The sequence below is a fragment of the Pogoniulus pusillus genome, chromosome 12, assembly GCF_015220805.1.
Source record: "Pogoniulus pusillus isolate bPogPus1 chromosome 12, bPogPus1.pri, whole genome shotgun sequence".
In the NCBI taxonomy this organism is placed as follows: Eukaryota; Metazoa; Chordata; class Aves; order Piciformes; family Lybiidae; genus Pogoniulus; species Pogoniulus pusillus.
This window is the reverse complement of record NC_087275.1, coordinates 10358135-10502313: the sequence shown is the minus strand read 5'-3', so window position 1 is coordinate 10502313 and position 144179 is coordinate 10358135. Positions and strand designations below refer to the sequence as shown.

The following is a 144179-nucleotide window of genomic DNA, read 5'->3' as shown; positions in this document are numbered from 1 at the left end:
AAGTTTATTATCTAATAGTCTTTGTATCTAATGTCTGTATCTGAAGAAGTGCTAGAATCCTGGAAATTCTTTGCCAGTGGCCTAATCAGTTGAGCTGTAAACAACTCTGGCACAACAGCACTGAGACACCCAGGTTAAAATTCAATGAGAATTTCCACCATTGCATCCTTGAAGAAAATATCCAAACAACCAATACCATATTAATTTGTCTACCTTTTAAAGTTCGTATCTTCTGGGAAATTTTGCTGGGCTACATACCCTAAAAATACAGAGCCTATACATTAAAATAAACGTGCATTACTTGGGGTTAAAATCTTATAGTACATCATCAACATTACCTCATTTACATGTATTGTTTCATAAACTCTGAGGGTTTTTTTCCCACATTTTCCCTTATTTTTAATTGTTTATTTACAACCCCAAACAGCACTATAGGCTGGGGACTGAGTGGCTGGAGAGCAGCCAGGAGGAAAGGGACCTGGGGGTACTGATAGATAGTTGGCTAAAGATGAGCCAGCAGTGTGCCCAGGTGGCCAAGAGAGCCAATGGCATCCTGGCCTGCATCAGGAACAGTGTGGCCAGTAGGATAAGGGAGGTTATTCTTCTCCTGCACTCAACACTGGTCAGGCCACACCTTGAGTACTGTGTCCAGTTTTGGGCCCCTCAATTCAAGAAAGATGTTGAGGTGCTGGAGCATGTCCAGAGAAGGGCAACAAAGCTGGTGAAGGGCCTGGAACACAAACCCTACAAGGAGAGGCTGAGGGAGCTGGGGTTGTTTAGCCTGGAGGAGGCTCAGGGGTGATCTTATTACTGTCTACAACTACCTGAAGGGGCATTGTAGCCAGGTGGGGGGTGGCCTCTTCTCCCAGGCAACCAGCAATACAAGGGGACACAGTCTCAAGTTGTGCCGGGGTAGGTATAGGCTGGATGTTAGGAGGAAGTTCTTCCCAGAGAGAGTGATTTGCCATTGGAATGGGCTGCCCAGGGAGGTGGTGGAGGCACCGTCCCTGGAGGTGTTTAAGAAAAGTCTGAATGAGGCACTTAGTGCCATGGTCTAGTCGACTGCATAGGGCTGGGTGATAGGCTGGACTAGATGATCTTGGAGGTCTCCTCCACCCTGGTTGATTCTATGATTCTATAATGGAAGTACAATTGATTGGCCCTTTTAAATGTCACTGAGAAGTCACATTTGGGCATTTTCTTTAATTAATCTATTTTAAGAATATATAAAAAATATTTGCCTGAAGTCTTTGCCACTTAGAAGCATGTGCAGTTTCAGTAAAAACAACTCATCTCCGTTTACCCCTTAAAGAAACTTATCTTAGGGTTATTTTAACTCTCATTTCCTTCTCAGCTGCATCATCCTATTCAGAATTCATCCTTTCCTCAGGCTCTACTTAGTCCTCCTAAAGAGGAAAAATTGAATGATACGCTTTTGGTAGTAATTTAATTAAGCTGATTATACAGGCATGTAAACATGATTAAGTCTCCATTTCTCCACAGTAGCTATAGTGCTGTAAGCATTTTAACCTTGGAGTACCCCACCTACTATAAACCTAATTTCAGTTACCTGTGTCTCATTTATTTGAGATAAGGATACTCTGAGCAAGGTTACATGGTCCATTAACATGTGAGTATTTGACCTGTTGTATGTTCTCCGTCTAACATAAGCTGTTGCCATATCTGAGTTAACTGAACTAAACTGAAGACTACACATAGATTTTCTTCTTTTTTCTGTACATGCCTTAAGTAAACCTCAATAAATGGTCATTTCCAGTAGCAAACACTCTGTGTTTTATTACAAGTACCAAAGCAACCTCATATGAAATAACAGAACTAATTCCAAATACTTTATTTCACAAGATAGAATAAGTCTATCTGAAAGCTGGTAAATGTTACAGTGCTGCTGAATGTTTGAATTACCAGGACCCAGAGACAAAGTAATATTTGGCTTTCTTAGTCACCCTATTCATGATGAGGTACCATTGCTGTGAAGACGAGTGAACACCTTCACTTACATAATGGAGGACTTCTGTTGTATTAAAAATATGCACATAGGACACACTTGGGTTTCTTCATCTACACTGAACACAGGAGTCTACTCTTAATGGAGCTAATTTGGAGTTATATTTCAGCACAACATGCTGCCAGCAGTCAAGCAGAAAGCCTTAGCTAGCCAGCTGTAACTCCACTTATCTGTCAACTGTTTGTAACCTCAGGTTAACTCTCCTCAAATACAGAAAACAATCAGTGTCTTTGAAAGAAAGTGCAAAGTTAGAAAGTCCTCTAAGCACAAGATGTCTAAATACTAAGTACAAGATGTCAAAAGCAAGATGACAGTCCCCTCAGTCTACATGTGAAATCTCTCAGGGAGGTCATGTCAATCTGGGCTACTGGGTGTTACTGACAAAAGCAGCAAGGCACTGAGGGATGAATACTGTTAGGGTACTTCTGACATTCCACCATTTCCCCTAAAACACAGAAAATCTCCATCTATTAGCAAATAATAAGTGCATTCCACCTTAAAAGCTAGCAGTAAGGGCAAGATTGTGTTTAAACAACATAGTGCTGCCTGGCCTTCCAGAAAGAAAGACCATGAGTCTTATGGGGTGACTGTCCAACATATGAAAATGCTTTGGATACTTATGCACTGTCTAGTTTTGAAACACTGAATCCCACACTCAAAGTTTACTTTCACCTTTCAAACAAAACTAACCCTGAAGCAGTTCAATTTCTTCCCCTCTCTCTCTGAAAGCCACAGGCTACAAAACCCTTCCAGCAGCAAACCATCCCTCTGGGCATGTCTATTCCATTAAACAGTGCCCCAGAAAGATACACATACTTGGGCCTCGTTTGCAGTAGAATATCATTATGACACTATTTTATATTGTGGTGGGCTGATATTAGGTGGCAGCCAGATGCCCAGCCAAGCACTCGCTCACCTCCCCACTCATGGGTCAAGATAAATACAGGGAGATCACTCCATCACTGAGAAAACAGAATCAACTTGGAAAAAAGTAATTTAACTCATTGCTATCTCTTAGTGGCACTAAAGGGATAAGGTACAGGGGTTGCAATCCATAACAGCTTCTCTCTGCCACTCCCTCCTCACACTCTTCTCCTGCCCCAGCAGCATAGCTCTTTCACATAGACTTAAGTCCTTCAGGATAAACCTTAAGTTCCTTCAAGGAATATCCACCTCCTCCAGTGTGGGGTCCTCCAGTGTGGGGTCCTCCAGAGGCTGCATGCTTCACAATGGTCCTCTCTGGCCTCCTCCAGGGGGCTGCATCTGCATCACCTCCTCCCCTTCTCAGCTCGGGGCTTATAGGGCTGTTTCTAACATGTTTCACCTCACACCTCACTGCTGGGAAGCATTTTGCCCTTTATCGCACAGGCTGTCCCCCAAGCACCACTACAGTAGCTGTGAGGCTCAGCAATGTTCTGTTACGGGTTGGCTGGAGCTGACTAGAATCAGCTGTGTTTTCAGGGTGGGGTAGCCCCAGCCTCCCTTCGCAGAGGCCACCCTACAGTCCCCAGGCACCTGCACAGTGTGCACACTGCTGCCACCTTCTTGACTGAAAAAAGTCAACACCATCCAAACACACCATACGATTTGCAGAAGGCAAGGACAGGGGCTGGAAAAGTGAAGATCTGCCCACTCTAAGACAAGACCAGGTTTAAGACCACCTAATGAACTTGAAGGCACAGGTCCATAGGACCCAACACGATTCATCCAGAGGTCCTGAGGGAACTAGCAGATAAAGTTACAAAGCCACTATTCATCATATTTGAGAAGTCATGGCAGGATGAAGTTCCCACTGCCTGGAAAACAGGAAATATAGCTCCCATTTTCAGAAAGGGAGATAAGGAAGACTAAAGCCTCAGAACAGTCACTGAATTAGAAAATGCAGCACAAATATTCCTGAAAGCGTTATTCTACTCCTGCTTTAACAAATAAGCCCTGATAGCCATTTGAAAGGACCTTAAATTGAAGGAACCAATCAGGAAAAAATAAGAAAAAAAAAGTTCTTTGCATCAGTAATATGTCTTGACATATTTGTTGAGTATTATATCAGTATTGATGCAGTTACCTTTAAAATGAAGGTATGGCTGTTACCTTTGTGATTTTACAGATGCAATTTAATCTCAGAGATAAGAAGCTAAAAAAAGGTAGCAACTAGAAATGTAGCATTCATCTTTTAAATTCTCCTCCCCGCAAATAGATTGAGTAAAAAGAGAAATCAGCTGGGTCTGTGCTATATAAGAATACAGTGCTAGCCCAACATAAAACACTTGATAGTTAATTAGCTTTCATTATACTTGTACACAACACACAGAATTTATTTTACGTATAAGAAAAGCAGATGTTAACTCGCTTGCAGCTACTGCAAGGACAAGGGAGAAAGCAAAGGATGAAAACGTGAGTTGGTAAGTTACCTAAACCTCCAGGTTTGTAAGCACGCATACAACTCCCACAGCAAACTCACACAACTATACGCTGCAACACAGTTTTTCATTGTACAAACTTTTTACTTAAACATCAAAATTCATTGAATGCAGTTGCTGAAACTACACAGTCTATAAAATTCCTTTTGCTTTTCTCTGAACAATATTTGCCCCCTGGATTTGAGTGATGATGCAGACTGCTTCTCTCACATGGACTATAAGGAGAAACTGCTTCAGACACCATTAGCTTTCTTTGCTATAGCTCCTTAAGATAGACCTTCCCACAACAATACAAGATGGTACCAATCACAAGGACTTTCATAATTGCACAGGCAGGTGATTCAGACCACCGTGTCTGTATTAACTGCCTCCTTGTTTGTTTGCTTCAAAAATGAAGCAAAGTTTGATCTTGGCCCTCCACTTGAAAACAGAGGTTGGAGATAGGGAGTGGAAAAGTCTTAATAAATATCTACATACACCCAAGGGTATTTGGACAGTGAAGGAAACCAATTTCCATTACTTACCTGCAGTCCTGGCTAACTGGGGTGGTCACAGCTGACTGGATATTGGCAAACACGATGCTTTGCTGGGTTAGAAACTGCCTGGATGGCTGGGCTCAGAGTGGTGGTGAATTGGAGTTAATCCAGGTGGTGGCCAGTCAGTAGTGGTGCTCCCCAGGGCTCAGTATTTGGGCCAGCTGTGGTTAGTATCTTTATCATTGATCTAGATGAGGGGACTGAGTCCTGCCTCAGTAAGTTTGAGTGCCGATCTGCTCAAAGGCAGGAAAGCTCTGCAAAGATGAGTGAGGGTAGATCTTTTTGCTCTCTACAACTACTTGAAAGGAGTTTGTCATGAGGTGGGAGTTGGTCTCTTCTCCCTAGTACCAAGTGATAGAATGAGAAGACTAGCCTGAAATTGTTAAAAGAGTAGGGAAAATTTCTTTTCTGGAAGAGTAGTCGGGCATTAGAACAGGCTGCTCAGGAAAGAGGTGAAGTCCCCAGCCCTGGAAGTCTTCAAAAGGCAGGTGGACACGGCGCTCGGGGACATGGCGGCGAGGAACCGCGCAACAACCAGACAGAACCCGGCGCGCCTCTGAGGAGAGGAGGCAGCGGCGGCCAGCTCAGCTCCGGGCGCCTGGTTTTGTTTTTTCTTACCCTTCATCTCAGACGACAAGGCACTAACCGCTCCGGAGGTCCCGAAGAGAGGAGCAGGAGCTGCAGGCTCGGGTTGCTTACGTTCCCGAGCGCAGCGACACGGGAGGGGGAGGTCTGCCTCAGAAACGGCGCCACACCCAAACGCGAGGCGGCGCGTGGCCGCGAGCAGAGGCGGCGGCGGCGGCTCGCTGACGGGGCCGGGGGGGCAAGGGGAGGACAGCGCCGCAAAGAGGCGGGGAGGACAGGGCGGTTACCGAAAAACGTGGTTTCTGCTCGGGCAAAGCCTCGTAGAAACACAGTGGGCACCCAAACAGAAGCCACACGCATGCAGATGTTCGGGCAACTAGTTGCAGTGAGTGCTGGAGCCTGGCACTCGATATGGAGTGAGACAACAGTTGTGTCCCGTGTGAACGGATCAGGGCTCTGATGAACATAGTGCCTGAACTAAAAGAAGATGTGGAAAGACTACGAACTGTAAGAGACTGTGAAAGGGAAATTGACTATTTCCATAATCCAATTCCCCCCAAAAAAAACTGAACTAGGGTTAACTCTCAGTGGAGCAGAGGGTCCAATACCCTGCCATCAGCAAGTCTCTCAGCCTCCAGGTAGTAACCCACATGAGCAGGGTCAATGGCAAAGGTCTCCGCCCGACGGAACAAAGGCTAACAGAGCAAACGTTGCTACTTGAAGAAGGACACTGCCCACAGTGCACTTGCAGAATAGGCATGAGGCTCTCTCTGCAGGAGGAACAGGTTGTCAGCAAGGACGAGGACTCAAAAAGCCCAGAAACTGCACCAAAGATAGGCTGCCTCGGGCCAGCCAGCAAAACCAACCCTGAAAAGAAACCCTGAAGGGTCACTGTTACAGGAGTCTCCCTACTGTAGGGAGCAGAGGGCCCAATATGCAGACCGAACCCACTTCCTAGAGAGGTCTGCTGCCTCCCTGGTGCCCAGGTAACAGACACTGCAGGTAAAATTCCCAGCCTCCTGAGTCCTTCAGACTACTACCCACTTCTGGTCTTTCAAGTGGGTAGTGACAATGCAACAATGAGAGGCTCACAATCAATTAAAAGAGACTTCAGGACCTTAGGGAAGCTGCTACAGGGATCAGGAGCTCAAGTTGTATTTAGCATTAATAATTCTGGAGGTAGCTAGAAAAGGAAAAAAAATATTAGACAGCAAGAACAGTGGCTGGCAGAACACTGGAACAGGCTGCCCAGGGATGTGACTGAGGCCCCATCCCTGGAGATACTCAAAGTAATGCTAGCCAGGGCTCTGGGCAACCTGATCTAGCTGAGGATGGCCCTGCTGACTGCAGAGGGAGTCAGATTCGATGATGTTCAGAGGTCCCTTCCAACCCAGACCATTCTATGAATTCAGTTACCATCACACTTTGCACAGGAAGACAAAAATAACTCAAAATATTAATTATTAGCAGAAATTCCATGGTCGCGAGATCTTTGTTGAGAAACAAAATGGTTTCTCTAGGCACAATGGCCTCCTAACCTGCCTCACAGCATTGGAGCAACATCAAATTTCTTTATAGCTCACAAGATATGAGAAGTGCTGTCTAGAGGAAGTACTATGGTAAAAGAAGCACAACCAAGACACCACTTGGTCTGGTACCAAATCCTGACGCATTGCAAATCTGTATCTTCTGTCATAACTACTTCACCTAAAGTACTGATGTGCCTGAAGTACCACCTCAACTACAAAACAGGCCTTCAGACATGAGCACCACATAGACAACATGATCCCTTAAAGAGCTCCTGAATAAGCACCAAACGAACACAATGCAACCTGACCTAGCTGAGGGTGACCCTGATCACTGTAGAGGGGCTGGACTAAATGCATCTAGTTCTGGGCTCCTCAATTCAAGAGAGATACTGGAACATGTCCAGAGAAGGATGACGAAGCTGGTGAGAGGCCTGGAGCACAGCCCTGTGAGGAAAGGTTGAGGGAGCTGGGGTTGTTTAGCCTGGAGAAGAGCAGGCTCAGGGGGGACCTTATTGCTGTCTACAGCTACCTGAAGGGAGGTTGTAATCAGGTGGGGGTTGGTCTCTTCTCGCAGGCAACCAGCAACAGAACAAGGGGACACAGTCTCAAGTTGTACCAGAAGAGATATAGGCTGAATGTTAGGAGGAAGTTCTTCCCAGCAAGAGTGACAGGCATCGGACTGGGCTGCCCAGGGAGGTGGTGGAGTCACTGTCCCTGCAGATGTCCCTGGAAAAGCCTGGCTGAGGCACTTAGTGCCATGGTCTAGTTGACTGGACAGGGCTGGATAGGTTGGACTGGATGATCTTGGAGGCCTCATACAACCTGGTTGATTCTATGATTCTATGAAATGACCTTTAGAAGTCTCTTCCAACCCAGGTGACTCTACAATTCAATGTGAGAAGTGCAATCATCAATAATGCTACAGGTGGACACTGGAACAGTAAAGAATAAGATCTGCTAGAGGAGCAAACGTATACAATATAATGTTTTGGCATGATTGTTCCCATATGCACTTTTCCAAATGCAAGGAAGACTTTTTTTTTCTCTCCCTTTAAATTTTGAAACTTGAAGTAACAACTATTGCTTTTTCAGAACACATTCCAGCTCTTTTTTTTCCTTCTCCTGACCTCTTATACACTCAAGTCAATGTACCAGAAATTGTTTATGTTCCACAAATAGTACTGCAGAAGGTGCACAAATGAGAAAGACAGCGTTACACACACCTTTTAATATTTAGCACCAGCCACCACATTATGCTTCAAAGTGTGGCTGAATGATACCAGTCCTTTTTCAGTTTGGTTTTTGGTTGGGTTTTTTTCCCATTTGCAGAAAAACAGAGTAACTAACCATGACAACTGCAAATAAAGCGATGGACAGTGGTCAAATCTTGCAAAACCTTGGCAGAAAAAAAAGTGAACATGTTCCCATAATTATTTTCAGATAACATGAATGACATATATGTCATCTCTTGTCTTATGTGTGTCTCAAAAAGAAATGCTATGCAGCCTTTTGGTGTGGAAATTTACATAGCCCAGCTTGAAAATGCAGCGCATCTCACATAGCCACAAACCCTGGCCTCACAAGTGTCATGTCCCATTGCCCCAGACACTCTTTAGAAAGCTACACTCTGCTGATTGTGAACATTCTACAAGGGATTACTTCATCTTTGTTTTCTTGTGCTGAAAAGTCAAGGCTGACTTCAAAACTGAAACAGTCAGTCTCTTGTCACTGAAAATTTGATCAGGTGTTCCTCCATTTCAGCAGTTCAGATTACATTGCTAACAAATACCAAAAGCAGAAAACGGTTTTAGCTACTAAGTCTCTTATATAAATGTTGAAAATAACTCAAACCAGCTGAAGCAAAGTGCAAGGCACATGGATAGTGTCACTATTCTTGTTTCATTTTTACTGTGCTGTTGGTAACTGATGATACCCACTGAAATATGATTCTTTATTATTTTTTGGACTCTGAATAGCATTACAGTTTCAAGCACTATATTAAATTCTGAGAGGTTTCATTATAACACTCTAGCAAACCAGGAAACAAGATGAAAAGGTGCAAAGCTCAACTTTTCCTGACATGGACAGTCTAGTAGGAAGCCAGAAATGCTTTCACTTAAAATGAAAATGAGAGGAAAAAGCTCTAACCTAGAGTGCATCTTGTGCTGTGGTAATAATTGCCTTTACCCACCATGCTACTTATATCAGCCATGAATGTTCCAGTAAAGTATTGAATGAACCATATTGTCTGGAAATGGTTCTATCTGCCAGTCATGGTACTAGGAGAATAATGAAGATGTATATCCAACTGTTTAGTAGGATTACTGCAATGAAAGGAACTTTTTTTTCCTCAGTAACAATCCTTCCTCCCTTTTCCCTGTCTCCCACTACTACTCAAGAAGTACACTTCACTTAAAAACGTGCAGAGGTTACTGGTACATGGTCATAAATGCAACTAGATGAGTGAAAATCAGTGCTCCCATCTGGTAACCAAATCCTCTGGAAGGAGCTGAAAATGAGAAAAAGGTGGTTTGATAGAAAAGCAGGCACCCAGCCAGGAAAGCAAGTCTCAGCAAGCAAGGGAAGGCAATACAGCTCTCCAGCTGTGCTAACGGAGCTCATGGGCAAGAGGTTCCATAGGGTCTACTGAGAGAGAGAGTGCAGGAGTAAATAAGGGGAAAAGTTTCACTGTGAGGGTGACAGAACACGGGAACAGGCTGCCCAAGGTGTGGAGTCTCCCTCTTCAGAGATATTCAAAACCCACCTGGATGCGTTCCTATGTGATCTGGTATAGGTGATCCTGCTCTGGCAGGGGGGCTGAAGTAGATGATCTTTCAAGGTCCCTTCCAACCCCTGACGTTCTGTGATTCTGTAAAGAGAGTACCAAGGAAAATTGAATGGAATTCAGTCTCCAGGGAATGGGAGGAAAACTATTGAAATTGCCAGGCAAAGGAGATGCACAGCTTCTTTTTCCCTTGTGGATCTGTTCTCCTCATCCATCTCATAACAGAATCTGCTCCAAAAAGTTTAGTATATGTTTGTACAGGACCTTGCAGGCAACTGGACCTTTGACTCTGAATATTGCAGAAGCATTAAAAAAACCAAAAAAATCAGTCACAGGAAGTGGAGTCAAATCCCTGAAAATGGAAACAAATGGAGAAGGTTAAACTACAAACAACATAAGCTGGGCTCACTTTCAGTTAAGTGCATCATAATTGATGTTTATACCACTGCCGCTAGATTAGTTTAAAGACTAACACAATTCTGAGTTCAGGCCAAAAGTACTCTCAAATACTCCTGTAAGTGCATTATAAAGGGAAGGAACACCATCTAGGTTTATGCAAAGAAAGAATATAAATCTATGAGTAATACTGCAGAAAGAACTAAAGGGCAAATTATGTTTTTCTCAAGGTGGAGAGTCACATATGCCTCAGAATTATTATTTTAATTATCATTTAAATAATATGCCACCACCATTTTCCAACTAGCTTGTCATTCTAGCAGGTCTAGAAGGTTCTGAATACCTAGAATGATAACAACCTACTGTTTGAGAGTCGTATCTGTGCATTTATTAAGACTGTACTCAAAACTTGGACCCCTGAACTCTCATCTGTTCCTACAGTTCCCCCTCCTTATCTCCATCACTCACTTGGTGTTCAAATATCTTAAAAGAAACATTCTGGTTTATATCCAAAGTAGATTCCAAATGGATCAGTTAATTTCAGCAAATCCTATGTATTTTGGGGAAAAGAAAAAAAAAAATCACAACAGCAGCAACAAAAAACAGAGAAACAACTCCCCAACAGCTACAAAAGAGAAACAGAAAATCAGAAAAGCAAGTACAAATAATGTGGACATGGATAACCTGACCAAAGCTGATATTTACATTCCTGTCATACTCTTGAAATATTGTTCATTTTTACTTTATAATACATCACTTTTTCTTTCTTTCTTAAAATACATTCCCAGGAAAATTGTTTCAGAAGAGTTTCAGTGAGGAATCTGCCAGAATAAGAATCAGCCTGCTTGCAAAAGCTCTAAAATGGAAAAAAAAAAGGAAGAAATGCTTTCCTTTCCTGACACAGAACCGGTAACTTGTTGAGAACAAAATACCGTGCTTGTTGCTCTGATAGGACTGGGTGAAGGTCAACATCAAAGAACAGCAAAGAAAAATACTGCACCAAAAATCCTGAGCTTCAAAGATCCTGTTAGAATATTTATAAAACAAAAACAGCCCCCTTAGAATATTTATAAAACAAAAAACAGCTAACAAAACACAATTATACAATAGACCTGGGAAAAAAAAGCTGTCACTTTGCCAAGTGACACACGAGATGCTTTTGGTAACAGGATAAATTGGTGACACATATAGTTTAATAGTTCAAGAACAGCTACCTATCTCTTTTTAAAGGTACAAAGCAGTGAAATTATATTAAGCCAGGAAATAGCTATTTTCTCCTTCTAAAATGAAATCACATCTTAATTGTTCCCAAATAAATGAATATCCACACTTGTACCAAACTTTCCTCCTTAAAAAAAAAGAAAAATAAATTAAAATTAGGGAGAACCAAATTGTGTCTGTGCTTGTTACCAAGCCCATGTTTTATAAAACTGAGATGAATACATACAGAAAGAAACACTTTATGAAACAGAAAGAAACACTTTTCCTCAACAAATAGGTTATCAGGAATACAGTTTTGTCTCTTATCATAGAATCATAGAATCAACCAGGTTGGAAGAGACCTCCAAGATCATCTAGTCCAACCTAGCACCCAGCCCTGTCCAGTCAACTAGACCATGGCACTAAGTGCCTCAGCCAGGCTTTTCTTGAATGCCTCCTGGGATGGTGACTCCACCTCCCTGAGCAGCCCATTCCAATGGCAAATCACTCTCTCTGTCAAGAACTTCCTCCTAACATCCAGCCTATACTTCCCTCAGCACAACTTGAGACTGTCCCCTTGTTCTGCTGCTGGTTGCCTGGCAGAAGAGACCAACCCCCACCCGGCTACAGCCTCCCTTCAGGTAGTTGTAGAAATCAATGAGGTCACCCCTGAGCCTCCTCTTCATCAGGCTAAACAACCTCAGTTCCCTCAGCCTCTCCTCATAAGGAAAGTTTTGGGTTTTCTTTGGTTGACTTTCTTTAGTAACTGATGATATGTGGGGGGTTGGTGGTGTTTGCTTGTTTGGAGTTTTTGTTCGGTTTTAAGGATATTTAGGGATCACAAATGGAAGAGTGGTTCTTGGCATATGGCTGCAATTCTAGCTGGAGATAGTCCAGATGAAACAAACATGCCAGAAGAAGGAACAGAGGTGCATCACCTTAAAATGCACCTGTGCTTACCTAGGATGAGTACTCTGCTGCTGGCACTTGTGATCACTGGCACTGCTATTGATAGCATCCAAGGAAATCAAATTCTGGATTCTGTGTAGTGGATCCCATTCTTGACCTAGATATATATTTTTTTTCTTTATTTTGTTGTTGTTCTTTTGCTCATTTTTGGTTTTGTGGTTTTGTTTGTTTTCTTGGTTAGTTTGTTTAGGCTTTGTTCTGGTGCTTTGTTTTGCTTTGTTTCCTGGGAAATAATAGTAACTTCAGTGAGGAAAACAATCATGACAAATAGGATTTTTCATTTTAAATGGGAGATTGCATAGCTCTATTGCACTCATCACATATAGACCTAGAAAAAGGAAGAGATTACATTTTTTACTCAAAAGCACTTAACAGAAAACAAAACTGAGTTTTCCACCAGATTGAGGATATCGAGCACAAGGACAGGGCAGACCACAGGATATTATATGCTCTGATAAAACTTGCTTCCCTAGCCCATGGTGGCTACAACAGAGCCACTAGCTGAAAATGTACATTGTTTCTAAATGAACTGAAAGGCCTTTCGGTCTCTAAAAACATGACTAATACACATTTCCTCTGGAAGTATCAGTGTCATTGAAAATACAGAGTAAGCCTCTATGAGAAGGCTTTTTGCTTGTTTTGTGCTGAGGAGGGGAAGGCTGGGGGAGTGGGGGGCTTAGTTGGTAGTTTGTTATTTTCAATTCTTGGTCCTATGGTCAGTTTAACAAATTATACCAGAGCCAACCATTAGAGCCTCTTACAAGATGTGCCTGTCTAGTCTGTACTAAAATATTTAAACTGCCAAGACTAATGATGCCATGCATCTGGCAAATTTCAGTCAGGCCATGAACACCAGTATAAAGCTCTATACAGCCAGTATGTAGTGCACAGATAAATGAAACAAATGACTCAGTAACAGCCTTTGATATGCACACTTGCAGGCTTTTAATGCCCAACATGTAGGCTGAAATGGAAAGAATATATTATAATGGCCTTACTCTGATTTCCTGAATTCATGGACAAATCATTCTAAACTTCTCTGAACACAAAGTATTTAGAGGAAGTCGCTGTTGGAAGGGGAAGGTATTTGGCTTGTAGGATTTTGTTGGCATTTTTTTCCATTCAAATCCTGTCCACAAAATAATTTTTGCTTCAAATTTTACAAAAGAATTTGCAATCCAAATACAGACCTGGTAAACTACAACAAACCAAACCACCATCCAAAGAACAGCCCTGTAAAATACCTTCAAGCAAGTAATGTAAGTTAAACTATTCCATTTTAATAAGCCACACAAATTACTAGCAAAAAAAAAAAAAAAGAGAAAAATTAAAAAGTCCATTTGATAATTTAAGAGATGTCAATGTTATGGTTTCTCTGCTTGGATAGTGCCTTTGTAAGCTGTTCACGTAAAACCTCTGGTTAAAAGGCAGCCAGTGATGGATGAAACAGGTCTAATTACATATCTCTTTGTAGGTTCATCAAATGCATAAATATTACACAAAGAAAATGGCTGCGTAATAAATTACAGTAAATTACTGTAATAAAAAAGTTTACTCTTGTTTTAGATAATCAACAAATTAATTGTGTTTGTTGCCAATTTAAAATGTATAATTAGTACTACATCTGTGTCATTTAAATCAGCTAAGCAGTTCTCATTGTATCATTACTGGAGGAATCTGAAGTGTACTTAACGTATTAATGATTCACAATGGGGAAGAATTCTCATTAGTGGAAACTTTTGCATAGTCAATAACCAAGAAAATTAGTAAATAAATAAATGAGTTCTCCACCAACCTAAGAATTCCATGTAAGCAAATACATACTTGGTGCAAGGGTAAACTTCTCAGTGAAATAAATATACATCAAGGGTGGCTGTTTGCAAAAGCCACACGACACTAACCTTTCTGAACATCTAATAGAAAAACTAAATAGACAACACTAACAGCTTAACAATTATTTACTAGGCAGAATCCAATAGATTTACCCATCTGCCCCTGCTACCAAATCACTCATGCATTCCACACACGGTTGAAAACTATACAAATTACCAGCACTTCAAGGCATTCAAGCTGTCCACAATATTCTGCTTTTGAAAGAGAGGAAAGAGTAAGTAGTAAAGCACATAAACACAATATTCCAGCGTGCTGAGACTGCCTTACCAGCAAATCTTGACAGACATAGGGCTGGAACAAGACTGCTCACTACAGGATGCAAGTGATGACTGTAGAATACCTTCTTTTTGCTCAGTACCACTTTCTTGCCCCTATGCAAAACAGGTAAATTCATGCACGTGGTAATGAGTATCTTTGCATCTGGTGTTCAAGGACAGGCCAGAAGACAGACCATGCTGGCAGCTGAACACCTGAAATGGGTCAAAGCTCATTAGAGTATGGGCCTCAAGGTTTTCACTACATGCATAATGTGTGCCCTATAAGAAATTGTAACATTGAAGAAATTAGTCAAATCTCCCAGCTATTTTTAACTGCTACACTGTTAACTTGGTTCCCAGTACTTTCCTGCATTAGCTATGCAAAGCATAGGCGGTTGAAGTGCAAGAGTAAATGAGTGAAATGAGCAACCAAACAGAGGTATAAGTTTCTGTTATCTCTATTACAAAATTTTTCTTCAAGTCACTCAGGCATTAGAGTTTACACTATTTGAATGCAGAGCAGCTGTTAGACTTAAGATCTATTTGGAAGAACTTTATCAATCTGCTCTCCATTTGGCATGCTTTTTATTTCTGGAAATCAATATTATATATGTAACTTATTTCATAGAATTTCTGACTGAGCAATCATGCCCTAATATTTAAATATCTCTATCTTTAGCCAAAAAATAGGAATTTGGCTTCTATACAGTGGAAAAATGAGTTATGTTTAAGCTTACCAGAAATAAACCTAGAATCATAGAATCAAGTGGGTTGGAAGAGACCTCCAAGATCATCCAGTCCAACCTAGCACCCAGCCCTATCCAGTCATTTAGACCATGGCACTAAGTGCCTCAGCCAGGCTTTGCTTGAAGACCTCCAGGGATGGTGACTCCACCACCTCCCTGGGCAGCCCATTCCAATGCCAATCACTCTCTCTGTCAAGAACTTCCTCCTAACATCCAGCCTAGACTTCCCCTGGCACAACTTGAGACTGTGTCCCTTTGTTCTGCTGCTGGTTGCCTGGGACAAGAGACCAACCCCCACCTGGCTACAACTTCCCTTCACGCAGTTGTAGACAGCAATGAGGTTCCCCCGAGCCTCCTCTTCTGCAGGCTAAACAACCCCAGCTCCCTCAGCCTCTCCTCATAAGGTTTGTGTTCCAGAAAGGAAAAGGATTTTTTAGATTTCTTTTTCCAAAATTTCTTCATCTAGTTAGAAACTAACAGCTGGAAACAAAAACTATGAAACAAAACAACACTGTTTTAGTAAGAGTGAGAAGTGTGACAGCACTCGGTATAAGCTTTTTTCTCTCAAACTGTTCTTGGATAACATGAAAGACTGACGTTACCTTCACAGTTAAATACTGATTCACTCAGAGTGCTGAAATGAATATGAAAAATTGGATTGTTGTACACATATGAAAAGACAACTTACTCTACTGTGTGACTAAAAATGCTATGTATTATACCCTTAATTCTCTAATTCACTGCATGAGAAAAGGCCGAGATTAAAGCAGAAGTCTGTGGAATGATTGCACGCTACTGTCTATAAATATGTTGCAAAAATAAAAATAGAATCAGTCTATTCTTCCAGGCTAGAAAGAGAACTGAAATAGTTTCACTTCCCTCAGAAATGCAGGGAGTAAATTTCCAGAGGAAACTGGAGCATTTTTTTCACCTTATGCCCATTTCAATGCCCAGGCACTGAGTTAGCAGGGATGTTCTGACTAAGGTAAGGGATGTGAGGTCAAACTCTTGTGTCACTGCAGAAAGATGAAGGTTTCCATGTGAAGCAGAACAAAAAGAATCAGTCTCCCCATCTGGAAGAAGCCAGGACCATCTTTGAAGTAATAAGAGGCCTGGATGGTTGTTTTGACACACTGCTTATCATAGAGACGATTCTATAATAAGCAGGAACATCCCTGACAACTTGGTGCCTGGGGACTGAAATGGGCATGAGGTGAAAAAAAAAACCCTCGTGCTCGGGTGTGCTTGCATGTACTTTAAGTCGATGTCAATGTTAATTACAAGGAAAGAAACTGGAAACAAATTTGAAGCCTTTATCAGCTCTGCTATATATATATATGTGTGTGTGTGTGTGTTTGTCTATCTTTCAAGCTACTACTTGGACATGCAATTGTTAAAAAAATAAAAGCATGCAAACAGTGCAAAGCCCACGTTTTGAAAGAGCTCACACTTGCCCCCTGAAGTAGTATGCAATTTCTATAAGGAATCAAGTGTAATGGTTTTCTCAAGGGCCTTTTGAGTGGATTATTTATTGCTGTTTCCTGTTCAAGTTTTTATGGGCAGATCAAGTGCCAGAGTGTTGTTCTGCTCTGCCTGCCAAGAATGATAAAAGCTGGACTGCAGTTTGACAACAGAACCATATCTAATTATTAGAGCAAGCAGCACATGGATTGCAAAAGGTTCTCCCTACCAACCAAGTCACCCTTGATTTTCCTAATTTAAGGGATATTGTCATCATGGGACAGTGCACAGTGGGACCAACAGTAATGTTGAATAATAATAATATCCCTGTTTATAGTAAGTTCATTTAAAATTTAATTTTAAGTTTTGGAGGTTTATTTTTTTTTAATAAATAAAAGAACATATTCTCACTTCCTCCAATTTAAGCATACAGCAGCAATGGCAACTAAGGATCTTTTTCACAGCCATGAGTTAGTTGCAGTCATGCTGCTATAGTTGAATCCCCCCCATGCTGTGCTGTCAGTGACCTCAGTGGTGACCTGAAGTAGTGGTTATATTTCTTTTTTTCCCCCCCTTAGGTGTAACAAGTAATTCAGCTTCTGTATTCTAGGCATTAGTTCTGCACCTCTTTTACTGCACAGAGACCAATCACTACACTAAGTGGGCATTTGCTTTATCTTCTTACACAGATTTTCAACACAAGTTCATTTGTACATGTACACAACGTATGTACAGCATATGATTTACTTCCAGTGTTAATTGCAGCAGAAGTACATTTCTTTTCCTTGAGGGCTGCAATGAAATGGATTACTTGCTTCTCATTGTAATTGGTCCCCCAGTTTGGAGACTTTTGAAGAGGTTATCTCACTCAATATGAGCATTTTTTCCACAACACAGTTAGTGTAGTCCCAAACTGAATAACGAAAACCTTCATGCACATTAACATCTGCAGTGAATACAAAGAAAAAAGAAATTAACACAAACCAGAGCAAAATTTAACATGAATGTTCAGTCCCAAAGTTGTTCATATTGGAGTTTTTTTTTCCCACTTCTGTGTTTTTTATCTCTCTGTGCTTCTTTTGGAAGTTCACCAGAAACTAAGTTAGAAAAGTATATGGTGTACAATATCTAATGCTCTAAGTGAGATGAAAGCCAGGAGAGTTTCTGCAGATGTGCACGCTAATGAAGACTTAATTGGAAGGCAGGTGCATATAAATAAGGAGCATGTGTTTACTACTGCCTCATTCCACAACAGGATAAAGCTTAACACAGATTTAAACATGGCAAAATGTAATGTTTTTAATACTCATAAGACTTCTACAAAAATTTACTGAAACATTCAAAATTTAGGAGTGACAGCATCTTTTTTTTTGTCCAAACTGTGATGTGTGGATAGTCATCGACTATATTCTTCTTATTAAAGCAGCGAGACTTACTTGTAACTTACTGGTTGTTAAGTATTTCATATATTAAATGAATTGAACTTGAAAGTAGGCTGCACATAAGAAGAGACTACTGTTTCATGTATTCACTATGTTATTTCAGAAACAGAGAAAAAAATGGTTTTGGAAATAGTATGTAGGGAGTGCTGTTTGGATATTAGAAGTCAAAGGGGTGAGTACTTCATGGATCTAAAATATAAAAGGTCATGTTCCAAATTGCAGATAAGCTATCTGGGCAAAAAGGAAAACAGGGTAAGAACTAGAGTCTGTTCCCTTGATGGTCTCTGCCATTTTCAATCTAAATTCCAAACAACAAACCGCACCTACAAAGAACATGCAAGTTTCTTACCTCTCTGCAAAGGAATCAGAAAAAGTGAAGTAAGCCTAGGGGGAAAAAGTTACATGTGCAATAAAAATCAGGTATAAAGCAGATTCTTGCATCTGAAATGGAAGCCAAACTGTGCTGAGTTCCAGCTCAGCAGTAACTATAGTTACTAGGCCTTTTCCTCGGGACACCACATTCCTAAAACACTGTCCTGGAAAACAGGAGTTTATGTATTGTGAAAATGAAGTGCTTTCAGGGCTGCTTTTTTGGTTGCTTGTTTGTTTTCTAGAATGACCTAGTAGACTTCAAAAAATATTTTCTTTTGTATCTTCTCTGTTAATAGCATTAACTTTATGCTGCTTGTGTGCTTGGACTTTATCTGGTTTTGCTCATTCCAAGCAATGACCTAGACAGAACTGCTGTCCACCTACCAGTATAAAACTACAGCACTGGCATCTACCAAAAACCAACCACAAGCAGCAGCCACAAAAAAAGCCCTACCAAGACTTTCCAGTATCCTTGACAAAGCAGATATATGTATTAAGTCTCAAGAAAAGTTTGCAAGCAACATTACAAGTTGGTAAAATTGAAATGGGTATCTTTCCTCCTCACTGGTCTGCCAAGTGCTGCAAATACATGCACAATATTAGTGACGATGGAAAAGTATTTTCCTGGAGTATTATGAGAGCAAGACCTGCTGGTAAATCTTGGGTGATAGCTTTCTAGTTAGACAAAAGGCTGTGTAACTCTGGCATAGCAGAAGGCAGCTAGGACAGGAAAACAAATGCGAGGACTGAAGTATAGGTACGCAATTTAATAAAGCACTGGTAACCACCACTGGTGCCTTGCTCAGAGCCAATTTGGTCACAGGTAAATCAGGATGAGTGCCATTGCACATGACCATCTGGAAGTCTGACATTTATGGGGAAAATGAGTTAAGTTGAGCTGGCTACAGAAAACAGCTACCAAGGAAATCAGGGGAGTTGTGTGACCCTCTTTTAGGAGATGTCTGCAAGAAGGCAGGTAGCTTAAGCCCAACAGAATAAAAGATGACAAAAATCTGAGACCATTTTGTATTCCTGTGCTGGGTGTGAATGTCAGGCAGAGCCAGACAAGAGCTAAAAAGGGGCTTGGCTGAAAACACCAAAGATGTCTCAGGTTGATTTTTTTGTTATGCTCAAATGATCTTAGTGCCACTGCAGTGCCTACCAATAACACCTCTTCTTTTAAAAATGCACTCAAGGAAAATTAATAAATGAAGTCTGCCATGTGCCTCTGCTACAAAATTACTTTTGTTATGGTTGATCAGTGAGGAGAAAACAGAATTTCAAGGACCCAGACAGTTCTCAGCTCAGAACAGGGAGCTCAATCTTAATGTGCTTAACATGAGAAACCTTGAGTTTATGAGAAACACCACCTTTCTTAAAACTCTTGGGTTATCTCACAACCAATGTACCCAGAGACTTCTCTCAGGTTTTCTGCTAAAATAAGTATCTATTTAGTGCCTAATGAGTCTTCTTAAACTATAAATATCACTACAAGGAAAGAGACTCCCATTTTGATAAGAAAATCTAATTGCCTGAAATGCAAGATGGCCTTCACGTTTGTATGTTATCCCTGCCTATGGAACACACCACGTGAGAAAGTAATTGCTTTATTTCATTTGCAGTCACCTCTGCCTAGAAGTGCTTGGTTTCATAATATGCTTGCTTCCAATAAAAAGATGAAACATCTACGTGGACATAAAGTAATTCCTAAAATAGCAGAGATGAAGCATGATATTTAATTTTATTTTGCCACAATAAATACATCCAAAAAGGCCAACTGAGATACCTCATGTACCTCACTGAACTTTGATTCATTCCCTGTAAGCATTCAAATATTTTTTTTCCAGTCTAGCTATTAATGTCACTGGCAATATGAACTTTCACCACTTCCCCTTGGAAAGTACACCACGGTCTGATAAAACCTTTCTTGTCAATATAATTTAGAACAGACATGAAGAAGAGCAGATTTTATTTCATTTTCATCTCATTGCACTTCACTCTTGGCTATTTTTCTTCCTTCACAAGGTTTTACACACTCAGAGAGATCGCAAACATCATCTCCTCCTTTTAGGCAACCAAGTTTCAGATGCTACTTCCTACCACAAGTGGAATAAACCATTTTGTAGCTAGTCTAAGGGGCTGCAAACAGGCTGCTGAAACTTGTTTTGAACTCAAGTTCCAAAGTGTCTCTGACCAGAGTGATGACATGAGTCTGGACAGGAGTTGATGCCCACCGAAAGTTCAGTTGCAAGAGCTGAGTCATACACGCATTTAGAAAAGAACATCACACACTGCTGCAAAATAATAACCCATCTTAACAATTTAAAAATCCTTTGTGTGTGCACACACAGGAATGGCTGATGTGCCACTGACTGGTGCACCAGTAAGAACACGGAGGCTGAACATCACAACTTTGTCAGCACAAGAGGCATCGGAACACACCACGATTACTTCCTGCGTGTAGTGTGCATGCATGAGCACATGTGGGTAATTCAATCTTCATGCAAAGTAAGACTGAAGATAGAAATGGATACTCCACTGTCAGCCACCAATGGACTGTGCAAAATAAATTAAGTGAGCTATTCTGTGATCTGCCCATCTATGCACACTAGCAAATCCACTGTGTTAGCTCAGAACACCAGCAAGTGAGGTTACTTTGTTATTCTGTATTACATAATCTGCCACAAAAATCTATTCCTGTCAGAAAACTATGTTCCAGAGTCTAGAAGATTAAACACTTAAAAGCATCTAATGTGTGTGATAGCTCTTTTGGATCACCATGACAGCTTAGGTATCACAGAATCACAGAATTTCTTAGATTGGAAAACACCTTCAAGATCCTCAAGTCCAATCATTAGTCTCACACTGACAAGTCACTGACTAAACCAAATCCCTCAGCACAACATCTAATCACTTTGAATCACTATGGCTGGAAAGGACCACCAGGAAAGTTAGTCCTTATCCCCTCAGCAGCCCAGTACACTGTGCTGACATACTTATTTGCATGGTCGCACTGCAAAACTGATCAAGTAATTGGTCTGGCTGAAAATTTCATGAGTTCTTTTCCCCTGCTTGCACGGGGTTACTTTTTCAGCCAGAAGTGTACTTTTACTTAAGCCAAGACACAGCAGCTATGATGACAAAGCAGAAACAAGAGGCTAAAGCACAAGCTGCCTGAGTATTGCTGCTGTGTATGTCTAGCACAGTCTTAGATAAAAATATATGCCTGCACATTTACATATGTAGGTATATGCATGTGCTATTCATACAGAGATGTGTATATACACATACCTATGTATGCATACAGTTAGATACACAGGCTCAATATAAACAATTAAAACTATTCTAAATTGATGTCTCAGGCCCCCTACTCCTAACATATGCAGTGTAACAGACCTTTACCTCAGTATAGCAGCTCTACTTCTTGAGAGTCATCACCTTCCCACTGGTTTTCCTTCATTCCCAACCTCCACAGTTCCTCAGGAAACTCGACACACGTGTCATCAAAACTTTACAAAGTCGCTGATGAAATCCACGGGGAACAAATGTAATTATGCAATGCTTTATCTGCGTATTAAAATGTAAAACAAACAAAACCCACCCAAACGTTTTGTCTATGAGTAAAAGTCGCGTCGGAAGGTTCCTATTCAGGTCAATGCAGTGACAAAATATCTGGCAATATTATCCTGACCTCTGCTGGACACTTTGGGTATTTGCAGGCCGAAACCATGGAACGTCAGGTAAATCAGAGCAACACACTGATTAGAGACCTAACAAGTATTTCTCAGCGTCTTTTCAACATTAATGATGAGAGCATACTGGAAATAGTAATGGAGTGCTGCAACATTACCAGCAACTAAAGAGGACGATGAAAAAGTATTTTGCAGTGTTGCAATATGCACACTTCTCTGTCTCCTGTGACCATGCAGAGGGTTCAGTAGATGCACTCGCTTTTAAGCTGATCATTTATCCATATTAATGTTTGCATGTCCCTTAAAGTAATGAAAACATAAAGGACTAAGAGTTAGAGCCACAGGAGGTACAAACAGGGAGCTGGGGTTTTTTAGCCTGGAGGAGGAAGCTCAGGGGTGACCTCATTGCTGTCTACAACTACCTTAAGGGAAGCTGAAGCCAGGTGGGGGTCAGTCTCTTCTCTCAGGCAACCAGCAACAGAAGAAGGGGACACAGTCTCAAGTTCTGCTGGGGGAGGTATAAACTGGATGCTAGGAGGAAGTTTTTCCCAGAGAGAGTGATTTGCCATTGGAATGGGCTGCCCAGGGGGATGGTGGAGTCGCTGTCCCTGGAGGTATTCAAGAAAAGATTGGATGAGGCACTTAGTGCCATGGTCTAGTTGACTGGACAGGGCTGGGTGCTAGGTTGGACTGGATGATTTTGGAGGTCTATTCTAACCTGGTTGATACTATGATTCTAAGCTCCTAAGGACCTCAGTATTTATAAGATTAACTTGAAATTCAAAGCAACATTCAGAAAAAGGCAATGAAATTTTCTGTTTAAATCAAAGATACTTAGAAAGGAGCAATTAACCTTTCCAGTTTTGTACCAGAGATCACAAACCCTGCACAACTCAGCTATGGCAGATCCTGGAAGAGGTCAGAAAGCTTTCAGCCTGTAAACTGCAAGTGAAATTCACAGTTCGTCATTTCAACCCAGCCACATCTTTTATTAACACATTAAAAATTACATCACATCTCCTGGAATGGGTTAGATTTAGGAACATTGATTTTGTCATTTGTCATGGTTTAAACCCTAGCCAGAAATTAATCCACATACAGCTGCTTGCTCACTGTCTCTTGGTGGAATGGGAGAGAAAAATTAAGGGCTGAGATAAAGACATTTTAGTATGTAAAACAAAAAACACAAGTGCAAGCAAAACGAAACAAAGAACCACAAAGCAGGGCTCCATCACATCTAATGGGGAAAACAAAGAACATCACTGCGGCCATCTGCCCTTTTCCTCTACTTGACTTTCTGTTAAGCACTGCTCAGCAACAGCTAAAACACCCCTTCATTGTCAACACTTTCCAGCAGAAATTCAAAACATAACCACACACTAGCTGCTATAAAGAAAATTAACTCTACCTAGCACATCAGTACGTGAGTGTAATATAATTAGTCTGCAAGAGACTTCTAAAACTGTTCCACATCTGGAACAATTTTTGTGTTTTCTCAGACATTTGCTATACAAGAGACAAATTTAGAATTGTTCTACTCCACTTGTATCAGATATGCAGAAAGCCAGAGCTTACCACCTCAGCCAGGATTTCTCTTGCAAAATCAATGTACACTCGGTGAGATCTCAGCTGGTGCGAACCATGCTCATTCCAGGGACTCATGAGAAGACAAACACTACTCTATATCTAGCTCTTACAATTTTGCATTTAGCAACCATCTTTGCTGCTGCTGAGTTCACATCGATTAAAATGACAAGGAACTTTAAGTGATCTCAGTAAGAAAGATGTCTTAAGCAACACTCACTAAATACAGTGTCCTCCCAGACAAGAACTACCTTTAAATCATTTTCCTTGAACACAGACACTTTATTAGTTGAAGTCTATCCAAGGAACCCTATGGCTGATGTTCCAGTATCAGCTAAAGAGAGGAACCACCTCTTCCAGCAGACCATTCATGTGATTTTACAAGTTTTGTGAGTCAAAGAATCTCGAGAATCTACCCACAGTAAAATTTTACTGCATGTGGCACAATAAGAGAAGAAGAAAGGAAAAGAAGTTTAACTTTCATCTCTCAGACAAAATTCATAGTATTTACAGTTTGGAAAATACTGCACCTTTCCCCCTCATTCTTCATTAATTTTTATACTCACTGCCACTTCATGGTCACATTTTCTGGAACAGAAAAGTAGGTAAGGCTTTGACTTTTCTAAAGGGGCCTTGAACTTGCTGCAGTAGGTGTGAACTCAGCTGTTGTCCAAAAAGTCCTCAGTGACATAAAACAGAAGTAACCTAGCAGAATAAGAGACAATTTTGAGCCAACAGTTGTCAATTCTGTTTAATTCTATTTAATACTTCAGTGTAGGTGCAACGAGAAAGCATTGCTGCATATCTGTATTTAGAAGTCCTGGCATGAACTACACTAACTGGTTTTATTCAGTAATATCAGAAAAACTCTGAAATACAGACTAGGTTAAAGCAAGTGCCTGATTGCTTTTGACTCTTTACCTCCAAGATTATAATGTGAGGCATTTTAACAACTCTCAAGTCTTATATTAAAAGCAAACAACTATTTTTTGAACTGAAAGAGTTTCTCCATTGCAGAACAGCAGTAGCATTTGTAAAGATGGAAATACTGAATATTTTCTGCTAAGTCACTCGTGGTTATAGGCAAAAAGTTTCAAAATATATACATCTGGGTTGTCTGTCAACAAGATGTTAAAATTAATCCCTAGTTTGAAAGGTGTTTGATCAACAGTATGATCACTCTGTACTTTCTTTGGACCACTAATATTTAAGATGAGGTACAAACACGTAATGATGATGCAAGTGCATTATAGTTCAGGAAATTATTTGCTTTAGAACTACTCTGATCTTCAACATTTCTTACCGCTAGAACTATTTTGAACTTCAGCTTAATCCCATTTCTGAAAATCTACAAACCCAGTGGAAGTGCTTTATAAGTAGCTAAGAGATAAGGAGGAAGAGAAATGATGGCCAAGGATCACATTACTAGACAGAAGCTTAAGAGACAGACTGTATTTCATCAGGCTCTATTTATAGATGTCACATAACCAACCTGCTTGCACAGGGGTATGACAAAGAAAAGATTCTCACAGTCTGCAAGACAAGAAATCTGCGGAAGTGAAGGATAGAAGAGCGAACACACGAGGAAAGCAAAAGATTTTTAGGAGGCAATGCATTTCTTGGGTCACACAGAACACAGTCAAATTCCTGTTGCTAATTACGACTTGTAAGCTGCTCCTGCTACAGTGCCAAAATGCGTATTTAATGACAAAGAGATTAATACAAAGACTTTTGAGGCCTAACAAACATTTAAGAGTCATGCCTTTTCCTTCCAAGGTCGTGTTGGGGGGTTTTGAGGAATTTTTGATTTTTTTTTTCTGTGTAACAGTAAGATTTGGGCAAGGTATAGGTAAATGTTCAGATGAGCTTAATGGAATTGTGCTACTTATATTTAAATACAACTTTGAACAAAAGAATAGCCTCTCATACTTAAATATGAAAGGTTTCTTTCAAGTTAAAGCAATGACCTAACACTGGAAGACCAACCACCTTTCTTTACCTGCTAGCTGCTAAAACAAGGGTTATACCCTTGAGTGTTCCTCTACCTATAGGACTCCCAAGTTGAACAAAAGTTTTCCGACAATTCACTGATAGTGAAAATAGAACAGAGATGCCTGAAATGCTACAGTGAAATACAGTGATACTCTTCCCACCTCTGTCTAAGATTTCTTATGTTATCTTTGCTAAATAAAACAGGAGTTGATTCAGGATAGTTCCCAATATCCAGAACCCAAGCACCTCATCCAATATCTGCAAAGTTGAGGATTCATTTGGTGAGTGAAATCCAGAGAAGATATCCACAGGAAGCCTGCTGTCATGGGGCTTGATTGTTCAGCATCTGAAATTGTGTTGAAACATCTAAACTCCTTGTGATGAGGTCAGGAAAATTTGATCCCTTATTTATTGTTTTATTCTTCACTACACTCTCTGCAAAACAGATACTGTTAGTTTTTTTCCTCAAAGTCTTGTGTAATTAGATCACAAGAAGCTCAAGACGTGTCTGCTTCTATGCATATAGAAAGTGAGACAGCAAAACCATAAATCTATCCAAAGCTTTTCAGTACAACTACAACAAAACTAACCCTCCAGTTCTTTCTAGACATTATTCTCTTAACAGACAGTTACTAGACACTACAAAAATTATCTAAGGCAGATAAATAAACCACAATATTTTGACAACGAGAACTGATACATTTTTTCAGCCTCAGCCCAAAAACCTCAAAATTTCTAATTCATTACAGAATACGTGCAATAATGTTCTCTATACACCTAACTGCACTATAGAGAGGAACAAAAGAACCACCTATATACAGATGTAGATTCTTTCAGAAGAAATGTCTGTTAATGACAGATGTTATGCTATTTGGCAATTATCATAGAATCAACCGGGTTAGAAGAGACCTCCAAGATCATCCAGTCCAACCTAGCACCCAGCCCTAGCCAGTCAACTAGACCATGGCACTAAGTGCCTCAGCCAGGCTTTTCTTGAACACCTCCAGGGACAGTGACTCCACCACCTCCCTGGACAGCCCATTCCAATGCCAATCACTCTCTCTGTGAAGAACTTCCTTCTAATATCCAGCTGAGACCTCCCTCTGCACAACTTGAGACTGTGTTCCCTTGTTCTCTTGCTGGTTGCCTGAGAGAAGAGACCAACCCCCACCTGGCTACAGCCTCCCTTCAGGTAGTTGTAGACAGCAGTGAGGTCAACCCTGAGCCTCCTCTTCTCCAGGCTAAACATCCCCAGCTCCCTCAGCCTCTCCTCATAGGGTTTGTGTTCCAGGCCCCTCACCAGCTTTGTCACCCTTCTCTGGACACCTTCCAGCATCTCAACATCTCTCCTGAATTGAGGAGCCCAGAACTGGACACAGGACTCAAGGCATGGCCTGACCAGTGTTGAGCGCAGGGGAGGAATAACCTCCCTTGTCCTACTGGCCACACTGTTCCTGATGCAAGCCAGGATGCCACTGGCTCTCTTGGCCACCTGAGCACACTGCTGGCTCATGTTCAGCCTAGCACTAGCTACTCTGTCCAAATGTACTACCTTTAGACACATGCTACTTTATTCAGAGCACCTGTTTCCTCTTCAGGAGGAGTTAGAACAGTAAAGTGCTGAAGAACAAAAATCAAACAAAAAAACAAATCACGTGAGGTGCACCTAGATGCTTTTCCCCTCCTCTTTTCTTTACTTAAAACTGTACTTTCATCTCCTAAATTCTATATGAAACTCATAAAAGCAGTAATTTATTTTTATTTCATTATCATTCTTCCCTTTGCTCTCCTACAGAAGCTTTAGTCATAGAATCATAGAATCAACCAGGTCATGGAACTATCAGTCAAGATGCTACCTTTCAAAATGTATTTCCATGTCTGAATTTGCATGTTCTCTAACACACAGAAGTAGAATATGAATCCTTAATACACATAATTCCAAGCAGTGGAACTACCATGGAATCTGAAACGACAAGCAAGCTCCAAAAGAGAGAAACCCTTCCCAAGTCTTTTTGAACACTCAGATGCATCAATTTGCAGACCATTCTGATCGTCTTCTGGAGAGTCACCATGTTTTAGTTCTTGACTGTTATCAGGTGAGACCTTAAGGCACTTCTGTGTGGCTCAAAGTACATGGGAAGCAAACAGATCAGAGGGCACTGCACAGAGAACGTTAAGAGGGTAAATGGCATCTGTGTCACAAAGCATTTTCACTTTTACAGAGGATCTATGCTGTAGGCATTCTGCTGTCACTAAAATAGCACATTTTTTCCTGCACTTCAAATTTGAAGAACAGAATGTTTTAAAAGCACATAAAAGAACAGCATCAGCAGCCATTATATATCTTTTTTTTCCAATTTAAGGGAAAGGGGTAAGAGTATCTACCACAGATCACAGAAACTGTATGAGCAAACCCCTGTATCATCAGACAGGCAGCTTAGTTACAACAATAAACTAAAGGTCACATCTACATAGAATCAAAGCTCATCCAGTTCTCACCCCCTGTCATAGGCAGGGACACCTCCCACTAGAACAAGTCACTCAAGGCCTCATCCAACCAGGCCTTGAACAGCTCCAGGAAGGGAGCATCCACAACCTCCCTGGGCAACTTGTGCCAGTGTCTCACCACCCTCACTGGAAAGAACCCTTCCCCTAACACCTTTTTTGAATCTCCCTTCTGCCAGTTTAAACCCATTACCCCTTGTCCTGTCATTACAAGATGCTGTAAATAGTCCCTCCCCAGCCTTCCTGCAGGCCCCCTTCAGATACTGGAAGGCCACTACAAGGTCTCCTTGAAACCTCCTCTTCTCCAGGCAGAAGAGCTCCAACTCTCATAGCCTGTCCTCATAGCAGAGGTGCTGCAGCCCTCTGAGCATCTTCATGGCCCTCCTCTAGACTTGCTCCAACAGTTCAATGTCCTTCTTGTGTTGAGGGCTCCAGAACTGCACACAGTACACCAAGTGTAGTCTGATGAGAGCAGACTACAGGGGGAGAATCCCCTCCCTTGCCCTGCTGGCAATGCTTCTCCTGATGCAGCCCAGGACACGATTGCTGTCTGGGCTGCATGTGCACATTGCCAGCTCATGTTGAGCTTTTCATCAACCCAGACCCTCAGGTCCTTTTCAGCCATTCACCACCCAGCCTGGATTTGTGCTTGGGATTGCGCCGACCCAAGTGCAGGACCTTACACTTGGCCTTGTTGAATTTCATGAGGTTGGCCTGGGCCCACCTCTCCAACCTGTCCAGGTCCCTCTGGATGGCATCCCTGCCCTCTAGCAAGCCGACTGCGACACAAACCTCGGTGTCATCTGCAAGCTTGCTGAGAGTGCCCTCAGTTCCTCTGTCCATATCACTTATGCCAAGATAAGTTTTATTTCACTTGTGTGGAGCTGCAGAAGCAAGGCTGGTTTGATAAATTAAAGCTGGATCTTACTGCTGTGCAGCTTGTGCTAGTCCCTCCTTTCCCACTTGTCCCTTCAGTCCCTGGATAACAGAATGAACTCATTTTATTTACAGTATAAATTGTTCTCCTACTGAGAAGGACAACATTGTGCCTCTCAGTAGAGCAAGTTCAGTACATTATTTATAGCCCAATTTTACCCCAATTTTAATTATTTAATTTTTCATAACCCACTGAGAAAAAAATTAACTAATAAGACAAGCAACTTAGTAGCCTCATTTTTTTCCTTCTGTACACTAGGGAGAGAAATCCCCTACAGTTTACCATTTAAGGAACAAAAAGCTAATGCTACACCCCAACATAAGAGCGTTTGTGAAGGATATCTTAAGAATATAGTGTTATATTCCTACAATACTCAATACTGCTCCTCAAAGGTCTCTGAATTGTTAAGGAAAAAAAAACCAAAGATCACATCTCACTCAGGTAGCTCTAAAATACACATATATACTTTTTTGGCAGAGGATAATTTACTGTTACAGAGAGAGCTCTACAAAATCACCTCTCTTGTGGATAGACACATTTCACATCATTTAATCAAATCCTTAAGATCTCTCTTCTGGTCTCTAGAAGTACCATTTTTATTTCCTTCCTTCTTGTTTTTACAGTGGGCCACGGTGTCCTTTTCTGTAGAAAAGGAGTAATACTAACCCTATTTTACTTACAACTGTGGTGGTTTGGGGGTTCCCTGCCCCCTCCCCCCCCCACACTTTGGAAAGCACCCAGACTAGACTCAGGCAGCTCTGGAATTTGAATGAAGCTTATTATTTACAGCTTAGCACAATATATAAGCAGATATTTACAGCTGATACAGTTATAGACAGAAATATACAAGGTAAAAGGTAATACAGAAACACAACAGCCCTCCCAGAAACATGAGTCCCCAAGAGGGCCTCCCAGCTGCCCTTCCACCTTCTCCCACTCCCCTACCTTACCCCAGACATTGCCTTGTGCCCCAAGGAAGAATGGAGGGTCAGCCAGGGGGTTTAGGAAGCAAAGTGGATTGATCAGAGAGATGGAGGGTGAGGTTAGAGAGAAATGCAGCTCACAGTCCAAAGAGCAACTCCCTTATCTATGTTTGGATTCTTGTTCTTATACATCTCAGCAAGCCTATGAGTGAAGTAGACATCACCATTGTTTCTCTTTCACAGCCTGTGATCTAATCCTTCTCACCTAAACATTCCAGCTAGCTTCAAACTAGCACAACAACACAGAAGTTAAAAAATAGATCTATTAAACCTTGCAGCAAAATGGCTGTCTCAAGCTTTGTGAAAGAGTAATTGAAAATAATATGAACTAAAACCTGCAGAACAACACTTCAGGGAGCAAGCAAATGCCAGGGAAGCTTCCACAAAATGATGTAAGAATCAAATAAGTTTGTCTACATTTAAACAGGAATAACCTTTCCCTTTCTTCCATGTCTCTGCTTCAGTGATAGTCCTAGTTTTAAAACTAAGTGGAGTAAATGACAATAAATCACAATAGATTATAAAACACTGCTTAAACTGCATCATCTGGAGTGCACTAAGAGGAGTGTGTCCAGCAGATCGAGGGAGGTTCTCCTCCCCCTCTACACTGCCCTAAGGAGACCTCACCTGGAATACTGCATTCAGTTTTAGGCTCCCCATTTCAAGAGGGAAAGAGACCTACTCAAAGAAGTCACATGGGGGGCTACGAATACAGTGAAAGGACTGCAGCACTGCCCTATGAGGAGAGGCCGAGGGAGCTGGGCTTTTTGGGTCTGGTGAAGAGAAGACTTCTCTTCAGTAATCAATGTTTATAAATACATGAGGGCTGAGTGACAAAAAGGAGGGGACAAACTCTTCTCAGTTGCACCCTGTGGTATCACAAGGGGCAATGGATGTAAACTACAGCACAGGAAATTCCACCTCAGCACAAGGAAGAACTTCTTTACTATAAGGGTCATGGAGCACTGGAACAGGCTGCCCAGATAGGTTGTGGAGTCTTCTTCTCTGGAGACTTTCAAGACCTGTCCAGATGCACTTCTGTGTGATCTGCACTGGATACTATGGTCCTAGCTCTGGCAGGGAGGTTGGACTCGATCTGTGGAGGTCCCTTCTGTGCTAGTTTGCAGCTAGCTGGAATATTTTGGTGAGAATTAGATTATAGGCTGTGAAAAGGAAACAGTGGTGATGTCTACTTCACTCATAGGCTTGCTGAGATGTATAAAAACAAGAACACAAACATAGATAACACACTTGCTGTGTATCTCTGGCTGCCTGCACTTTTCTCCCTAACCTGCTGTCTGTGTAACTAATCCTTCTGCTTTCTAAACCCCCTGGCTGACCTTCCAAACTGCCTTACATTTGAGGTGAAAGTCTGCGATAAGGTAGAGGGATGGAAGGGAGGTGGAAGGGTGGTTGGGAACCCTTCCTGGGGACTCAGGTTTCTGGGAGGGCTGTTGTGTTTCTGTATTACTTTTTAACTTGTGTATTTCTGTCTATAGATGTATATATATTGTAAATAGCTGCTTGTATATTGTGCTAAGCTGTAAATATCAAGCTCCACCTTAGTATTCAGCTCAGCTGAGTCTAGTCTGGGTCATTTCATAAAGTGTGTGGGGGAGAGGGCAGGTAACACCTAAACCATCACACCTTCCAACCCCCTGTGACCCTGTGATCTTAAACAGACCATTTAAAATTTCCAATCTGAGGGGAACTAAGATTTACAGGAGGACTTCACTTCAGTACTAACTTTGAATACAGAAACAAAGTGGTTTATGCTGAATAAATGAAAATAGCCCTTTCAAGAGAACAGTGCTGCTTGCAAAGGCTTTCAGTATACATAACATTAAGAATTACTAATAAGTAATTATCTACTAACTGAACATAAGTGGTATTACCCCCTAACCAATGGCTTTATCAGGATACCACATTTCTTTATTCTAAATGGTAATTACTGCAAAGCATAATGTGAGGCTACATCTACACACACTTAGTGATACTCAGATCTGCCTGTGAGAGGATAAAGCCTTACTGAGGAGGCACAGTTGGACTACTGGCATGTAAATACTTAAAGCTAGGTAATAAGGAAATACTAAAAATTAAGAAAAACACAACTCTGCAGTCTTATGCCTCATCTGAAAATCAGGCATTTTAATCAGAATTTCAAGAGAGTGCCTATATGCCTATATAAGGGGGGGGCAGGATTTACATCCACACTTCTTCCTGACATAGAATCATAGAATCAACCAGGTTGGAAGAGACCTCCAACATCATCCAGTCCAACCTAGAACCCAGCCCTAGCCAATCAACTAGACCATGGCACTAAGTGCCTCAGCCAGGCTTTGCTTGAAGACCTCCAGGGATGGTGACTCCACCACCTCCCTGGGCAGCCCTCTCCAATGGCAAATCACTCTTGATGTGAAGAATTTCTTCCAGACATCCAGCCTAAACCTCCCCCCAGCACAACTTGAGACTGTGTCCCCTTCTTCTGCTGCTGGTTGCCTGGGAGAAGAGACTGATCCCCATCTGGCTACAGCCTCCCTTCAGGTAGTTGTAGACAGCAATGAGGTCACCCCTGAGCCTTCTCTTCTCCAGGCTAAACACCCCCAGCTCCCTCAGCCTCTCCTCACAGGGCTGTGCTCCAGGCCCCTCACCAGCCTTGTTGCCCTTCTCTGGACATCTTCCAACATCTCTCTTGAAGAGCCCAGAACTGGACACAGGATTCAAGGTGTGGCCTGACCAGTGCTGACTACATGGGAAGAATAACCTCCCTCGTCCTCTCACCACACTACTCCTGAAGCAGGCCAAGATGCCATTGGCTCTCTTGGCCACCTGGGCACACTGCTGGCTCAGACCTATATTTTTTTGTGGCTTAAGACTTTCTAACTAACTGTGTTTTAAGACTGCTAGTCTCTTGGTATATGTTTTGGGTTTTTTTTTCCTTTTAATGAGTCTGTAATTTTTGATGAAATTTTCACTAACAGGAAGTAACAGAGAGAGGGAGCTGCACTCCAGAGAGGCAGCTACGCTGCGGAGAGGGAGCTGTGCTCAAGAGAGACGTAGTTTTGAACATGCAAGCAAAGTAGGCATAAGCCTTGGCACAAGTTTACTGTTAAATTTGACATTTACCTCAAAACATGTTGGCATAATTGAATTCTTCATAGGAACTTAGTATTTCTCTGTCTAAAAACACCGAAGGCAAACGTTAGCAAAAGGGCTCGGGCACCTCTGCTGCCTTTCTTCCTGCAGCATAATACAGCACAGGAATACTGTGATCACACAGGTACAGGATGAGAGGAGACTCGGCTCAACTAGTAAGCCTGAATGCAGAGGCAAAAAGAAGCAAAAGGAGGAAAAATGACAAATAAGTTTATTGAATCTACTATAAGAATTGGGCTATTTGATTAGAGAATGCCAAGTTAAATAATTACTCTAACCACTGTTTTTTTCGGCATAGCTCATACTGCAGTAAATAAAACCACACTTGTTCTTTTCTGATTTCAAAGAAGGGTTTTTTAATTAGTTTTCATGGCATGAAATAATGAGCTTTGACCTATTCTTCTTATTCTCAGAAAAAAGCTCTTCCCAAAGTCTTAGCTGGAGCTATCCAGCTTCCTGAACTCCTCCCTTATCTAGTCTCCCTTATACAGACTGGAAAAATCTCTTGCCAACAATGTCATACTTTTTGACAGAGTTTTGAAGCAATTCTTTATTTATTACCCATAATGGAAAAATCACTTTAAAAATAAGCATTCCTTGGTCAAAATCACCTTGAAGCACAACATACTCAACTGTTTCTCACTTAAGTGCTGGAAAAATTTACAAGAAAAGGCAATAGAAAGCAAGATGAAAAAGGAGCTAAAAGAAAGGTGTGAAGAAGAAGAACTTAAAGAGGAAACAGTTTTCAAGAAGGGAAAGCTGTAATCTCCTGGCAGCACAAGTAAGCAAGCACATGTGTATGTAAATACACAGAGAGAGAAAGAAGCAGGCATATCTTGCTTTAAAAATACTCCTTTTTTTTTCCTCCTCTGGAATGATACCCTAGGCTCAGCAGCAACTCTTGCTGATAGGTTTACATGATGCTTTCTCTCTTTTTTTTTTTATCTAGAATGCAAAAAATGTTGAAAGGACAAAGTAGTCCCAATTCAGTCTGGTATGTCAAGGCACTGTCAGTAGACAGATTTTTTCTGTAGCATATTTTTTGTACAAAATCTGGTTTCTGTCAAGCCATAGTTCCACTACTAACAAGACTTTGAGAGGATTACTCAAACAGCACTTTTCCTAACTTAGAAAATATCCTATATTTTACACTGGGATTACACAAAACCCCTCTTCTAAAACAGATACTGACAGAGACTAATAGTAAATACAGTAACAATCTCAGAACCCAAATGATGTCAAACCTCTTGAGCATCATATACAGTTTATGGTACAGTATTATCACAATCCTTCAGTGGAATTATAGTTTTGTAGCTAATCTCTTCCTATCAGTTACACTGGACAGAAACTGTGAAGTCCAAATACAAGGAGACCACAGGTGTGAATGATTGCACTTGAGTCTTTTCCCCCAGTGATATTTCTAAGCCTGAGACTGATAAATAGCACACCAGTTATAAATGGACACTAGGGTCAGCAGAACTGAGAGTTGAAAGTTCAAAGAAAAGTCACAATTCCTAAGAGTTCAGGAGAAGGCCAGAGACTGATGCTGCAATGCCTAATGATAAATAGCCAAAGTTGTTATACTCCAATCTGGGAAGCCAGGGGATTGGAAAACAACTATGACAGTATGGATACTACTGCCTCAGGCCATCCAAACCACCTTACTATTTCATGTTAGAGTCTTCCCATATTGGTCTGAAGTTCTTCTTTGACAGAAACTGAACTGCCAAAAGAGGGTCTGAGAACGAAGAAATTAATCAGATGAATTAAAAATAAATCTGTCCCATCTACACTAGTCCACATAAAAGCACAAAAGTCTGAGAGGAAAGAGACTTCATCATTATGTCCGTGAACAAGATTTATCACAGCAGACTGACAGCCAAATCTACTTCCAGCTCAGATGCCTGAACTGGGTAAAGTTCAGGAACTGGAATTACCACAAATCTCCACAGACGCTTGAATCTCTGTCTCTGCAACTCAGAAGCAGAGGCTGACAGCTTCTCTTGTGGGAAAGGGATAATGTTAGACTATTTTCTGAGGCACTGAAAACACAATTCTAGACACACGTTCCTGTTAGTCTCACAGTCCAGATGAAATCCTGCACCCCAGGAGCATTTTCCACCCTGCACCCCAGGAGCATTTTCCAACTTGCACTGGTGTACAACTAGCAGATGAAAACTGATGGATGGGGAAAGAGCAGGAGGGAACCTGGCCTTTTGCCATTTCCATACAGAAAGTAAACATAAGATGGTTCCTCATTTCAACTCCAGTATTCTGCACTTCAAACATTAATGTGAAAATAATCACCATGGTGAGGTCTGGAATAAATCTCCTTCCTCCTAGATAAGATCCAGATTCTAGATAAGCTAAACTGCAGAGACTTCCAAACACCTGAACAGACTTTCCAAAGCTGCATTCTAGGGTTTGTTCAGAGCTGGAGGCACAAAACTGTCAGAACCTTCTGATGTTCTTATGGTATAATCTTAGATGATTGAATTGACAGGATCAGAATGTAAAACTGGATCTCATAAGTGATCATGTATTGATACATAGAGAAAAGCACAATAAAAAAAAACAAGACAAAAACAGAACAACAAAACATCCAAATGGAAGAAGAACAACAAAAAAACCCCAAACCTCCCCCCCCAAAAAACCCCAACAACACCAACTAAAAACAACCCCCCCAAAACCTGCATTAGGAATTAAATTACACTGCTTCTTTTCTAAATCTTCCTCTTAAAAATAAACAAACTTAATCTTTGCTTGTTGCTTTTTATTGCATCTCTGTAATAAGAACAATAAAACCTCAGTACTATGTCAAGTATATTTGCTAAAAGATTCTCAGAGACAGACCATGAGGAAATATGACATTGGAAGAGCTATTTGTGCTACCTGAAGACATTCTCCAGAGATGTCTATCAGTGCCTTCAATGCAATTACCTAAAAGATAAATAATTATGTACATTGTAATATAAAAGTGAAGATGGGTAATGGATTACATGGCCTAGCAATGCTGAAATAATTCATATATAAATCATAGAATCAACCAGGTTGGAAGAGACCTCCAAGATCATCCAGTCCAACCTAGCACCCAGCCCTACCCAGTCAACTAGACCATGGCACTAAGTGCCTTACCCAGGCTTTTCTTGAACATCCCCAGGGACAGCGACTCCACCACCTCCCTGAGCAGCCCATTCCAATGCCAACCACTCTCTCTGTCAAGAACTTCCTCCTAACATCCAACCTATACCTTCCCTGGCACAACTTGAGACTGTGTCCCCTTGTTCTGTTGCTGGTTGCCTGGGAGAAGAGGCCAACCCCCACCTGGCTACAATGTCCCTTCAGGTAGTTAAATGAATGTCAAGTGCATGACAAGTAAAGTGAATGACAAGGCCATAACATTTAAAAGAACTGGCTTATCTGTACAGACTAGAGTTGCAATGGGAATAGGAAACACAACTCAGAACATCACTGACTGGCATTTTAAAATACCACTCTTCAATCTCCCCTATCGAATTACTCTTCACCGTGGGACTCTCCCCTTGCTTTCAGAACTTCACTAAAATATAAACATTCTGAAGTAAAACATTCCTAAGGCAGGAAATGGGGAAATTAATTCCCTGTCTCACTCACATACACAGACTGAACACAGAGCCTCTGTGTGCTCATGGACATTTGCTAAGTGAGCAGTCACTTACTACCAGTACTAAATGGGTAGCTATTCAGCTTCTCACGGCAAAGTCGCTCAATACCCTGCGTTCAGCAAGCTTCTGAAGTACAAACTGCTGGAGGTCAGGAAAAGATTTTTGGGAAGTATCAGAGCATGCTGCTATGTTACACATATTCTTTCTTAGGCATCCACTACTGGCAACTATCAGATAAGTGAGGCTCCACGGAGCTGTCTGACTACCCAAGAGGGGCACAGTAAAAACACTGGGACTGTTTACAATCTTGGTATCACAGACATTACACATGCAGTTAATACTGCTGCCTTTATTTTCATGTCAGAGAATTGTATTCACTGCACCAGGCTGTTTGCAATGTGCATTGGAAGATAGGCTCACCTGAGTGTAAGGAACATGTTTTCATCTAGTTGTATACTTTGACATCTAATAGTATGTAGAATCATAGAATCAGTCAGGGTTGGAAGGGACCACAAGGATCATCTAGTTCCAACCCCCCTGCCATGGGCAGGGACACCCTACCCTAGAGCAGGCTGGACAGAGCCTCAGCCAGCCTGGCCTTTAACACGTCCAGGAATGGGGCCTCAACCACCTCCCTGGGCAACCCACTCCAGGCTCTCACCACTCTCATGCTGAACAACTTCCTCCTCACATCCAGTCTGAACCTACTCATCTTCAGCTTTGCTCCATTCCTCCTAGTCCTGTCACTCCCTGATAGCCTAAGAAGTCCCTCCCCAGCTTTATTTTAGGCCCTCTTCAGATACTGGAAGGCCACAAGAAAGACATCTTGGAGCCTCCTCTTCTCCAGACAGAACAGCCCCAACTCTTTCAGTCTGTCCTTACAGCAGAGGTGCTCCAGCCCTCTGATCATCCTCGTGGCCCTTCTCTGGACACGCTCCAGCATCTCCACATCCCTTTTGAAATAGGGGCTCAAGAACAAATGAATCTACCTTAGCAAGCAAGCAAGCCAGCCTGACTAGTATATAAATTCTTTGCATCTTACAAGTCAATTATTTCATTTATGTTCCAAACACTGGCTCCCCTTCTGAAGCATATCTGGATGCTTTGTTGGGCACAGCATGGGCAAATCTTGTTTAATCTGATTCCCCTGCTGCTTCACAGCCAGTAGCATGGCAAGAAGCAGCAAGGAGTAACTGTCAGCAGCCTGATGAGAGGCCTGTGGTGGACAGGAAGGGAATAAAGCGAGTAGGAGACAACGATGAAAGACAAGAGAACAACGCTGAAGTTACATGGATGGCTCCAAACAGATTGATCTAGAATAGGACAGTGGTTCCCATTCATGAAAAGAATAAAACCCACTGAATTGAGAATCAGTTCACAGGAATCCACTACTAGACAGCCATCTCTTCCTGAGTTAGCCATTTAGTGGGGACTACATTCATTTTTTAGAGAGGTGTATTTTTAATACACCATACCTGAGGTATCATTTAACTTGTCCATGATTCATTGCACCTTCTGCACTTCTCTCCTTTTCCAGTTCCTTCATTATCTACATATCATAGCTCTCACATTTTGCCTAATTGCTACACATTAACAAAAGTCCTGTAGAAGATGAAGATTCCAACAAGAGCAAAGGAAGTTACAGGTGGGCAGAAAGCGAGGGCTTTCAAAGTTTGCCATTCATTCCCAGCCCTGGATCCAGGCTGACTTCAGAATCACCTAAGCTCTTGGGATACATCTCCTAGTCAACACAGAGAGTCACACAGCTGACTTGCTTCAAGTTGGATTTTCACATGGCAGAGAAACCTTTGTATTGAAGATGTTCTGAAAGTTAATTCTTCTCAGCTATTCAGAAAGGAGGTTGAACCTTGGCCTCCAAGATGCCAAAACTGTGACTTGATCATCAGCTGTTTTAGATAAGGAATCTCCATCTCTACTGGAGCTATTCCGACTTGTATAAATGGTGTGAGGAGACCTCACCTGCACAGCTCATGGAGACCCTCTGGCCATGCAGGAGAGGCAGCAATCCTCAGACTGAACCTCAGATTTCTGGTAGTAGCTCTCATAACAATGCTTTTGACAGCAGAAACTTTCTCTTCTGACCACTCACAATGTGATTAAGAAGATCTCTTATGAATCAGATTAGATTTCTTTAATCAGAAAATTCAGTCCTACTCATATGATGCAGATACAGGGCAGATAAGCTGTGCAGGCATCCTTACAGTTCCCATCTAGGGGTGGCCTGTTGAAATGAAAACTTGAATCCAGCTTTAGAGAGGTCTGCCTCAACAATTTCAACCTCTGAGACAGAATGAGCAATTTTGAGAGCATAGGTCAGCCTTGCTCCAGAGTCTATAAATCAGAAGCTGGCAATTGTTGCAAGGCAAACACTGAACTTTGAAGTTTTGTACTTTCATTAGTGTAGGCAAAGTCCTTATCATTCACACTTAAATCACAGTGACTTCTCCAAAGTGCAGATTGCACTGAAGATCTCTTGCAAGAGACTCTGAACTGTATCTTCCACTTTGAGAGTACTGCTCAATTTGGCACTTCAAGAGAGACATGTGAGTCGTCCTTGTCTGTAAGGATTGTCCCTTATAGGCCTTGTGCAACTGCAGCTCCAGGAGCATTTCAAAGATAAATGCTCTAGCACCTTATTCCTTTGGTATCATGGAAAGTAGTTAGTCTGAACTACTGTAATTCCTATTATAATTTTTTTCCCTTTGGAAAATGTACTACTGCTTAGTGAGGAATAGAGGGGTTCTTTTAGTTGGGTTTTTCTTGGTCCTGTTTTTAAACTATGATAGCTACCATAGCTGATACTTGAGATGCAGAAAAGATGTTTTACTATTTTTCATTACATCTGAAGACAGTCACAGCTGCGGTTATTTTGGGTGTAACAGCTGAAAAACACTATGGAGATCTTAAAGCTTGTGTTAAAATACAATCTGCTACTCTTAAGAAAACAATTTTCTTTCACCTCAATGAAACATGAAGTACGTGTACACATGTACATGTGTACAGGTACAGACACAGGGTTTACCTGTAATTACATTTAAGTGACAGCACATGCCAGCAAACACAGTTTGCTGTATATAGAATTGTTTGCCATATTTGAAAGAAAAACAAACAAACCCATTAACACCACCAGTAAAAAAAAGCCAACCCCAAACTCAGAAACACCACTATTTTCCTGCACTTCATTTAACATACTTCCGTTATCCATACTGCTTTCCATGAGGGTCTCAGGGATGCTCCAGCTGATTTAAGGCCTTATAGCAAGGTTACCAAGAGGAACAGAATCAGGTCAGCACATTAAACCAGAATTTTCTTTTATATCAGCTCCCAGGCAGCTCTTCAGATTTTCCATGTTATTTACAAGGACATTAAGAAGGTCTTGTTCTTTCTACTTGAGTGATTTATTCTCCCCTTATGCAGATGTGGTAATTCTTCAGAAGCTGCTTAAATAGATGTTCTACTAAGATGCCGTTGCAAGAACAACTTTGATTTACAAACCCTATAAAAACTCCATCCTTACCTTTCAGAATTTGATTTTACTATGAGATGTGTTAAATTAGAATAATAATTCTTTAATTAGATTTCAAAGTCTGTGTCTGACACTTCAAAATACAGCTGGGAGCACAGTAGATGCTTTCACATAAATGTTTGACAAGTTGCTAGCAAAAATATTTGCAAAAATAATGTATAGTATCAGAAGTATCAAAATTTAAGCTGCCGTTAGAAATGACTTGGTGATAAGAGATGCTCTTAAACAAACACCTACTGCTTTTGTCAAACAGGATTTGCGTAGCTGCACTACACTCCCACACAAAGTTTTAAGAGATGAGGAAAAACAAGACCTTCATTCAGCTAGGATATATTTTTTTTACTAGTATGCATTTTGCAATTAAAATAGGACCTATTTTTTCATTGAATCATGGAATGTCAGAGGCTGGAAAGGGCCTGGAAAGATCATTTTTCCCCCTAAACACTGCTATACTTAGCCTAAGCTATATGGATTCAGCACAAAAGACAAAATTTGGAACTGCTTCTATTAAGATATTTTACACTTGGACTATGTGAACTCTATCCTTAACTTTAATTTGATGCAAACCACAGCACACCTGGAACCAAACATTTTGCTGACTTGTTTGTCACTGCACTAAAATATTGTAGGGGGTCACAGGTCACCTCAGCCATTTGCATTAAGAATGACAGCCTGGTGGCCAGAGCTCTCTTAGTTTCTTTTTCCTGCTGGAGACAGCTGAACAGCTTTTGCCTTATCTTTCTAGCTGCAGCAGACTGCATCAGGGTACTCATTTACTCTTACTTAGAAGACCTGACCAGTGTTGAGTAGAGGGGAAGAATAACCTCCCTTGCTTTCAGACTCACGCTAATGAAGCCAGGGTAAAACACAAGATATTCCAGGCAGAGGAAGGAGATGCTGCTGAGCTGCAAGCGCAAGCTGCACAGACGTGGCTGCCTTGATTCCTGGTTAACGAGCGAGCGGCAAATAGCAGAAAGGCTCAGTGTAGAAAGGCTGAATGCCTCTTCAATTACTTCAGTTTGAGAATCAGACTGGCCCATAGGCACTAGCACTGCTGTTCTGGCCAATGAATTCAAAGCTTCATGCCTCGCTTGACCACGCAGGCACATTAAAGGGCAGCACGCGACACCTGACACACGGTGCTAAGCTCCTAGCCCTCAAGTCTTTGCTCACCTGACTCAACTTCACAGGATTCCCCACAACAGGAGGAGAGCAAGGGCTAAACCAGCCTGGCAGGATTTATGCTCTACCAGGACGGTATGTGCACGTTCCATCTGGCCCAGCAAAAAATTCAAAACCTGACCCAAGGCATAACAGCAAGTGCTATTGAGGAATACAGCAACAATGCTAATAATTCTTTCCTTAAATATCAAATAGAAAGCTGTAATTGCTCACATTACATTAGAAAATGTCTCACCAGTAGCACAAGAAACATTTAATATTCTTCCCATTGAACTTGAGTGCACACTTTAAGTTACTGTTAGCTTGGCTGGAAAATCCTCTAGGTGAATTCTTACCTTATGTGGAGAAGACAAATTAAACCCAAGTTTGCAGCTTGATACTGTTTTTTTTTCCTTCCTCTTCTAATGACTAATTTATCTCTTTTCAGTTCAATACCTCTGTGCTCTCTTCTGGCCTAATTTTGACTGTGATATATGCCAGCATTTCAGTGGAGTCACCTGAGCTCCTGTAAGAAAAGAACTGAAGTAAAAAACGAATGCACTCAACATTCCAGCTCTGACAGACTGCTTGTCAGGACACTAAAAGCCTTGCAAGGCTATAGGTGAGGTAAAGCCCCAGAACTGCCACTCTTTAGACAAAACTGCATTTCAGTTTTCTACTAATTATTCTCTATTAACATAATGACGTTCAAACTCATTCAAGCTGAGCAAGTCTACAGTTTGTAGAGGTCTGACACAGGCTGTTTTATAGGATTAATTCCCAGGAGCCTTGTATGGCTAAAGGACATGCAAATTAAATTTCAGCCTTGGTTTATACAGAAGAAAGACACTAAATGCCTTCCACAGGGTGGCCGTTCGAGCCACACACAGAGAGGCACTGCAAAGCACAGCTGACTGAAGAAGTTTTTCAATTTAACTACTTTTCTTTCCCTACCCATGAACCTTACAGGGAATGTTTTTCACCTCTTGGTAAAGGATGAGCAAGCAGTGTGGAAGTCTGAACACAACTGCACTCGCTCTTACAAAACTGAACAGAAAACGACTACAGAAGTGCAGGGTGAATACCAACCCCAACCCTTCTGCATGGATCCCAAAGTACAGGAGAGGACCCAACGTAGCCCATGCTGCAAGATGAGGCAGGCAAGAAAGCTCAGATACAGCAGATAACAAAACCAGGCACTGTACTGGCCAGGGCCAACAGTTCTTCCAGTCCCATGTCCTGCCCCTGATGCTATCCAGAGGAAACACAGGAAAAAGCACATGGTGATTTTTTTCTCTACTATATGCTCGCAGCTGCTGACAACCTGCAGTCTTGGGGCTTACAAAACCAGTTGGTGTTTCTCCCCAAGGCTGCCAGCAGGTTAAGAGCTCATGCTTGCCCATACTAAAGCCCTTCTGGATTTATAGAGTTCATTTAGTTCTGCCTCAACAAGAGGCACGGACTTCAGCTGGAGGGGAAAACTGAAGCAAGTAGGTCAGGTAATCTCATTGCCACACAATGCATTTAAGGAAGAGGCTTTCTCTAGAAACTGTCCCAAAGTATCCAACACATTATGAAACACTTGGTTTAAAGCTAACAATTACATAGTATGTGCCTACATGGTATGTAATCTTAAGATAATTTAATTAAAACATTTTATTAAAGGCTTGCTTACAGTAGAAGCTGTACTAAGCCATGCTATTTTAATACCATGATAACACTCCCAAGTAGTTTTAACTTACTGGAAAACATGCAAGTATACGCAAGCATTCCTCTGAAATCTCAGTTTTCTGAACTGACAAACATTATGTTGCTTAAGAGCAAGAAAGAAATGCCTAATTCCATCTCTTAGTAGCAATTAAAAAAAACAACTCTTAAGATGTCTTACCTGGAGCACACAAGAACAAAAGTTGATTTCTTATGCTGTTAAACGCCACTTATTTCATACGAGATGAGAAACAAAATACTTTTGTCAGAAGAGCAAGTTATCCTTCACTAGAACAGCTCCATTCTTCCTACAAAATACAAACATAAAAAAATAACTTTTTTTTTTTAAGGAATAAGATTATCAGATTTTTAAACTAATAGTAAACCACAATACTGTAGCCAAACTAAGCCAAGTGTTTCCCATTGTATGATTAAATTCCTCAACATCTTAAAAGGTTGACTAAGGCTCTAAAAAGTCAGCATTTAATGATATGTCAAATCTGACTTTCAGATGCCCAGGTGATCATTTAAAAAAAGACACTTTAAACAAATCAATATTTAAAACTGTACAGCTACAGCTGTTCCCCATTTCATTATTGCTAGACAGATAGGTAAATCCACAAGACTACAGAAAAACAGTGGATACACATAGCTAAAGTAGCATTAATACTTGCAGATATGTGTAAGAGGAACACATTTATCAAAGTATTTACGGTTCACATTCTTGCTTTAGGAGAGATGAGTAGATAGCTTTCAATATCCTACTGCTTAAATGTTTCTTCATCTCCTAAGTAGTATTTGGATTACAAAGAAAGTTTAAGGCAAGTGTGGTCCCCTACTGCCAATGATACTAAGGTGTTCACAGCCTCTTTTAAAAGCTCACCCTAAACTGAACAGAAACTGCAAAAAACATAGACACAGATGTACCAAGATCAGAATTATTTCTTACACCACGCTCCCTGATTTTATTTTCTCACTACCTTAGCTAAACAAAAAGATCCTGATGGTGCAGCATTTCAGGAGACAGTCAGATTTAAAGAAAATCGACCACAAAACAAACATACATAAGAAAAACAAAACAAAAAAAACACACAGCAAAAGAAAGGGAAAACAACAACAAAACCAAACCAACCAAACCAGCATGACTTGAGCACTCCAGATTCTTTTGCTTCAACATGATCTGAAGACCCCCCCACAATGCTTCAGTCACTTCTAACACAGTATTTCTTTTCTAATGCTAGTTTCTTCATTTAAATTATACTATTATGCATGTAACCATCATCAGAACAGCAGTTATGGAAATCCTAAAAGCTTCATATCACTGCCATTACTCTTTGGCCTAGTTTTGGCAGCCCTTTTATTGAGTACTTTTTAACTTGCACTCGAGTTGTCCTGACCCTTAAAACCTTTCCCCAGATTGCTAAGCAGCATTTTAGAAAAAGCTGTTAGGACTGTGGTAGAGAAAAGAAGAGAAAAATCATGTTTCTAATACTGCTCTCTGTCTTCCATGATCATAGAGGCAACAAGATTTCAGCAACTGGGATTTGAAACTGCACATTTCCACCATTTTCAAATCATGAAGGGCATTTACCTCTGGGAATTCAAAGTGAAAATTACACAACTGGACTCAGAACTCATTTGTATAGCAAAATATTGACAGACAGGTTGTTAGCATTACTTTTATTATAAAGAAGCACTTATCATCAGAAACTAACAGGACTACCAACAGCTAAAACTCATCTTCCTTATATGTCTCTACCACAGGAGGAATCCTGGTAAGGCAACAGGTTTAGAATGCTATTTAATAATTTTGGAGCCCGGTGTGGAAAACTTCTGCAAGGAAGCATCAATTGCATGCAAACAGCTCTGGTGAACTTGTCTGTTTCTGTGGTGCCATCGTGACTCCAGATTCCAATCTCTTTTCTAAACTTTTCAGAGATTACTTAATCCCAAAAGAAGTTTGCACAGTGGTTTGACCTATTACAATGGAGAGGACTCGAAAGCAGCTAATTCTTACACTGATGACAGAAAGCCTTTCCCCAATCCCCCACCCTCCCCCTCCTTCTTCAAGAGGAGACAAGTACAACTAAATAAGGACTAAAAGCTGCCACTAAATGGTCATTTCAGCAAGGTTGTTTTGCATTAGTATCCAAGTTGCTGCTGCTGTTTATGAAAACAGTGATCCATGGTAGCCATGCAAAAAGCCATTCACAAAACATTACTGACCTCTAACAGTTCACTTGGGACACACAGGCTTTCACAGAGGAAAGAAGGCACAAACTAGAAGCTGGAAATGAGAATTTAAGTCCTACTTTTATCTTTAGTATTTACTCCCCAAAAATAGCTTTCCTGAAACTCCATTTAGCACAGCAATCTCTAAAAGCTGGATAATTCCCTATGGGACACACACTTTGGTGGGTTTAATATCAGCATAATAAAACTGAATTTTAATTGACTTTGTTATTACAGTTATTCTAAAATGAGTGCCATTGTGCTTTCAAGTACGTTCCAAATAGTATTTTCTTTCATAATAAAGTCACAATGGTACTCCAGGAAAAAAAAAACAGTGTCAACAAAAAAACCCAGTGCAGATTAGAGTTGGAGTGTGACTATATCAGATACCAAGGACTAACATTTTGAAGCATGTGCTTGACTCCACACAGCACTCCAAAAACTTCATTTCACCTCTAAGTTTTCCCCAGTTTCTTTTATACTTTTTACATGCTTCAGTACTTCTGAAAGTGATTTGTTTAAATATTCCTTTTTTTTCCCCAGAAAATCAGAACAACAAAAGAATTGTCCAATAATTTTTAAGGTTGCATATTTGCAGAGGTCTGAGTAGCTCTGAACAAAAATACTGATTATTAGCTTTCAATATGGATCCACCAGTCCCTTGCAAACATATCTGGCTTGCATGACAACTCACTCACAGCCAGCCATAACTTGTTAAAGTATGAGTCTGAAGGTTTTGTCTTTTTCCCTTGAACATGCAGTATATTCCATTTTTTTCCTTTGTGGAGAAAGGATAAGAACACACACACAAACATATGCATTTACATGCATTTGTGCCAATCCCAGACTACAGCCAGCAACTGGTCTGTCTAATCAAGAGGAGGAACAGATGCAGACTGGCCTGACAGTACATAATCAAGACTTGTTTTTAACATATTTCAGGCTTTCCTGAGCTGGAAAGAGGCAGCATACCATCAGCTTCTCTAGAAGCTCGTTGTTATAAAACTAAGATTCAATAATCTCAATCAGAAATGTAGTCCTCAAAGACATCTTAATTTTGTTTCTATTTTCTTTCTGCTTAACTTTCTTTCTATATACTAGGGGCAGACACACATCATTCTCCACATTCAAAAGACATTCAAGAGAGGTATTCACCTTAATGCTTGTAGTACACTAACAGAATTTTTCAGTCAGCTGGAATTTTAAGAATATACTCTTAACACAAAACAGAAGGTGACAGTGAGACTGCACATTCCAGGCTTTGTGTTCCTCCCTGCCTCAAGCAAGTATCAAGTCCAGTTGCTGAAGGGCTGTATTTGCTCAGGGATACCTGCTCATAAACTATGACAGACAACACTTGGCTCTCCAAAACTGAAAGCAAGTTTCCAAGAAGTGTAAAATCACTCTTTCAGAGGAGGTGTAAGGCAGAAATGAATTTTTCATACTTCTATAACCCTTCATTACAACACAGTACATTAAGAATTTTCCAAGTGCACATCATTTCAGACCATACAAACTGCCACTACAGATCCCCACTCAACATTTCCATTATAGCATAAACTCTGCCAAATAAACCAAACAGAGGATTTACAAGCCTTGATACATGAAAAGGGGATAGTGCTGCTCCATGGTAGTTTTAAAAACACAGGACAGTGAATCAGTTCAGAAATCACTCAGTACAGTCTAGAGAGAGATTATGAATAGCAGAACTCAAAGACTAATAACAGAAGACTCCAATCTACTGCATTTTCATTCTGTAACAAGGCATGCATGTAGCTGAGAACAATCTAAAGGGAAGTAAAACACCATTGGTTTAGAGTTTATTAAACAAAAAATAAAAGTAGCCAGTTTTGGTTTACTTTTCCTGCTGCTGTAGAAAAAAAAATTCCATAGCTCAGTCTGGCATTCCATAGCTACAAGTTGTTCACTTCAGGCTGATCATAGCAGATTTGCTCAAAAAGAGGAAAGATCCCTGTGATAAACCAACAAAGTGTTACTACTGCATGTGCTAACTCCATCCTTGAGGTTTGGTAAAATTTCTCTCTGAGTATTTTGTACTGAATATGTTGTACACCTAGGGAAAGTTACTGCTACTTTTCAGTAAAGCCTGTGAAACTACAGAAAAAAAATCAGCACCAGAAGCATTACGTATTTCCTTCTAGTCAGTGCCAGGATTTTGACAGAGCAGGCTGGCACCTGAGAACTGTCGTCAGCCCTTAAGCTTTCCATTTGCAAAACGACACAAGTCCATCATCTGCAAGATCACTGCCAGCAATCCACAGCATGACACAGCTAGCACAGTAAAGCTGAGCTCTGCGTAGCAGCTAGAACATGATCTTTGGTCAGGAAAGCAGAAAGAGAAGTGGCAAGCACAGAGCAGCATCCATTAAATAGCAGCTCTTTGGCACAATCACTACAAATGGCCTAGTGCTGGCCTTAGCTTTCCAGCTCCTGAAAAGTGCTACAACTTATATGCAGTGGGAAAGTGTTTACTTTGGCCAGAAAGAAAAACAAGTCTTGAGAGAGCTGGTTTAAACTTCTTGTTGATACATGAAAACTGCACATCAGACTTTTGGGAGAAAAACTGACTCTCACATCACTACAACTTCACTTCAGCTAAAGAGCAATAAGGTCTTCCCTCAGCCTCTTTTGGCCACAGCTAAGCAACTCCAGTTCCCTCAGCTGCTCCTTATAACACATGTGCTCTAGACCCTGCTCCAGTACATTAGTGTAGTGCCATTTTGGCCTTGCACACACGGGACTTCGTGGCATAGAGGAAAAAAAAACGTTGAGCAAAACTTGAATCCCGTCAAGAAAAAAGAAGCTGCCAACAATCTCCATCCAAAAACTGTAAAAGACTAATTGTGCCTTCCAATATGTCCAGCAAATAACGTTATGTTGCTTTGTATCTTTTGAAGCAATCCCTAGCCAGTCTTTTCCAGTACTCCGTAATGTGCATCTCAGGATTTGGTGTAAGGGGAATTTTTTACTGCCTGAGGAGTGAAGAAATGCAGTAATATATGCCACAGAAAAGGCCAACAAAAGGCAAGACAGAATCAAAGGACAGAAAAACTCTTTAGGAGTTTTCCCTCTTTACTCAGTCTCCTAGTAAAATTGCAGCTAGTTTTGTCAGTATTAAGTGATGCAGAGGGTAAGGGCACAAACCCAGTTGAGTCTTGCATGCTGAGAACCTGCAGTTGTGCGGTCACTGCCACAGCACCACCTTCCTCTCGTGCACTCCTTGTCATGGCAGAGATAGGCACCAGTTAGTTTCCCTGTCTTCACTTCACGAAGCAAACTGATCCTTGCCTGCACTCTGCTTGTCAGCCCTGCAAGGGGAACTAACAGCTGGCTGCAGTTCAGCTCAGTATATGCTGACATACCACTCGAGAGAGACTATCTAAAAGGTTAATAACTTTTAAAATCCAATTAGACAGCCTAATTAGCTAAAGTAATCTTTGATCTACCTACCAAGTCTCAAACTAGGTGAACACAATAAAGATTAATCTCTTACTGATTTTTTCAGAAGGCACCAAATAGGATGTTGGAGACCTCCCCAGTCTCCTCTTTTTTTTCCTTTTCAGCACAAAACCTCAAGACGCAGACTTTGTGTACCAGTGTCACAACTGAGGCATTATATGTTGATACTTCCATTCTGACACTGCCATCCAGGCTAGAATATAAAACTAATTTAATAGGAAAAGTACCAGTTACAGATAGACATCAATTTTATTTCTTCACTCCAGTATCTTGGAAGAATTCTTCCTTTGTGACCTAGACCAAGTCAGATCATTTGTTTTCACTGTTGTGTCTTTTCTACATGTACACATTTTCAAACAGATAACAAACCTGCTAATTATAAACCCACTAACCAGTCTGCAGGTAACTAGCTCTGAGCATCCAAACAAAACCCTGTTCCACCATTTCATAAATTATTCTTTCTCTCCCCTGCTAGGCATCAGTAATAACCATTAAAACCAACCAACCTCAACACCGAACCAACAGCAAAACAAACCCAAACAACCAAATGAAAAAAAAAATTAAGACCCCAAACACACACCCCAAATAAATCTCAAACAGATTAAAACCAACCAACAGAACAAAAAAAACCAAAAAAACAAAAAAAACACAAAAACATCAACCCACAAAACCAAACACCCCCAACCCCAAGTAATTCACCACCTAAAACCAACCAAAGGAAAAAGAAACCCCACACATAAAAATCAAACCACAAAACCAAACCCTTTCAACCCTAAATAATTCACCACCTAAAACCAACCAAAGGAAAAAAAACCCTACATAAAATCAAACCACAAAACCAAACAAAAACCTTTCAATCCTAAATAATTCGCCACCTAAAACCAACCAAAGAAAAAATCCCACATAAAACCAATCCACAAAACCCAGAAGTATTTACCTAGAAACTAAAACCAAAAATCCCAACTCCCCGAAACACAAAACTCCAACTAAATCTCCTAAAGACTCCCAGTATGTGGCTATCCTGACATGTCATTAGCAGACAACTTCTAAGTAGAACGATTAAATTTCACACCAGATTATTTAAAAACATTTTGTAATAAATGATCCTCAGTCCTCTTGTTCAAAAGCATCCCAGAGTCTCGGAAAGCCCCACCAGCTCCAATGGAATGCTTCCTAGGGAGACTCTGTCAAAGCCATGGGATTGGTACTAATCCAAAATCAAATTTCACAGCACAAGGATCACTTAAAGAAGAGGTTGCACTACCAGTCGCTGGCTATTTTAAAATCAGAAAGCTGTTTAGTATGAATGGCAACACTCACTACAGCCATTGCAACAAACCGCTGAGAGAAGCTGCATACATACTCTGACAAAATACCTAACCACTGCATTTCACTCTTAGGCAAAACCTACACCTTCCTTCCAGTCCCCCCACTTCCCTAAAAACTACCAAAAATAATTATACAATTCACATGAAGACATCAGCAAGAAGCGCAAAAGTCCTTATTTTCCCTAGCTGCAGGCACAAAGTGGGATGGAAAAGTACCGTTCGTGGGACCTCTAAAGATGCTGCTCTGCCCGGGCAGAGCAAAGCAGAGCATGAATTGCTGCAAAAGCAAACGCGTTTGGGAACACCCCGAGCGGCTTTTCTCTCCATTCAAGAGCAAACCGTGGACAAGGTCTGCACAGAATCCCTCCTACACCTCGCCAGAAGCGCGAAGAGCGCAGCTGCCACAGGGACCCCTCCGACCTGCAGCAGAGGGAGGAACTGACAGCAGGAGGCAGCCACGACCTGCTCCCGCGGCCAGCGGCTGGGGCCGGAGCGCGGCCGCCCGGTGACCGGCAGATGTCCCCCTTGCTGCGCAGAGGCCGCCCTGCCCCGGAGGTGACCGCAGCGGGCACCGCGGGCGTGTGCTCGGGCACTGCTCGCTCCCCCTCGCCCTGAGACCAAAGCCCTCTGGGATCTGGCGGTGTGCACTGCAGCCCACCCCGGTTGCACGGCTCCAGAGCAGCCCGCACCTTTCGGTGACAAGTGCAAGTTTGTCATCGGCTCCTAAAAAGCTACCCTGAGGTGCCTGCGAATAAAGCTCCGGGGAAACCGGCCTCAAAGCGGAGAAAACGACATGTCCCGTCTAGCTGTAACCGGAGATCTTTCGCCACAGGGCAGAGAGCGTTCTAGGGTTTTGCAAAACTACATCCAAGCACAAGCAACAACATCCTTCAGCTGTGGTTCTGCAGCTTCTCATCACCCAAAGCCAGACTTTGATACTTGCAGTAAATCTATGCAGACAGAAGAAATTCAAAGTATTTCTGAATCCTTCTCCCCTGCAGATTAAAACCCTACTGCCTTTCCAGATCAGCAGCTGTCTCCAAGCAGAAAGCATTCGTTTTTTTTCATGGACTGCAAGCAGGGATTTACCTCAGGCCCTAGTGGCCCCTTTTCCTTGAGCCAAAACATCTCAAGAGGCTCTGAAGTCATCATTTACACCACTAGATCTCTGCAAAGGTACAACAGCCATAGGAACAAACTAAAGCCAGAGCAGACAAAATCCAAAGGTACTGCACAACCCGCACTATAAAAGCATTGCCAACAATACAAACCATCTATACACAGAATGGCAGTCCAAATTAATGCACTGCATTTAAATTAGTTCCTGGGAAAGTAAAAATAAACCATGCTATGTACAGCTTGTCACTGAGCACTGCAGTGAAAACTTCCAAGATTCCTAGTTTAGGGAGATGAGACATTTAAGATAAGAAACAAAAAAGTTTACACTACTGTAATATAGTAAGTAAGAGCTTGGTCAAAACTGAACAAACAGGAAATGTGAAGTATGCTAACTGTACTCATCATTAGGCTGTCGAATGCAAGGTTCTTCAGAAAGCAGAAGTTTCAGTTTTAGCACATCTGCATTCATTTGCAGGCTGATGTAATTTTAACCTGAATGTTTTCCTTTCTCTGACGTAAGAGTCCTACTACCAAGAGCTGAAATTTGTAACTCAAGGACTTCATATGTAGAAGTAGCTTCCCAACTTCCTACACAGTCCCACTGTACATGCTGTCAGAACATTTGTTGTCAGTCTGGAGAACCACAATAACTTTCATGACAGCACGCTACGCTCGTGTCAGAAAGTCATGTAAAGTCTAACTACACCAAGTGGCACTAGAAGCTCTGTCATTACCTAGAGAGATACCAGATTTGGTGGCTTTTTTTTTTTCCTCCCAAGTTGTTTTGGCAATGTCACCCCTGGCAGCATAGCATCATGGCATACGGCATTCATGTTACTAGGAACTACTTTTCAGGAGAAGCATTACTAGTAAAAGAAAGGAAAGGAGTCAGGTCCTGCAAAGACCTCTCCATCAGTGAGCTGAAATATAAGCTATAGCAAATGAAATCTGAAAATGCTGCAACACTTGAAGAAGTACATATGCTAGCATGGATCAGTCACTTACAAGTCTAGCTCAGACTGAGTAAGCAGGATTCAGTTAAGTACAGGTTTAATACAGGACTCTCTAGTTCACTGTTCAGGAATTAAGAACATTTCACCTTAGAAAAAAAAATCAAAAGGAGTTAACTTCAGTCTTGCAGGTGTGACATTAAACAGGGCCACTGCAAAGCAGGCACGCAGCCAACAAAGCAGACTTATCAGCTCCGTGCCCACTCTCCTGATGTACAAGCCTAGAGGCACAATTCTGCCAGCGACAAGGGGAAGGAGAGAACAGGCGGCATGTGGACAGCAACTAGTATGGAAAAGAAAACACTGTTCCCTCCCAACTGTTGTCATCCTTCTCAGTTCCAGAAATGACATGCCTGGCTCCCTAGGACTCCTGTCCAAACTGCACCAATTCCCTCTCCCTCTTCTACAGCAGAAGGGAGTCCTGCTTCACTACTTATCTGGATTCACTATGATACATGTGTAAAGAAGTGCTGCGTCTCCTCTTGGGCACAGAGCCTGCAGTTGATGAAATATAAGGTAAAGGAATACAGCAGCCTCCACTCCGCTGCTCTCAGGAAATCCTGATGGAGTATCTCTTGTCTGTTTACACCTCTGAGTGTTTCTGTAGTTGGTAACACCTTTCATTTCTCTTCTGATCCTTGCTGGGATTAAACCACACAATACTTCAACACTGGAAAGAGGTGTTAAGGTACAGTATTTAGAAGCCCTTAACACTTGCTTATAGTCCAGCACTTCCCTTAGACATCCTTTGTACAGCACCCTTTTATAGATGGCTAATAAACACCACTTAAATCCACTAGGGTACCACTTCAAAACAAGTTAGTCAATAGCAGAAACAACATAGATACAGATTACTCTAAACCTGGCTGTATTACTAGCCTCTGCCTTAGACTTCTTTTACTCCTTTTTACCAAATGGCTAATTTCTGTTTTTTACCCCCTTTAAAACCAACAAGTAACTGCAAATAAACCAAACCCAACAAAACCACAAACAAACCAACCCTCAAAATTCCAAACAAATAAAAAAAACCCCACCAAACCCTCCTCCTCCACCAAACATTACAGTCTGCCCTCTGAGCCCACCACTTAGTTTGAAAAAATGTTTTGGCTCGGGGCAGTGAGAAATTAGCCAGGTAAGAGGACAGAGATAAGTGAGGATAACTACAAAGTTTTACAACTTCACTGAATGTCTGATAGAAAATAGCCATTTGAACTCGTCATACTTTCTTGATCTTAAGCTTTTACAAAACAAGCCTCTTAAAAGTAAACGTATATGAAGTAAAATACCCATGAAATGACCACAGAGCAGATAAAAACACATCAAAAAACTTCTGAACTCGTATTTTTTAGCTGTAAGTCTACTCCAGGAGCAAAGAAAGGAGAACAAACATGCTATCCACAGAAGTGCCCTCCCTAAGGGTTGTGGCCAGTTTAAACACTTGCCTTTTTTTACCCAATGGCTTCTGTTTTCTTAGAAAAGATACTTAGCTCTCCTCATCTTGTGGGGCACTGCATCGAAGGGCCATTTATTTATTAACTAGTTAGAAAAGATTATGATGATTCTTCTCAGTCAGTGCCAACAAGCCAGTAATTAACTCCATTTTTCATTACAGTTAAAACAATTTCAGAGGGCACAAAGCACTACAAAGTCTCTTCAAAAAGTGCAGAGAACACAGACATGTCACTGTCTTTAGTGGAAAAGACAGGAATACCAGCAAACAAAATCATTACTCTTTCACTTGGCCCAGTGCAAGACATTGGAGTAAAAGGTCTAAACTAGACCAACAAAAAGGAGAAGGAGCGTAAATTCTTCAAACACAGTGCTATAAATCTTTGTATGCAAAGCATAGGGAGGACTCCAGCATATAGGTGGGTATTGAAGCAAGAAATCATCAGTTCAAGCATCTCACAACCACCACAAAACTACAATCACCATGAGCTGAAAGGGGAACAAATGTCTGCACAAAATACAATCACAGGTCTTCCTTTTGTGATCAAAGGCATTGGAGATAACAATTTTCCCTTCCAAAATTCAAAGGGAAATGGATGTATTCCAAACACAAAATGGCCAAAACAGATTGTGTGCAGAGAAGTGAGGAGGTAAGTCTTTTGAATATCCAAACTCAACTTAGTCTTCTCAGAAGAGTATGATCTCCCTCAAGAGGGTTTGTTAATTGATTTTTCAGGGAGGGGGATTTGGGTTAGGGTTTTGGTGGTTTGTTTGCTGTTGATTGGTTTTTATTTGATTGTTGTGTTTTGTTGTGGGTTGTTTTGTTTGAAGCATCTGCTTCATGGAATGAAAAACTTAACAAATCTTTCCAAACAAAAGACATTCAAAACCAATTACAAGAACGTATTTGAGCTATGAAAAGTTACAAGACTTGGGGTTCCACAGATCAACATTTCTCTGAAAACCTCTGTCTACAACCTCTTCCCTAAGAAATCAGGAGGTCTTCTTCAAGTTCTATTATTTAACATTAACTTTTTTTGGTTAAAACTAGCTTCAAAAAGTTTGCCTTTTTCCTAATCCATATCAAGGCTTACTATGTAACAATTACCTCCACCTTATGATTCTGAATTATCTACAACTTAAAAAAGCAATCCCTCCCCAGGCTCTCATGAGTGTTCCAAGTCCTTAGCCCGCAGTTCAAACATCACTGTTACAGGCTAAGGTCACACACAAAATATAATTTCTTGGAGGAAGTCTAAAGGAATTGTTCTCTCCCTGCTGCCTGCCTGTCCACGCAATACAAATGGGGTTAGAGAACTTTAACAAAGATAATGAGGAACATACAGTTCCACAGTGATAGGAAATAACCTAGATACAGAACACAGATATGGGTCAGCACCCACAGATACTAACTTAAACCACCAGACACTGTTGTTTTTTTGCCCAAAAATTACTTTTGACTGCAGTTTCAGTAATTCAGGATGAAGCATGAGGATCAGGCTGAAGATTATTCAGCATCAGGAACAGCCTCTATAGACTTCACAAACCTGGGCAGATAGTGCTGAGACTTTGTGCATGAGATGCCACTCATGCTTCTTAAGCACCAGTGTTTGGTTAAGTCAGTCTCAAAAAAACTACTTTTTTTTCTTTATTACATCAAAAGAGAACACAGAAAAAGTCTACAGCTTGAACTATCCATAGATCTTACTTCAGGTCTAGGAAGGTTCTCCTCTCCCTCTACACTGCCCTGGCAAGACCACAGCTGGAAGACTATGTCCAGTTTTGGACTCCTCGATTCAAGGGACAGCAATTTGCTGGAGAGTCCAGTGAAGAGGTATGAGGGTGATTGCAGGACTTAAACATCTCTCCTACAAAGAAAGAACAGTGCTGTTTAGTCTTAAGAAGCCTGAGAGGGGATCTAATCAATGTCTATAAATAGATGAGGGATGAGGTCAAGAAGGTTTCTTTTTGGTGGTGCCCAGCAATAGGACAAGGAACAATGGGCACCATCTAGAACATGGGAGGTCCCACCTCTACACTTCTTCATGGTGACAGAGCACTGAAACAGCCTGCCCAGAAAGGCTGTGGAGTCTCTTTCTCTGGAGACTTTCAGAACCCACCTGCATGTGTTTGTGTGCAGCCTTCCTTCGGCGATCCTGCTTTGGTGGGGGGCCAGACTCAGTGATCTCTAGTGGTCCCTAGAATTCTGTGATTCAGGGATTCATGCCAGACAACACGTGTGTGGACAGTGCTATGTGATCTACAGATCCTTTACAGGCATACACACCAGAGCAGTTTCAAGAGAAACACTCAGAGGCCTGTAGAGGTGAAAGCTGAAGCCCATACTAATCAGATGGAAACATAACAATCCTGGTTCTGTATCACAAGCTCTGCCTAGTAGCAAAGACACGGTGGCAGGACCAGCTGATGGTGAAGCATAAACTAAACTAGAAAGCCTGGGAAGTGACTTAAAAGTAGAACAACAGAGCAGATGGAAAAGGGGAAAAAAAAAAGGCCAACTCTTTGATAGGTACTCCAAGCAAAATATGAAGGATTACCATATCCTTAAGATTCATGACGAACTCATCCAGTGGATGCCATTCTGAAAATAATCCTTTCTCACTATACATTTCCCAGACTGTGGGAAGGGGATTTGGGTTGATCTTAACTACCAGAACGCAAATGAATGTGTCCTTTCAGTGCTGCCTCAAGCGGCTGTTTCTAGCAGTGCGATTCTTGTCCTGCTACTTAACGATGAAGATCTGAAATTCACAGTTAAGAAGAGTTCACAGTCAAGTCAGAGAGTTTAAATACATGACAACAAAGTTGGATGGAGCACACGTGTACAGTAGTGACTGCTGGAGCATTAAGAACTCCAGGTGTCTGCAGAAGTTGTGTGGATTTGCTCCCATAAGTTTAACAACTGAAATAGAAGAGCTGAATCCAGCAGGAATATTCTGCTGACAGAAACTCAACTAGAGGAACACCAATACCATTAGTGTGCCCACAAAGACAGTGTTCCTTGGGAATTAAGAATATTTTCAGTTACTAGCATCAAGCCTGGTATTCCAAAACACCTCTAAGGACACAGTACTACATAATGAAAAGCTGCATATCAGATAAATGAAAAGTAATTCTGTTTCACTTGAAAGAATCCCTCTTTTGAATTCCACCTAATCCATTTTGCTAAAAGACTTGCATGGAGAAGAGATTTTCTATACCTGACCAGAAGCAAGTAAAGATGCAACTACTCTACTCTCAATGCCATGACTGATAGCCATTTTTCTTGTATCCTTCTAGCCACAAAGCCAGAATGTTTTTTCTTTAAAATGTAAGGTACATATGCATATTTAAAAATGATGCATAGATGAGGCAATTAGTTATATACTTAGAGTGCTGCCTTTTCCAACATTCTTGTAGTTAATGTAAGGCCTCCTACAGACATCTGGACTCAGTGGATTTTAAGAAACAGCACAAAATGAAGAATATAAACAACAACAAACACTGTCTGTCTTTATAGACCTTTATGTTTCTTTGACAGTATCAGACTGCTACCTGTGTGCTGCTGTTTGCGCTGGATATCTTTCTGGAGCTGCAGTCCTCACATGCATACTGCAGTAGCCTAATAAGAATCTGAAAGATATTTAATGCATATGTTATAAGAGGTTTCATTTTGTTTTTAATCCCTGAAGCACATGCTTTTGACTATGCTTAACCTTCATGTATTCTAAAGCAAATCTGTTCATTGCACTGGTAACTCACTGGAGTGAGCAAAGGTGACTTGGCAATAGAAATCTTAAGTCTACCCCCTACGCTTCTGGTGTCATTTCAACATCACCACATTTAAGTAGTACAAATTCACTCCATCAATCCTCTTTCTCTGTTCAGATATATTGTGCTGCTACTTACGATCTTCTGGTGAGCTGGAACTAACAGATCTGCTATAGCAGCTGTAACTAGAAATGATAGGATATTAGATGCTACCAAATATCAGTTAAAGTGAAGCAGTGTGATAGGTCAGCTAAAAAGAAAACACATCTGGGGAAAAAAGAAAAGAGCACATAACTGAAAGACTGCAATGTTTTATGAGTCCTCAATGGTTCAAATCAACAACAACTGAAAGAAAAAAAACCTCTTGAATTTCATTAATGGCCCTGGTGATTTATTAAGTAAATTTGGATTAATTCCTGTAATCTCTGAGCTTTATTAACTGAAATAAAAACAATTTGAAAGAAGTGTCACAATTCCCATACTGAAGAGAAACATCTATTTACAAAATTCAGTCACAGATTAGGTAGCCAAATGAACTGTATCACTTTACTACCTTACAGTTATGTGCATAGGGTTTGTGCTAGGCATCACAAATCCAAGCCATTGCCTATTTTACTGTGCTAAAAAAAAAAAAGGTTTTACAGAAAAAACAGTATCTTAATGATTTAGCTGAAGGTTTAAAGTCATACAAAATATTTAAGATAGTAAAGTAGTAAAAGATATTTGTTTTTGCTCTACCAGACAGACCTTCTCAATTCAAATAAATTAAAATTACTGCAAATGAATACAAATTTATCTTCAGTACTGTGAACTACAAATGGATTATTTTCACAATTTCAAAAAAGCCCAAGATGAAACAAAAAGAACAAATAATCTTGTCCTTGCTTGCTTCCTCTCAATTTAAAAATCTTACGTATTCTTCCCAAGTGAAATACTTTCTTCTTTTTGGTTTAGAAAGAGTGCTTTTTCCTTTGTACTTGCCATGGCAGACTACACAGATGATGAAGGGAACTGGCTTATGCAGGGCTGGAGGGGAACTTCCCTTAAACAAAATCTGTTAGCAACAGGGAAATAAAATTGCTCTTTCACTTTTCTTTTTGCCATTAGTGGAAAAGGCAAAGAAAGAGCCTAATACGTTCAAAACCTTGGTTAAAAACACACAGTGCTAAGTTTGAGATCCAAAACAAAGTGCAATAGATGTAAGAAATTATTTTTTTTAAAATGCATCTTCACTCTTTTTTCAGTATGCTTTTTTTTTTCCCTTGAAAGGTGTCATTTAACATATCAAGGCTCCTGACTAGTAATGCACTACTGAGTTCAGTATTCTTATAAAAATACTTGATAAAATAAATGACTTGACAAAGTAGGCAGCACTCCAACTTTGAAAACAGAAGAAAGCATCCCTAAAAACATTTTGAATTCAGGGTCACACTGCAGTCACTGCATACTGTGAACCAACATCTGTCAAGAGTGCACAGCTTTAAAGATTGACATCTACTGATTGAACTCTAACACTTCTTGCATATGAGATGCTTACATTTATCCCTACCATCATTCTCTCTGGTCTGAGCTGAATCACTCCTCCTCTCTGTCTCTCTGTGTTCTTTTCTTTGTGGGTATTGAATAAACACCAGTTGAAAGCCTGCAATGAAAGGTTGAGGGCCGCTCCAATAAAAACATACAAGCAAATATTCACATATTTTACTTTTTGAACACAAAATGTTCTCTATAAAATTGGAATCAAAATAGTGTCAGGTAACAGGATTACCTAAGGATGCACTGAATTTATTTTTCCACAAAATAATTAACTTTTTTTTTTTCATTAAAACCAGACAGTATTTCAGTTCTACAAAACAAGTCCTATGGATTTTTTTTTCTGCTACCAAGAGAAATTTAATTAGGACAGACAAACGATTTCTGAGATAGTTTCAGCAACAGTAGGAACTTATTTCAAGTAAGGAACTAATGTAAGGTTTTATTTCTTGTCAATTACATGACTAAAATACCAATTTAAAAAAAATATTAATTCTTAAGCTTCAAAAATCCCGTTTTTAAAGGTTTACTTCCTCTACTTAAACCAGTTCCTAGAAATCTTGCTCCAAGGGTATAATATATTTCTACTCAAAATACTTCAAATTTTTTTCCCCTATTTTTTTTCCCCTAAGCATAGAAGGAAGGTGCCATTATTGGTTTGTTTCAGAAGCCAGTCCCCACTATCAGGGAAGAGCTGGCATAGCCACACACACTTACACAAAAAGTGTTCTGGTGCAGTATCATACAGATTAGTAAAGAATATACAAAAAAAAAAAAAAAAAAAAAAAAAAAAAAAAGAGCCAGAAAACATAGTGTATAATACCATGACAGTTTCTCAATATATTCACATACAGTAATCTTTGACTACCTGTAACTGAAGTGGCCATAAATCCTGCAAGAACCTTGTCTAAAAAATTGATTGACTCATCAATAGACTGTATCTTTTCTAAAAATACCCGTATTTTACACTAATATACAAGGTATCTGCTTGCAAACACAGAAGTAGCCATAAATAAAACTTTATTCTTTCATTTCATTTACAAGCTACCAAGTACCATGTATTTACACAGCACTGGACACTTAAAGTAGTTGCAGTCACAAAATGATCCAGACAGCTGTTGATAAAGTAGAGGATCTTAAGATAAAAGCAAAGTAATACTGTAACAGAGAAGTGGCAAAAAAGCAGTTTTGCCATAATGATCAGACTTGCACGTTGTATCAATTCGGGTTGAAATGACTGAGCGCCATGCGATTCTCAGCTTTACTTGTTTGCAGTCTGGCTAAAGTTTTGGACAGTCATTTCTCTTTTGCAGTTATTAAAATAAAAAAAAAAGTTTAAAACTATAGCAGCAACAAGCAAACCCTGTGACAGGAAGGCAAGGTTTAAGAACTAAAAAAGTTTATACAGTGTGCTTCGGAAGGTGGCAGAATTTATCTTCCATCGGCTGGAGTTCGACTGAGAGACAGCATGATCCGAGCGTATCTCTCACACAGTTCGTGTGTGGAGTAGGAGGGTAGCTTTGGCGGGTCATTGAAACCTTTAATTTCTGTAGAACAATCTAGCAGTTTTGGCAGGAAATCTGTCAGCTTCTCTTGCAAGTTAGCTGCAATTAAAACCAGAGAAACAAACATAAGCATTTGCGTACGCATGTGAAATTTTGCATTTTTATGTCTAGTACTGCCTCTTCTTTTTACCCTTTCTAATTAATGGGTGGGAAGAGGAGGAAGTTTCACTTGGAGCAATCCACTTTCTTCACGTCTGCCAGCAAGAACTAGGACATACCAATTACTAGGAAGATCTTAATGTAAGTGTCCCTTCAGGTGGTGTAATAACAAACATTTTTCCATTTGGAAATCATGTTCCCTTTAAGGCTTATTACCCCAGTGCAACATATGGAAAAGCTGTTACCTTCCATGTTCAGATGTCAGTGTAAATCAAAAGACATTACCAAAGCACAAAAGATAAAAGGCTGAATTCAAGACACTGAAAACACCACATCTCTAAAAAAGGTCAGCAAGAGCCTTTTACCTTAATGAATAAATGACTTACGTTCCATTTCTTGTCCAAGATAGGAACACCAACGGTTTCTCATATCTTCCACAGCAACAATGTCCTTCTCTTCCATTTCATCCACCAGTAGTAATGGCAAACACGGGACAATAAGCTCATTCATAATGATCAGGCCATTATTTACTTCCTGATCATCTCCTGATTCAAACAGTGCTGCAGCATGTTCATTTAGTTTCTTCATAAACCACCACAAAAAAGGAAAACCTTTAAGTACACAGCATTTCACAGTCTACCATGCATCACTTTGTTTTAAAGCACAGACTTCCTACAAAGCTACTTAGTAATATGCATTAACCACATTTGCACTTGAACATTCACAGCAATGATCCATACACTCCATTAAACCAATTGGACTTGTGCCACCCCTCAAGACACTTAATTTCATACCTGCCAACTCAACCTTTGCAGATCTTCTCTTTTTGTAAGACTGAGGTCCTGTCACTTGCTTTAGTTTTCTCACTATTGCTAGAAGTGACATAATCAAGGAAAAAAATCCTTTGTTTTCTCATGATACCTTTTCCAGTGTGTTTCCTCGCCAAACTGTGGCAACAGGGTGAGTCTGCTCCCCAGCACTGTTGACTTCTTCCTACCCAGCTACCTAGTCCAATATTATGGTAATTAGCACAGTATTTAAAATAATAAAGATGATAATGGATTATTCTAAAAAACTGGAATGTTTTCCTTTTCAGTTTTGCTATTTTTCCCCCTTAAACAAGTCCAAGTATTAACCTGAGAAATGAAAGGAGCTTTTTGTTGGCTGTGGCTGTGTTGAATGATGGCAACGCTTTTCTACTTACTACTTTTGTTAAAGTTATGCAGCAAGTTCAACTTTTTGAAACATACTTCACCCTTCACTTACTAGCAAACATTCTCGTCTGTAGTGAGATATCAGCTCTTCATCATGCCCTCTGTATGGGCCTTTGGACAAGAGTTCTTTGTTATTCTGGTAAGCATAGATTAGGTAGAGCAAGGCCTCCATATAGCTGAAGTAAAGAAATAAAAGCATTAGATGCAAGACTCAGGTACCACCTGTTTCAAGGTAACTATTGTCTTCTTCAAAGGATAGGTACCGTACTTGTTTGTAAGTCCACCCCTCCCCACCAACCCCTTCAAAATGTTTGGGGTTTTTTGGTTTGTTTTGTTTGTTGGTTTGGGTTTTTTTTGTCTTACCACACCAGCTCATCTTTTATGCACATGAGAATAACTTTATTTTATTCTCAGGTTAGATCACTTCCACATGAAGTCTGATCCAAAGCTTACTGAATGGGTATCATCTCACTCACTCCAAAAGAGCTCTGGATTAGCCTTGAGCATGCATTGTTTATTTGCTGGTTTATAGAAACATAGTTATGGCAGACAGCCACTGAAAACAGCTACCCTAAACCCAAACAGTTAGACATCTCTTTTTGTTTAATAAATAAAAAATTAGGAAGAAAAGTTTCATAACAGAGTAGTTAGAGGGACAGTGCACTCAATGATTCCAAATGAGAAGAGGAAGTCATAAAGTTTAAACTACCAAAACCAAACTATCAGCCTCCTAAAAAGGGCTACATATTGTCTGAGCACACAGAAGGTACACCTTCAAAATACACATCAGAATTGTACTAACTACACCAACTCAAGACTTAACAGTAACACCTCCCAATAAGACAACATAAAAAGATGGGAGAAGGCCACTTGAAATACCAATGGTTCCTTAAATATTTGCCTTCTGATATTCCTGTTTAGAAGAACAAGATGAACCCCGAAACCATAATTTAGAATCTACTGTGAAGCTATTTCTTCCACCATGACATATAGACATAGTCTCCTGCAATCCTAAGGACTTGTTGCTTACAGAAATTTGAGTACAGTCACTGTTAGCCAATTTTCTGGTCTCAGAATACAAAGCTATGCATTCATTAAAAGAAACAGTGCTCCAAAGCATATTTCTTCTACCTATGAAAAATCTTTGTATCGCTGACCACCAACACAACTGACCAGCTATTTAAAATCACTACTGTACATCCAAGCTCAGAGTCCTTATATATCCCAAGAGTCTGGGGAGTAAAACCACAGTGGAAATTAGCTAACAGATTCATTCTGTCTTCTTACACCTGAAGTGCATGTAAGCTCCAGCCTATGAAGCCTAAGCCTAAAAAATCACTGATGCTGGTCACAGAATTATGGAACTTACCAGGTATACACTTTGGAAAAGATGCAGATAGCACAGAAGGACTAAATTTTACCACTGCTTTAAAAAAAGGCACTTTGATCAAAAGTGGGAAACCGTGTTGGGTTTCCAAGAAACTCAGACGCAACTGTTAAGATCTAGTTTGTTCACTTTCCAGTTGCTACCAGAAGAGTGAGCTGCAGGTAAAATTCTTGCTGAGGTTCATTGGCTCTGTGTGTTCATCTTATCCTTTGCAGATTCCTACTTTATAGTACAATCAGAGGAGATATGCTTGCAAAACCTTTTAACTCTTCAACTTTGGTGAATCACAGAATGTTAGGGGTTCGAAGGGACTTCCAGAGATTATCAAGCTTGGCCCCTCACCAAAGCAGGATCAAGGAAAGGCCATGCACAAACACATCCAGGCAGGTTTTGAAAGCCTCCACAGAAGGAGACTCCACGACCTCTCCAGGCAGACTGTTCCAGTACTCTGTCACCCTCACTGTGAAGAAATGCCTCCTCATGCTGAGGTGGAACCTTCCCTGTTCTAGCTTGCATCCATTGTTCACCCGCCACGCAGATACTTAAAGATGTTGATAAGATCCTCTCTCAGCCTTCTCAAGACTGAACAGTCCCAGTTCTCTCAGTCTTTCTTCACAGAAGAAATGTTCAATAAAAGTGAAAAAGGGCTTTGTCAACCACCATAAGGGACTATGAGTGAACACTGAAAGTAGGCATGAAAAGATGCACCAAACTGCTGCTTTAACGTTGATTCTGTGTCTGTTCAACACAGCATTATCATTTAAGGAAATCAGAGACCACCTGGATAAAGGCTGATTTTTGGCTCGACCTAGAGACTGAGTGCTACTAGGTGTCAATTACAGTTACTAAACCCAAGAAAAGTTAACCAAGTGAGGAAGGTGAGTCTCTTTAAAAAGCCTCAAACCAATCCTGCTAATGACGGTTGTATTTCCATTACGAAAGCCTATGTTTTCACAGGTATTTTTGAAGTTACACTTTTATGATTTCTGTGTTAATAAGGGAATTGAAGAGTTCATAATTTAGTCCTATTTTCAGAATAAGGGTACTCCCCTCAGGAGCACACAGTATGTTAACTTCAATAAATAGCTCAGTCTTTTGGGAACATGTAGCTGAAGCATGGGTGCATAATTGCAGTAGATGTCTTCAGAGCAGGTCATCTCAGATCCCAGATCCTCAACTCACCCTCAAAGCAGGCTTAACTCTAGTCTTCACTGTCTTTGTATTAAATACCTCCTGAAGCATGTATTAAGCTGCTTTTTTTTGCCAACTGGAGCAAATACTGTACTTCCCTGGATGTTAGATGACTCTAAAAATATTAATTGTAACTTCTTATCTGTTAAGTCTGATCATTATAAGCTTTTCTTCTAAACTACAAACATGTCTGGTAACAAACGAGTCACTCTAACTCTGAAAATTACTATGAATGACAGAAAACTATACCAAAAATGCTATTTGGTATGGAAGAGGTACCTGTACTTCCTTCCCTTCTTTCCCCTGGCATAATCAGAATATGTTTTAAAAGGTGGATAAGTGAAAATATTTGCATTGCCATCCTGGAGTCCCAGTGCCAAGGAACTTGAAGATCTCCTGTTTCTGCCTGTACACTTCAGTGTGTGTGAAATCCAAGGATAAAAAGGAAAGTTCTTGTATGACATTTTTGCCTCCTCAATGGATTGAACAACACCAGAGTATTTATTTTTAAAAAAAGCCAGGTAATCTTCTGACCAACATTTGTACATAAGCTGTTTAAGCTTATGTACACATTGACAAAGAGCTTTACTGCAATTTAAACTATTGACAAATATCTATTTGTTACATGGTAGCAACCAGAAGACAAACCAAGACTATGGGCTCATTGTGCCAGTCGTTATACAAAGAGATCACTTGTCACAAAGACAAGGCAGTGTCTTCTACAATCAATTTTCCTGTTTTGTTTGAGGCCTTTGTTTTTTGGAAGCATACAAAACATGAGAGAGAAACGTGAAGCAATTTACTACACAACATACAGATATTAAAAAAAGTTACTCCCACTGTATTTTCCTTAGTTATACATGAAAACAGTGATTGACCACAGAACTGTTTCCACAATTCAGAATTTCTATCATGTGATACAAAAAGTTCAATTTTCGCACCACAGATGTTGGCCACTGGATATTCTGCAACTAATTATTCCATTCCTTTGGCTGCAAATGGGAGGAGAAGTTAATCTGGAACAGCTCTGTTTCAAAGACTTTTCTATGGGATGTTTTGAGGCATTGATACTGTAATCACCATCCTTGAAGCACATGTAAATGTAAGGAAAAAAATGTAATGCATTGAGTACCCAGAAGTCATCAATTTTATATAGCTGCAACTCCCAACAGTTGAAAAAAAGAAGAGAATGAATCACCACTGCCTCGCAGAGCTAAGAAGGATCAGCTTCATCTGTGGTAATTGGCATGATAGTTTTCTTCAAACAGGGGGTTTTGTTGTGACCTTTAAAGCCATCACAGGTGAAACTGACCCAAACACAGAAGGCAAAACTTTGCTTCTTTAGGAAGATCCAATAAAGAGAGGCAAGATGGGGACTTGCTGACGAAAGCACCTAAGTATTTGTGCACATATTGTGGCAGAGAAGAAAGATTTTTATGGCTGACAGACACCCAGAGCACTTATTATAAGGTAAGGCAGAGGAATATGGGTGCATGTGGAGAGTGTTATGAGAAGAGTCCACGGCTTGGTAAGAGATTGAAAATAGAGATTAAGAACAGGAAATTGTGGGGAAAACTGGAAAAAAATAGATTTAATAAATATTTAATTAAGAACACAAAGAATTGTTAATTTAAAAAACAGTCTTACTTATCAATATTACACTTTGCTGTCAAATTACTCCACTACATTTGAAACATATATTACCACTTACCTCTTTTTTTGGAAAAACTCCAGTCCTACCATGAGAAACATGGTTGTTTCCCTGAAATTTTTGTAGTCTTGATGCCATCTCTGCATATAAGAAAGGGTACACAGTGTAATTCACAAGCATCATTATTATTTTTACACACTTAACTTAGCACTGAATACTCATGAGGAAGTGCTAAGGATCCCTAGTAAGCTTGCATGTGTGAAAACTCCACCTGAATCCACCCTCCCTCAAAGTAAATTGTTAAATATCTAAATGATATGTAGATGAGGTTATTTTTACAGATTGTATTACCATTTGAAAGAAACACAACGCACCATTGGAGAACCATAGCCAAAATTATGTAAGATCCCCTTTGTCTTCTCAGCAATAGTTGAGAAGCTAATGGCCTTCTTCTTCTTTCCTATGTTACAATCAGCTATTGACTCAGAACGTGTTAGAAAGCTTTTTTTCATATGCTAAATATTAACCTTACCTTTCAGTATAAGAATGACATAGAAGAAGCTCAATACTTTACATGGAAAGTGATAAATGGAAATTAGACTGTACAGATGTCTGTACTGGAGCAGCAGATTTATCTTACTGCATGACCATTTATACAGAGTAGCTAATGGTACACTTTGCAGGTCAATGTTCTGAGTGAGAAAGGTGTTTTTACTGCAGTTGATTGGTAGCCAAATTCTAGGATACAGAAGAAAGCACACTACAACATAGAGTCTCTTACAGATTAAACACAGAGTGTGAGAAAGAGTGTGCTGGTTTGAGGATACCTGGAATATTATACTGACAGAAATTAGATAATTGGTTGTGAAAAGAAAATCAAATGAAGTCTGTATCATTCATTGGTTTGCTAAAAAGGATAAAGAGTCAAAATGTAAACAGTCTGCCCCACTTTGTTCTGGGACACTGCTTCTATTTGCTTCCTCTTCACTTCACTATAATCTCTCAACTAACAAATAACAAGCAAGCTTTGCTGACTTGGAGATAGAGATAGAGATGTTCCGAGCCCCTTCTAGGCAGCATTGTTGTCTGGGAGGGAATCTGGATTTCTGTATTATTTCTAAATTGTATATAACTGTAAATATATTGTGTATATATTCTTGTAATTTTAGCTTTGTTCTAAATATAGCTTTACCTTACTTCCAACTCATCTGAGCTGGTCTGGTAAATTTCAAATAATGGGATGGGAGAAAGTTCCTAACCCACCACAAAGGGATTGAGAAATGCCAACTCACTACACAGGACAAACAATGACACAATCTTTGGTGAAACCACCAAATATTTGCCTTGGGATCTATAAAAGTGGTATATATCTGCAAGGGAATAAAACATGCCTCCATTGCCCCACTCTTAAAACTCAGTACAGAAATGTTTATTCTACCTGTGCAATGCCATTGAGAAAAATGGTAAAATATTGAGCCTCCCTCGCACAACCTTGCACCAGAAATCTCACTATGAGAGTCCCTTCCCCTCACAGATTAGGGAGGATACACTGTAACGCAATAAAATCTACTCTAGGTCTTAAATCAGGTAATGAGAAATGACAAATCATGTTTTTCATTTGGTTTGTTGAGAGAAAGATTATTCCCAAAGTCTTCCTGAAAAAACTGGAGCCTGCAGCACAACAATGAAGTACAAAGTGGTACATTGGAATCCAGCTAGGACATAAATATCCACTATAGAGACACCTTAAGGACAGTATTAAGCATAATTTAAACCAATACTAAAAACAGAGTCAAGTTCAGAAGGGAGATGAATTATTTTGAGAAATACTAGCAATGATTATTTCATGACTGAGATTAGCTCTTTTTATTTTCTTTACTAGTTTTTCTAAACAGCATAGGAGGAAAACTTAAATGCATCAACTGGTTAGGTACGAGTTCGGTAAACAACAGAATCTGGTGCAGTGAGTGAGTAAGAAGGGCTGGAGGAAAAGCAGAAAATGTGACTGTGCCTCTGACCCAGTCCTCCAGATGCATAAGGCTGATCTTAGACCACTTCACTGTTAGCTGTTTTAAACAGAGAATGCTACTTGGCTTATATGGCAATAAGATAGAGAATACTGTTAGAGGCATTGAGGCATGGAAGTAGTAAGTGGAGACCCAAACTTCACATTTATTTACAGCTCAAGTCACTAGAATTGCAGATGTGGAAAAAAAGCAGCTTCAGAACAACTGACCAGAGCAGCTTTTCTACAAATAAACTGTCTTTCAGCAACAAGTTTTAACTTCTCATTGCTAGACGAGAATAAATCTCAGAAGACAAAATTCATCTTACTGATAACTGTTTTCATGTTATAATTCCATTTAAAGCGTACAAAACACTGACCTCGTATTCTTCCATGTTTACTTCATCTGGCTTTATCATTTCAAGTTTAGCTTGAGCAACCTTCATTATGTTACGGCACCTTACAAAATACAACAAAGATTCGTGGACTATTACTAAAACTTCACAAAGGACATCATCCATACAGAGCAGCCTCAAACAGTATAAGCTACTGCCTTATGCAACACAGTATAAAATTGTTATGGAAAACATGCTCTTCATTATATATGGTATAATCAGCAGGAAAGGGCAGATTTTTGAATCACATGTGATGGAGACATGTTCTATTTAAGACTTACTTCTTGGTTTATTTTGCTAAATCACCATATGGCTCAGTCTTAAATTTATACCTCAGATGGACTGAAATTTCCCAATATTCACTTTGCAAAAGAAACATGAGGAGTTTATTCACTGCACAGAAAACAGACTAATGTTCTCTACCTTGCAATTTATTTATTTATATGCATAAGTAAATATATGGATTTTTGTCTGGAAAAGAAACACTGTCTTGCTTTCAATTGAGTTACCCATCTAGCTTGTAAGGCTATGCTGTCTGCTGCTGACTTTCAGGGCAGTGAAGAAATGCTAATTACACAGCCATACATAGAGTTTTACAAGATACAGAAATCAGTGTGCAGTAATTACAAGCAACACTGCGTGTTTCTCCTTGTTTCACGTCAATAGAAATCCAACTTCTTTTTTGTTCTTTTTACAGAGATTTTTATTAAGATTACACTTTTAACAAAATACACTTGGAAGCTATTAACTGGAAAACAAAGCCAATTGCCTTCCCTCTATTACACGCACTATCTGAATACAGTGGGGCATCTCCACACATTACAGGATGCTCATGAGCACAGGAAACAAGACATGCAGATCTTACTACCTTTCATCAAAGCTAAGGTTGTGATCTCCAAACTGTTCCAGTAGGGTTCTTTCAATTATCTTCTTTGGTGCTTGATTTTGGATGAAGTAAACAATTGCATGTCGCAAACGGTAATCACATTCCGGAGGCGGATCTTCCTGGGCTAATTTTAGCAAACGTGTGTATTCCAATTTAATTGCCTAAATAATTGTAAAGACATGCATTAATCTTTCTGGCTTTTAACTCTTAAATGCCACAGACAGATTAATTCATGTCTCATGGCCTTTTGCCTAAAAACCTTTTTTTTATGATTTGATGCTCCACCCTTCTAACAACCAACCAACAAAACCACCCACACCCTCCAGATAAATGGTAAAGTTGTTCCTGTCTCTCCCCAACTAAGCCTGCCAAAATCCCAGGTAGACCTTTGCTTCAACATCAGTTCCAGTCCCATGCTATATCTCTCTAAGAGAAGGTTTATCAACTTCCTAGAAAGGCTCCTTCAGGCATTTACAGCTGAAAATCATGTAAGATTTAAGACACTTTAAAGAATCTTCTAAGTTAAAAACTGTACCTCTAACACCTGGTTAAAATGCAAGTACATGTACAAAAGAAATTCTGCAGAAATTTTACTGACCATGTATGATTTTGGAAACACTGAAAGGGGAATGCAAAAAACATCTTTCCATAAAAATAAAATAGTAGGATTCCTGAAGAAAAGAATTGGTCAATATGAACTATATTAGAGAAACTTTAGAGGTCATCAGAAGCATTTACTTTTCCAGCTTTGCCAGCACATTAGGTTTTTAATGAACATCATCTGTTATGTTCATTAGATTTTATTCACTGAAACTACACAGCACAAACAAGAGCAACAAGACAAATAATTATAAAGATTGTGACAAATGTTATTGCATTCCATAATTAATCTCTCAAAATAAGGAGGTGATCAGATTGTTTGCTAATACTAAATGTCAACTAGAAACAAATGACTTAAGACAGTAGCTCCACAACAGCAGTGTTTCAGTACAACATATGCACAAAGTAAAGCTCTAAAGCAGGCAGAAAAATATTCAGTATTTCAAATCCCTTTATGATGAAGTATCTGGCAGTAGCATGTAATTTCTTGACATTTAAATGCCAGAAATTTGGGCTCCCATTCTCTTCTGATACACCTTTTTTTTTGCAGGAGTAAACAAGTGGCTTACTTGTACAGGCTTAAACACTGAGCATGCAGAGAATTTAAAACAAGAGAATGGTCTGCTTTAACTTTTCTACATACTGATCTTATGCATTATCATTAAGAACAAAAGTTTGGGAGAACAGATTACAGAATACCTGAAGTCACAGAGAGTTTCTACTACTTTACATCAGATGTTGTTCTGCCATTAGAAAACTAGCATCGATAAGTGCACAATTAAACCCTGTTCACAGGGGTAAGCCCAAACCAAAAAGCAACTGCCATTAGACATTTAATTTTTCAGAAAGTAAGCAGGAAAAAAATGCAACATCACTTCTGTACTTTTTATATACACATTTAAACAAAATAAAATGATATACCAGAGATTTGGAAATCCCATGCACAATGGAAAAATAATGCTATTTATTTACAGAAAACACAGCAAAAAAAAGGTATTAGAAAAAAAAATGTGTTTTCATTTTGCCAATGTCATATGACAATCTGAAGGCAAATATTCTGCAAGGTACTGTCTATAATGTTTAAAGAGGAATGACTGGAGGAGGTCATTGATCTTAGTGGATCTGTATTAGTCACACCTCAAGCCTGACATCTGAAGGGGAAATGAAACCTTGGCAGTAGCAATGATCTCTGTCAAATGGTTTTAACCTGAGTAACACTAAAATGAAGACACCATAAGACAAAATCCACTATATTCTGTAAACACTAATTTTACAAAGCAAGCACATGAATAAAACCAGAAAATTAACAGCATTAAAAATGATCACAGAAGCTTTTACTGTAAGTTTGTGGAGTAACGTGAGATTTCATCTGATAAACTTCAAAGTATGTATTATTGCATACTGTTACTAAGTAGGATCACATCATCTACATATGTTCATACTAATGTATTCATCAAAAAGCAAAGCATGTTATACCTCTTCTACATCATTATAAACATTATTCAGCAAAAAATGGGTAAGAAAACCTCTCTACTCTAAGCTCCAGCATACTGTTGGAGCATTCTCTCTCTCAAATCATCCCCCACAAAGTGGAAGTATTTCAACATTCAACATTTTAACTGAGCTTTGTTTGGATAACTCTACAACACTGAATATATTATTTTACACTGCATCTCTGTTTTAACATTACTGAAACGTTCTTTGTGTTTAAAAAAACAGTAACAACCCAGAACTGAATCTCAAATAAAATCCATTTCAGTCAACGGCAGCTACAGCAGGTGTTTCTGTGTTCTCTGAGGGAGACAGCAACAGCTCTGCCAACAAACGTTAGGGGTCACAACCTTCTCTTCAGTATCTGTTGCAAAACCCCACACAAACAGACAAACCTATGAGATTTCCATTTCCTTAACAAGGACTTGGGAGATTTTTTTGCTGCTGGTGGGTTTTTTTTGTTTATTTTCTTGTTTGGTTGCTTTGCTGGTTTTTTTCTTTGTTTCTTTTGATTTCTACCATTTCTTCGAGTGCAATTACACCATATCAGTTACAAAAAACCCAGACTGCTACTTTACAAGATTCTTCCCACTCTCCAGATCACATTTGAGAGGATTTTATATCATGTCAAAGTAATCCTCTTTCTGACACCCTCAAAATTGAAAAGATGACAAGCTAAAAGCCTCCAAAGTTTGAGGCAACTAATAGATTTTTAAATCAGGTATATCTGCTGGAGAGAGCCCAGTGGAGGGCTACAAGGATGATTAGGGTTCTGGAGGGCATGGCTTATGAGGAGAGGCTGAGGGACTTGGGACTTTTTAGTCCAGAGAAGAGAAGACTTAGAGGGGATTTGATAAATGTTTATAAGTAACTGAAGGCTGGCGCTGGAATTGGGGGACAGTCTCTGCTCACTTGCTCCCTCTCATAGGACAAGGAGCAATGGGTGTAAGTTGCAGCAAAAGAGGTTCCGACTCAACACAAGGGGGAACTTCTTTATTGTAAGGGTCACGGAGCACTGGGATGGGCTTCCCGGAAAGGTTGTGGGGTCTCCTTCTCAGGAGACTTTCAAGGCCTGTCTGGATGAGTTCATCTGTAATCTGTGTTAGATAGCACTGTCCTGCTCTGGCAGGGGGGGCTGGACTCCTTGGGTCCCTTCCAACCCCTAACATCCTGTGATCATTCTGAGAAGTAATAATCACAAAAAGCCTACTGTCTAATTTCCTATAACAGAATGCTGCATAAATCACATTGGATTCCATGCAGTTAAAGAAATTTAGATTTACTAAAACATTTTTAACAAGTACAAAACCAGAACATCCCCTTGTAATAAAAAACAACTGACTATACACTGATGTCCCAGAGCGAGAAACCTGATGTCCCCAAACAGTCTAATGAACATATGGCTTTTGTTACTACCAGGGAAAATAATACATAGTTACTGATTAGACATCTAGGTATCACGGTACTTGTTACTGTTATCAGAAAGCTACAACGCAGAAAACTACTGATATCAAGGTAGTGTGCTACTGAATCAACAGGTAAATCACTGCCTAATTCACAAGGGAAAAACGGAGGACTGGTAGTACAGACAAGTGGGTATAACTGCTGGAATAGTCTTAATATGTGTCAAAGGGTGGAGGGAGAAGGCATATCTACCAAGTTAGAGGAGAAGTTGAAAATGTTAGTTGTACCTTAAAGAACCCTGCTTCTGGCCCACACCTGTCATAAACATTCCTGGCTTTACCTATAGCCATGATAATACCTTGCATGTTCGGGGTCAGCATGACCTGCCACAAGGGATTTAAGGTAAAAGTTTTGAATGATTAATAATTTAATGACCAAATTCAATATGCTTTTAGTCTCATGCAAGATAAAAAGCAACTTTAATGCATGCATACATCGAAACAGCACACTTCAATACAAATCTGGTGTACATATCCTGCAAATCAGTCACAGCATGTGTATGTATTTTTACTGCAACAACATATGATTCAAGGAAACTTACCAGAAAAATTGATCTGTATCAAACACAGTTTAAAAGTTATATGGGCAAAACTTCCCAAGAAAGGAACATGCATCTTTTAGCGTTAGTATCCATCAGAAACTGCATACTGAATCAGTGCTACTCATGACCAGCAAAGAATTACACACACACAAAGTTTCAAAAGACAGATTACCCAGCCACATTTTCTATATACTACATAAATAAATATATATACACACATTGTCTGCATTTTATGTGCCTGTCTACATCAAAATACAGGACACATCACTGCAAATGCAATTGGTCCCCGAAACATTTGCAAAACCCCCAAACCACCACTTAAAAATCAAACCCAAAACACTGAACAAACACAAAAAATCAAACAAGAGACACACATCTTACAGCTGTTCATGTCAGCTATATACAAATGATTTGATGTATCTGGATTACTCAGAAAGGCCTTTCCCTTCTTATCTGTGATCAAACACTCAAACACTCCCCCTCTCTCTGCCCAAGGTATAACCAGCACAGCAACCAGCATGACAAATGATGAAGATCCCTAAACTCTCTGGAAAAGTTTGCCACATATAAGAGTAACACTGAAAAAAGTGAAAACACTTACAAAAGAAATGGGGAAATACAGATTGAATTTATCATCCTCTAGAAAGACAATGACATGGCAACAGCTATGAAAAAAAAAAGTAAAAACCAAAATCCAACCAACCAAAACAAATGTAACGAAGACACAAACAAAAAAATCAAGTTGTAAAGTAAAACTAAATCTTCATTTCTTTAAAGGTGGTAACTGCACATCTGTGAGAAGCCAAATTCAGTGTGGTAATGTCAACAAAATCTATGCCACATCACATACTCCCATTTACAAATAATGACAATTACAGGACAGAATGACCCAAAATACCCATTTGCCCCTAAGTCCACCAAGTACACGTGCTCAGACATGTAGGAACAGAGGCTGCACCAACACTAGCCCCAAACAAAGCAAACATTGAGTAAGCAGATGTCAAGGCAGGACACTTTGGTAACCTGGTGTGTTGCTCCTGCTAAAACAGAGCAGTGGAAAATAAGGTCTCTCAGGATAACATGGGATTCTCATCTGTTTCTCAAGTAGTACACTAGGTAAAGGCACCACCTTGGGTCTAAACTGGGAAAAAAGAATGTGGGGATTATTATTTTTTTCTTAATTTTTGGAAGAGTCAGCTCCACGTGGCATATCAGTTTCAAGTTATTTCCATTTCTGATTTAATTCTTGAAGGCTGAAAAGGTTACCTTTGGCAAATAGGACTGGACTTGAACATTAGCTTTATTGGAATGACAAGAAAGCACAAACATTAAGAACATCTCTCAGTATCCTGTCACTTTTTAACTAACAGAGGGGATAGAAGGCAATCCATTACCAGCATTTGAAAGGCTATCTGACTTCACACAAGCATCCAACCTCCACAGCTAAAAAGACAAACGCACCTCCAGTGTATACAGTACCATGCAAAGCGTGCCCAATTAGAGTAGCTAGTGCTTTCCTTTTGTATTCCATTGCAAATTAAAGACATCATTAAGGTTAAAAATTGCTATGCATTTAGTTTTGCAGAAATCTGTTAGGTGTCACGATGTGCAAACATGCCAAAAAACCTCATCAGGCAGCACAAGAAAGCACCGAGGAGGAGCGGTGCACACAACTGCAATCAAATGTACCTCATCGTCATAACCCCCCTCCTCTGACTGAATCACAAAAGTCCCTACATCAGGAATCGCCACCTCTACAACTCGCTGGTTAGGAGCTGGTTGGGCTGGGGCATTATCAGAGCTCTGCAGAAGAAAACCATTATCAGTATGTGTGTGAGGAAAATTAAGTCAAAGAATCAGAAAAGGACGTTAAGACACAGGCAGGCCGATCGAGGGAAATGCTGAGCACTGTTGGGACTTCTGCAAAAAAACACAAGTACCACATACTCTAACCACAGTTTCTTAAATTTTTTTAAGCAGTGCATTTTAAAAGTAAGCCATAACTATTAAAAAGATTTTATTTTTTTCTTTAGTGTCTAGTTATACCTTTACAGGTCAGTATGCCAGTAGCATGACTTGAAATCCATTACAGATTTAAGACGGTCATTAAAAAAAAGAAGTGGTTCACAGATTCATTTTTTACCTTTCACCAAAAGAATTACTAAATATATCTGAAGTATTTGATGAATTCCTATTGAGGGATGGCACCAAGGCAAACACTAACATTTCCTAACACTGTGAGACAAAAAAAAAAGCGCAAAAGGGAAAAAAAAAAAGCCTGCAGCAAGCAAGGATGTATGAAAGAATATTTAAAGGTGCAGTACATTCAACAGTTTGGGGCTTTTTAGTAGAATAATTGGACATAAAATCAGGGAAAGATTATGTTAGTCATTTAAATTCTTGCTATGTTAAGTCATAAATAACAAGAGAGACAAATGTCAGCTCCTATGGTCCATCATTGTACAGTACCAGTTTATAATCTTAGAACATAAACTTTGACTGCAACCTAAGCGATCGCAGAGAGCCAGGCTACTTGTTTTGCAACTATTACAACAGTCTCATTTTTTAACAAATGTACTAGAAATATACAGTGCCTATTTAAACCCAGCACTCTATAAATACAAAGGAAAACTCTACAAGCAGAGGACAGGAAAAAAGACAGTACGGTAGAAAATGGCCACAAATTATCATGTGGTGACTAATCCACAACCCTGTTTGTTCCATGTTCTGATGTTGGCTTTCCTTCCTCTAAAACAGGCAAACAAGAAGGGCAGGAATGGAATATATGCCTGCATGCCAGAATGCATATGGAAGTAATTAAAAAGCAGGGTGATACACTGAGAAGGAAGCACAATTTTGCCCCAGTTAAATCTGTCATAGAGAGAGCAGCTTCTAAACATTAACAGAGTTCTTTAACATCAGCTAGAAACTGGCTTTAGAGTCTAAGAGCTGAAATATATTTGTTTGTAAACAAAAGAGTTTGCACGGGTTTAGATTTTTTGTTTTATTCTTGATGACTCAAAACAATGCAGTCAGAATATCAGGAGTAAGAAAACCTGCATCTATCTCTTTAAGCCTATCATGATGCTCCCCATATGGTTCCTTAGCCACAGTCTAGTAAAGTCCTAAGGCGATAACTGTGCAAAATGCCACTATTAAGTTAAAACATACGATCTGCAGAATTAATTCTGTAATATTTCACTGCATCCCATCATGACTGGAAGCCCACTGACCCTAGAAAGTCCAGATCCTTCAGCTGGAGGGTAAATGTTACTGAACTGGCTCTCCCTAAGCTTTTGTGTGTTCTGGGGAACAAAACAGTAGCCAGGTATCTGAACTACTGTGCCCAGTTCTGGGCTTCCCAGTTGAAGAGGAACAGGGATATACTAGAGCAAGACTAGGATTATGAGGATGATTACAGGATTGGAACCTCTGTCTTATGAGGAAAGGTTGAGACACTTTGGGTTGTTTAGTCTGGAAAAGAAAAGACTGAGAGGGGATCTTATTAATATTCACAAATATCTGAAGGGTGGGTGTCAAGAAGATGACATTAGTCTCTTTTCAATGGTATTCTGTGATAGCACACCTATGATAGGACAAGGGTCAGAGAATACCAACTGGAATTTAGGAAGTTCTACCCCAACACAATCAAAATCTCCTTTACTGAAAAGTGATAGAGCACTGGAACAGGCTGCCCAGAGAGGTTGTGGAGCCTCCTTGTCTAAAGACTTCCAAGACCTCTCTGGTTGCATTTCTGAGTGACATGCTCTAGGTGACCCTGCTTTGGCAGGAGGGTTGGAAGTGATCTCCAGGTCTCCTCCAACTCCTATGATTCTATGATATGCAGTTGCTTAAACCATTAGCTGTGGAGAACCTTTTCTTCCCGGGTTACATTCAGTTTCCCTGTTGGCTTTCATTTCAGTCTAGCAGAGAAAGCGTGCCTCTCTGCTTTCCTGAGACTACAGGAGAGAAAGATGGAAAATGTGTCAGATGAGGCACTTAGTGCCATGGTCTAGTTGATTGGATAGAGCTGGGTGATAGGTTGGACTGGATGATCTTGGAGGTCTCTTCCAACCTGGTTGATTCTATGAAATACACTGGTAACTTATCTACACATTATAGAAAAGCAAAAAAAAATCTGAAAGAAAAATTAATCAGCATTAGTTTCACTAACTCATGGAGTTGTTACATTTTCTATTCCTCTTACTATTTATTGTATAAACTGAAAACAGAATCACCCAACACTAATTCTTATAAACTTTTGAAGTTAATACATGCATCTGAAACACAAAAAAAACCCAACACTTCTATCAACTTGTGAATTTGCATAAAAGCTTCATAATCCTGTTGGAAGATTATCTTATTTTTGAAAGCTGCTTTGATTTCCATGGGTCTTTCAAAGGAACTCAATTATAATCTTGTCTTCCTCACATAAAAGTCTGAATGTGCAAAGGAGAATTTTTCAAGTCTTTTACATTGGATATTAATGTTTACTCCTCAAAAATAAGTGGAAACATCTAATATTTTGGAGACATGATAAGTACAAACATGATTGTCATCTGAAAAATGCACTGTACCCTTCACAAGTACTTTAATCACATAAAAAATACTAAGATAGATGTCCTCTTTCTACTGTATTTACTACTGTAGTAGGCACTTTCAGGATGTTGGGACAGTCCTTGAAGAAACTGATTTTGCAGTTTGAAGTTTACAGACATGCTCTCTTTTAACAGCTGCTGTATCATGAACTTAAAAAATAACAGTAAAAGAAGTATTTCAAGCTTAAAAATATCCTCACCGTATCCATTATAGCTTCTGGACCTCTATCTTCTTGTTCAGCTAAAGCTTTACTGATTGCTTGTACAGAATCTTCTTTTAAGTGCTTTGAAGTACCAGTTCTTGATGGCTGCTCTAGATATTCTGGTTCTCCTGCTTGAACTTAGTGATAGAAATAAGATAACAAAAGTTTCTGTTAACAATAAGCATGAACACTCAATTAACTACTTTTAATTGGATCACTGTCTCATAGATAATGCAACTCACACAGAAAATGCAGCATAGGTCACACCATTCACAAACACAACTTCACCCCAGTCTGTGTCTCGAGTCATAAACGTTTTCGTATAGATGGACCAACCATTTTATATGAGGAACAACACACCTGTCCTCTCTAAAGAACTCTAAGGGTCTTGAGAGAGGGGTATTCATCAGTCATACAGAGGATGGCTGATAACAAAGATTTGAATTTACTTGGGCCTTCTGTGGGCTACAGACCCAACACATGCAACAATCTACAACTGCTTGAGTGGCAGATGTGTTTTTTCTTGGCAAAATTATCAGCATAATATATTCTTCTTACTCAAGGGAAATCTCAAAGCCTTTCCCACTTGAGGGCAAAGCAAATGATTAGCATAGTGTCTTATATTCTTTACACAACGAAAGCAAATTCTGGCAGAGAAAACATTCAGTTAGTACTTTCCATTAGTAACAAAAGAAGTACTCTCTAAGTGTTTTGCAAAGTCAAAACAGAGAGAATGAAGTCTCCTCTGGATAGAGTTTGTAGACATAGGTAATTATGAGAAATATACATTCATTCTGATTAACTCCAACACTACAATGACATCTGGAGAGCAGCCCTCCTGCACAACAAATCCATCATATCATCTTCTACATAATGCATGTATTGCCTTCTCCAATGGAGCAAAAGGTTGATGTAATCTAAAACTTCACTGTTTTTTTCTGTGTCAAAGCAGGTATGCATTTTACAGCCAGACAATCAGTGTTCTTTATTACACAGAATTAATCCGGTTGGAAAAGACCTTCAAGATCATTGAGTCCAACCTAGCTAGGTTCCCAACAGTATCAGCCTCACTGTTACTGTTCAGAGTCTCCTCCACATTTGAATACCCTCATTTTTTACCTGCTAATGCAAACTCTATTCAGTACACGACACCAAAAAAACTTCTGTTCTATTCAGAACTATTTTTTTTCCTAATTTAAAATGATGAGGTAGGTCTTCCACTCATTCACTGTGACTAGAAGAACATACATCACTTATGGACTAAAAGAACTCTCAAAATGGACTGGTGAGACTTGTTTATAACTACCTATCTTATCTTAAAAGGCCAAAGTTTGTATAGAAACAAGAAAAGAAAAAAAATTACTAAAAGCTAAGCACCACTGGGAGGGAAAAGGCACATTAACCAGTAAGGTGGTGTTTTTTTGGTGGTGGTTTTCTGTTTCTTTGTTTGGGATTTTGTTTCTGTGTTTTGTTGTTTTTAATAAAAAATAAAATTAAAAAACCCACCAGCAGACTAAGCTTCCAGTAGAGTTTACCTGACCAATTAAACAGTTGCAATTCAAGTTTACATGAAGTATCCTTTTCTTACTTTCTTCAACTACAAAACAATACACACAAACCTAATGATTTCTGGTTCTACTCCTTCTACAGATTTGAAGTAGCAGCTAACCTGGAGCAGGTGAGGGTGCTGGTGCCCTGGGTATCTGAGATAGCAACTTCTCCTGCTGTGCTTTCTGAGCGAGTTCTGCATCCCACTCTTCAAGTTCTTTTTCAAAACGTTTATTGTCTTCCTTGACAAAATCCCTTAGATCAGAAGGCAGGGTGTCCATTCCAACAAGCATCTGTCCTGTTTCTTTGTTAAACTCCTCTGTGGTACCATGAAACATAAATTTCAGAAAAAGAAAGTAGAGGTTAAAAGAAAGTCTATTCAACAAGTTTTCAATTAATTACTAGAAGCAAACAATACAGCAGCAATACCCCCAAACAATACTATTTTTAACCAGTTTTATCTGTTGGGCACTCCTCTGCTACAGAGACATATGGCTACTTCTCCTGCAGTAGAATCTTTTGAGATTCTATGTTCTTGGCCACCATCAGATCATTACAATTTTGAAAAGTGAACCTTTTAGGCCATGAGCAGTGCATGATTGTGAACATGCAGAAAAGAACAGTCACAAAAAAAAACCAACCCAATAATCCATAGCTTGATTGCATTACTGCATGGAGTTAGACACCACTCAACTCCCCAGCTGAAACAGGGAAGGAGAGTGGGCCTACAGTGATAAAACCACCAGCCACATTGAGTAACCTTCCTTTTTGCTTCAAGAACTGTCTCTGCAAGAGCATTCCAGATCCTAGGGGACCAATTAGCTGTAGTTTTTCCATAGCAAGTAGAGCTCAGGCTTAGAGTGGCACCCATAAACTTCATGTGTTTATAATGGCCCGTAAACCTTATGGCTGTAAGTTCACCACTAACATGGGCCATCTAGAAATGCATTCTCATTTAAAATCTGAACAAATGCACACTCTAGCTTTCCACCCTGTGAAAAGACAGAAACATGAAGGTTTTTCACCATCCATTTGTGATCAATCTCTGAATGTTTTCACAGCACCTTAGCCACCGCTGCTAGAGTTCACAAAACTCATGCTAAGGGATCTCTATCCTATCTCCAAACACTTCCATACGAGCCTTATAGTTACATACCACAAGTCTGGGGGGGGAGGGGAAAAAAAAAAACCAATCATCCCAATCCATGTATTACTTTCCTTTAATATGTGGTTAGTAGAGCCAAGTTATTCATATTTTGATACACTGCTTCAAGTCTCCATGCTATAGTAAAGTTCAGCAGAGTTCTGCAGCTTATGATAAAAAAAGTTACACAAGGATTTTAATGTCAAGAGACTTATTTCTCTATTTCCATATTTTTGTTCTGATCTCCAGTGAGAGAATATCTCCAAAATTCTAAACATCCCATCACCTGGCTGAAATGTTTACCAATTAGCAAACTCAGCCTATTTTGCTCTCTTAATGCTGAGACATTGCTATTATCTGTATTAATCTAGAACTTGAGAGCAATTGTTCCACCCATAAAAAAACAACCAACAATCTAACAGTTTTGAGTATAAGTAGAACTTTCAGTAGTTACTAAAATAATTCAAGTATCTGGAAATCCATGTGAAATAAGTTTGGTTTATCCATATATCAGCTATCCTACATCATGCATAAAACATATTCATAACATTACCTTGTATCAAGTACTGCTCCTTATCATTGATATACATTAAACAATATGCGCTGGCATTCCTGTAACCACCAAAAGAGTCCCGTTCCAATTCTTCCCAAGTTGATTTTGTCACAGAAATATCATTGTATTTCATCCATCTGCCCTGGTGGTGGTCATAAATATATGCCCAATAGTGTCCTGCATTAGCTTGACCTTCATGAACTAGCACAGCATGCAATCTGTAAGGAACCTTAAAAGAAAAAACAAACACCGAATGTCAAACTGTCCTTGGCATCATTTAGTTTGCAGACCCTGGCAGCAGTAATAACTACTTTATTTAAAGCTAACAAACAACTGTTAAACAGGACCAGAACACAACACAGAGGAAAAACAGATAGAACTTGCAATCCATTAAGGAAAAGAACTTTGAACTACTTTACTTACCACTACTAGTTATAGGAAATCTTAAAAACATTAGCAAGTCCACAGCTTAAAAGTCTGCTCTGGTGTCCTCACTGTCAGACACTCTCTTCACTTAATTCCTCCTTATTTCTACTTTCTTTGTATCTACAAAACCCCCTCAAATATGTCAGTCTTGAGTGCCAGTGACTTGCTTCAGTAAACCTGGTAAACTTGTCCTAAAGTCTGGAAAGGCATATGCAAATTCAAGGTAATAAATTCTGTGGTTTCTACATGCCAGTAAGAGAGTTTACTTAAAGGAATATCTGACAGTTGAATACTTCCATTATTCAAAGGCAAATTCTTATAGTAGAATAGAATTACAGCTATTTTCCAATATTTTAAGCATCAGTAGCAGTAAAAGCACTAAGGGAAGCATGAAACACACAAAGACATCCTCTCCTCTTCAGGCAGAGAGTTCTACTATTTCTAGGATCAACAGAAACTAAATGTAATGGGCTACTTTTTATAAGTAGTCAGACATCTGAAGAAGCATCTTAGTGATCAGCTCGTTGTAACTTGCCAAAATAACACATTCTCAAAAGAGAGAGAAAATTGGTTTTGCCCAACATGCACAGTACACGTGAATGACAAATACTCAACCAGAATTAAAAACTCAAAACAATCTTTTACTGCTGTCAGTTTGCACTGCAAAAAAAGGGTCTATTTGAAACAAGGAACATCAAATATTTGTTGCAAGTATCACATAATCAGTAACCATAAATACATATGGAACTGTAACCTGAGAAACTCAAGGTTATTTTTACTCTGATCATTCTCTTCCAGGCTATACCTCAACTCCCTTGGACTGTAAAGCTGACAGACTGCACAGCAGCTAGAATCCAAAGTCTGTCATCCCCAAGACCAAACCACACTCCAATCTCCCAGACACAAGAAATACACACAGAAGAAATCCTACCAAGTCCTGAAATCTGAGTGCTCTGGAGTTTTAAACATCTGTTACCAAAACAGTGTGAGAGCCTTCTTAGAAGTAATTGCAAGCTCATCCATATGCATATAAATATATGCAGACCCTAATTAAAAAACAGGTAAGTCAGGTCTCTTTAGACTTCAACAATAACATTTACTTACCCTAAACCAAGCCACTAAAATCCCAGGTGAACTGAAATTATTTTATTTAAAACCCCAATAGCTAGGTCAGCTTAAGGCTCCTACCCTCTCCTCCAGCTGTCATTCATCTATGATGAGCATCCCATAGAGGTCTGCAACTAGGGACCATGCAAGCTCAGGGCCAACAGGCATAACTTATGAAAAGCCAACATTCATTAAGAGTACAGGACAACGTAACAAGTAAATAGCTGGCATCAAACTTTATAGCTTAGCACTCATCAAACAGAAATGGAGCCTCATCCTGTGCAGCCATAGAACAGATGTATCAAAGCTAATATATCAAAGATGATGAATTCCCACAGGAAAAACAGGTGTGCCTCATTTCCCCACAGCAAGAGAATGGAAGGAGGAAAATAATCATATAAGCAGGTGATGAAATCTAGTCACTCAGGAGGATAAGACAAAGTAAGTATTTCAGGAATGCATTTCATATGATAATTAGACCAGGTCTTTATAGGCAATTGTAGTTTCCTTAGAATCAAAGAGGACACAAGGGAAGATGAAGACTTTCTTAAATAGTTCATACAAACACTAGGAAGCATCCTGCAAGTATAATGTGTTTTCCTTAAAACGTTTAATGTGCTCAGACCTTATCAACTCACAAAAGTTTTCAATCCCACAGTTGTATCATTCAGAGGAAAACATATTTCCTGTGAAATTGCTCCCAGAGAACAGCAGCTATCCAATGGCTCAGATGCAGAGGTAGGCAGGGGAAAGCAGATGGCTGTATACACCTATCTCCTTCCTTCTGAGCTTAAACACCCAGAGGAACCAGCCTTCATTTCCAGGCTGTGATTATCAGATGGGTTCAGTACCTACTTCACTGCCTAACAACAATTAAGGCACATGCCTACATTCAGGCACAGCACAGGAACTCCCTATATCAATCTATTCTGAATCCATCTTCAAACTCCTCTGCTTCAAGACAACAATCTAGTCTATATTATGCAAATCTGCACAAGGATGAACTGTTTTCTCCTGTAACGCTTAAATCAACACAAGCATGCTATGTGGATGCAAGATGACAAAAGTACTTCATTTTACTGTTAGACAACATGTAAACTTCCTCCTATAACACAAATACTAAGGAAAAAAAAATCGTGCCTGCCAGTAGCAAGCTTTAAAAAAGCCATTCAGGAGAGTCTGCCTGAAACCCTTAACATCAAAATTCAGCTGCCAGGAACTATTACAAGCCATGTACAAAATGAAAACCTACACGAATTAAAACTGTAAGCTGAGTGGATCTTACTTGGACAGAAACCAGTTATTTTTACTAACAGAAAGGAACAAAGGAAGCAATGCTTAACCTTAAAATCCATCAAAGTGAGTGAATGTAAGTATATGAACATGCAAAGTACTCTAAACTGCTGTTCAGATTAAACAGCGTAAGAATCTCCACAGAAGGCAGTTTAGACTAATATACAGAGTTGTGATTGATACTAAGTCTAGACATACGAAAAAACAACTGTGCTAGTTTGAAGCAGGCTAGAGTGTTTTGGTGAGAAGAACTAGATCACAGGCTGTGAAAGGAAAACAATGGTGATGTTTACTTCCCTCATAGGCTTGCTGAGATGTATAGGGACAAGAAATAAAAACATTAGATAATCACTCTCACTTGGGCTGCTGGCTGAGCTGCATCTCTCTAACCTCTCCCTCCATTTTGGACTAACCCACTTTGCTTCCTAACACCCTGGCCAAACCTCTATTCTTCCTTGGGACTGGAGTAAGGTTGAGAGGGGTAGGGGGAAGGTGAAGGTGCTTGAGAGCCCCTCCTGGGGACTCAGCTTTCTGGGAGGGGAGTTGTGTTTCTGTATTACCTTTTTACCTTGTATATTTCTGTATATACTGTACATATCTGCTTGAATATTCTGCTAGCTGTAAATATAAGCTTCATTCATATTTCCAGAGCCAGCTGAGTCTAGTCTGGGTTATTTTTAAAGTGTGGGGGGGTGGGGAACACCCAAACCATCACAACAACCACCACCACCAGCATTACTAGCTACAAATTTAAGTCAGGAGCCTTGAATTCCCAATTATTAGTATAGATTCTGCAATGCATAATGGAAAGAAGCACCAAAGTAGAAATGTAAAATTCTGCTCCCTTAAAAGCCGTAACACTTCTTAGCAATACAGTGAGAAAATTTCACTGTGTTACAGAAAACCTGAAGTTCTGCATTCAGTTAAAAAAAACTGACCAGAGATAGTACTTATTTGGGGTTTTCAACACAAATTTGCTTAAACTTAAAAATATCATCTGTAAAATACTGGAATGCTGTCCAGCATCTGCCTGTGCCTAACTAAAAGGTTTGCAAAACCCATTATGACTTTCCAGTGAAAATTCTCAAATGACTACATACAATTGTTGTGTATTTGCTCTTTATTTAAGCATCTAAGAAGTTCTGTTAAGAGCGACAAAAAGGATCTATTTGAATTACCTCATGCAGAAACTGTACTTACTTGGACCATTGTTTTGTCAGAGTACATCAATTCAATTGTCCGATGTATCCTAGATATACTTTCTTGTAAATCTAAAAGAAAAATGATAATTAAGAAAAAAGCTCTCTTCCATGAGGCTGCATAATTGCACATGATTACAACTTTATTTTATCTCATTAAAAGCCAAACAAGGGTGTATCTCACATTTGGTACATCCATTTACCTATCTCCATGCCAAACACTAAACCTTCTGGAATGAAAAAGCAGAGTGACTCGCGATACGCTGCTGCGGTTGAGCTCTAAGAAACACAAGCCCAACCCTGCTGGAACTATTCACCTTGTTTTCCTCAGGGCAACTGAAGAGACTCTAAGCTCCACCCACTCCAGAAGGGCTTTCCTTAGAAATGTGCTGAATTTTCCTTTAGAGGAGGAGTCAGTCTACGTGCAGAGTGCCAAATCACACTGACAGCTGAAACACATCTGCAGAGACACTTCAGCGTGGATCTCACCTCTATTTGATCATAATCCTCCAATGATACATACAGAAACCTGCATTTAAACACCTCTGTATGCTTCACTCAGTTTGCATCTTCACTTCACACCCCCCCAAATCTACTACAGTCTCTGACTTGCCCTCTTACGTTCTACAGATAAGTCTAGAAGCATGAAACAGCAACCCAACAGACAAAGGGACATTAAGGCAATTTCCCCCAATTCCACAAATTCTTTGCAATGGTAAGTACACTCCTCCAGCTTGTTGCATTACCTCTAGTGTCATTCTCTACTTCAGTCCTCCAGCGATGCAGACAGCCTTCTAAGACAGACAACTCCTCCTCAGTGATGTGCCTTGGTGCCGGATGCATTGGCAGATCAGGAGGAATTCGTGATTGTGTGAATGGTTTATGTATTACTGATCTCTGTACAGGAGATGTGCTTGGAACATCTGAAGATGAAGGCCCCTGTTGCTCTATTGTGCTGTGTTCATCCAAAACACAAAATGAAAATAGTGAAAAAAGCAACACCATAAATGTAAGCTTTTCATCTGAAAACAGACATATGGAAGGTAATCATTCCCTACAGTGCAGCCCAGGAAAAGTACCATAGGAAATTACTATGGAAATTCTGACAACTCTGTGGCATGCTACATGTTAGCACAATAACAACTCTGGATGCCATTAGCAAAGATAAAGGGTTTGGACTGGATCAATCAAGCCAGTTTCCTTTACTTGAAATGCTGTTCAGCACTTTCAAATAAGGTCATGCAAGTAATCACTTTTGTTTGATACATTTACTGACAAACTGCAGAGAGAAGAAAAAACATTGCAACTTGTCTTCTGGCACAATGCCATACAATCCAGTAATCACAACGTCACTGTTTAATAACTTCTTAGTGTGCCTCACACCAACCAAAAAGATATTCTTCTTCTGGTTGTCAGCCTTCAACCAATGTTAAGTGAACAGCAATAACTAAGAGATCTCTGGTATTTATAACACACCAGAAACGTAGCACCAAATCAGCTAAGCTTGTTCCAAAAAAGCATCCACCTTAGGAGACTTCTACAAGAGCAACAGAATATTTAAAGTGAAAATCTGTTACAGATTTTTCTCTTCCCAGCACCAAGGTCACCTACATGTAATCATATGTGTAATAACAATCTGAAGATCTTTCTAATAAGCCACTGACTTTTTACTTTGTGTAGAAAACCATGATACAACCTGAGGAATCTAGGTTCTTTATTAGTTTGGAAAATTCTGTGAACATTAAGAGGTAACAATGTCACTTAACAGGCTATGGTGTTTCTACAGATTGACAAAAAAGAAGTCCTAATATGTACATTTTTACAGAACAAACTTCTATATAGGAGCCTGAATAAAGTATATTATTTTTGATACTGTTTTTCATACAAGCAATGGTAACTTTCAAGTTTGTCTGAGCAATCATCACAATTTCTACTGGAATTTTACCATTAAGACATCCGAAATCTTTCAAAGGCTTTTTAGATTTCTTTTACTTCACTTTTCTGAAGTGCAAAGTTGATTATCTTGACTGAAACAGAACCTGGAGCTCTGCTTTTCAAAGTTAAGAACTGTTGCTAGTGTCCACCTAGACAAGTCCTATGCTATGTTTCACTCTAATAACTGTTACTAACAATTACTAGCTTCAATAACAAGAAAACCAGTATTACTGGACCTTTATTTCCCTGATACTTTAAAAGTTGGTACTCAGTGCCTGATAAACTCAGTGAGCAATGTGAGTTGCAAAGCAGAAAAGAACCTTAATTCTCAGGCAAAAAAAACAGAAACCTTGAATATCTGCAGAACATACATGTTGCCCAAATTCAGACTCTTAAACTACACACTCAGGAAGCAGTGAGTACACCAGATACTGTATTTATTTGGAATTGTAGATGGAACTGTGCTTCATTTGAAAATGGTAGTTCTCTATGCAAAGACATTTTTATAAGCACAGGAGACAAATCCTGATTAATAATATCATTTATGCCGCCTGTGCTGAAAAATGCTTCTAAGAAGAGAGCATAAACCTTATCTTATACTCCTTCAGAGGCACCTAATTTCATTAATCTGGTGAAAAAAGCAGTTAAATTTTCTCCCTGCACAGCAGCCATGTTTGCATTGAGGGGGTGACTGGCCTCTCACCTTGGGAAAGCAGGAGACAGCCCTTACCTGGGCGAGGTCTGGACTGGCAGTGTGCCACTGGCAGGGGCACTAGCACCTAAGTCATCAACCGGAGATGTGCACACTGGCTTGCTGGAAGCAAACTCCAAGGCATACTGCAGGACATCTACCAAGGGGAATCGTTTAGGACCAGAACCATAGCTTAAATATCTGTTAACCATAAAATGTATTAATGCCATGACTCACAGATACACAAAAATAAAGAACAACCAACCCACAACCTAAATCTCCTAGTTGATCGCAACTAAATAAAGCAAGACTTTCCTCACATGTTCCATGCATCAGAATTAGCACACTTATACACAGCTTCTAAGGAAAATGGTTAAAGAAGAGAGATACAGAAGGAAATCTAGAGCAAATAATTATACACAAAGCATATAGTTGAAAGGAGTTATTCTATGCAGCCCTTAATATTATTTTCATTTACAGATATCTACAGTACCGTTCTAATCTCTGTTGTAGAACTGTGAGGTACTCTTTGAGTCTCTTGATTTCATCTCTTTTAATTCTTGTTATTTCTCTATTTTTGTGCATATACCTGTAAAACATGAAATTTAGAAGGAGGTGTCAGCCTACAGTATCCCAACACTGAAGATGAGGTTTGTACCCATCAGTCACACCACATAATACTAATAAAATCTCATATTCTCTAGAAGTCACAATATATTAAGGAATAAAACAGAACTGAAAAGAAAATGGCAAACCCATTACACCTTCCCATCTACACCTTTCATAATATGCTTTTCCCTCTATGTCAGGCTTGCAAACAGAAGTTAGGCTCTAACTGGAAGTCATCATGGTACTTCACCTTGACACAAACAGCATGCACTGGTACTGACCATCCTCTTCAAACCATGTAGCCTAAGTGAAACACCATGAAATATGTGACTTCTCAGACTCTCTTCCAAATGGGTCCATAAACAATACAACTTCTTAAGAGCATTTTGCCTGTGTATAGAAATACCTAGCAATACATCAAAGTCTGAGGTGCAAGCCATGTTTTGGCACAAAGTAGTTTTATATTCTGAAGCAGATGAAACTCAAAAATTTTAACTTTTCTAACTAGAACAAAAAAAATACTGCAATTTAAGAGAATAAATGCATCAGTCATTTTACCAAACTCATGAGACTAAATACTCATACTAGGACTTTGTTGATAATATTATACTGTACCTGTCCAGATACAAAATTGGAGGAAATTCTAATTTGTTATGTATCTTCTCTGGTCTCCCCAAAGCCTGGTTAAACTCAAATCTTGATAATTCAAAAGTTAAGACAGGAGGAAGCTCAGTGAACCAGTGCTGGAAAAAAGAGAAAACCAGAAAACCGCCCAATGAATGCCTTCCCACAGAACAACTTCAGTAACAATGGTACAGTACCTGCAGACTGACATAGCTATGGGACAAACTGGCACGAGGGTGGATCAGCATAAGCTTTCTGAAGGTCCTATCTTTCCTCTTCACTGCAAACACAGGAAGTCTGTCACTCATGCTCCACTACGGTGCTTCAACTCACCTATGGCTATCTAGATTAAAAGTGGAGTAGACTCAAAGGTTTCCTCCTTTTGTAACTGCACTAAAAAGTGGCCTATGTTTGAACCTACCTGCCTTGCCAGCTGGCCTGCTCTCTGAACTCTCCAATGGTACTGAAAGAGTTGCTGACAACTGTATCAAGTATTCTTCCCATTAGTTTCCTTAGACTCAAATTTCAGACCCTTTCATTCACCTAATATCACTCAAAGTTCCTAACAACCTCCTCTGAAAGAGTACTGGTAACTGCTTTGGTCTGGGTGAGACAAGCTCTCTCAGTGCTGCAAAAGTGGTAATTTTTCTTGATATCTCCTTATTTAAAAAACTGTCCTCTTTTTCCCTAACCTGTGACTTCTTGTGCTAGTTTGAGCCTAACTGGGATATTTTAGTGAGAGAAACTAGATTATGGGCTGTGCAAAGGAAACAATGGTGATGTCTACTTCATCTCCCTTTTAATTTCCAGCCGCTGAGTCTAGTCTGGGTGATTTTCTCAAGTGTGTGTGTGGGGGGGGGGGGGGGGGGGGGAAGGTAACACCCAAACCATCACACCTCTGCACAAGAAATCTCATTCATTGCTTCATTCCAACATCATATACTGTATGCTGCACTTATTAATGTGGCTCCATCTGAATCCTTCCATCAATGCTTCCAACATGCTCTGACAACAGCAGTCCATAAAATCAAGTATTGTCTGTTCACCACCACAATCAGTAAGGAGAATTGCTCATCACAGGGAACCAAAAGGAGGACACTGGGAAACGTTAGTAAAAAGCAGAGAGGGGAAGAAGGCTAAGGTGCTAATTACTTGCACAACAGAGGCAGAGAGGAATAACAACAATTCTCTAAAGCAATGATCAAATGCATGAGCTCAGATTGCTGTTCACAGCATGGCACAGGCAGCAAATCAGTCAAGCAGTAGTCAGCTACCACAGGACACTACACTCATGACCTCTTCAGGAGATTAAATATCACACAACAGGTGGGAACCAGCCTGTGTCAAATCACCACAGTAGGCACTTAATGGCACAGGCTTTTAATAAGCATAAACTTTGTATCATAGGAAAAAACAAAAATAATGATACTCTGCATATTCCAAGAGAGACAGAAACTTCTCAGATGAAAAATACAATTATGTCAGACTTTAGAACTTGAACAACAGCAAGTCACATAAACAACCACGAGCCCCAAAATAAAACAGAGCAGTAACACAACACCCCTAAAGAAGTCAGCAGAAGCACTTAACTCACCTCCTGACCAGACTTGGCAGAATTTTCTGAATGGAGAGATTCGATTTCTCCCTCAATCATTGCAGCTTCTAGGCACTCATGCAGATCTTTAAAGCCATTAACCTGGAGTGGATACTGGCCAAACATTTCTGTGTTTTCAAATTTTTTACCTTCACAAAATAAATAGTTATGGTTTCAGGGGGAAAAAAAAAACCTTTTAAAGAACACCCTAAAAATCTGATATCACCTGACCTACTGAACCATTCCCACGTTTTCTTACTGACCAATTATATGTAGGAAAACAAGTTAGTAAAAAAATTCACTTGAATATAATATTGAAAAAATTAACATATTTCCCTCTTCAGCCCATTTTTATGCTTTTGCATCTATTAGTAATATGCAAAACTCAAAATATCTTGACATGACAAATGTATGGGATGTTCTGCACACATATATCTAAATCCTCCTCCTGCAAATAGCAGTTCAGGAATATAACTCTACACTGAATCAGCACAGCCAGCGGAAGTGCTGGTCTGAAAAAGCCCTTTGTGTAAATACATTTTGCAGAAACACATCACAAAAGACAATATTCATGATTCCTGCCCTGAGAACAGGATGATAATTTAGTAACAGTGAGTAAAGATACAAACATGAGCAGAAATATGGGTGACAGTGAATTCAATCTACAATTTCAATTTATTTCATATTTAGATACACTGTTCCAGGCTGAGAAACGACCTGTAAGCAGCTTTACAGACTGCAGCTACTTCATTCAAATACATCTCAGCAGTCATTCATTACTGGAATAGAGGACAGCACCATCAACACTGAAAATGCTTTTACAGTTGCTGGTCACCTGGAAGTAGAGAACACTGTAGTTCTGCAGATCTAATAATTATGCCAACAGGATAAAGGAAAAGTTGTTTCCAGACTCTTCCTCCTTGGTAGTCTCTCTAACGCTGGTCAAGTAGGTTTGCACTGGCTAGTTTTCAACTAACTGCACTTTTAAAAGGGTGAGTTACCCATACCAGAAATTGTGTCAAACAAAATCTAGTAATTGAAATGAAGCAGAGAGGCTGCAAGAGACTAGCTCAATTAAGTATAGTGACTTCTCTTCATTACAAAGTGGCAAAAGGGCCATGACAATTACTTCTTGCAAGCATTTTACTCAGCATCTCAAAGTAATTTATGTCTTCTTGGTGAAGACCTAGAATGAGTCATCAGTTAGGTTTGCAGATGACACCAAGTTAGATGGCAGTGTTGATCTTCAAGCGGGTAGGGAGGCTCTATGGAAGAACTTGGATAGATTGGATCGATGAGTCATTGTTAATGTCACAAGCTTCAACAAGGCCAAATACCAGCTCCTGTAATTGGGTCACCCCCAAGTGATACTACAGGCCTGGGGGAAGTGTGACTGGCAATCTGTCTAGTGGAAAGGGGCCTGGGGGTTCTAATCAACAAGCAACTCAATATGAGCAAGCAGTTTGCCCAGATAGGAAAGAAAGACAATGGCATCCTGGCTTGTATTATTAAATGCTGTGCCCAGAAGTAGGGAAGTGATTGTCCCCTTGCACTCAGCTCTGGTGAGGCAACACCTTAAGTAGTGTGTTCGGTTTCAGGCACCTCAATACAAGAGGGATGTGGAGGTGCTGGAGCAAGTGCAGCAGAGGGCAATAAAGCTGGTGAAAGGCCTGGAAAACAAATCTTATGAAGAGCCACTGAAGATGCTGGGGCTGGTAAGTTTGCAAAAGAGAAGACTGAAGGAAGACCTCACTGCTGTCTACAGCTACGTGAAAGGATGTTGCTGGTCTCTCCCTCACAGGTAAATAGTGATAGAACAAGAAGGAATAGCCTCAAGCTGCTACTGGGTAGGTTTAGACTGGATACTAGGGAAAAAAAAGGAAAAAAAAAATCACTGAGGGGTCAGGCACTGAAATGAGCTGCCCAGGGAGGTGCATGAGTCACCGACCCTGGATGTGGTGCTTGCAGATACAATTTAGGGCGAACCCTACTCTACGCGAGGTTATCAGTTGGACTTGGCGATCATGAGGGTTTTTTCCAACCTGAATGTTTCTGTGATTCTCTAACTTCTACAGCACTTATGTACAGACCCTAATCTCATGGAAATTATCAAAACACTCTTTCTGGACCACTACAGCTCACTGCATTTACCTTCAAGTCTTGTATTCTCAGCAGAAACCTTATATCACAGACCAAATACATAAATTCCAAGTATACTTCCAAAGAAGCAGCTAAAATGCTACAGCTGCATCGTTCAGCTGTGTACCTAGACAAGAATGGAACAGCATAAACACAGAAGTCCAAGTTAATCCAGATGCATACCTTCAAGTACACCTACTGCTAAAAATCGTCCATAGAACAACTCTACCATTGGGTTCTTTGGTTTCTCTCCATCCCTGAAAATAAAAAGCACATTAGTGCAAAAACCACGAAGTTATGAACTTCCATAAAACTACATGAAGTATATTCTAAATTCATAACAGAAGCATTGCCTATTTTACTCAGTTACTGTTCATTTATCTTTACACTTTTCTCTAATGATAGCAACAATGATTCACACACTTGCAACAAATACATTCTGAAACTTAAGGTTTAGAAGTGCTTAATTCTAGAAAAAAAATTCATCTGCTTTAGAGAAATCAAAGTGCCTCAATTGTACAAAACTGTCCTACTATAATCAAGAAATATTTATGTATTCAGCAGGCAGTTTGCAGAGGTTCATCTATACAATCAAGTATTTGCATCTGAGAAAAGGAAAAAAAGAGCAAAGTTTTGAAGTACTAAACTGTAAGATTAAAAAGCAAAACTGCATTCAAATGAAGTGTCTAATTGAGCATACATTTTACAAAACGTGTCTCTACTCTTTTTGTACTCTGGACTTGATTCAGCAAGCTTTCCAACATGAAATTAGAAGGTTAAAAAAAGGTAATTCATGAAAAATCAAGAGGTATCAGCACATATGAAAAAAACATACATGAGCTTAAATAATTTTTAAAGTTGGATTTGTTCTGGCCATATAATAAGAACTGGAGTTTTGGTGGTTTGGTTTGCTTTGCTTTTTCTCATCAAAATGTTCAACACAAAGAGCTAGAAAAAGATCTTACCTCTCTTCTTCAGCTTTTATTTGGAAAGCATCCTCTAGCCAGTCTAATAATTTGTGTGTAAATTCACTAACATCTTGCTGTTGAGAAACAAAATCATCAGCATTTCTTCATACGTGTAACACAATGAAACATCATCCTACAAAGCCAGTGTAGCAGTATTTTTCTCCTCAAGAGCTCCAAAAGCACACTATCACAGTAGGCTGTAGAAGACCTTCAAGGTCACCAAGTCCAACCATTAACCTAGCACTGTCAAGTCCACTACTAAAACATGTCTAAGACTATGCCATATTTGGGGTTTTTTTTTTTTTTTTTAATCACAGTATCAACAAGGTTGGAAGAGACCTCACAGATCATCAAGTCCAACCCTTTATGGGTGGCTCTTAGAGCACACTAAGGCTCTGTTGTTCTTCAGCCATTACACTGTCCTGTAATCCTTGTTTACTTGTGCTCATCTTTCAAACCATGTTAGTCCAAAGGTATCTTACGAATCCCATTGTTCAAATGCTTTGGTATCTAACAAGTGGTGACTACCATTACTTTTATCAAGCACTAAATTCAGCATGCAGTTGTAATTAAACACCTTAGTATCTGAGGAAAAAAAACAAAACCATTTCTCAGAAAAGCAAAATCTACCCACTATTACCTAGGTAAGAATCCCAAATATGAGTATCAAGATCCTCTAAAGTGGTGTCTACACAAACAGTATACTAAGACTGTACCAGTCCTGTATGTACTGTTACATCAGAAGATTAAAACTCTTTGAAAAACCACAGCCTTAGAAGTTAGTCTAAACCCTAAAAAGCAAGAATGTGAAACTGTTAGTTAATTCCTAAAATAATAGGAACAAAGTGTAGTGAATAAAAGCCACAGTTCTCCGGAATTATTCTATTATCTTTGTTGTAAATATTTTCTAAAAGTAACTACAAAGCACACAATACTAGAGAAAAGCTTCAAAGAATGTCATAATTAAAAGTCTCTTTCTGTGGACATTTTGAATTTTTGTTGTCTGTTGCCAGCTGATTCTATCAAAACATACACAAGCTTGAATGAAGATATGTAGAAATTACCTGTTGTGAATCATTTGATTTAAAAGCATCTTTAAGGATTTCAACTGCTCTTGATGGGTCAACATATTTCCTCTTCGAACCAACTAGAAGGGCAAACAAGTACCTCAATTCACGCATGAATGGCAGGTTCCTATGTTCCTGTTTGTGAAGAAGAATTAAAAATACTTAACAAAATGGTAACAAAGTCTAATTTACAGATGCATTATCAGCCTGTGAACTAAGGGTGACAAAGATAGTGAGGGGCCTGGAACACAAACCCTATGAGGAGAGGCTGAGGGAGCTGGGGATGTTCAGCATGGAGAAGAGGAGGCTCAGGGGTGACCTCACTGCTGTCTACAACTGCCTGAAGGGACATTGTAGCCAGGTGGGGGTTGGCCTCTTCTCCCAGGCAACCACCAATAGAACAAGGGGACACAGGCTCAAGTTGTGCTGGGGAAAGTATAGGCTGGATGTTAGGAAGAAGTTCTTCACAGAGAGAGTGATTTCCCATTGGAATGGGCTGCCCAGAGAGGTGGTTGAGGCACCGTCCCTGGAGGTATTGAAGAAAAGACTGGATGAGGCACTTAGTGCCATGGTTTAGTTGACTGGATAGGGCTGGGGGATAGGTTGGACTGGATGAGCTTGGAGGTCTCTTCCAACCTGGTTGATTCTACAATTCTATGGCAGCCTGGATAAGCTTACTTGTATTACCTGCATGCCTTTCACTTGTCAGTTTCACAAACTAATGTAGTTCTCTAGGAAGAAAACTGTACTTCTGAAACTGAAAGCTCCCTGAAGCCACATGTAGATATAGTGGTTTGACCTAGTTGATTGGACAGAGCTGGGTGACAGGTTGGACTGGATTATCTTGGAGGTCTCTTCCAAACTGGTTGATTCTATGACCTGAAATGGGGCTGTATGGACAAGTGGACAAGCTGAGTAGCATTTAAGAGAGAATTCTTCCGAGGATTAAGAAGCCTTAAGTAATACACTGCAATAATATGCACTGATTTCATTGACGTTATTATGCCCTATCCTTCTGGCAGAATTTCTTGTGAGCCTACGCAGTGACAAGCACCTTTTAAAGTTTATTTTTAACAGCAAACTAAATTCACAAGGTATACACAAATCATTGTTATTTCTCTTGACGTAAGTCAGAAACAGTCTGCTTTCCTTTCTCTGTAATTTTTTAAGTATAGTTCCTGTGGAATATGGAGCTCTTTTTTCTGGCTTCTAGCAGAGAAGCAGAAGAAAATACTACCTGCCTGCATAAAGAAAAGTAAACTGAAACACAAATCTGTCATACCATTGATTAAACCACAGGTTACAAATGCTGTGGAGCCTGCATATCACTCATGCCCTGAGCAGATGACAAATACTTGTGAAATTAAAACCCACATTAATATCCCTTTGTATTTAGAACAAAGTATCATTCAAAGGCAGCACAGATGTCAGATGCTGGTCAAACTGGAATTACCTGATGACAAATTATTTCACATCCTCAAATAGCAGACTTGTTTAGTTACTCCTATGCAATCCAATATGTACTAAGCTTTTTTGTATATAAAATCTGCTCTATTTCAGCTTTAAAAACTGTGTAGAGAACTGGAATATGTTCAACATTAATAGCTTAAAAAATACTTTCAGTCATGTAACGTGCTGAGTTCCATTTGCTCTCCTAGTCCACCTTGCAAAACATCTACCAATTATAAACAATGTTCACAGAAAAGGCTGAAGACTTAATCAAATGCTACCTTAATTAGGCATTAAATAACTGTAATTTAAGAATAAAATCAGTCTCACACTTACATATTTAAAGCAGTTTGTAACAACAAAAAGTAAAATTGTGAAAGTTATTTTTTTCTTACTATTTTCATTAAGTAACCTATTAGAATTGTTTAGAATTTCACATTTTATCAGATTGCTACAATAGCAGCAATAACTTAAACACATGATATAGAGGACTGACTACAGAGTACTCCAGAATTCACCTTTCTGTTGTTAAATTTATGAAAAATTGACACCAATTTGGTTGAGTTATAAGCATATTTGTAGCTTTAGGTTGAATGACTGGCTACTGTTGTCAGCAGAGCAAAGATGTCTGTAAAATCTATAAAAGTTCTCTAAAGCTGGAAAAAAATCCTTGGTTTTGAGAAGGCTCAATGTAATGCACTAAGTATCATCCCTGACCAGACAATGTGGGTATTACCACAAGAGTGATCTGACTGAACACTGGTTAAAGTCTTCAAATGGACGTGAGCCAGTCCCCAAGACAAGGTATACAGTTTCACAAAGAACTTTCCCATTAAAACAAGTGATCACAGCACAGCATGTGGCTCTCAGTTTGAATGCATACAAAACAGACCAGAAAAGAAAAAAAAAAATCAATTTTTAATAAGAACTGTATGGAAAGTCTATAACCTAAAACATTCTCTGGCTTATTACCTATTCTGCACATATAAATAAATTTCTAAATACACTGATGTTGGAGTGATGTATGATTATGATTAAGAAATGTTTCTGAAGCAACCTACTTGTTTAATACATAGCAAACATTCATTATTGTCAATCAGTATGCTAAGACATCAGCATAATCATAATGCTGAAACGGGAGGATGTGCTAGCCTGCAGCACAGCAAGCCACTTCCTCTTACAATGAAGACATTTCCTGAAGATACAGAGGCCAAATATTTGGCTGGCCTCATTGCATACAGCAAAAAAGATCTTTTCATGTGACAGCACAAGGTATGAGGACTGGGGGAGTAAAGAAGCTGCAAAAACTATAGAGAACCATATTTGTTCTCCAGAAGGAAAGTGAGGAACCAAGGGACCAAAATCAATTTCAAATAAAAAAGAACAAAACCAGATTGGGTATTTTAAGCGCATGGTCAAGTTCAAAATGCAGAAAAACAAAGTCCATTTAGCTGAGGCAAACAGGGTGGAGTTGTTTGGGTTTTCTGAAGTCAGAATTTATACCAATGACTACTGGATAAAAAATGCTACATCTGAAATTATTGGTAGCATTGGGACTCAATATATGATTGGAAAGAAAAACAAATATCCTGCTATGCCATCAATTTTCCCTGAAGTACAACCACATGTCCACTGTTAAATCAAGAGACTGTCATAACCCTGGCATTAAATTCTACTTTCCATCAATTGGAAGAAAACAGGATATAAACCTAAGTCTAAAAATCTGAAACGAAAAATTGTCTTTATTACAAAAAAAAATGATCCAATGTAGTGTTAAGTCACATACAATGCTTAATACCTGGTTAAAAGTAAAAATCAAAACAAAAGTAAACTGAGACAGATTTGAAAACAAGCAAGCTGGAGAAGGTCCAGCAGATAGCCACAAGGATGATTAGGGGACTGGCAGGCACACCTTATGAGGAGAGGCTGAGGGACCTGTGGCTCTTTAGTCTGGAGAAAAGACTGAGAGGGGATTTAATGGGATTTAATAAATGTAAATATCTGAGGGCTGGGTTTCACTTGATTCCTTGCTCAGGACAAGGAGCAATGGATGTAAGTTGCAGTACAAGAGGTTCCTCACACGAGGGGGAACTCCTTTCCTGTAAGGGTCACAGCTCTAACTGGCAACAGGCTCCCCTCAGAGAGGCTGTGGAGTCTCTCTCTCTGGTGACTTTCAGGGCCCATCTGGATGCGTTCCTCTGTGACCTGAGCTAGACTGTATGGTCCTGCTCTTGCAAGGGGGTTGGTCTCAGTGATGTCTTTGGGTCCCTTCCAATCCCTGATATCCTGTGATCCTGTAAGCAGACAAAGTCAGTTCCAGGGCATGGGGTTTTTTTGTCAGCTGGTATCTTACACTACAACTTTAATTCAATTTATCTCTACTTGATTTCACCTTATAAAGTACTTCTGGGGGCACAAATGCTTATTTCTCCTATTTGTCTATGTCCTAACCAGTGAAGCCTTGCCTTTTCTTAAACTGTACCCAAAATACGTTCCAGCTCTAAGACAACCCTTTTTCAGCTGTAGATAACTGATGTTCTCATCGATCTTAATAGCGTTGCTCAAATCCAAAATTTAAGTTAGTAAGACAAGGGTGATGAATCTCATCATAGCTCTGAAGAACAAGTCTGATGAGGGGCAGCTGAGGGAAATGAAGCTGTTTATAGTCTGGAGGAGGCTGTAGGGAGACCTTATTGCTCTCTGAGACTACCTGAAAGGAGGTTGTAGTGAGTTGGAGGTCAGCCTCTTCTATCAGGTAAGTAGTGATAGAACAAGAGGAGATGTCTTCAGGCAGTGTCAGGGGAGGTTTAGATTGGATATTAGGGGAAAAATTCTTTACTGAAAGGGCAGTCAGGCACTGGAACAGGCTGGAGTCATCATCCCTGGAGATGGTTTGATAAACATGTAAACATGGCACTCTGGGACATGGTTGACTGGGCGCAGCGGTGCTGGGTTGACTATCAGCCTTAATGATCTTGAAGGTCTTTTTTACATTAATGATTCTTTGACTCATGTCAGAGATTCCTACTAGCAGGCTTGCAGAAAGCAAGGTCTCTGCACAAGGTTACTTGCCTAGGGTCACACTGCTTCATACAGCTTTGTCACGGTCAGAATTTCAAAACAGCACTTTGGAACTGCTAAAGGCATTTGGCTGTTACTGACAATGCTCAAGCAAGACATTTTTCAAAGACAACAGATTACACACTGCCTCTCAAATGCCAACTTTTTGTACCCTGAAAAATGAAGGTGTGGAGAATTTCTGAAGATACTACCAAAACAAATTCTGTGACTAATCATGTAACATCTTTTATTTTTAGATTAACTTTCTATTTGGTATTTAAATACAACTCTTGGGCAAAGTATAACATTATTCTCTCTTTCTTACTGAAATGCACTTGCCTGTCACTCTCTTGTGTCATATTCCAAATACTGCCCATGCTGCACCTGCACACCTTCCCATGACCTAATGCAAACTTTTTTTCCTACCAAAAACTCAAAAAAAAAAAAAATCCCTCAAGCCAAGGAAACCAAACAGGCAAAAAACCCTAAAAAAAAATCCAGCAAACTTGCTTCTTCAATAGATGGGGGAGAGGGAAGGTAGGGAAGAAATTATACAGCTCTGACTTTCCTTTTTATGGTCCATAGCAGTTCAGAACACTGCCTTCTCTTCACATCTGTTTTACTTTCCTTTTTTTAATTTCAGCTCTTACTGAGCATTCCAGTCAAGTCTGAAGTGCCAAACAACTAAGAATAGGTCAACATCACATTCCCTCTTTAAAATCTCAAGAAAGGGGCAAAAAGAAATACTGTGAATTTTGGACAGACAAAAGTTCACTGCTCTGTAAGCCCTTGCTAAGAATCAGGACATCAAGTGCCTTCCCACTTCATACAACCACTTCCTCTTCCCATTTTTAACTTTCTGGTATGTAACACAGAAATCAAGTTTTCTTCATGTATGTCTCCCCAAGAGAGATCCATGAGGAACAAAAAATGGGGCTGTTTCGTCCCTCCATACATAATCATTTAACAAGCAGGGAATGTTAGCTTCTAATTTTACCTTTTGATTTCGGGGCAAGTCTTGAGCATTTGCAGGAGGATTGAAATTCAAAACTAGTCTTCGAAACTCCAGCAGATTAAATAATGACTGAAAAGAAAAAAAGTAAAACCAACCTAAATACATATGTTTAAAGTTTAAGCATTTTCACAAACAATGCAAAATTATTCCAACTGTGCCTTAGTGAAATAAATACCAAACATATGCAATGCTAACACTTCATTTCAGAAGAAAGATTATTTCACTTAACTCCACTGAAATTTTTCACTAGAAGACAATAATTTTTTTCCAAGAAAGTAGCTGAATCAAACCCCCACTTCTTTACACTTCATTACATAAATGGGACGATTTTCAACAATAGGGAAATTACTTATTACAAGAATTCTATTACTTGTATAAATGTCAGTTTTCAAACTGAAATTCAAGCCTGTTTAGCCATATAAAGTTCATCTTGTAGCCTATCCTACACCTCCTTAAGAGAGTACATCTTTGTACATGAAACTTAAATACACTTGCAATCATCCATATTACTCACTCCATTATTATAGGATCTGAATGGTGTGAGTTCAAGTAAGAAAATTTGGTTATAACCCATCTTTGCTGATAATATTCTCATTTTATGGAAAAAAAGACATGAAAATAGGTATCTAGAGACACAGTCAAAAAGAGCTTCAACAGGTTATAGGGACCTTGGCGTCAAGAGAGTACATGAACAAGATGACTCTCTGTTGCAAAAATAAAAGTCCAAACTGAAGTCCTCAGCACTTGTGTAACTGCATTACTGCTTTTCTGTACAGGCAGAAAGCACTTAAACTAAAGTTCACTTCATTACCACAGACTAGCATTCTGACAAAGAAAGAGTAGCAGAATAGGGCTAAAGTATTTTAAGCATGCTCCTCAGAGAAACACAGGAAAGATCTGCCCTTCTATTCATGCCCTTTGGTTTCATAATCCACAATTAACTTTTGTTTTTCCCTGTCGATCACATATTAGCTATTTATTTTGGAAAAGTAGTTTGCCTACTGCAGCAACTGCCTCCAACCCAGCAAGCTGTCCTACACAGGTAAAGACTTAAGTCACAGATCATAGCAGGCTTAATAGGATTTCAAGCCCACAATGCTAAGAAAGCAAAACTCAGATTGCATTTCTTCTAACTATGGTGGGTTAGGTACTTCCTCCCCCCAACTACTGAAATTTACCAGACCAGCTCAGACAGCTTGGAAGTAAGATAAAGCTGTATTTACAGCAAAGCTACATTTACAAGCATATATATAGACAACATATTTACAAACACCTATAATTATATACAATTTAGAAATAATACAGAAATCCAAACTCCCTCCCAGACAAAAAAGTTGCCCAGAAGGAGTTATCTGTTAGTGGAAGAGATTAGAGCGGAGTGAAAGGGAAGCAAATAGGTCCAATGCTTAGGAGCAAAGGAGGCAAAAGAGGGACAAACTGTTTACATTTTGGCTTTTTATCCCTTTTGGCAAACCAATGAATGATATAGACTTTGTAATTATTTTTTTTACAACCAATGATCTAATTTCTCTCATAATATTCCAAATAACCTCAAACCAGCACACTAACAACAAAAGTCCAAACAGCAACAAAAAAACCAAGAGCCACAAACCAGAACTTTTCTGGCCTTTCTAAATGAATACAGACGATTGAGTAATCTTTTTTTTGCACACCACTCCCTGACATTGTTTGTTATGCTGTTCAAAATACAGGTTCCCCTTTCATCCATCCTTTGAGAAAAATGGAGATTAAAAGAGAGTGCTTTGTTTACTTACTCAAAGCATAGGAAATGTTAATATTTAAATCAAGTGTCATTCTAGAATTTGATGCTAATGGAAATTATGTCTCATGATGTAATAGCATTCCACTGGTGGGCTCTTCATCAAGCAAAACATAGCAATGTCTTATGTACAAAATAAGCCAGCTGCTGAAACAATGTCCAAAGACTTACTCCTCTCCATAACTAATTTAGGTCCTGTTGAAGTGCCAAGCAGCTGAGCAGGCCAATTTCATAACAGATCTACATGAATTGAGTACAGAAGACTGTACTAAAGTTCAGAATTTTTGCCTGGCATTCAACCCCCAAGTTTTTCACAAGAATTCTATTTCTTTCATCTAGAACTCTAAAATGTGAACATGCAGCTCCATGCCTTACTAAACTAAGTGAATCTACTTCTCCGAACTACTGAAAACAATCAAGAGGACTGTCTGAGATGCTTTTTTATTCTTTGCCACTGATCTACTCAAAATTACTAATGCAAGATATTTAGATATCAATCTTTTCTTCAAACCAATTTATACTGCCCATGGTTGTACTGAGATGCAGCAAAATATGCACAGTTAATCTACTGCCAGCAACAGGACACTGTCATGTTGTAGCTCAGATTTTCTATATTGTACTAAAACAATTTCAGGAAACTTCTGTCTTCATTTAAAAAAGGAAGAAAATTTCCCATTGTAAGTGTAAACAAGTAACTGTACCTGAGACTAACTTTTGTGTTCAAAGGTAAAGAGATATAGAGACAGGGAACTACCAGAAAGACTCCAAAGGAGGGTTACAAAGATGACCAGGGTACTAGAGTACTTCTCTTACAAGGGAAAAATGAGACACCTGTGAGAGACCTGAGGCTCTTTAGCCAGTAGAAGACTGAGAGGAGATCTTATCAGCGCTTGTAAACAAATATCTAAAGGGTGGGTATCAGAGGATGGGACTAGTCTGTTTCAGTGGTGCCCAGTGACAGGACAAGTGGTAATGGGCACAAACTACAACACAACAAGTTCCACCTGTAAACCATCTTAGGATCATAGGATCCACCTGAACAGAAAAAAACTTCTTTGAGGTTGGTGGGGCAGTGGAACAGGCCATCCAGAGGGACTGTGGAGTCTCCTTGCCAGAGATTTTCCAACTCTGCCTGCATGCATTCCTGTGCAGCTTGAATCAGGCGAACTTGCATTGGCTGGGGAGGGGTGGGGCTGGACAACACAATCCACAGATGTCCATTCCAACATCTACCATTCCACAGTTCCTTGAAACAAGCTCACATAAGCACTCACAGCAGCAGAGATCTCCCATGGCCAACCACACACAGTGCTTCAGGAAGGGGCTATACAAAACAAGTTCTAATTTGCTGAGCTATCTGTTGACCAGGCTCCCTATGTGCAGCACAGGTGACACCTGACCAAGTCAAGCCAAGTTACATCAACTCAATTTATCATGAAAAACAACATATTTTTAGAATAGCTGCCTCATAATATGTCAGTCTGGGGGCTGAACAAAATGGCAAAAGAATATGTGAACAAAGAATGACAAAAATCCTGTGTCAATTTGGGAAGTTGAAACTAAATATGCTGCACGACAACAGGCTGGGGACTGAGTGGCTGGAAAGCAGCCAGGAGGAAAGGGACCTGGGTTGGACTTGATGATCTGTAAGGTCTCTTCCAACCTTGTTGATACTGTGATAGATAGTAGGCTGAAGATGAGCCAGCAGTGTGCCCAGGTGGCCAAGAGAGCCAACAGCATCCTGGCCTGCATCAGAAACAGTGTGGCCAGTAGGACAAGGGAGATTATTCTTCCCCTGTACTCAGCACTGGTCAGGCCACACCTTGAGTACTGTGTCCAGTTCTGGGCCCCTCAATTCAGGAGAGATGTTGAGATACTGGAACGTGTCCAGAGAAGGGCGACAAAGCTGGTGAAAGGCCTGGAACACAAACCCCATGAGGAGAGGCTGAGGGAGCTGTGGTTGTTTAGCCTGGAGAAGAGGAGGCTCAGGGGTGACCTCATTGCTGACTACAACTACCTGAAGGGACATTGTAGCCAGGTGGGGGCTGGTCTCTTAGGCAACCAGCAACAGAACAAGGGGACAGAGTCTCAGGTTGTGCCGGGGTAAGTATAGGCTGGATGTTAGGAGGAAGTTCTTCCCAGAGAGAGTGATTGGCATTGGAATGGACTGCCCAGGGAGGTGGTGGAAGCACTGTCCCTGGAGGTCTCAAGAAAAGACTGGATGAGGCACTTAATGCCATAGTCTAGTTGACTGGATAGGGCTGGGTGCTAGGTTGGACTGGATGAGGTTGGAGGTCTCTTCCAACCTGGTTGATTCTGTGATTCTATATCTTTGGATTATTTACAGAAACATACACAGACTTAGCAATCATCTCTAAAAAAAACAAATCTTAAAAGATAAATCCATAAAGTTTATGTACAATGAATTATCAATATTAGAGCACTAGATTTCACAAGACAACTTGCTGTACTGGTGGTACCCATTTCTCTCTTCACCCTATTTTTGGACAAACAAGTTGTGAAAAGGGAGCTTCTTATAATTAAGCTACAGATACACAAAAACAGACTAAAAGCACACATATCAGCTGTAGTAGGGCAACCCAAAACAGACAACTGTATTCATATCAGACCTTCACTTGCCTCCTATTAGCTACAGTATTTTACCCTACTCAGCTATCTATTTCCTTGCAGCTAATCTAGCAAGCACACTATGATTGCAGTGTCACATTTCCTCTACCTACCTTCATTGTTAGTTATCCCACTCCAGTTATTTTCACGTGTTCCTTTTAATATAAAAAGTCTTTTCCTCATCTGTAATCCAATTTTCATATATTTCTAGGCATTCACTATTGTCACTGATGTCAGCATGAGGTGCAGACATCCAAGATCCTCAGTGATTCAGCTCTTTAACAACTTTTCAATGAGCAACACTTTGAAGCTCAACTTAAGTTACGCATCTGACGTATGAATGAACATATTAAGAGATGTAAAAAATGAGCAATGCTCAAAACCATCTCATGGAGAGGCCTAACCTTTCCAAGAAAACAAATACCTTAAAGTTATCCACTTAAAATAACTCATCAGACAATAAATACAATTAATGGTGTACACAGCTAATTGAAGAGAGTGCTTACCTGAATGACAGCACTAAACCAGCACGTGTTGCCAACATTCTTTAATCCTACTGGACAGTTGTCTTGCCGCTTTCGATCATAAGGATTTGGGGAGTCACTCCATATCTCTGGATGTGCTCTTTTTAAACTTGCTTTATTTTCTGCAATACTGGCTTCTAGAACTCTTCAGGGACAGAAGAAAAGGAAAACCATGAGGGGAAAAAAAAACAAAATGACAAAAAACAAACAATAAAACAAATAATAATTTTTAATTAGGGCATTCATTCACTAACTTACTGTTGCTGAGCTTGGCTCTAAATTTATATGCAATAATATGTCTTGAAAAGTAAGATGCTACTTTACTTTTTAGCTGCTACAGTAATTCCATTAAGTTTTGGAGTATCAGGGAGTGAGTTAATCTGTGAGAGATACAGACAGGTAGATAAAAGAGCCATGTCTGTAAAGCCATCAATTACTTACGAATCAGATTCACACAGGATGGACAACAACAAATTTAGGGTACACTACTAGCATAACGCTTTCATCTAAAAATGCTTTTATTGGCACAAAGTCATAAGTATTTATTTTACTGACAGGAAAACAAGGCTAGCTAGGCAACCTTCAAAAATGGAAGACTGTTTTTAGGTTCCATTTTTGCAGCTTAGGCAACTGCATTAATCAGATTACCCAGCAAGCAATTTCTTTGAGTCATGGAAAAATATCTCCCCAGAAATTTTCAAATGTACTCAACAAGTTAATTGTACACTTCAATGATGTCACTCTGCAGGAAGCTGTTGCTAGGTGACTTATACTGAATGTCCATATTTCACGTGACAATAAGACTCCCAAACTCACACTTCACTCAATACAGTATCTCTATATAAGCAAATATCCTTAGACTGATGACAAAGAATGCCTTAAAGGTAATCTGTAGTAGCTACATATTCTAAGTAGAAAGATGGAGATAGATACATTGAGGTCATATAATAATGGCTCTAACTCATAAGTCAAGTTGTCCAGCATGTAGTAGTAGCTGCACTACTGTCATAGAAGTCACTATGCCAAATTATCTAGTCTCATTCTCACACAATTCTGAGCTGCTCTTAAATACTACATTCATCAAGCGCATGAGTTCAGGAGCTATATGATGAGCATCTAAGCAATTTAAGCTGCATGAAGGCATGTCCCCATCAGTTCTAGACCCACTTAACATCAAAAAAAGGCATGCTTAGATAGGTGTGAAAATATGGACATCCTGAAGGACAAAGTTTGAACACTGTAGGGGAAAAAAAAACCACCAACAACAAAAAAATAGAAATGTGGGGTGAAGGATGGACCAAAAAGGCCACACATGACATAATCCCTCCATTTCCCAACTGTAATTTTCTGTTTCAATCTATGCTCTTGTCAAAGTAATAAAAGACATCTTACAAGAGATACAAGAACTAAGAAATATTGCATATTGCAGATTTATTCCTGCCACTTATTTTGAAAACAAGGAGAAGGATTCATAATGTGAGGAATCACTTGGTACCAATACCACTTTAGTATCAGTACCTCTCAGAAATCACCTAAAACTTGCAATTTCCCAAGCATCAATCAGTTTCTGACATTTGGATTCTGACAGATAGACTTGCAAGCAGCACTACAAGAACAGGCACCTAAACCTTTAAGACTTTCTGCTACGACATCTCCTCAAACAGTCCTTACAGTCAGAATCAGACTCTTCAGTAGCTGCTAGTTGTAATAATCTTTTACGTTATCTCCTAAGTGAACCACAAGATGTAAAGAAACAGTCAAATTCATTGTGCTTCTCATAGATATCACCCTCCAAAAGTGTTAGATGGCCAGTGTCTCTCTGCTTTAAGGATACAAGTTATTTGATGGGGACATGAAAAATTCATTCAAAAAAAAAAAAAGGATTTTAAATAATTCTCATTCAAGTAGAATTCCTTCAACTCTCCTTTACACTAAACTGAAGGAACCTTTAAAGCTGACAGGAAGACTGTGACAGACTGGAATAAATTTAGAATTATGTTGCAACATGACTGCACTATCTGCTTCATACCACTTATATTTCAGGGAAACGACCAAATTTTATTCCAAAGTATTTCAAGATTCAATTTCAGAAAAATATATACTCTCAAAAATGAAACAGCTCCCTGACCCCAAGGGCATTACCATTTATCAACTTAATTACCTAACATTTCTTTCTTGTTGTTTTTTTGTACTTCTTTTGAAGGTGAAAGATTTCCTCATTTCTAGCTCCACCTCAAACATCTTTCCATGTCTTAAGTATTTTAGTCTGTAAGCTTCATGAGATTTTTCCTTTATTTCATTTATCTGCCCTCCTATTTTTCCTTAATTTTCATTTCTCTGCCCTCAGACAGCACATGCAATAGCTGCACACTCTACAGGCCATAATAGTACCTCTGATGTAAACTGAAATAAAAACAAGCACTGTAAATAGGAACCTAAAGACTAGCTCAAAAGCTAAACAAGTGTATTCACTAACACAGTGAGTATACTTCTCCTATAATAATTTCCCCTGTATTATATTCACATGGTCCTCATTTGGGACACAATCTTGGCAAAGAATCTTACACATTGCTCTCACAAAATGAGTATACTTCCAGGAAGTCAGTATCAGGATTTAGCAATTCTGATTATGCAGCAGAAATGCCCTCTTTGCAACCCACAGAGACCACAGCAGCAGTTGCTAGCAGCAGAGCTATAAACTTCACGCAGAGTAGGGCATTTCTGTGTCCTTGGGGGACCCAAAGACTTCACCACCTTCAACTGCTGGAATCTTGTTTTGAAGGAAACTTTGGAGGGAAGGTTAGTTAACACCAGGCTTTGCATAGGACATGGCAGCAACACTCTATTTCTCTAACAGGCTGGATACAGCCACATGACTTTAGAAAACTGTTTGTATGGGGCCAGTCAGGCAATGCAGTAAGCCTTGGGCAAAGTGAGTCTACAGCACGAGAGTTCAGCCCACACATTTGAGGAAGTTCACTAAAGATGCTGTAGAAAAGCTTGCTCTGGCAGGCTACTCCTCTAAAACAAGGAAAGATCTTTATGCTGTAGCTGTCTTACAGCTGAATATCCCCAAGCCCATAGCCCTCCTCAGATTCACCTTCAATCTGTACGCTATGCTGAAGTACAGCACAGAGTCCCCAGCAGTTTCAATTATCATGTTTAAAGAAAGAAAAACTGTCTAGAGGTTTCACATATCTTTACACACTGCTAGTTTTGGCTTTCATTTTAATATGACTACTGCCCTAGCCACAACACAGGTCAGTTAGTTTCCCCTTCAGCCACATCTCAGCAACTTTCTCCATGAACCCCTACCACGGCCAGCCTCATTCTCCTTCAATTCATGAAAAATAATAAAAACAGGGTTTTTTTCCCTGTTAGAAAATACAATGATCATGCACAGTTCTCTGGTAGATTTAACAAGGGAATAGTAAAAAACTTTAATTGTGCCACGTGCCAGACATTCAGCTTAGACACTTGGATATTTCAGCTGCACTCCTCTCAGCACCTAAGTAGTAAGCAGATCTGTCTTCACTAAGTAGCACAGGAAGAAAAATTCTATGCATGTTGCAACACTAATTATACAAATCTAGAAATTCCATCAATGCTCCCTTGGATACCTTAACACAATCAGTGTAAATTTGGTTTCGAAGCATAACAAATGTGTTTGGGGAAAAAAATTAACCTTCACATCAAAGACTAAAATTGCACATACCATACATTACTAGAACCAAAAGATTTTCATAGTTTCATTTGATTATTATTGACTTCCTGTTTGATTTCTGTTTCTTATTTAACCTAGAAAAAAACAAAAGCATATGGCTACAGCTTGACTTGTTTACAACCACTGTGTTCTACTTTTTGTTTTGAGAAGTCTCATACAGATATTGTGCTTTCTACTGGAATGCCAACATTCTTCTGTAGGGTGTTAACTACAAAGTCTTTTTAATTTTTTCCCCTAAAACAATCTGAAGTCCTGTCATTAAGGAAACTGACTGAACAGCACAGACCAGGAACCCAAGAATTAAGAAATTCCTGTATTTGTACAACTCAGATATGATTTGCAACATTGGCTCAGGGTATATATCTTGGTATGTAACTGAGTTGATCTAATATCTCAATGCTACTAAAATTCCCAAGATTCTCTCTGCCTCTATTCACAAGCCAAGTCCCATTGCCCTTCTTGCACCATATTCTTTTAGTGAATATTTTTCTATGGCTTTCAGAGAAAAATTAATGCAACAAATGCTCCAAATAATACTACCTAAAGCAAGAAAATATGGTACGGTGTGGAAGCCATATCCCCCTTGGTAGCAAGAAGTCCTTAATTTGGCACGTGCTATTGTATGTTATCCTGCCATCAAATACACATCTCAGTTTCATCAAAAGACCAGTATTTTCTCTGTATATAACTGAATAGATTGTCTAAATGCCTTTGTACACATAGAAACAAAATAGCATACTTTGTTATCTTCTGCTACTAGAACAAAATAATACTGTAATTTAAGGAGAATGCATTTGTCATAGTTATGGATTAGACAATTGAGTAAGACAAAAAAGTGAAAAAGTCTACAGCAAAAATCCTTAAGCTTTGAGGCTCTGGAGGAATGAGCACAGCAGAAACAGTTAAAGCTTACAGATAGGGGAGGGAAAAAAAAAAAGGAGAAAGATTTCCAAAGATTTCCATATCCAGAAATAGGTCCATTTTTCTGAGTGTCTGCCTGAATCACAACTCTGTCATTATGACAACTGTGTCTTTTGAAAAGGTACACGCAAGAGCTGACCTCCTGAATCAGAATTGGACATAACTCCCACCATAGCCCTGTATACATGCACATGCTGGTCTCAGATAAAAAAAAAAAGCACACACCCACACAAAAAAAACAACCAAACCCAACCCCTTAAAATCTCCTTCCTATTATTACTGACAATATAAATCCCTCTTGTCCCACCTTTCTCTTCTAAAATATAACAAGAAAGCTTTTACAATAAATGATGGGAGGGGTATGCTCATTCTCACAATGAGTACACTCATTGTGAGTGGATAAAGTAACACTCTCTATATTCTCAAGAGTTGAACTTTCCTAAGTCTTTTAGCCTGTCAAATGCAGTGAACAGAGAAAAAGAATTATGGCAGCGAATGCCTCCCATCTAAATGATTTTTTTAATAGAAATTAGGTCTTTTACAAGTAGGCAGTACTTAATCTTCTAACACAAGGAACACATCATTGCCCTTTTCCTCTAGAATAAGGCAAGGTACAAATGAAAAGAATAAATCTCTCTCACACAATCCTACACTGCTTTAGTTCAACTCACATATATTTCATAATATCTCTATTTACATATAAACACACACTGCAAAAAGTGGCAAAATCTGATCAAAAATAAGCTTGCAAACTCTTATCCCATCTGAGCTGAGAAAGTGAACGGTTGTCAAACTTAAAGACATTAAGTTCATTCAAAGCTTATAAATCCTATTTGTTAAATAGGTTAATAACGTAGTTTATCAGCCAAAATATAGCAGCTGCTCTTACAACACGCAAGTCATAACATTGCTAGCCCCTTCCTCAACCTCAGCCTTAGCATAAAGTTAAGAAAATGTTACTGTAAAATGAACACTGCAAAATAATATGACAAAGAATTTATTAGCTTCTTAATTACTTTATCATTGCTTTTTACCTGGTACACAAGAAAAAGTTTTAAGTCCTATTTAAATATGATCACATATCCTCTATCTCCATCCACTTCCTCAGTATTTAAACAAACACACCAACATGAGGCATACTATTAAATCCTAACCCACAAATAGTCTATTTTCCAGTGTAAAACATACAACACATTAAAGCAATATCCTGAAGCCAGGTATATCAGTAGCACAAGTGAAAGTAAACAAGTTATTCTTTGTTAAATTAAAAGTTAAAAAAGCAATACAGGCCAATCTCCAACTCTTTAATTTCTGCTTTATATAAGTTGTTTGTTTACCTGCTAATGGCTTGTTCCTCATCTGTTATTCCAGTCTCCCTGAATGCCCTGTTTGATTCCTCCAAACTCAAGGCAATTGCCCTCTGAAGATCATCTTTATCATCTCCAGTGAGATCAATCACATCTGAAAAGCAAAACTATCTTTCTCAAAATTAAAAGTGAAACAGAATGAAAGGCAAGTCTTACTGTAGAGGAGAGAGAGCCCACGTGGATTGCTGAGTGCCATTCCAGTTCACCCCTCCTGTGTCCTGCCCTCTCCAAACACTAACCCTAACATCTCCCTTCCTCCTCTCTGAGCCAGATAAAACCGTCAGTAGCTTGCTCTTCCTAAGATATGACAGGCAAGTCTTCTTTCCTCCTAACGTTCTTAAGTTGCATAAAGCTATGGGACAAATTTTTGAACTCAGGGTTTCTGAAAGCCTTCTTAAAGTAAACACTTAAATGTATTAAGCTATTGTAACCAGATGTTTCCAGGGAACATGTGATTAAGACAACCTTCTCAAAGAGGATACCTTAACCAAGCTGTTGTTTTTCCTCTCCTTATGGACAAATATGTGCAGTTTTCCTAATACAGCTCCAAATTCTACAAGTATTTCTGTGCACTGGTGAACCAAATACTTTCATGTGGTTGCATAATGTGAGAGGGTTCCTTACTTAACCTGATTCTTTTCTATTCTGTCTATGCATTTTGTTTCTGAACATATTTAAATCCAACCTCTGTCTACTACAAGTATCCCAACTCAACTGAAGTCAAAACAGAGATCCATACTTGGACACAGGGGGAATGCTGGATAGGGTAGTGATCAGGTAATGAACATTTTAAAAACCTACTTCTGCCTTCCTCTCTAACTTCCATTATCTGAAGAATGAGATACTAATGTCCCTTCATAAACCTCCTAAGGGTAGCAACAGTGCTTCTGCTCCAAGGCAAGGTGAGATTTCACATCAAACCACGACACAAATCATCCTTCCATCAGGCACAGCCATGCTGCTTTCAGAGCAGCCAGGGCCAACATGAATGTCCCTGCACAAAACCTTCAGAAAGGCCAAGACTTTCAGTTATTGTGATACCGAGGGCCAAAAGTTTAATTTTGCAAGTCAGCCAAACAGAAAGAGAGGGGAAACTGCAAGAGACTTATGCAATACAGGACAGACATGCAGACAGAGCACTGCCTGGTTTCAGCCTCCCACCTGCAAGGCCAAAGTTTACTGAAGAGCTGTGAAAGGGACTACTCTCCAGGCTGGAAGATGGATATCAGAAGCTTAAAGACTCTGGGAGAAAGAGATACAGATTTTTAACTGATGATTGCTCACAAAGATAAGCAGCTTCTCTCCACTTCTCATTCCACAGGCCAGCTCAGCTACTTGCATCCAAAGAGCTTCCTCACCTAGCTTCCAACTTTTCTCCTGGATGGGGTGACTCACTGCAGAGAGCTCTCCCTACTTTCCTGGTCTTACTTGTCTACAAGATTTCTCATTAGACTGAAACAAAACACTGAAATTATCATACAAAAGTCATTGCCATAGTTGTGTATGAATGGAAAAGGAGATGACTTGTCCTCACAGAAAGCTGAAATTGAAGAGAAATCATATAAGAAACTTTTCTGTTAATGACAGCATCTTTAAAAATCTGGTTTTAGCTCAGCCCTGTTTCCTCCAAAATAAGAATGTTGAATTTCTATTTTATGTAGCGAGCTTTTAAAGGAAGCACTCTTACCTGCTTCCTTTGCCCAAGTAAACTGGACAATCTGTCATGATCTGGAAGTATGGAAAAACACTGTGATCACAAAAGCAGCACTTCATCATATTACTGTGTCTTCTACAGTTACATCAGCACGTCTTCCAGCGCATCAGTAGGATACTTCAACTCAGACACCTTAAATTCCCCTTCAGAAATACTACAGCAATTAGAAGAACCACCAGCAGAAGTCTTCATCAGAAGAGTTTTGATTTATGAGCTGCCACTACCTCACCCTGGATCACATGCAATGGCTCTGTTCTACAGGCTGAGAGCAGGAGAAAAGTTAGAGACTGACCATGAGGAAAAGATCCCATGACCACACACTCCCTATTGCACTCCAAAAGGTGGTGCTTATGTTGTAGTTTCTACCCATTTGCAGATCATGACACACAAGCACCTACTTTCTACTGGAGACAAACTGTTTTTCTGAAAGCCTAACAGTGGCTACAGCTGAAGACAGGCTCAATCTAACAGCAACACATGCTGATGGGCAAGAACAGGATTACTCTGGTAACTTACAGAGAACATTCCTTTAGCTAGCCTCTAGTCAGGTATGAGTGATGAGACTCTTATACAACAGTAAAAGTGAAAATTAGATTAAAAAGTAAGCTCCTTCATATGGGGATAATTTTTTAGAAAAGAACTGGTAACTTGACTGAAAATTTGGTGGTTAAAAGTTCCCACAATTATAAACAACAAAAATAAACTATCAAGGCCAACTTCAACTTGCACTTTCATGAAATTATTCAACATCTTTTCACCTCCCTAGCTCCTTAACCTTTATTAATCTGTAGCACCACTCTGTGTGTTCAGATGTTTATTACCATTCATATGACCAGTTATTACATCACTTTACTATTAAAACCCCAAAAACTTTGACTTCCACTTGCTTGCAGAAGACTCATCAACACAACAGTTTCCTTTGGCATACAAGTGTTTCAGAGCAGGCAATACAGAACTCTCTTTTGACATGTTGTTTGCATACACATTGTCCCTTATCTGCATGAAAACAAATAATACAGAGAAGACCTGCTGCCAGATACTATCACCACACATAAATGGTGCAATTAATTTCTGTCACAGAGGATTTAGCATAAGTCAAATAAGAAAAATAAATTTCTAAGTATCTGCTGATCCATATCTGCTCAACTTACTCTATGCAAGCTTTTAGTTTGTAGCAAATGTAAAACAAACACGTTTTGGAGATTCAGGCTAAAATATTTAGCTCACCTTAGCTTTACTTGGAACAAGACCAAGGTCTTTTTCAGCGTCTCATTTGACAGTGTAATTCATTAAGGTACAAAAACTCATCTATGACTTGAACCCTAAACCACAGGATTACAAAGAGATCTCAACAGACACTGTAACAGAAGAGGAACCATATGAGACCAAACTCTTCTCAAAAGAAACAAAAAAAAACCAACAACAAAAAAACCCACACACAATTCAGTTTGCCTGCATATTCTGCATTTCTGTCATTTTGCTATAGATTACACAATTGTACTAGATGAAATTCATTTAGGGTTTTGTTGTTGTTTATTTTGTTCTAAAATATCTTCATGTTCTGTAAATTCTTACACAGGGATTTTCTCTTAATGAAAATATGCCCAAGTTTCAAACTTCTACAAGTATGCTCACTTTGCCTTCTCTCATTAATAAAGTCAACATTAAGTTTGTTCTAAAAGACTTCAATTTTATAGTGTTAATACAAGCCTATGGCTGTTTATTTTAGAGCAGTTATTAGTGGAATTCATTCATGAAACTGATCTACTGAAGCTTCCTATCTGATCAATTGATTTCTACATTCAAGAAGGTCTGAGTTTGAAAGGAAGTTAAAAGAGGCATTGATTTTACCCAAAGTATTTATCAGACAAGCATAGGTTTCCTGTTGTAGACCAAAGGACTAAAAGAATTAAGAACAATGCCACTTCTCCAAGTTTATAGTAACCTCACTTGAATTTTCACAAGCTGATCCTGTAATATGCCTTTCATTTAGGCCTCAGAACACTGGCTTATCTTAATATTCTCTGGTAAGAGTACCTCCTACTTAGAAAATGCAAACCTTTTTAACTGAGTCATGACTACTAAACAAATGAGCTTGCTTCTGAAAAAAATCTTTCTGGACAAAGAAAAATCTCATCAGAACAGTCTGATGAAATGTTTATTGCATTCATGATGTTTACTTAACTACAGTTAACATGCAGAATCAATCAGCTGTTTCACTAAGAGATGTATTTTTTGTTTACAACATTGTTATTTAATAATGCATGCTTCTGGTAGATAAGATGCAGCGTTTGACATCATCTGTAATTCTATAAAGCAGTTTTAATTTCAATATTGAAATTTGTGACATATAGATTACTGTGTATACAGTAAGTGCCCACTTTCTACAACAGAATGATCTGTGTTGGAAGAGACCTCCAAAGGTCATCTAGTCCAACGCCTCCTGCAGTAAGCAGGAGCATCATCAAGTAAATCAGGTTGCCCAGAGCCCTGTAGAGCCTCACCTTTACTATCTCCAGGGATGGGGCCTCAACTGCCTCCTTAGGCATCCTCTTCCAGAATTCCACTATCCCCACATATATTCTTTCCCTTCTGAACAACTTCTTATCAATCTGTTTACTCTGGAAGTTCCTATCATTATTTAAATAAATGGGTCTTGCTTGGTTATTGCCTAGGTCATTAAAATAATTACTGTGTTAATGACTGGTTACTTGTACCAGGAGGAGTCAGAGCACAGGTACTTCAAACTTAAGTAGGCTGGGAAACTCTGCTTGAGGGACAGATACGCAGTAGCAATTGAACCCAAGGACAAGCTATAAACAACCACAGTGATGCAACCACTGGTACAGGGAGAGGAAAATGAAGGGGCAGACCTAAAGGGCTCGATGGACAGACACCAAGTATGAAAAGGGAGTCTTGCTGCTGGATTTCCAACACATCGACAACAGAATGAGAAAATATGAAGAGTAAAAAAGAAAGTGAGGGTTGAGACTACATCAGTTCTGTTTCAGCAGACTTAAGCAAGATGCCATATTTGGACTTGATGATCTGTGAGGTCTCTTCCAACCTTGGTGATACTGTGATTCTACCATCTATTCTGTGATATAAAACATCATGATGGTCTTGGGCTCCTACATGAAGATTTAAAAGAATTCAATTTGGTATATATGCCAAATTAGGTTAAAACTGAATGGGGAAAAGCATATATGACATCCCAGCAACTATTTAGCCAACCTAACCAGCTTTACTAACAGTAAAGCTAGCAGATGTCAGCCACTACTATCTTACAGGAATTTCCTCACGTCAACTGCATTTACACTCTCCTAAGATGGTAACACCTTAAACTGAATTCTCACACTGACAGGGATAGTTACAAGCAAGATAGCCATGGAACAAGGGAAAAAGTGAATCTCTCAAACGGAAAGAGGACATCTAACTACAAGACTCCTGACATTTTAAAACAGGGGTCCTGCCATACCAAGCTGCCATACCTGCCACTTTAGAAATCTGTATCGAGATGACAAAAATAACCCCCAAAAGTATAAGGAAACGTCATGAAGACACATAATGATATCTGAGATAAGGTGGCAGAAGCAGACAGTGTTCAATTCTACTCACAGAAAGAATAAAATGCACAGCTACAGAGCAAGGACTGACTAGGAATTGTGCCAAGAATAACCTAGGAGCAACCGCTGATTCCTGTTCAACCTGCAATTCAGATCACATTTTCTCCAGTACTGTGATGAAGTGCTACACCAAGGTATACTGTCAGAGATACACTGTCAGAGTAGTACATGGATATTTATGGATACCCACTTCTCTTAACTGAGGTGAAATCATGTTTACCGTTTTGAGTACCAGAGTTCATCAAAAAGACAGAAGCACTACAGAAGATCTAAAAGAGAGGGGGAAAGTAACAATAAGCATAAGAAGGGTGTCTGAAGACTTGGGCTGTTTAGTTCAGATCTGACAAAATTCTGAAGGGATGTTAGATACACTGCCTTCAAGCACACACCACTTCCTCTGAGATAAAAGGAATTAAGTGTACTATAACGTCTGCAAAGGGTAGCGCAAAGAATAAACCTGAAGCAAGAGGGATTTAAGCAAGACATTATGAGTCTAAAAGCAAGGACAGTGAGCACCAAAACAAAACTACCCTACAAACTTTTCAGAGTCTCAAGAATGGAGTTCTTTCAAAGAAATGTTACACAAGTGTCACTTCAGGAGGTTTTAGGTGCAGTTAAGTTCACATCATTGAAAAAGGCTAAGTGACTTTTGAAATCTATGCAAAGACTCAAACTCTAGAATAGATGGATAAAAAAAGCCAGGTCTCCAGCAGCAATCAAGTCTACAACCCTCAAGCTAGTCTGTGTGGTATTTTATAGATACATTATACTATGTCCTTACAAAAGGACTTGAATATTCTGTTTCAAATTTAGAATATGCAAAGGCATATGCAGGATTTGTGAAAAAGAAATTTGAGGTTTGCCTTGACAGCTACTTCACTAGAAAGCAATGAAGCTGCTAAAAACTATATATTTTCTTGATTCTGCTGCTTCCTTTAACCTTGGGTTTTCTAAGTTACTGAAATGAAAAGAAGGAAACAGATACACGGTTAGTGATGCAGCAGCTTACTGCGCAGCCATAGATAAAAACACACTGTACAACTTCAAATGAAAAAGTTTTCTAAAGAAATCAATAAATTGAAAATAGTTTCAAATTATTACATAACTGCTTTTGTTTTTCTTTAAGTGTAGGGCCTAGGATTCATGCTACTGAGCATAACAGTGAAGTGATCTTAGATTAAAGGACATTTATTTGTGCATTGTAGCCCAACTGATTAAGCACTTTATGCTCACTTACAGATTGCAGGAAGTAAAAAATACAAATCCAAGAGAGTAACACCACTTTTGCTAAGGGATCAGATAAAGCATTCATCACTCTTAAGTTATGCTTTCATGTACTCACCTATGCCATTTTGAACAGCCAAAAAGGCAAGCATTATGAATAATGCTGCACAAATCTGCGTTCACTTTTATAGGAGTAAAAGTTATGCAAGCTCATTATTTTCACAGCTGCTGAAATGTTGTGTTTGCTAATCAGAGAAACCAAGTTTCCTTATATCTTCTAACATACAGAATTCAGCTCTAACAGCTGAATGACTGATGTCACCGCTGGAAGAGCCAGTGCACAATCCAGACTAACTTCTGATTGCAAAGGTACACATATCTATTTTGATTTTACCCCTTAATTAAGTACTTCACAGAAACAGTTAAGCTCACAGACTACATTTCCTATACTTTTATGCAAAGCATTCATTCAAATGCCTTTGTAAATAGCCAGAAGTTTTCTGTGACATTACAGATAATTCTGATATTTATCTGGAACTCTCTCTCATATCCAGTTTGGATGACTTAATGTGGTGGGGGACTGCAAAACTCAGTGAACCGTAACATCCTGAATTACAGATGCACAGAGGTGGTTAGGCAGTAAGGAACAGTAAAGGTGAGAGGTGAGTTATAGTTATATTCATGTAATTATACCTACATGAAATACTGAGAGAGTCAAATTTGAAAGCAAGTTACTATCACCAACTCCACACAGTCACAAAGAACTACTATCAGTGTTCTTTGCAGAATGAATTCTTGATCACTAGAGCTATCACTGCTGAGCTCCTTCTATGCCCAATCTTTCATTCTTTTCACCCAAGCCATCTGCTGTCTTTCACAATACCCCCTTACATGACTACTTACTAATGTAGGGCCCTGAAATTTGTCCATTTTAAGAGTCTTGCTTTTTTTTCAATGCATAAACAAAGCAATTACAGGCCAACAGATCAGAACAGACGAACTATAGGTCCCTGCAAGAATCTTTCTCTAGATTTCTATGAGGAGATCAGACTGGTTTAAACTGTTTCGCTGTAGGTGTTTAGCTCTTGCCCCCTACGACCTCTAACATGAAGAAAAGTTGTCCAAGATGTTTCAGTTTAACTAAAATAGCAAAAGCTGACAAAAAGGCCCTTATCTTCGTTATCACTAAGGACCTGAACAGACATTAAAGTTGTAGTTAAAAAAAAAATTTAAACCTCTCTGCTTTTTCTAGAGCAGTTAGCTCTTCTTGATTACTGACCTGTAGTGATATATAACTGTAAGGAATTTGGGTCTTCAGCCCTCCAGAAATGAGAACTCCAAAACTCAGCTTGGAACGTGAGAGTGAAGACTTACTCTCTTCAGTTTGATCATCAGTCATGAGCAATGTAGACTTTGCAGGCTTGACTCTGCCCTCTCATATCCCTTGTCACCTCACATCTTCAATATAGGTGTATAGCATAGTAAATAACAGCAGAAAGGGAACATGTCTATTAAATGAGATTACTAACAAAATCTAATTAAAAACTGACTACAAAAGAATCCATCTTACTATTCCACTACCATGGCAGATCTTTACTGCTGGAGACTATGACAGCAGTGGTAAGAGGGGTGAAAATAGTCTCCATTTCCTCAATTTTCTGACATTGACAACTAAATGAAAGTAGGGGTTTGCATGCTTCCTTCCAATAGAGGGGGGAAAAAACCCCACCCACAAACCCAAAACCCCTAAACCACTCCTTACGTAACTTAGGTGGGGGATAAACAACTACAACTAACTTAGTGCATCTTCTACAGGGTTACTACTCACACCCAGGATTAAAACACAGTTTTCAGGTCTGAGATGTTAAGAGTAAACTCATCTCTAATTTACAGAGAAAAAAAAATTAAAAATCTAATGTTTATGTCAAGGTGCCAGAAACAAGAAAGAGAACTTTACAAGTGATAAGATCATCTAACTAAACATCTTTACAATAGCACCATCCTAATCATTCCAATGTTAGTGAAATGACAGGCAAACCAAAAGAAAATTCTACTGTGGGTAAAGCTCAATAATTCTACTAATTTAATAAATAATAATATTCTACATCTGTGTTTACAATGTGAGAATGGAAATACAGTATGAAGAAATTCAGACTTTACAGTAATTAATCCCACTACTAAACTTTGACTTTTCATGTTATTTCCCACATTTATTTGCTGAATATATTTATCATGTTTAACATATTTAATGCACTTTTCCCTATAAAAGTAACAGTGAACTTAAGCAAAGGAAGAGAATCTGAAAGGCTCAGAGAAATGCAATCTAGCCTCAACTAAACATAATGGTTTAAAATTAAGTATATTTAAGAATATTTTGTGAAAGTTTCACACAAAATACCTACTCCTTTACTACAAAATGCACATATAACCTCTTGCTTCTCCCTTTGGGAAAATCAGACACAGTAGGGACAAGCTGCTCTTAAGCATATTAAGTCAGACATTCACGCACACTTCTCCAATTTCATATTGACAGAGGAGTGCCCAGCTTTTGACTTTATTTACTGCATGATCCCAAAATATCTTCTAAAATAGAAAGAACAAAAAAAAAAAACCCCAAAACAAACAAAAAAAGCCCATAGAAAACTCAGCAACTCACCCTCTGATCAATACCACAGATATATGTAAAAGGTAATGTTTAATGATAGTTTGAATAATAATAATGACTTAATAAAAAAATACACTGAAATAAATAAAGAAAGAAAACAATCATCTAAAAATTGTCAAAGAACTATCAGCAGGTTTACAGTAATCTCAGGCAAGTTTTTTATTTCCTTGCATTTAAACTAAACTTACGGAAAGAAACAATACCTACTGGTGTCTGCCTGGCTGCCCACGCTGATGTATCTGTCATTTCCAGGAAGGGCTGTTTGATAGTAAGTTGCCTCTTCTAGCTGGGGAACCTTGGCATTCTTTGCAGTGAGGAAAGCCACAGCCAATTCCAGATTGCCATTGCTGTCCTTTAAGCATCAACAAAACAAGAAATGGAAGTCCCCTCACCATTTTTTCATAACAGCAAAGGACATTACAAGCAACTTGTAAGACACATGACACATCATATTTTCAAGTGAAATACTGACTGAGAAAGCAAGTTTACAAACTTGACATATTCTGCACACTTTACTGTTTTTAACTAAAATAAACATAAAACATCTTGAAAACATTACTTTGATAGAATTCCACTTATTTCAGAAAAAAAACTTACAAATATTGTGGTGTTGGTCAACTTCTCCCTCCCATTCTCCAAGCATTATCACAGACTTCAATAGCAGTCAAGGGAGTTCTTCCAAAATTTTACCATTTCATTTCTAAAGCCAGAGGTGTTGGCCTTTATGGGGCAACTATGTACATATTTATGCTGAACCTGAAGTAGTAAGTATGTGTATGTATGTATGTATAGATATATATACACACACACACTATATAGTATATATATGCATATATATATACTATATAGTGTGTATGTATCTATACATACATATATATACACACACATACACCTACATACATATGCTAGTTTGAGGTAAACTGGAATATTTTAATAAGAGAAAATCAGATTATAGGCTGCGAAAAGAAAAGCAATGGTGATGTCTAGTTCACTTTTAGGCTTGCTGAGATGTATAAAAATAAGGACACAAACACAGGTAAGACAGTGCGTGTGTGTCCCTGTCTGTTAGATTCTGTGTTTCTCCCAGGGGTTCTTCTGTGTAACTAATCCTTCTGCTTCTAGCCTCCCCTGCCAATCCTCCAAACTCACCTTGCACATTAGGCATACTCAGAATAAGGCAGAGGGATGGAAAGAAGGTGGAAGGGTGCCTGGGAGCCCTTCCTGGGGGGGCAGGTAACCCCAAACCATCACATCTTTATTTTGGTGCCCAAGCTACATACATGTGACTTAAATTCACTAAACTCTCATTCATCATATATAAATGGCTAACTAGCTCTGCTTAGAGGCAGACAAGGCTTTTTTAATTACCTTCCTATATAATTTGAGGAAACAGAACACAGGAAAACCTGCCCTTCTCTGCTTCCATCTAACAATTCTTCTGTACTGTGAAAGAATTTACAATGTTTGAAAAACAGAATAGTGCAATAGCAAATTAGCCAAGGGTGGCCAGTTCAAAGAGAGTTCTTAATTCAGTATAGTAAGCAGGATCTGTCTGTGATAGAAAATTTAATCACCCCTTGACAGAAAAGTACCACTTAATTCACCAGAAGTTGACCAGCTGTATTAACACCAAAGTATCTCAAAACGCTTAATCCAAAGGCTAAAAGTCAGTCAAACATCAGATTAATTTTTGTATCAGTACCACAGCAGATCAAGATTCTTTCTACAGTGAACAAGCCATCAACATTACCAGCTTTTATCTCCTGAAGCAGGTGTAAAAAGTATTCAAGCTGAGAATGGGTGGAAGGGAAAACAAGAGTAAGAAAGAATGTTTACAGCTTTCACAAGCAGCCAAGACATACATATTCAACTAAAAGTCAGACACATCCACCTTACCTTTAGTGCTTGTTGCAGTACCTGGATGTCATTGATACCAGTGATCTCCCTCAGCTGATTTAAAAATGTCTGCTGGTGCTACAAACAAAATCAGATCATCAAAATGAGAGCCAAATAACAACAAAAGCAACTACTAATAAGAGCATGCTTCTCTACAAACATGAAATGTATTTGCACATAATACCTAAGCACCACAACAGAGCAGAGCCTTTGCTATTCAAGTTTGTCTTATTTTCAAAACCTGGGCACTTTTACTTCTCAAGTGGAATGAGCTGGTTGGGTTGCTTTTGGTGAGGGGCTTCAAATGACAAAAAAAATGATGATGGGTGATCTTATCCAACACAAGTTTAAGTAGTATGTCTAAAGCCATAATAGGCCCTCTTGAGCAAACAAAGCTCCACAGCTCCGTCTTCAAAGGGAACAGGAGAAAACAGTTTACACAAGTCCCACCGAAAACAATTTCTTCAACTCCAAATTATTATCAACTCCACTATTTCCCCAACATACAAAACTCCCAGCCATTCCAACCTCAAAACTAAGACAAATACTTGTCTTCACCCATCATAGAGGAGTTTAAAGATAAACACTATAGAAACTTCCACAGAGCTTCTGAAGACTACAGCAAAGCATTAACATTAGTCTTAACCACTATTCTAGATTAGCTGAATCCAACTCTTCCAAATCACAGCATCAGTGAGTATCCATGACTGAGTCTGGAGTAATACTTTGAGTTAGAAAAGAGTAAGAGGTTTGGGTCTTTTAAATATTCACTTCCTAAATATTTTGGGTCTTTTTTTCCCTTAAAAAATCTGGTCCCACTCCTGTTTAGAGGCAACAGACGACTCCCTGTGTTCATGCTCAAATACCACATCACAGAAGCAAAAGGCAGTCATTAAGCTGGAACAAATCTTGAACTCCAGTTAACCATTAAAACCATGAAAATACAGAGGACTGACTATCGTTCCATATTAATAAATTCCATTCTTCCTTGGCTGATGGGAAAAGGAGAAAAGCTTGGTGGTGTTTGAAAGTTTGTCATCACACCCTGAACTCAAAACAGTAATTTCTTTTATAAAAAGAGAAGATTTTGATAGACAAAAAGAGTATTTGCTATCAGTGATGAAAAATGGTCTCATGTTGCTGCATAAATTCAGTTAAAAAACAACTGTAATTGTCTTGTGGTTACTTCTAAAATGCTTTTCTTTAAAACAAATTGTTTGAAATCAAATATTCAAATACCCTTACTCTCTCTTTATCACAGCTCTGTAGGGAGAAGGAAATTAAGAGCTGCATGAATGCTGAATTCCTCAGTGTGAAATTAACCTGGCAGGCACTACTTCATGCCCTAATAAGTTGAAATAGAAGGCGTATAGTTCAGGATGTTTATGAATTACATACACAGTCTTCCCTTCATTTATGATCCTAAGGGACACTGCTAACAATCCAATTTGCAGGTTTTTTTTTTCTTCTCTCCTCTAAAAACCCTGCTATTGGCACAAGAAAAGTGAAGTGATGCGGGAAAACAAACTCCCACTTTATTCCCATCTCTCACTCCCTCATTGTTTACTCTGTGCATTTCATAGCACCATACAAAGGCTGCATTTGTTTCCCCTATAAAGTTGCTTTCCTGCCCCTGGATCCGGCAAGAAGCAAAAGAAAAGAAATAGACAAGTAATTACAACAGCATTAAAACTGGCAGGAGCAATTTAAGGGCAGAACATGGCATCAAAATGGATTCCTTTTTGTATTCACTACCAATGTGATGCCCAATAAAATGGGAAGTATTTTCACTATAAATTATGATGACAAGAAGTTAAAACAGATTTTCAGGTCTTTCATAATGTATACAACTCTTGGAAAAGCTGACTAGAGAGTGTTCACTGCTTGTAGCAATTTAGAAAAGACAGAAGAGACACAGTTTACCAACAAGGTCTTAGCAGTTCAGAACATTGTTTGCTAATTTATGAATACAGCTGTGACTTACAAATGTAGACATTTGTATCTTATATCCAGATTCCAGCATTCTGTTTTAAGGCTGTGGGGTTCAAGGCCCCCTTCCCAAAGACATACACATGTAACAGATCAGAACCAGACCCAAAGCTACTCCTTCCCCATCAAGAGATGACTTAAGTACCTAAGTATACCGTTTTAAGACCAAGTTGTTTAAGGCATTCAGGTCCAAAATTTCTAACTGATCATTACATGAACATCACAGAGATTCCACAAGCATCCCAGTTACAAGTGACAAAAATTAAGAGGAAAAATAATAGACATCCTGAATATCTTAAATGGAGCTGAACTGCTTTGGGACCACAAATACCTAGTTCAAACGCTACCAGCTTTTCAGAGAGATGCTAACAAGCCACCATTAAACTCTCACTGAGTTATTTCAAATAACACAGATGTTAGAGAATGATAATACTCTTTCTTTCCTAGAAGGAGAAAGAAAAAGACAAAAATGAAGCAACAGGAAGAGTGTAATTTCATTCTACTCAATGTGTTCCTGTAATACCTGCCAACAGGTTTTCAGAAACGATTCTGGTAACTGCGTAAGCCATCCAAAAATTCCTTCATGCACCATTCAGCTGGTGGCCTTCTCTGCCATGCATTCACCATTCTCTCAAATCTGACATAATCATCATATTTTCCATGCACAGGCCTTTCTTGCAAGTGTACATTTAACTTCCCTATTTTTCTCCTTTACTGTCGTGCTGACAGCATGTTATCACCCATGAAATTACGTTAAGACAGGTAATTCTATTTCTTCTCATTACAAATGACATTGCAGGCAGCTACTATCAAGCCCTTTCCTCATTCATTAATCAGGGGACAAGATTCAATTTTCTTTCTGCTTTTGAATTCACTTTAAAAAGTTTATATAATGCAATCATACCCATAACTCAGAGAGATGGTATTACTTAATTCTTCATGTAATTTTAATTTAGTGCATCTTTACCAGACTGCAGAAGTCAAAACAGGTAAAGTTTATATGGTTTGAATTATTTTCCTTTAGTATATGCTAATGTGGCACATGGGGTGATTTTAGAAAAAAAAGTGGGTTTTTTTCTTTTACTATTACTAGTAACTGAACTTTAGAGATTAATTTCTAATGCAACCAATAAATGCAACTGCAATTAGTACTTAATACAATAATTAGAACACACTTCCACATATGCAGTGAGCCGCTCTGGTTGCTCCTATCAGTGCTCCTTCAGATTACATCTGCCCTTGAAGCTTTACTCTTCTTGGACCTTGGACTAACTTCAGCTGAAGTGGCAGTAGCACACAGATCCTCAAATGTCTGCACATATTAACGTAAATATTCTTAAGAATTATGATCTTAATTCACTCCAAAACACCCAGAAGAGCTCATTCTACACTAAAGCAAAGACAGAAAAATGAAGACTGTGGCATACTAGTATTTACAAGTGTCTGAAGCATCTACGCTAATATAAGGCAATTAAATCAGGTCAATGAGGGAAGATTCAGAACACAACTATGAGTACTACCAAAGAAGTTGCCATCCTTTCCTGATTCCCCATATTTTCCAGCTGTGCATTAGTAGGAGCTCAATTTAAGAAGCAACCTCTCTTTCCCAAAGCAAATCCTAAAACATTATTGCAGTGAAATGAGGTGCAGCTACCAATGCAAAGAACTCATAATTCAGTCCTTTTGGAGTCTGTTTGTATGTACCCACTTCTTTTCGTCACCCCTAATGCTATAGTGGCCCTGAGATCCAGCTGCTCACACCTCTCAGTCCCACCACATCAGGCAACTCTAAGTTCTCCAGGGCTTTCATGCATGAACTATTCCCAGCCTTCTCCCTTCCTGTCTCTCCAAGGTATGCAGTATGTATGTCTGAGCTTCCAACTCTTGGAAGATGTTAACTAACAGGAAATTCTCCCATTTTCCTGGATGGAACCCAAATTTGTGTATTAGGAATGCATGCCCTTAATTCCAATTCTTTCCTTTTTCAGCCATCCCTTCCTTCCTCTCAGGAAATGCCTAATTAAGATTATCTGGTTTATAACCTCACACAATAGCATATTCAGTAGCTGTGCCAGTGCTAGTGAGGCAGAAAAGGATCTACACATATCTGTTCAGGAAGACACTGTACCCGAATTAATTTCACAACAGTACTGTAAACTCTGATAACTTATCAAAACCAGAGCAAAAATCTAAATTACACAACTGCTTTTTTGGACAGGGTAAATCTCCAAAGTTTATTAATTCAGAATAATACTGCAGATAAATCGGTAGGGAGCAGGGGGAGCAGAAATAGCCACCTTTTGATATGCTCCATTTGTTTCTTTTCTCATCTCTGTGGCTTCTGAGGAAGTGCATGCAAGCTTTGGCTTTATTCATGGCAACATCCAATTATTTACATTTGCAACACAAAATATTTTCAAACTTAGAAAATAAAACAATCCTCTCCAGTTTCAAAGCATGAAAGATGAGATATCCCAATCATTACCAGGAGAAAAGAGGGCCTAGTGCCTCACTACGCGTTTAATTTTAACAGTATGTAACAAAAATGAACTATGTGAACCCTGTCCTTCAAGAGATGAAGAACAGACAAAGAGGGGGAAAACTGCAAATACCACAAACAACTTCCTCAGTCTCTCCAGACAAATCCTACTTACTCTATTTTTCTGCACAACACTGATTTATACGACCTATTTTTTGGAAGGAAATTTGAATGACATTGCACAACCTATTTTATATTGAAGACAATTCTAACGTAGCTTTATCTGCAGAGGACCTGCTAATAGTACCATCTGCAAACAAGCGGCTAACAAGCTAGTTTCCTCAAATTATGGTGCTGCAATGAGAACACTCAGAGATTAGAGGAATGTAAACCTCTACAAAAAAGGCTTTACATTTCTGTGATAAACAAAGAGTTAACATATGAAGTACAGCACAATAAAGACTGTCACTCACTTCAGCGAATGTCATTTTTTGCCACATTAATCATATCTCCCATGAACAGTCAAAAGGCCCACAGATACTGCTCAGCATTATGGCTTCCAGCAATACAGATATATCAACCATCTTATAAATTAACTGTTGGTCAAGTTCCAAACAGTCAAATAAAACCCTGCTTTGTCCACAAACATACTAAGTCGAAACACAGGGAGAAGCAGCAACTCCAGAAGGCTTTGCCGCATGCCTTTGCTCTGTACTCAAGATTTTTCTGTGCATATAAATCTGTACATTCACAAGTGTGTGTAAAAACATATTTTTTAAAGCAGTATTTTGGCAAAGGCCAAATTAAATCTCTGCACTGAGTTAATGGTGTTCACTTTTACAGTACATCCTAAAGCACAGGGGAATTAGGTTCCCTTTACTGGTATCTGCTAACTGGTTTTCCCTTTGTTCGGTCATGAAAACAGAAACCTTTTCTTACATGACATCCTCAAAGAAAGTAGGTAAAGATGTATTTTTATACACATACTAATAAAAAAATGCATTTCAGCTTTGGCTTCAACAAAATCACCTGTGGAGAGCAAAAGGACATGCACAGAGACTGTAGATTTTACACTCCAGGACTCTCCATGCTGACTGCCAAAACCTGCCAATTACAGCAGCAGCTTGTGCAAAGTCGTAATTACCCACCTGCAACTGGACTGAGAGCAGACTTACTTCAAGGAAGCAAAAGGACATGATGTACAGCAGTAACTTTCAGCTAAGCACTGCCTGGACCAAATAAGTCTAATAGGAAAAAGGCCAGAGTGCATTACAGTCCTCCCTGTAAGAGGACTTCTAAAGCAAAAAGCTTGAGTGCATACAGTTCTCCCTAAAAAAAAATAAGGAAAAATCCTACTTAATCTTATGATACATATATAATATTTTATATATAGATATAATTAGCATTATAATATGCTAAGACAGCATTCAGACTCTCTCACCACATTTCTATGGTTTCCATAAAAAAAAACAACCCAGGGCTGTTCTACTTTGACTGAAAGTGCTTTTAACGAATGACTTGAATGAATTTCAGTACTTGATATTCAAGACTCTACAAACATGAGAGCACACATTTGCACGAACACTCACTGTTCTGAGCCTTGTGTACATGGACTCAATCAAGACTCTGACTTTCCAAACTATTTCACCAATAAGCAAGAAAACTTCTTCCACATTCACATGGACAGCACAGGAAAAGAATGATGCCAAAGCCAGATTTCTCACATAGCTCAGGGAAAAGACTAAAGCAAAAGGGAAAGCATTACTTTATTATATATATCTTCCTAGGCAAATTTTGAGGTGCTAAAGAACTGGAGTAGTAATGCAACTGGATGAAGCACCACTGAATACATTCATACAATAACATGGATAGCATTCACAAAGCAACAGAAACACACTCCCTTGAACGCTTCTGGTGGATTTTGTCTCATTTTCCCCCAGGCCACAGAAATGATGAAACTCAGTCCCAGAGATCAACACAACTATCCTGCAGATCTATTGCCTGGATTACAACTAAATGCACTCAGTTTATATTATCAAAAGACTTGAGAAGAAAAAGAAAAAACAACTAAAACCATATAGGTAATAAAGGTAATAATTATGAAGGCAAAGCATGAGCAAAAGGCAGCAAAGCCATTTCAACTTTTATCTATTACAACAGAAGTGTCAACTGGATCAAAATTCTTGTCATTTCCATCAAAGCAACATAATTTAAATCCAGTCCTCTCAATCACAAGAGAAGCAAACAGAAATGTAACTTAAGTTCTATCTTTAATGAACTGATCCGTTAACACTGCTGCTTGAGTGATGAAGTATATAAAGAATTGTTTCGTTTCACATTTCTAGCTCTCACTGATAACTACTCCTGAACTAGCTTCATTGATAGGCTGATGATCACAAAAGGATAGGAGCAGCCTTAGCACTTACTGAAAACTTAAAAGATGTCAGAAATACAAAAACTATTGAGATTTTGAAGTCTGCATTTTAAGTTACTCTCATTTGTCAAATCCTGCTCAGTGCAATAGTAAGCTTCCCAGTAACAAGGACAGCAGCAATAAAAATGAATTAACTACCACAAAACCAGAGAGTTCTTTAGTTTAATGCAACTCGATGGAAGTTAAACATCATAAGTATTCCATGGAATGGCCACAGAAAACATTGTTTCACATAAAACTGCTTTTGAATTCTTACACACTCCAGTTAACTGCGGCTTCTCCAAAGCTGACATGGTGGTGGCACTAGCACACAGTACCTGTAATCTAGATATAAAATTTGGAAGGATTCCCAAGAGTCCACTCATGGACAACATCTGGTAGTGCCATGTCTCAGCAGCACACTCCAATCTCAGTTCACGTCCTGGCCCCACCTCAACACATTTGGGCCCCCACAACAAAAACGCTGCCAAGAGCATACACAAGCCATAGCAAATTAAAACCAATGGGCACAATGACAGGTGGCATACGGATAGAAAGGAGCATGACACACATACAGCTCTGTGTGTATATAAATACATATACACACACACATTTTTCCAATCATGCTTCACTATTTTCTGTTGTAAAAGTTTCCTTTTTCACTTTTTCTTCTGTGCATAGACACTTACCATCATGCCTTACCATTACATTCTACACCATATACGCAGGAAGCACCACTAAGACATAAGTTTTCTCCTTACAGGAAAGGCTTTTGCCCAACGTATCATCTTGCCTGAGGTCTACAACAATGCTGCTAAGATACACATTTTAACTCTGCACTTTGAGATAGTCTCCTTTTCACCTCAAAGTTTAACCCATCACACCACACACAAGATATTCTGGCTCATGTTTGAAACTCCTTTCATCACTTGTTTATTATGTCATTGAAAGGCTAAGACCTACCTCTCAACTCTAAGTGACACCAGCCTATTCAACTGTTTAACTTTTTATGCAGGAGGTTTTTTGTGTGTTTGTTTTTTCTCCCAAATAGCCATCATGATACTCTCAACCTGTTCTGCACAACACAGAAGAGTTCCCAAGAAAACAAAGTCAAGCGATCTCCTCTGTTCTCCTCACTTTGCTGTTGTGATATAAAGGACAGCACCTCTAGAAAGAAGCCAACCAACTCCAGAGGCTGTGGATGTCTTCAGATCCCAGTCTCTGAAATACTTGCAAACAATAAAGTTTGAAGAGGCTGTTAGACTACAAGCTGTGTCTGGAAAGTCCGCCATTCCTCTCAGGCTGTGACTCTTGCAAGTGCTGGCCAGCCTAGGCTAGTGCTGCCAGACACTAGCCACTCCTCCCTCTGAGCCATCACTGTCACTTGCCTGAACTACCTGCAGGCCAGACCAGGCTCCCAAGCGATCAGAAAGTTGCTCTTTGCTTTTAGTTAACTTTTGACACAGTGAGTGTCAAGGGTGGAACAAGGGAAAAAACAAGTCCAAGACTGGGCCAATTAAAACTGGACTAAATTGTTGTGCAGAAGAAGTCTTAAGAGAATTAACTGGTTTTCTGCTTATTTTAATCCTATTTTTATCCAGTGAGAGAAACTAAGGGGTGGAAAAATAACAGCCTCCTGCAGTCCTCATCCTACTTAGGCACTACTGCACAAAACTTACTCCAACAATGGTTATGTATAAAATCCATACTGTAACACAGATCTGATGCTCCCGGTGTGCCTTGGTGCTCAAAGCTGCACACCAATGAATTCAAACACTCAGGCTCACTACCACACTGGCTGAAATCCTGTATATGCTGTTCTTCACTCCCTGCTTTACGTATTCACATCCAGAACGACTTAATTTACAGTTGGAATCAAGATCCCACCTCGCTCCAAGCAACTTCATTACATGTCTCAGGTAAGCAATACCATGAACAAAATTTCCACACAAAATTCAGACTAGTACATCACAGAAATTGTAAATAAAAGGTCTATATAACAAAGAGTTCATGGTATTCAATAGCAGGGACACATCTGGGCAAAGAGCTCAGCCATCTGCCTTGAATAAAGGAAGAAAAAAAAATGACTAAACTGATTCCCTAAATAAATGGGCCTTGAAATCACAGAGTATGCACATACATATGCACACTCACCTGCCTGTCTCTTGAGACCACCAGGCCTGGTTGCCTAACACCACCTTCAGGGCAACACCCCTAGCAGCACACCCTGGGCTCCAGGGGCCCCAGAAGCTGCACCCAGCAGATTGGGCAGCCCCCAGCAGCTCCTGATCATTCTGTCTGATGCTTCCCACTTCATGGGCCAAAAGAAACTAGACGAGACCCACACAGGGGACTGGAGAGGAAGAGCAGAGAGGAAGTGGCTCAACCCCACTTCAGATAGACCTGTCAGAGATTAACTCGTTTTCAGCCTTAATTTAGCCCCTTCGCCCAAATCCTTAAACCGAGGTACATTACAAGAAGAAATTCCATCAGAGAAGCCATGCACCATTATTTCAAATAGTCAGTGTAAAGTAATAGCTTATTCTGTCTCCTACCAATAATTTAAACAAAAACACTGTGAAAAGACACAGATTGTGAACTTGGGCAAAAGAGGGCAAATTAAACAAACTCTGCAGAAGAACAGGACTACAGATGACAGAAACCTAAAATCCAGGTCAGTATCTAACAGGTTCCCTGCAAGGTGACATGTTTCTGACAGAAGTTCCAGCTTCTCCAAGCAAGGCAGCCTTTCCTGGGTCAAGTGCCAGGAAGCCACTGGCACGTGCTCTATTTCTGCAAAATGCCCACTGGAACATCACAGTGTGCCAGCCTGTGAAGGTCAGCAAGCAGCTTTTATCTGTATTAGGTAGTAATCTCAACAGACGCAGGCAACAGTAGAATTAAAATGACTCTCAAAACAATGCAGACACCACAGTACTTAAAGATGTGTTAAGCTTTGCTCTAAAGATCAGCATGTAATTTTACTATCTCACAATTAAACTCTAAATCCAGCAGTGCGTTCCACAGAGGGCAAATAACACTTTCTCAGCCATTTTCTGTCAAGGAGAAAGAGACAAGGCTGAGAATCTTCGAGTATTTTTCTTCAATGGACTTTAAATTATTGAATTTTGAAATGCACATTTGCCTCAGCTCCCAGGAAAGCTGAACATATTACATTCCAGTATACAAGGACACGGTCTCCAGAAACTTATGATGACTGTGGTTTATAATAGCTACGAGTTATAACTTAGCCTTGTCAGTCTTCCCTGTCTCTTGGACACTGGAATGGGCTGCCCGGGGAGGTGGTGGAGTCGCCATCCCTGGAGCTGTTCAAGGCAAGATTGGACGTGGCACTTGGTACCATGGTGTAGCCTTGAGCTCTGTGGTAAGGGGTTGGACTTCATGATCTGTGAGGTGTCTTCCAATCCTGATGATACTGTGATAGTGGCGGTAGTTATGGTAGCATCATCAATTCTGTAACATCCTTCAACACTCCACACCCAGGCTGAAGCTCCATAGGCTGACTTGAGTAGAAGGGGGTAAGAAAGAATCCTGTAAAGGGTTCATATTTTTGAAAAATAATTTGAAACAAAGATTATAAATTCCTTGATACCTTCCTAGCAGCAGTTGCCCACCGAACAACAGCAGTAATGAACTCCAACAAGCAAAATTTCCAACTCTTCTACTCAGTAAGGTCATGAAGCAACAGTGCTTTCAGCATCTCCTCTGGGGAGAGCAGATAGATTCAAACTCCTTTCTATAGTAACACCACAGTCTGTACACCACACACACACTCCCAGTCAGCACTAGAAAACAGATAGCAGATTCACCAGTCCTGAAATCAGCTCCAGAAAAAGGTTCATAGCAACATGCCAAGTTTGCAAGAGCTGGAACTGGTGATGATGGGGAAATCTGTTTATCTTCACCACTGATAAATCCAGAGGTCTCCCAGCACTGAACCCAAAAAAGCAGCTCATTCAGCTCTGGGCAAGAGGACAATTATGATCCATCCAGGCTTGCCACAAGAGATATTCTACGGATTTCAGCACCAAGTCCCATAAAGTACATGCAAGACTGGAGAGAATTTCATTAAGATGTTGGTTATTTTTCAATTTCCAACAAGTAAAGGAATACAGACAGAAAGAAAAGACTAATTCTAGTTTCCCATTAGAGGGGAGAAAAAAATAAAAGAGTACAAGAAAGTTGTAAGGTTTCTGAATTTAAAAAAATCTTGCCAATTATTACCATTAAATAACTAAAATATTCTAATTTAAGAAAAGGTGGTGGTAGTGGAAAAGTCTCCCTATTAAAAGAGCATGGTACTCAGGTGCGAAATTACATGAGAAGCAGAAACTGAACAAAGACAACAAGTGCAAAAATAGCTAAGAAAAAAGAAGAGAAAAGCAAAGGTAAACAACTCTGCAAGCTGTCCAAAAGCTACAAAGTTTTGGGATTTTTTAAGTTTCTCAAAAAAATAACCATGTGACAGCTTTTAAGCTTGTAAATATTTTTTTCCCATGACTCTGTGCCACCAAGACAAAGCAGCAGCTAAAACCCACAAAATATAGTAATGCTTCTCAGTCATACCACAAGATTTATGGGATACAATGAAACAGAGTATTCACTCCCCTAACCACACCATTTATGCCCATGCATTTCAGAAAGTGCTTTAAAAAAGTACATTTCTAACAGGTGTGGGTCTCAGGAAAAATTCACTTTTCAGAGGAAGAAAAAGAAACCAAACACAAAAGTGGAGGAGTCTGTTCTCCCCATCTCCTCCACTTCTGAATAAAGAATGCCACAGGACTTTCCATACCCTGCCTTTTCCAGCTGCTTACTTTAAAGCATTCTTAAAGCACACAAAGCATACACTGGAACGTAAATTAATGCTACTTTCAATTTCCACACTGCATTTTTTCCCCCTGAAACCCAGCAAAAACACAGCTAAATGAACTGGTCAAAATAGTTTGGGGTTTTTTGGTTGGTTGGTTTTTAATTGAGATTTTATTGACATTAAGAAAGAGTCATTTCTAGGTTGAAAATATGAATACAAGTTTTCAGCATAAGTATCTGACTTTTCTTGAAGTCAGCAGTGAGAAGAATCTGGCTATCACAGAAATCATGCATGACCTCAAGCCAAGTATTTACTATGCACCAAATACAATAGAGGGTAGTAAATCTGAGCATGCAATTCAGAATTCAAAACTTCTGCTTCTCACACTCAGACCAGCCAGTTATAAGAGAACTCTTTAGATTATGCAGTAAAAAATGAGTAAAATTATGACATGTCCAGTTGGTAGGAAGGAGCCACACAGGCATATAATGCCACTGTATCACATTCATTTCGACAAATTCTGCCTAAAGTAACATATAAGGGTTCAATTAAATTTAAATAGCTGTGGATCATGCCTTGAAAATGCTAATGCTTCTCTGAAAAGCTTCTGTTAAATACATTATTCTTGTCTACATGTGTTTACAGTAAAGATAAAAAAAAGACGCTTTCACCTGATGGCTAAGAAAAAAAATGAGAAAAAAAAAGTTTTAGTCAAGGATATCACGAGGACAACTTGCATTTCCTTGACACAAACTTGCTTGACTACTGCCAAACAGTTGATAACAGAAACATTTTAAAAGAAATACTGTGTGAGGTGTATCTTTTCCCAGCAAGAAGGCATCATGTAAAATACAGAAACCTACTATTAACAAAAGAATCAGGCCAAAGCTGTGTCTTTCAGAATAACTACTATTAGAATTTGTGATTTACATACACAAACCTATGTCAGGTCACATTTCCAAAGTTAACATATTTGCTCTACAGCCTATAAACTGTTTCAGGTCTTAAGTTCTTTGTACTCCATCTCGCTAAGATTCTTATTTCAGACCTAACTTAATACTGTGGAGAATCAATGTTGTCACCTCTCATAACAGTGTTGTTCCTGTTAAATTCACATCATTAGATAACATCAGGTTACAGGAAAACTTTGATGCTAATGGCTTTTAACACACTCTTGAATTTCATCTGTTACGGCAAAGAACAGCTAGCAACACTTTGAAAGGCATGAGAACTACAAAACCTAACCAAAAGAAAAGTACCATTGCCATTTCATATTGCAAGAGTCCACAGCTAAAAAAATTTTCTGTGATTTTCAAATACTTGCAATTAGTGTTGTTACTGAACACATGAAAAATCAGTCCACAATTAAGCATACAAGAACTCACAAAGCCTGCATCAGATGACTGAAGCCACAACACTTTGTGTCAAGCTGCCCTTTACACTCAGGTCCCAATTCTTCCTTCATAGCACTTCATGGCAATCTCAACACTGACTTGGAATGTTACTTAGCATCTCATTTGCACTAAAGCCTAAGACCACAAATCATGCACCACATTCACCAGGAAAACTGCTACATAGCTCAGCATGTTAAAACCATCCCTCTACCCAAAGATGAAGTTCTGCAGCAATCACCAGAAGGTGGTACAACATTTCTGCCACTTCAGATCACAAGCCAGGGAACTCACGCCAAATATGCAGCTAAGAGGCAGTCTTACATTCCCTCTACTTACTTCTGAAAACTAGGATGGTAATGCAGAGCAGAGAGGTGGTATGGACAGAACTGATCAAAAAGAAATTTCATGAAATTTTCCATTTATGGTCCACAGAGCCCTTAGCCTACTGCAAGTTTTAAAGTCCTAAAGAAATCTAGTGACAGGGACTTGAACATCTCTCCTATAAAGACCCAGACAACTGGTTAGTCTTGATAAGACTGAAAGGGGATCTTACCAACAACTGTATATACCTAAGGGGTGGGTATCAAGATGAAGGTGCCAGTCTATTTTCGGTGGTGCCCAGTGATAGGACAAGGAGCAACAGGCACAAGCTAAAATTCATGAGGTTCCATTTCAACGCGAGGAGACACTTCTTTACAGTGAGGGTGACAGAGCATTGGACCAGGACGGCCAGAGAGGCTCTGGAGTCTCCTTCTCCTTCAGAGACTTTCAAAACCCATCAACATGCATTCCTATGTGGCCTGCTTTAGATGATCCTGCTTTGGAAGGGGAGTTGGTCTCAGTGATCTCTGGAGATCTCTTCCAATCCCTAACATTCCATGATTCTTTATTAAAAAGTGATAAATCTATCACTGGGATCAAAAGCCCACAATGCAAGTGGAAATATTAACGCTGTAAGAAAGCAACATGTTAGCTGGTGATTGTACTCAACCATAGCATATACTACAGCTGCTCTCCACTCTCTCTGCAAGCTTAGCTGAAGCATGTTGGCACAACACAGCTTATGACACTCATATTCAGCACACCTTTAATATAAGTAACATCAAAAAAAAATCACACTTGTTGTTCAGAACACACTGTTGCCAAATCAAGTTGCAGGAGTTCACAAAAAAAATAAAATGCCATTTGTCACCCTGATGCAGAAAATAGGAAAAAAGTATTTCCATTTACTTGGCATAAAGCCTGAGTTTCTACCATTACAAAAGGCACACCTCAACTATCTGTGCAGCACCTAAAGCATATCCCACCACCACATCTTTACTTCAGTCTCACAGATTTAGATTCTGTTGCCACTGTATTTTCTCTTTTCTAAATATTAAAAAGTATAATTTATGACTTAAATACAAAATTAAAAATAATTAAAAAGGTGAAGAATTATTTTACATACAAGCAACTACTATGGTTCATAGCACTAGCTTTTCCCTTTTAGTGATATTTGACTGGCTATTGACCAGTACTTTGCAGCCCACCTATTGCACACTTAGCTCTCTGGCAAAAGTCAAATATTAAGTTTAATTTAAACTAATACTTGACTCCAGCCAAGTATTTTTGACTCTTGACAGATACTGACTTCTTTAACAGCACCCCAACTATAATCATGAGCTAGCAGAAGCAATCTTTATTTCCTGATGATAAAAAAAGTTAAGTCTACTTTGAATTAGTAAAATCAGTTTGAAACACATTGTCACAACAGCCTTTTCTACTACTAATACTCTGACTTGCTATTGCATTGTGACGCTATGAGTCAACAGTCCTCCATATGAGAAGCTAAGTACTGTCAAAGCATGTCTGCCAAAGACCATCACATCAAGAACATAGTCACTTTTTGATTGCTAAGTTTAACACATCCACCTAAAACAAAACACACACACAAAAAAAAAATCAACAGCAAAACATTCCAAATACAAAAAATCAAATGCATACACACAAACCCTTGTGACTCAAAGCAACCTTCCCCATCCTGACATAATCACAGTAGCTATTAGAAAAGAATTAGAAAGTGAAAGTGCTCAGCATAGTTTCATTTCCCAGAAAGTCTGTTCCCAGGCATATGGCTATTCTACTCAGTGAAAGCAAGGAAGTTTTTCCTGTTTCAGTCCAGGTCTTGGCAACACACACCACTACCCCACTCAGAATTTCATTAGTGAATGAAGTCCATAATAAAAAAGCCCAATCAACCAGGTAAAACCAAAAAGCCTTTTTAAAGAATTTACTCCTATATGAAAACAAAAAAGTGAAGACACGGCTCTTCAGCTTTTCCTTTACTTTTTATGATAAGGAGTACCAGGAATGTCACGTTCAGCTCCTAAGTTTTAGTCAGATGACGAGCTAGAAACTGCAAATCAGCATCTTCACTACAGAAAGCAAAGAGCAATAAATCATAAAGGAACCCTAGAAGCACCTCTGGGCTCCTCCTTAATTCCCCCATCACTGGCACTGCTAGCAATGGCTGTGATGGTGCGACTGAACAGGCAGCCCATCTGCAAAGAGATATGCAACTCATCCTCATTATGTGACCTCGGGTGCGTTTCTCAAATTCAAGAGAACACCTGCATGTCCGTCAGGAACAAGAGGGGCTCTGGCCACATGATGAGAGCAGGAGTCTGCAGCCTCTCAGATCCACTGGGCAAATGGTACATCAAACAACCCTGAACTCAACTGATCAAAAGACGAAGTTTTTAAAGGCTATATCCTATGAAGTTTTTAAGGGCTATATCCTATAAAGGTTGCCACCTATTGAGAAGAAAAAAAAATAAAATAGCACAACTCCAAAAATACTTTCCCTGCACACCAAGTCCTCAGTAGATACTCTTTGTGATCACCTCCTGTGATTCAGGACCACATTAACATCTGTTTCAACTGCTAGAGACATATGAGCAACTACCACAGCATTAAGAAGTTAGTGGCTACTACTTGCAGGAAAGAAAAGCAGTCAGTATCACATTATTAGCCCAGTTTTTCACTAATAACTTCATCAAACAAACAGAATGAGCAGAGCAGAAGCCGACATATGCTATCACAATTTTTTTCATAGAACCCCCAAAAAAGAGCATGGAAAATGAAATAAGTAGTGTCAGACTTGGCTTTACACCACACATTATTTCAAGCAGTAAATATCCTTAAAGGTTTGTGCTTCTTTTAAAACAAACAAAACCACAAACACACACAAAAAAGCACTACCACAAAAACAAGCTGAACTAACACACCTAACTATTATTCCTATGATTACACTACCAAAATGCTGCTGAATCGCAGGTCTGAAGTGAGTGTAGGAAAACAAAGGACAGATAACACAGGCTTTAAATCTATGTATTAATCAACGCTCAGTCTCTCTCCAAAAGCAGAACTTGACAATGCACACTGTTGAAAGCCCCACTAAGAGTCAGCCTTTAAAACATCTTCTTCAACCACCACAGTAGTTAAGAGCTGAGACATTGCTGAAACATGCATGACTTTTCCACAGTTTCTTCTAATCACTAAAAAAAATCACCATTCACCCCAGCCCCTGTTGCTGAACCTGCTTTGTAAGGGACAGTGATCATGGGAAGGATCTGTGCAGCATGAAGGGCAGCCTGGGACAGTCTTCTGGTAAGAAAATTGACATACCCATACATCCGCACAAGCTGCCCCCATGGCACACATTAGCTTCTCATCAGGAAAATGCCTGACAAAAAGTATTTTACTAGACAGAAATACAGACAGAACACAAGAAGAAGCTACTGCTTCTTTTTTTTTTAAACTTTCCAGGCCATTTCCCTTTATTTACATGCTTTACTCTTAAAATGAACATCAAAGATAATCTAACGATGTTAGAGAAGCACACAAGAGCTGTGAGCGTGGAGATGAATTATTTGCTTCAGAAGTTAAAAGTTTACTTAGGAGTCAAGATGACCAGTAAATATGAAAGAAAAATGTTTCTTTTCACCCAATCCAAATGGCTTCAATAAACGATAAACTAAAGATAGCTTCAGTGGGAAATGGGTTGTTTGTAGTTAGCTCATTTAGTAATACAAACCTACATCTCCAAGTACTATTGAAGTTTGACACATACTTCCTGTATGACAGTAAGAAAACATCTGATGAACAATGTTGGGAACCACAGTTCTGAGTAAGGTATGCTGATGACTCAGGCATCTCTTGGAAAACCAATATATTTCTCCTTGTATGTGGTTTCTTCAGACTAACAGAAAACAATCATGACAAACTTTGAGGTTTCCAGAACAAACTCTTATTATTTGTGGAGCATGGGATTTTCTTCTTTTGAGGGAAGATGATGAGTTAGTGGCATGGTAACCTCTCCACCTTTCAGTTATGCATCAGCCCACTGTACCTTCACATTTTTTCTTCTTAAATGCAAACAAGATGAACAGTGTTAAAGCTTGGCATTCATCATTCATTAGTCTCACTAAGCAAAGAGATACTCACTTTGGACACAAACAGTTTTTTTTTGCAAAATACTCCCCCCTTGCCCCAGTGTGCAAACGGGGATAAAATGGGTAACAAGGCATTTCAAATAATAATCAGGAAATGCAACAGAAATTAAAAAGAAAATCCCTTATTGTTTTAGTTTCTCTAGATACTTAGCCAAGTACCCACTAATCATAGATGCTGACTAGAATTTTAGAATTACTGCTAATTTCAGGTTTTATTGCAGTATGTATCTACCACAATCAATCCTTTAAAATTATTCATGTTTTTAAAGTGATATATTCCTGAACTACTGACCTGCAAGCAGTATATTAGCTGAAATCTGTAACATATATTTTTCAGATTTTGGAAAGTGCAAACTACAGTCCATGTGGTACTATGAAACTGAGTATGTGACAGGATATGGGATATTAAGGAAGTGAACCATCAACTACAGGTTTTACAAAAGATAACCCTGCTCGCTAAAGCTGTCAGCTACACAGCAGCAGCAAATGAAGCTGTTGAACACAGAAGGCACAAGCACAGAATGAAATCTGCCAGCCTAACTCAGCTCAGTAGCCTGCTAGCATAACCCAACTGAAAAGACCACCAGCTGAGGAAAGATGCGACAAAACTAGCGTTCAGCCCTTCCCTTCCTGCTGAAGTGGGCAAAATCAATGCTATCTACTTCCAACTACGATAGCAGTCCTTGGCAAGACATGCCTATCCCTCCAAATGAGCTTCTTGAATTCAAGTAGGACCGTTTGAACCCATTGTATCTCAATCACCATGTTCTCTCACTGGTCACTCTTAAGAGTAGAGCCACTGAACTTCCACAGTGACTACAGAAAATTACACATCTCTCTATCCTCTCACAACAATACGGTATGGCATTAAAACAAACAAACACAAAAACGGGGAAGAGAAGGTATTCAAGTTAAGCAAACAAGAGCTATAGAAGGCACCAATTTTCTTATAAACATTTTTCAGCAATTCCCGGTGCACAGCAAAGCCGTGCATTCACTTAACCTCATTTCATGAGGCACGTTAACACGAGTCCCCCAATTCAGCACTTTTTTACTCCAGCAAGAGCACGTCACGGCGTGCTGTGTGTCACACGCTGGAAATAGAGTTCACCTTTAGCAGACACAGATGCCGGCAGCAATCAGAACGTGCATCTGCAGCATCTCCCGCCCGGCCCACGGCTTACACCGGCCCGCGGTCCCAACCAGATACTCGGCTCCCTGTCCTGCTTGCTCTACAAGTGCAACAGGCCCGCTCGGGCCCCGGCGTCGTCCCAGCCCGGGGCTGCCCGTTGTTCGCCGGCCTGGAGAGTGATGGGTCTCCCCCTGACCGCGGGGCGCTGGGAGAACGACCCGGTGCGCAGCGAGGCTGAACGAGGGCCAGGGTGACGGCTGTCCCTCACCGCCCGGCCGCGCCCCAGTGCAGCGCCCGGCCCGCGGCACCCCTACCGCGAAATTGCGGTCGCCCTAGCCCCACTCCGGGGCTAAAGCCTAGGGGCTAGTAGAGGCCGCAGCGCAGGTTAGGCCAGACCCTCCCATCGGCCAGGGAAAGCTTCTCAGGGGTTCGCGGTAGGTGGGGAGGTTACGACCCGGTTACAGTGGGGGAAAAGTTGCCGGCGGGGCAGGGGCCGGGTGTGGGAGCAGCCGTAAGAGGCGCGCAGGAAAGGAGCGGCTCCCTGAGGAGTAAGGGCCAGGCCCGGTAAGGCCGACGGGCAGGGACACGGCGAGGGGCGCACGGCCAGCTCCCAGTCCGGGCTCTGGCGCAGCGGGAGGGCCCTCACGGCGCGGCGCAGGGCGGCAGGCCAGGCTGGGCCATGCCGTACCGGCGTCTCACTCACCTTGGCGGCGCCGCCGGGCTGCAGTACATTCTGCTCCACCGTCATGGCCCCCGCGCGGCTCCCGGCTGCGTCCCGGGCTCGGCGGGCGGCGACGGCGCCGTGCGGCAGTGGCTGGGCTGGGCCCAGGCTGGGCTAGCGGAGCAGGAGGAGGAGGAGGAGGAGGAAGAGGAGGCGGCGGCGGCGGCGGCAGAGGAGGAGGGGCAGGAGGGGGAGCACGAGTCACCGCCAGGCGGGCGGGCCGCCGAGGCGGGCGGCCGCCATGGGGCAGCGCGGATCCGCTCAGGCCCCGCTGTCACTCCCAGCACGGCCGCCGCCGCCCAGCGTGCTGGGAACGGCGAGCGCGCTGGCTGCCACGCCCTCAGCGCGGCCCGACCCGCGGCAGCAGCTCGGCAGACGGTGCCCTAGCGGCACCGCCCTGGGCACCTGCCGCGGGCGCAGCCCCCGCCACGGCTTCTCGTTTCGTTCGCGCTCGGCGGGACTGCTACTGCTCTACCCTTTTCCCGCGGTATTTAGACTGAGCGCCTCCATCTTTGTGGCCGTGTCCGTCCTCTCGGGATAGCGCCAACCTGGCTTTGGTCTCGGCGGTAGTGCCTGGAGTTGCTGAATGCCTCGGGGTCGCACCGCCGGGGAGGACCTCTAATCCTCCGCCGGACGCGGCCTTCCCTTCGTCCTTAGCAGGGGTAGCCCCTTCGCACGGCATTCCGGAGAAAAGTGAAGTTTTCCCCGCTTCGCAGCGGCCGCCCAGGGGAACCGTGGTCTGGTCACGGCAGAGAAACCTGAAGCAGCTCGCTCCTGCTGGGGAGCTGCATCCCACCCCGGGGGTGTGTAGGCTGGGCGCAGGTTTCTCCTGAGGCATGGAAGCCCACGGGTGGCCTGCTCTGCTGGCTTGCCGGTTTGGCAGTCGGCGTCGTCTGTCGGCTTCGGGAATCTGACGCTTTCCAGGAGTTTTGCATGAAATTTCTGACCATTTTCAGCGTTGGTTGCAATGTCCACAATAAACCTTGGCACCAAACACCACTTAAAGTTGCAGGTCTCTTCTCTCCCCGTTTAGGTTTAACTGAGCTGTGAGGTGATGGGATTCAACATTCAAATTAAACGGGAAGGTCTTTAACTATTTAACTGCTGGTTTCAGATATCGGTAACCCTTAGTGAATTTTGGCATCGCAGATAAATGATATTAGGAATGAGATTCTCCCTCAGTTACTCTGCTCTGTAAAGTCAAGGAAAGGAAGGAGAGGGACTCAGCTCCTGGACTGATCAGAAGCAGCTTTGGGAAGTTCTGGGGATGCTAGACCGTTCAAAGTGCATTCAAAGTGAAGCAGGTGAAGAGCTGCAGAAGAACCTACATTTTGAATGCATGCCCAATAGTAGGTGCAAATAGCTGCATTTCATTTTGGCTTCTCAAGACAAGGAAGCCTGGTCTGTAATAGAAGCCAAAAGCTGCATGTTCTGATAGCCCTAAGTGCCTGGAAGTCATGAACTGGGACCTAATGCAACAAAATGAGCTGTGGTTAC

The 144179-nt window shown here is 39.8% G+C and overlaps 1 protein-coding gene across 3 annotated transcripts; it reads right to left on the bottom strand.

The window, feature by feature from the left end:
• Window positions 1-60450: 60450 nt before the first annotated feature.
• USP25 (ubiquitin specific peptidase 25) lies at window positions 60451-143409 on the bottom strand. Of its 3 annotated transcripts, XM_064152328.1 has the most exons (26): window positions 142665-143007; window positions 123228-123305; window positions 121539-121683; window positions 112073-112196; window positions 106073-106235; window positions 101141-101227; window positions 95632-95769; window positions 94565-94641; window positions 93783-93856; window positions 91461-91609; window positions 89858-89985; window positions 89127-89222; window positions 88673-88834; window positions 86754-86962; window positions 86009-86079; window positions 81983-82211; window positions 80407-80604; window positions 78735-78874; window positions 75626-75739; window positions 73623-73718; window positions 69823-70001; window positions 68940-69018; window positions 66615-66694; window positions 62378-62501; window positions 61498-61693; window positions 60451-61051 (listed from the first exon to the last, which is right to left on the bottom strand). In XM_064152328.1, the coding sequence occupies exons 1-26, from the start codon at window positions 142707-142709 to the stop codon at window positions 60879-60881; spliced, it is 3354 nt and encodes a 1117-aa protein (XP_064008398.1). In that variant the 5' UTR covers window positions 142710-143007; the 3' UTR covers window positions 60451-60878. The 3 variants fall into 3 exon arrangements, with proteins under 3 accessions (XP_064008398.1, XP_064008396.1, XP_064008397.1); XM_064152326.1 differs by lacking the exons at window positions 73623-73718; window positions 75626-75739 and having other exon boundaries at window positions 142665-143004; XM_064152327.1 differs by lacking the exons at window positions 60451-61051; window positions 61498-61693; window positions 62378-62501; window positions 73623-73718; window positions 75626-75739 and adding an exon at window positions 62511-65987 and having other exon boundaries at window positions 142665-143409.
• Window positions 143410-144179: the final 770 nt, after the last annotated feature.

Bases quoted from the DNA above. Each gene is read 5' to 3' on its own strand.
- USP25 (XM_064152328.1), bottom strand. From the start codon at position 142,709: ATGACGGTGGAGCAGAATGTACTGCAGCCCGGCGGCGCCGCCAAG. The intron at 66,695-68,939 runs GTCAGTGTTTTG...TCTTATATGCAG, and splicing joins TAAACATGGAAGAATACGAG to AGATGGCATCAAGACTACAA. The intron at 61,694-62,377 runs GTAAGTGAAGGG...TGGTTTATGAAG, and splicing joins ACAGACGAGAATGTTTGCTA to AAACTAAATGAACATGCTGC.